The following is a 142,372-nucleotide window of genomic DNA, read 5'->3' as shown; positions in this document are numbered from 1 at the left end:
GTTCACAGAAGTCTTTCTTGCGTCGGGGCCCTTGTCGTCTTCTGATCACCAGCCGGTCCCGTCTGGTCGAAGGTTCCACCTAAACCTCACACTTAAGCAACTCAAAGTGGGCAAAACCCTGTCTTTCCTACTTTCTGGAACATCCTTTTCTCCGAGGACAAGCAGGCTGCTTGTTCTCACTGATGGGTGACGTCCACGGCAGCCCCTCCAATCGGAAACTTCACTAGCAAAGGCCTTTGCTAGTCCTCGCGCGCCCATGCGCACGGCACATGCGCGGCCGTCTTCCCGCCCGAACCGGCTTGTGTTCGTCAGTCTTCTTTTGTCCGCGCTCGGTACGGTCATGTTTTCGCCGTGTCGTGCCCCGCAAAGTCGACCTCGCGCGTTTTGCTTGGTGTTGAAAAAAAAAATCTCTGTGTGTGGGAAGGGACTCGTCGGTCTCTTTTCCCCCCGATATTTCCAGCTTTTTCGCCCCGGTAAGTTTTCTTTCGTCGTCGGGGTAGGCCGCTTTTAGGCCTTGGGTCGAAGTTTCTTCCCCTTGTTTTTTCTGGTGCCTTTTCCGCCATTTCGACTTTTGATCTCGCCGGCGTGATTTTTCCGCCCATGACATCGAAGTCTCCAAGCGGCTTCAAGAAGTGCACCCAGTGCGCCCGGGTCATCTCGCTCACTGATAGGCACGCGTCGTGTCTTCAGTGCTTGGGGGCTGGGCACCGCCCGCAGGCCTGTAGTCTGTGTTCCCTTTTGCAAAAGCGGACTCAGGTAGCGAGATTGGCCCAGTGGAACGTTTTGTTCTCGGGCGGTTCGTCGGCATCGGCACCGGGGGTATCGAGTGCATCGACGTCTTCAGCATCCGGACCTTCAACCTCGGCCGCCAGTGCATCGAGTGCATCGAGGCATCGACCCTCTGCATCGGCGCTGAGACATCGGACAGCTGCGTCAACGTCGGTGGTACCGGGACCTCGTCTGCTGATGTCGTCGGACGGTGGTGCTTCGTCTGGAGTGCAGGTGAGGGCTGTCCATTCCCCTGCTGGTGGCGGTGAGCCTTCGGGTGGGTCTCCCCCTAACCTGAGGGCTCCTGTGGTACAGCCCCCCCGAGACTGACCTCCTTCGGCTTCGGCCCCGAGGAAGCGACAGCTGGATTCTACGTCCTCCTCGTCGGTGCCGGGAAGCTCCGGTGACATGCTTCGTTCCAAGAAGTCGAAGAAGCATCGTCATCGGTCTCCTTCCCGTGTCGGCACCGAGAGCTCTGGGTCGCCGAGGGAGTCGGCACCCAGTAGGCATCGGCACCGAGAGGACCGCTCACCCTCTGTTCAGGAGGTGTCGATGCGCTCCACTCTGGACAGCCCGGAACAGCCTCCACGCCCGGAACAGGTTCTGACGTCGACGCCTGCATTGACCTCCATGCCTTTTTCTGCAGCCGCTCTGAACGAGAGCCTCCGGGCCGTTCTCCCAGAGATTCTGGGAGAGCTGTTGCGCCCTACCCCTCCGGTACTGGCGGTGCTTGCGCCACCGGTACCGTCGAGTGTGGCGCCGGCTGGTCCATCGCCCGGGGTGAGGTCTCCGGCGTCGGTGCCGCGTGCGGTACCGGCTGCTGTCGCCTCCCAGGAAGGCTCCCCGACTACGTCGGCGGAGGGAGCTTCGCCGATGCGGGCGAGGGAGTCTACCTCTCGACGCCCCCATCGTGGACGTGGCTCCACAGAGTCGAGTCGGGCACGGTTGCAGACTCAGGTCCGTGAACTTGTGTCTGACACCGAGGGTGAGGCCTCGTGGGAAGAGGAAGAAGACATCAGATATTTCTCTGATGAGGAGTCTGAGGGTCTTCCTTCCGATCCCTCTCCCGAGAGACAGCTTTCTCCCCCCGAGAGTCTGTCTTTCGCTTCCTTTGTCCGGGAGATGTCTACGGCCATCCCCTTCCCGGTGGTTGTGGAGGACGAGCCCAGGGCTGAAATGTTTGAGTTCCTGGACTATCCTTCTCCACCTAAGGAAGCGTCCACTGTACCCATGCACCATGTCCTAAAAAAGACATTGCTGGCGAACTGGACCAAGCCTCTAACTAATCCCCACATACCCAAGAAGATCGAGTCCCAGTACCGGATCCATGGGGACCCAGAGCTGATGCGCACCCAGTTGCCTCATGACTGGAGTTGTGGATTTGGCCCTAAAGAAGGCTAAGAGTTCTAGAGAGTATGCTTCGGCGCCCCCGGGCAAGGACTCTAGGACCTTAGACTCCTTTGGGAGGAAGGCCTACCATTCTTCTATGCTCGTGGCCAAAATTCAGTCCTACCAGCTCTACACGAGCATACACATGCGGAACAATGTGCGGCAGTTGGCGGGCTTGGTGGATGCGCTCCCCCCTGAGCAAGCCAAGCCTTTTCAGGAGGTGGTCAGGCAGCTGAAGGCGTGCAGAAAATTCCTGGCCAGAGGGGTGTATGACACCTTTGATGTTGCATCCAGGGCCGCTGCTCAAGGTGTGGTGATGCGCAGACTCTCATGGCTGCGTGCCTCCGACCTGGAGAATAGACTCCAGCAGCGGATTGCGGACTCGCCTTGCCGTGCGGATAACATTTTTGGGGAAAAGGTCGAACAGGTGGTAGAGCAGCTCCACCAGCGGGATACCGCATTCGACAAGTTCTCCCGCCGGCAGCCTTCAGCATCTACCTCTACAGGTAGAAGATTTTTCGGGGGAAGGAAGACTGTTCCCTACTCTTCTGGCAAGCGTAGGTACAATCCTCCTTCTCGACAGCCTGTGGCTCAGGCTAAGCCCCAGCGCGCTCGCTCTCGTCAGCAGCGTGCGCCTCAGCAAGGCCCCTCGGCTCCCCAGCAAAAGCAAGGGGCGAGCTTTTGACTGGCTCCAGCAGAGCATAGCCGACATCAACGTGTCAGTGCCGGGCGACCTGCCAGTAGGAGGGAGGTTGAAAGCTTTTCACCAAAGGTGGCCTCTTATAACCTCCGACCAGTGGGTTCTCCAAATAGTCCGGCAAGGATACACCCTCAATTTGGCCTCAAAACCTCCAAATTGTCCACCAGGAGCTCAGTCCTACAGCTTCCAGCACAAGCAGGTACTTGCAGAGGAACTCTCTGCCCTTCTCAGCGCCAATGCGGTCGAGCCCGTGCCATCGCTATGTGGATAATGATGAAGAAAAAGCAAATTTGCTAAATAGATACTTCTGTTCTGTTTTCACAGAAGAAAATCCTGGAGAAGGACCGCGATGGACTGCAAAAAGTACAAATGAGATTGAAGTGGATAGAGCACCGTTCACGGAAGAGAGTGTGTATGAACAACTTGAAAAGCTAAAGGTGGACAAAGCCATGGGGCCGGATGGGATCCACCCTAGGATATTGAGGGAGCTCAGAGAGGTTCTGGCGGGTCCTCTTAAAGATTTGTTTAATAAATCCTTGGAGACGGGAGAGGTTCCGAGGGATTGGAGATCGGCGGATGTGGTCCCACTTCACAAAAGTGGTGATAGGGAAGAAGCTGCAAACTACAGGCCGGTAAGCCTCACTTCAGTTATTGGAAAAGTAATGGAAGCGATGCTGAAGGAAAGGATAGTGAATTTCCTGGAAGCCAATAAGTTGCAAGATCCAAGACAGCATGGATTTACCAAAGGGAAATCGTGCCAAACGAACCTCATTGAGTTCTTTGATTGGGTGACAGGAGAACTGAATCAGGGACGAGCTATGGACGTAATCTACTTAGATTTCAGCAAAGCTTTTGACACGGTTCCCCACAGGAGGCTCTTAAATAAACTGGAGGGGCTGAAGATAGGACCCGAAGTGGTGAACTGGATTAGGAACTGGTTGACGGACAGACGCCAGAGGGTGGTGGTGAATGGAATTCGCTCGGAGGAGCGAAAGGTAAGTAGTGGAGTGCCTCAAGGATCGGTGCTGGGGCCGATTCTGTTCAATATATTTGTGAGTGACATTGCCGAAGGGTTAGAAGGTAAAGTTTGCCTATTTGCGGATGATACTAAGATCTGTAACAGAGTGGACACCCCGGAGGGAGTGGAAAACATGAAAAAGGACATACGGAAGCTAGAAGAATGGTCTAAGGTTTGGCAATTAAACTTCAATGCGAAGAAATGCAAAGTGATGCACTTAGGAAGTAGAAATCCACGGGAGACGTATGTGTTAGGTGGGGAGAGTCTGATAGGTACGGGCGGAGAGAGGGATCTTGGGGTGATAGTATCTGAGGATTTGAAGGTGACGAAACAGTGTGACAAGGCGGTGGCAGTAGCTAGAAGGTTGTTAGGCTGTATAAAGAGAGGTGTGACCAGCAGAAAAAAGGGGGTGTTGATGCCCCTGTATAAGTCGTTGGTGAGACCCCATCTGGAGTATTGTGTTCAGTTTTGGAGGCCGTATCTTGTTAAGGATGTAAAAAGAATTGAAGTGGTGCAAAGAAAAGCTACGAGAATGGTATGGGATTTGCGTTACAAGACGTATGAGGAGAGACTTGCTGAACTAAACATGTATACTCTGGAGGAAAGGAGAAACAGGGGTGATATGATACAGACATTCAAATATTTGAAAGGTATTAATCCGCAAACAAATCTTTTCCGGAGATGGGAAGGTGGTAGAACGAGAGGACATGAAATGAGATTGAAGGGGGGCAGACTCAAGAAAAATGTCAGGAAGTATTTTTTCACGGAGAGAGTAGTGGATGCTTGGAATGCCCTCCCGCGGGAGGTGGTGGAAATGAAAACGGTAACGGAATTCAAACATGCGTGGGATAAGCATAAAGGAATCCTGTGCCGAAGGAATGGATCCTCAGGAGCTTAGTCAAGATCGGGAGGCGGGGCTGGAGGTTGGGAGGCGGGGATAGGGCTGGGCAGACTTATACGGTCTGTGCCAGAGCCGGTGGTGGGAAGCGGGACTGGTGGTTGGGAGGTGGGGATAGTGCTGGACAGACTTGTACGGTCTGTGCCAGAGCCGGGGTTGGGAGGCAGGACAGACTTGTACGGTCTGTGCCAGAGCCGGGGTTGGGAGGCAGGGCTGGGGAGGTGAGGATAGTGCTGGGCAGACTTTTACGGTCTGTGCCTGTGCCAGAGCCGGTGGGTGGGAGGTGGGGCTGGTGGTTGGGAGGCGGGGATAGTGCGGGGCAGACTTATACGGTCTGTGCCCTGAAGAGCATAGGTACAAATCAAAGTAGGGTATACACAAAAAGCAGCAAATATGAGTTATCTTGTTGGGCAGACTGGATGGACCGTGCAGGTCTTTTTCTGCCGTCATCTACTATGTTACTATGTTACTATATCCGGGCAAGAAGGGCTGGGATTCTATTCCAGATACTTTCTTGTGGAAAAGAAAACAGGGGGGATGCATCCCATCCTAGACCTAAGGGCCCTGAACAAATATCTGGTCAAAGAAAAGTTCAGGATGCTTTCCCTGGGCACCCTTCTCCCCATGATTCAGGAAAACGATTGGCTATGCTCTCTGGACTTGAAGGACACCTACACCCACGTCCCGATACTGCCAGCTCACAGACAGTATCTGCGATTTCAACTGGGCACACGTCACTTCCAGTACTGTGTGCTACCCTTTGGGCTCGCCTCTGCGCCCCGAGTGTTCACGAAGTGCTTGGCTGTAGTAGCAGCGGCACTTCGCAGACTGGGGGTACACGTGTTCCCATATCTCGACGATTGGCTGGTGAAGAACACATCCGAGGCAGGAGCCCTGCAGTCCATGCAGATGACTATTCGCCTCCTGGAGCTACTGGGGTTTGTGATAAATTATCCAAAGTCCCATCTTCTCCCAGTGCAGAAACTCGAATTCATAGGAGCTCTGCTGGATTCTCGGACGGCTCGCGCCTATCTTCCAGAGACGAGAGCCAACAACTTGTTGTCCCTCGTCTCGCGGGTACGAGCGTCCCAGCAGATCACAGCTCGGCAGATGTTGAGATTGCTGGGCCACATGGCCTCCACAGTTCATGTGACTCCCATGGCCCGCCTTCACATGAGATCTGCTCAATGGACCCTAGCTTCCCAGTGGTTTCAGGCTGCTGGGGATCTAGAAGACGTGATCCACCTGTCCACGAGTTTTCTCAAATCCCTGTATTGGTGGACGATTTGGTCCAATTTGACTCTGGGACGTCCTTTCCAAATTCCTCAGCCACAAAAAGTGCTGACCACGGATGCGTCTCTCCTGGGGTGGGGAGCTCATGTCGATGGGCTTCACACCCAAGGCAGCTGGTCCCTCCAGGAACGCGATCTGCAGATCAATCTTCTGGAGTTACAAGCGATCTGGAACGCTCTGAAGGCTTTCAGAGATCGGCTGTCCCACCAAACTATCCAAATTCAGACAGACAACCAGGTTGCCATGTATTACGTCAACAAGCAGGGGGGCACCGGATCTCGCCCCCTGTGTCAGGAAGCCGTCAGCATGTGGCTCTGGGCTCGCTGTCACGGCATGGTGCTCCAGGCCACATATCTGGCAGGCGTAAACAACAGTCTGGCCGACAGGTTGAGCAGGATTATGCAACCTCACGAGTGGTCGCTCAATTCCCGAGTGGTGCGCCAGATCTTCCAAGCGTGGGGCACCCCCTTGGTAGATCTCTTCGCATCTCGAGCCAACCACAAAGTCCCTCAGTTCTGTTCCAGGCTTCAGGCCCACGGCAGACTGGCATCGGATGCCTTCCTCCTGGACTGGGGGGAGGGTCTGCTGTATGCTTATCCTCCCATACCTCTGGTGGGGAAGACTTTGTTGAAACTCAAGCAAGACCGAGGCACCATGATTCTGATTGCTCCTTTTTGGCCGCATCAGATCTGGTTCCCTCTTCTTCTGGAGTTGTCCTCCAAAGAACCGTGGAGATTGGAGTGTTTTCCGACCCTCATCACACAGGACGAAGGGGCGCTTCTGCATCCCAACCTCCGGTCCCTGGCTCTCACGGCCTGGATGTTGAGAGCGTAGACTTTGCCTCTTTGGGTCTGTCAGAGGGTGTCTCCCGCATCTTGCTTGCTTCCAGGAAAGATTCCACTAAGAGGAGCTACTTCTTTCTATGGAGGAGGTTTGCCGTCTGGTGTGACAGCAAGGCCCTAGATCCTCGCTCTTGTCCTACACAGACCCTGCTTGAATACCTTCTGCACTTGTCTGAGTCTGGTCTCAAGACCAACTCTGTAAGGGTTCACCTTAGTGCAATCAGTGCATACCATTACCATGTGGAAGGTAAGCCGATCTCAGGACAGCCTTTAGTTGTTCGCTTCATGAGAGGTTTGCTTTTGTCAAAGCCCCCTGTCAAGCCTCCTACAGTGTCATGGGATCTCAATGTCGTTCTCACCCAGCTGATGAAACCTCCTTTTGAGCCACTGAATTCCTGCCATCTGAAGTACTTGACCTGGAAGGTCATTTTCTTGGTGGCAGTTACTTCAGCTCGTAGAGTCAGTGAGCTTCAGGCCCTGGTAGCCCAGGCCCCTTACACCAAATTTCATCATAACAGAGTAGTCCTCCGCACTCACCCTAAGTTCTTGCCAAAGGTTGTGTCGGAGTTCCATCTGAACCAGTCAATTGTCTTGCCAACATTCTTTCCCCGTCCTCATTCCTGCCCTGCTGAACGTCAGCTGCACACATTGGACTGCAAGAGAGCATTGGCCTTCTATCTGGAGCGGACACAGCCCAACAGACTGTTTCTTTTGATCCCAATAGGAGGGGAGTGGCTGTGGGGAAACGCACCATTTCCAATTGGCTAGCAGATTGCATTTCCTTCACTTACGCCCAGGCTGGGCTGGCTCTTGAGGGTCATGTCACGGCTCATAATGTTAGAGCCATGGCAGCGTCGGTAGCCCACTTGAAGTCAGCCACTATTGAAGAAATTTGCAAAGCTGCGACGTGGTCATCTGTCCACACATTCACATCTCATTACTGCCTGCAGCAGGATACCCGACGCGACAGTCGGTTCGGGCAGTCAGTGCTTCAGAACCTGTTCGGGCTTTAGGATCCAACTCCACCCCCCGAGGGCCCTGTTTGTTCTGTTCCAGGCTGCACTCTCAGTTAGTTGGTAAATTTTTTTAGGTCAATCTCAGTTATGTCCTCGCCGTTGCGAGGCCCAATTGACCATGGTTGTTGTTTTGAGTGAGCCTGGGGGCTAGGGATACCCCATCAGTGAGAACAAGCAGCCTGCTTGTCCTCGGAGAAAGCGAATGCTACATACCTGTAGAAGGTATTCTCCGAGGACAGCAGGCTGATTGTTCTCACAAACCCGCCCGCCTCCCCTTTGGAGTTGTGTCTTCCCTTGCTTTGTTTGCTATATATGGGACTGACGAACACGAGCCGGTTCGGGCGGGAAGACGGCCGCGCATGCGCGGTGCGCATGGGCGCGCGAGGACTAGCAAAGGCCTTTGCTAGTGAAGTTTCCGATTGGAGGGGCTGCCGTGGACGTCACCTATCAGTGAGAACAATCAGCCTGCTGTCCTCGGAGAATACCTTCTACAGGTATGTAGCATTCGCTTTCACTGGTGGGGCATATTAACAAATACTGTGGCCAGTTACAATCTAACAAAATAAAATTAACTATAACAATCCCTAACACTTCCAAGCCTAGCTAATTTGTTTTTTTTATTTCCCTATACTGTGCAAGAGTGACTGACAGCCACTATGTATCACACTCAACATTCCATGCATATCCCCTTTACATCTCAAACAGATACCTAAATCATCCAAACCCTTCCTATTTTTCTTCCTTGTTTCCACCTATCTCATTCACCCTGCTATCAATTAGCTTTCATTCAATCACTACAGCTCTTGTCTCATTGCAATTCATCCAAAAATTTCTCAAAATTCTTCAATTAAGAGAGAATTAATTTCAAACTCTACCCCAATCACACCTTCACTCCCACTTTCACCACAACACTATTATTACCACCCAAACTCTCTCCAACACTTTTCTTTTCCACAAATTTCCCCTCTGACTTTCCCACTCACAGCAGCACCGCCTCATGCTTTCACTGTCAGACGCTCTCCTCTACAAACAAACTCCCTTGTCTTACAGCTGCTTTAGTACCTTCAATCACCAAAATTCCTTTAAAATCTTTCTTTCCCCTCTCTTTCATCAAAATCACCCTTTACCTGCTCACACACAGCACAGCAGCTACTCTCACCTTGGCAATCAAAAACACTCTGCCACATCCCAGCACTTCCTCTCTCTCTGGCTGTCCAACTCACTCCCTTCAGCATTCACTCCACATTTACACAAAATTCCCAAATCTCACTTTCTCAATCTCACTTTTACTATCACTCTCACCTCAATACTTTCACTGCCAGCCAAACTCACTTCCTAAAACTTTTAATTTCCTTCAATTCCACACTGCCTGTCCCACATCAAACAGCACATCCACTCTCTTCAGTTGCCAGAACCTCTCTGCAACTGCCAGCCAGCCCCGTCTCCCAGGTAACCCCTCCTTAGCTTCCCATTCCAAAACCCTTCTCAAAATTCTAGCTACATTGCTGACTGGCGGAATGTTTACTAGCACAAGTAAATCCCCATTTTACCACTTTGTTTTTTTCTTCTTTCCCAAACCCCATGTTACATTCACCCATGCTGAAAACAAATATTGTCCCCAATATTTCATCACACTAACTCATCCTTGCATCACCTCTACCCAAACCCCCAGATCCCCCTTTTCTAAATTTTTCTCCCAACCAAAATAATACATCCTTACTCCCATTCTTTCCCATTCCCTACCAACCAATCAAACAAAAATTTCCCTCCAACCCTCAATCATCCCTCCAACCATCCACTCAAATATGGAGAATGCACTGCCTTAGCGCTCCTACTAGAGCTTCTTTCACTATCAGTGTTCTCATAATCTGGCTCAGCAGGTATAATAGTTATATCAGTACATATAATGTACCACCCATATTTTTTTAGACACCCAGTCAGGATGTACACAAGACATTCTCCAGCTTTTCATTCCTTATTCTTAAAACATTGTCATTACTTCCCAAAATTTCTATCAGCTTATCCAGTTGAGCCTCCCAGAGGTCCTGAATTTTATGTCGCCCCGAGAACCTCTGTCACCACAACAAAACCCAATCTCTCTTTCTCTGCAACAACCTGTTGTACTCTTGCAGTAACTGACGTAGAGGCTTGGGCTGCCACCTGTGTGGGACAATTTCGTTTCTGAACTTTCATTAGCTCCTTCTGCTCCACCCGTTCCTGCATCTGTATTCTGCGTGAATCTTCTTCCACCCTTGCTTGTTGTTCTTCAATTAATTGTATTACTTCCAGGTGCTGGGACTACTGAACCAAGCTCCTGCAAAAAGGACAGGTTTATTCTGACCCCTAAAATCCCTTACTTCTCAAATTGACTGGCTTAGGTGAGAAACTACCTGATATTTTGTCCTAACTTTTTAAGGCTTGTTGCTTAATCAATTTAATTAGCACTGGGAAACCTCTCTTTCTGTCTTTCTTGCTTTCTTTCTGTTCCTGCCAAGCTCTGATAAAGGGGAGAGGCATTTTTACATAGCTGAAACTGCTAGAAATATTGGCAATATCTAGATTTATTCAAAAGGAAAGTTATTAATATCTAGGGTAGTTTTAAAAAGTTTAATAAACTGTAAGGTCCTGTCTTTCTTGCTTTCTTTCTGTTCCTGCCAAGCTCTGATAAAGGGGAGGGGCATTTTTTACATAGCTGAAACTGCTAGAATTATTGGCAATATCTAGATTTATTCAAAAGGAAAGTTATTAATATCTAGGGTAGTTTTAAAAAGTTTAATAAACTGTAAGGTCCTTGATCAGACACTACCATTTGGGTCCATTAAGCTGGAGAATTCCCTTGATAGCAGCACTTAACTGACACTTAGGGACTTAAGCACCCCCACAGCTGGGGGCAAGCAGGGTTGGCCTCAAACTAAAGGACATACTACTTTTAATTCTAACTTCCAGGTGCTGGGACTACTGAACCAAGCTCCTGCAAAAAGGACAGGTTTATTCTGACCCCTAAAATCCCTTACTTCTCAAATTGACTGGCTTAGGTGAGAAACTACCTGATATTTTGTCCTAACTTTTTTTTTTATTTTATTTTATAGAAGTCTTTATTGGATATTGTTAACACATAATAAAGCATATGCAGTTCCATACAGTACTATTTTGTACAAAGCATGGCGTATCTAACAGGAACTTATAAACAAACAGGTCAACATGAACATTATTTGTGTCCGCTCTAGGTCTACTATCATTTTGACTCCAAATATTTTTTTATTTTTACAGATTAGTTCCTACCCTCTCCAACCCGACCCCCCCCTACTTTGTCTTGTCCCCCCCCATGTGTACCCCCCTAGCCCCCCCCCCCCCCCGTCAGTTCCCTCTATCCCTCATCCACCCCTCCGTCAACCAGAACGTGCATTCAAAAAGGGGGTCCATATCTTTTCCCATTTCGGCAACATTCTGTTTTTAACAGCCATCAGTCTCTCCATCTCACAGATATAGCGTACTTTGGTGATCCACTTTACCAGAGAGGGAACCCCTGGAGATTTCCAATGTTGAGCTAAATTAAGTCGAGCTGCATGCAAGGCCCCCCTCGCTAGCAACCATTGGTGAGTTATCAACCCCTCGGGCCTCTGCCCCAGTATAAAGACCAGCGGATGCCAATGCACAGATTTTCCCACCCACCTCTGAAGACGTGACTGCACGCCCTTCCAATAGGCCTTTGCCTTAGTGCAAGTCCACCAAATGTGTCCCATAGTCCCCACTTCACCGCATTGTCTCCAACATGTTTTTGGCATTGCAGGAAACATATGGCTCAGGCGAGCCGGAGTAAGATACCATCTGTAAAACACTTTAATGGCATTTTCTTTCATATACACAGCAGAGGCTGATCGCAATATCCCCCTCTCTATTTTCAACCACTCCCCGTCCGAAAGGACGAACTGCAATTCCTGCTCCCACTTCCTCCTATGTACCAAGGATGGAATTTGTCGCGACGCCAGCACTCGATACAGGTAAGTAATCATCCCACGTGTACTCCTAGGGGTTACACAGATCTCCTCCATCGGGTGCACCTCCCTCCCTAAGCACTTACCGTATATAGCCCCCTTCAGGAAGTGTTGCAACTGCAAGTAGCCGTATTGGTCATTAGGGTTAAGTTTATAATCTTCCTGTAATGTCGCGAAAGGGATCAAATTCTCTCCAATATGGAGCTGCCCTAGCATATCAAGACCTACTTTCACCCATTTGCTAAACGGTGTGCTCCCCACTCCCGGCTCGAATAGAGGATTGTCCACTATTGGCGCCAGTCCCGAGACAGGAGGACATCTCTCCGGAAACATAAGATCCCAGTAGTAAAAAGTGGCCTGCACCGGCGGAGGAAATCTAGCAACCTGTCCTCGATATTTATCCGCGAGCCACATTAAATGCCCCAACTTACGGGACCCTATCAAAGACTGCTCTATGTGTACCCACAGCTTGTGGTCCTCACACCTGAACCATTCAACAGCTGACCTGGCCTGTGCAGCTCCGTAGTACCAATATAGGTTAGGCACCCCCAGCCCTCCAACCTGTGTACTCTTGTATAGTAGGGCCCTTGGTAACCTCGGCTTCTTCCGGTTCCACGTAAATCTAATCAACATATCCTGTAAGCTAGACAAAAAGGACCGAGAAACCCGCAATGGTAAAACCTGAAATAAGTACAAGAGGCGCGGCAGAATATTCATTTTAATTGCCGCAATTCGGCCCAACCAAGACAAGCCTATGTTAGCCCACCTATCCAAATCTGTACGTAGAGCCCTCTGAAGGTCCAGGTAATTGAGTGCAAATAATTCCGAGAGATCTCTAGGGATCCTAACCCCCAGATAGCGTATGTCTCTGTCTGACCATTTAAATGCAAATGAGGTTTTCAACACTGCTTTCATCTGTGGCGGTATCCCCACCTCTAATCCCATGGACTTAGAAGCATTCAATTTATAACCAGATATCTGAGAATATCGCTCTATTTCTTTAATCAAATTGGGTAAGGAGATCAGTGGTTTGGTCAAAGACATGAGCACGTCATCAGCAAATAATGCGATTTTATACTCATGAGCTCCCACGGGTATACCACTAATGTCCACATTTTCTCTTATAGCCGCCGCTAACGGCTCCATGGCCAGAGCGAAGAGCAGTGGGGAAAGCGGACAACCCTGTCTAGTTCCTCTCCCCAGGGTAAACGCACCAGAAAGCCCCCCATTAATTTTTACACAAGCCTGCGGCGAAGTGTATAAAGCCTGAATCCAGGCCCGGTAGAAGGGACCTATCCCAAATCTATTCAGGACAGAGTCTAAGTACCCCCAATGAACCCGATCGAAGGCCTTTTCAGCATCCAGGCCTAGCAACACCATCGGACAAGCCTTCCTCTGAGCCGCATAGAGCAGATCTATAGTTCTGCGTATATTATCCATTGCCTGTCTCTGCGGAACAAAGCCCACCTGATCCGGGTGGATTAACTCAGGAAGAATCCTCCCCAGACGATTGGCGAGTACCTTAGCTAAAATTTTTATGTCTGTATTCAATATAGAAATAGGACGATAAGAAGCACAGTCAGTTTTGTCCTTATCAGGTTTCGGAATAACCGCCACCCAAGCTTCCATCATCGTCCTTGGAAAGGAAACTCCCTCCCTAACCGAATTAAGTATCAACACCAAGTAGGGTACCAACACCTCAGCAAAGGTCTTAAAGAACTCATTCGTGAAGCCATCTAGGCCCGGCACCTTCCCCGTCGGTAATGCTTTAATTACCTGCAACACCTCGTCCGTCGTCACAGGGGCATCCAGCTCTAACTGCTGTTTTGCCGACAAAACTGGTAATTTCCTATCCTTCAAATATCCATCAATTTCCCCCGTCTGTACATCAGCATCCTTCTCATAAAGAGTCTCATAAAATTTGGCAAAGCGATCCCTAATCTGGGCAGAGCTATGCAACATGGCGCCCCTATCGTCCTTCACTCGCAGAATTTGTCTATCTACTCTCAACTTTCTAAGTTTTGCCGCAAGCACTCTCCCCGGCTTGTTAGAACATTCATACTGTACTTGCCTCAAACGCGCATTCACAAATTTCAAACTGTCTTCATGTAACGCATTCAACTCCAAGCGTCCCGTTTGCAGCTTTCGATAGGCAGACACTGAGCCAGAAGCCCTGTAGGCCTGCTCCAAGACAGTTACTCTCTCCATACACTGTTTCAAACTTTCTTTATGCACTCTGGATTTCTGACTAGCACACTTAATAAAATATCCTCTCGAAACTGCTTTAAAGGCATCCCAGACAATGCCCAGAGACGGTCCAGAGTCCAAGTTATTATCAAAGTACTCCTTCAAGACTGGTTTAAAATTGGCTACAATGTCTGGGTCCTGCAACAGACAGTTGTTAAATGTCCATCTGCAGTCCCTGTGCTCCTCCCTCAATGAAGGAAGAACTGCCCAGGCCGGTGCATGGTCAGATATTGTGATAGAGCCTATGTTAGTATCACCTCCCCCATCTGTCAAAGTTTTATCCAAAAAGACATAGTCAAGTCTAGAATAGGAGAGATGAACATGTGAATAGAAAGTGTAATCTCTTCCTCTGGGGTGCCCCAGCCTCCAACCATCGTACAATCCCATAACATCCACAAAGTTCCTTAAGGCCTGGGCAATTTTATAGTCAAGAGGGGTCGGAGAGGCAGATTTATCTATCCCAGGCTGCATGGTGGCATTGAAATCCCCTGCCACCAGCAATTTGCCTCGAGCAAAAATCTGTAACTCCTTTTGAAGATGAACAAAGAATTTTTCCTGCCTCTCATTTGGGGCGTAAACACATGCTAGGGTATATTCTTCTTGTTCCAGCATGACATGCAAGAAGAGAAATCGGCCCTCAGAATCCCTCTTTTGGTGCAATATTTGCACCTGTACATTCTTATGAAACATAATGGCCACCCCTCTTTTCTTGGCCTCCTTTACATCAGAAGCAAAATACATTTTCGGGTATTGTCTAGAGGATACAACCCCCTCATGTCTTTTTAACAGATGAGTCTCCTGCACAAAGACCACTTGCGGATGCAACAAACTGAGTTCACGCCACAGAGCATGTCTTTTATGTGGAGAATTCAGCCCTTTAACATTGTATGTAAGAATCTTAAAGTTTGTCATTTGGTTTTTCCCGGTAAGCAAACATGAATAACAGAAGGAACTGACTCTCAACCAAATCCCCCCTCCCCCCCCCTCCTCCCTCGGAAAACTCTCTCCCCTACTGACGGTCTTTTCGCCATCTTAATCCCCATCCCCCCCTGACTCCCACCACTAGCCCAGGACATCCCTCCTAAGCTAGGAGAAAAGAGAGAAAGAACACACTCCCCAAAGACTACCCCCGGTTCCCCCCGTCTACAACTCCCACCCCCAACACTTCGTTTTCAAACAAATCTATTTTGATCTCTCATCCCCCTGTTCTCCTCTTACATATTCACCCTTCTACGCCTTCACTAAACACGTCTCCCATGCATGCATGTAAAACATTCCTTGCAGAGAAAAAAAAATAATGCTGTAAACAGAAACATATAACAGCGTTGAGGCACTCCCTTAGGTACCAAAACAGCTTTGTTAACTGCGGTGCAAGGTCCCAGAAGTTTATAATCCGTTCAAGAAAGAGCTCTGGTGCTCTTAGATTTGTTTGGCACTCTCTTCCATTGCTGCAATTTGGTGCGCGTTGAGTCAGCCAACTCCGCTACAGGAGCTTCTGTTGTCACCAATCCCTCATTTTTCAGAATCTGCCAGGTCTCCGCCATAGTACGAGCTCGATGCATTTTCCCTCCCGCCAGAAAGCAAAGGGCAAAGGGAAATGCCCAACGATAAGGGATCTTGTGCTTAATTAGTATCTCCAGGGCTGGCTTCATTTCTCGCCTCAAAAACAGAGTATGAGCAGACAGGTCCTGGAAGACTTTCACCTGTGCTTCATTAAAGTCTATATGCTGGGTCTGTCTTGCTTGCTGCAACACCTGCTCTTTTACAATGAAGGAGGCAAAACAGACGACAATGTCTCTGGGTCTATTTTCTAGTTTTTTCCCCAGTGCTCTATGAGCTCTCTCAATAGCAATCTCCTCCGTTCCCAACAGCTTACTGCACAGGGTTTTCGCAATCGCAACGGCATCTTCTTTGTCCCCTACCTCTGGGACCCCCCGAAATCTCAAGTTGTTCCTTCGCCCACGATTCTCCAGATCGTCTATTTTGTACTGCATGTCAGTGTATAGTTCAAATAGTTTCGTGCTGCGCGCCTCTGCTTCGCCAAACTTTGCCTCATGCTCATCCGTTCGGGCCTCGAGCTCTTCTACCCTGCCTCCCAACTCTCGGAGGTCCACTCTCAGGGCGTCCATTTTCTCCAGGATCTCGTCTTTTGAGCTTTTAATTTCCTCCCGAATTTCCTTCAGACACTTTATCAAGTCCTTAGCAAGCCCACGCTTCGCCGAAACTGCACCAGCCTCAGACAGCGACGGGGCCGAATCGGAGTCGGAATGCGAAGCGAGATCAGACGCGAGCACATGGCGGCGCAAATTTTTGGCGGTTTGCCGACTGGAAAGCCTTTCACTCTCCTTCCTCGAAGCCGCCATCGCCGTTGCAAAGAATGGGCTCGTCTGCTTCAGCACTGTAAGTGTTGTTCAATGCGATCAATTGTTTCCCGATAGAGGATCAAAATAACGCTTATTTTAGCTACGAAAGGAGTGGGGTGCAGTGGAGCAACGAACCTAGGCAGCCATTCAGGTCCGCGACGTCACTTCCTCCTTGTCCTAACTTTTTAAGGCTTGTTGCTTAATCAATTTAATTAGCACTGGGAAACCTCTCTTTCTGTCTTTCTTGCTTTCTTTCTGTTCCTGCCAAGCTCTGATAAAGGGGAGAGGCATTTTTACATAGCTGAAACTGCTAGAAATATTGGCAATATCTAGATTTATTCAAAAGGAAAGTTATTAATATCTAGGGTAGTTTTAAAAAGTTTAATAAACTGTAAGGTCCTGTCTTTCTTGCTTTCTTTCTGTTCCTGCCAAGCTCTGATAAAGGGGAGGGGCATTTTTTACATAGCTGAAACTGCTAGAATTATTGGCAATATCTAGATTTATTCAAAAGGAAAGTTATTAATATCTAGGGTAGTTTTAAAAAGTTTAATAAACTGTAAGGTCCTTGATCAGACACTACCATTTGGGTCCATTAAGCTGGAGAATTCCCTTGATAGCAGCACTTAACTGACACTTAGGGACTTAAGCACCCCCACAGCTGGGGGCAAGCAGGGTTGGCCTCAAACTAAAGGACATACTACTTTTAATTCTAACTTCCAGGTGCTGGGACTACTGAACCAAGCTCCTGCAAAAAGGACAGGTTTATTCTGACCCCTAAAATCCCTTACTTCTCAAATTGACTGGCTTAGGTGAGAAACTACCTGATATTTTGTCCTAACTTTTTAAGGCTTGTTGCTTAATCAATTTAATTAGCACTGGGAAACCTCTCTTTCTGTCTTTCTTGCTTTCTTTCTGTTCCTGCCAAGCTCTGATAAAGGGGAGAGGCATTTTTACATAGCTGAAACTGCTAGAAATATTGGCAATATCTAGATTTATTCAAAAGGAAAGTTATTAATATCTAGGGTAGTTTTAAAAAGTTTAATAAACTGTAAGGTCCTGTCTTTCTTGCTTTCTTTCTGTTCCTGCCAAGCTCTGATAAAGGGGAGGGGCATTTTTTACATAGCTGAAACTGCTAGAATTATTGGCAATATCTAGATTTATTCAAAAGGAAAGTTATTAATATCTAGGGTAGTTTTAAAAAGTTTAATAAACTGTAAGGTCCTTGATCAGACACTACCATTTGGGTCCATTAAGCTGGAGAATTCCCTTGATAGCAGCACTTAACTGACACTTAGGGACTTAAGCACCCCCACAGCTGGGGGCAAGCAGGGTTGGCCTCAAACTAAAGGACATACTACTTTTAATTCTAACTTCCAGGTGCTGGGACTACTGAACCAAGCTCCTGCAAAAAGGACAGGTTTATTCTGACCCCTAAAATCCCTTACTTCTCAAATTGACTGGCTTAGGTGAGAAACTACCTGATATTTTGTCCTAACTTTTTAAGGCTTGTTGCTTAATCAATTTAATTAGCACTGGGAAACCTCTCTTTCTGTCTTTCTTGCTTTCTTTCTGTTCCTGCCAAGCTCTGATAAAGGGGAGAGGCATTTTTACATAGCTGAAACTGCTAGAAATATTGGCAATATCTAGATTTATTCAAAAGGAAAGTTATTAATATCTAGGGTAGTTTTAAAAAGTTTAATAAACTGTAAGGTCCTGTCTTTCTTGCTTTCTTTCTGTTCCTGCCAAGCTCTGATAAAGGGGAGGGGCATTTTTTACATAGCTGAAACAGCTAGAATTATTGGCAATATCTAGATTTCTTCAAAAGGAAAGTTATTAATATCTGGGGTAGTTTTAAAAAGTTTAATAAACTGTAAGGTCCTTGATCAGACACTACCATTTGGGTCCATTAAGCTGGAGAATTCCCTTGATAGCAGCACTTAACTGACACTTAGGGACTTAAGCACCCCCACAGCTGGGGGCAAGCAGGGTTGGCCTCAAACTAAAGGACATACTACTTTTAATTCTAACTTCCAGGTGCTGGGACTACTGAACCAAGCTCCTGCAAAAAGGACAGGTTTATTCTGACCCCTAAAATCCCTTACTTCTCAAATTGACTGGCTTAGGTGAGAAACTACCTGCTATTTTGTCCTAACTTTTTAAGGCTTGTTGCTTAATCAATTTAATTAGCACTGGGAAACCTCTCTTTCTGTCTTTCTTGCTTTCTTTCTGTTCCTGCCAAGCTCTGATAAAGGGGAGAGGCATTTTTACATAGCTGAAACTGCTAGAAATATTGGCAATATCTAGATTTATTCAAAAGGAAAGTTATTAATATCTAGGGTAGTTTTAAAAAGTTTAATAAACTGTAAGGTCCTGTCTTTCTTGCTTTCTTTCTGTTCCTGCCAAGCTCTGATAAAGGGGAGGGGCATTTTTTACATAGCTGAAACTGCTAGAATTATTGGCAATATCTAGATTTATTCAAAAGGAAAGTTATTAATATCTGGGGTAGTTTTAAAAAGTTTAATAAACTGTAAGGTCCTTGATCAGACACTACCATTTGGGTCCATTAAGCTGGAGAATTCCCTTGATAGCAGCACTTAACTGACACTTAGGGACTTAAGCACCCCCACAGCTGGGGGCAAGCAGGGTTGGCCTCAAACTGAAACAGGCTAGTAAATCAGAAGACAAAAGGCCAAATTTGGTTCCAAACAAGGCAACTTTATTGCTAGCAAGTGAACAGCACCGAGTAATCTCAGGACACTGTGTGTCACAAATCATCTGACACTTACATTTATACTTCCCTACTGGGCCTGCGCATTAGACCCCTTACACGTCATAGCTGACATGCGCAGTAAACAATTGTAGTTCTTACAGTGCATAATTGTAGTTCCCAGTACGTACACACGTCATAACACTGAAATGATACTGGCAAGAGAAACGAAACTTAGCAGCTTATTCTTCACACACACAATGCTCCTTTCTAGCACAGGAGATAAGGTTCGTTCGGCTCAGGAATGCAGGGCGGGGTATCAGCACCCTCCAAGGCCATCTATTCATATGGCATCTACGTGCAAGCTGAGTTTGTGCAGGCCTTGCTACTACAGTTACAAGCTATATGTCTAATAGCCCTACATTCTGTCTTTCATTAGTAAACAGCAAAACTGGATAAGGCACAAATGTCCAGTGCATTAATAAGGTGTGGCTAAAAAGCCAAAAGCAGAGGTAGAACGCATAAGTATAAGTCCATCAGTAGGCACAAAACATGAGGTTGTCCTGTTGCTCAGTAGTATTCGGATAGTATTCGGCGTTCCACTCCCACAAAACTAAAGGACATACTACTTTTAATTCTAACTTCCAGGTGCTGGGACTACTGAACCAAGCTCCTGCAAAAAGGACAGGTTTATTCTGACCCCTAAAATCCCTTACTTCTCAAATTGACTTGCTTAGGTGAGAAACTACCTGATATTTTGTCCTAACTTTTTAAGGCTTGTTGCTTAATCAATTTAATTAGCACTGGGAAACCTCTCTTTCTGTCTTTCTTGCTTTCTTTCTGTTCCTGCCAAGCTCTGATAAAGGGGAGAGGCATTTTTACATAGCTGAAACTGCTAGAAATATTGGCAATATCTAGATTTATTCAAAAGGAAAGTTATTAATATCTAGGGTAGTTTTAAAAAGTTTAATAAACTGTAAGGTCCTGTCTTTCTTGCTTTCTTTCTGTTCCTGCCAAGCTCTGATAAAGGGGAGGGGCATTTTTTACATAGCTGAAACTGCTAGAATTATTGGCAATATCTAGATTTATTCAAAAGGAAAGTTATTAATATCTAGGGTAGTTTTAAAAAGTTTAATAAACTGTAAGGTCCTTGATCAGACACTACCATTTGGGTCCATTAAGCTGGAGAATTCCCTTGATAGCAGCACTTAACTGACACTTAGGGACTTAAGCACCCTCACAGCTGGGGGCAAGCAGGGTTGGCCTCAAACTGAAACAGGCTAGTAAATCAGAAGACAAAAGGCCAAATTTGGTTCCAAACAAGGCAACTTTATTGCTAGCAAGTGAACAGCACCGAGTAATCTCAGGACACTGTGTGTCACAAATCATCTGACACTTACATTTATACTTCCCTACTGGGCCTGCGCATTAGACCCCTTACACGTCATAGCTGACATGCGCAGTAAACAATTGTAGTTCTTACAGTGCATAATTGTAGTTCCCAGTACGTACACACGTCATAACACTGAAATGATACTGGCAAGAGAAACGAAACTTAGCAGCTTATTCTTCACACACACAATGCTCCTTTCTAGCACAGGAGATAAGGTTCGTTCGGCTCAGGAATGCAGGGCGGGGTATCAGCACCCTCCAAGGCCATCTATTCATATGGCATCTACGTGCAAGCTGAGTTTGTGCAGGCCTTGCTACTACAGTTACAAGCTATATGTCTAATAGCCCTACATTCTGTCTTTCATTAGTAAACAGCAAAACTGGATAAGGCACAAATGTCCAGTGCATTAATAAGGTGTGGCTAAAAAGCCAAAAGCAGAGGTAGAACGCATAAGTATAAGTCCATCAGTAGGCACAAAACATGAGGTTGTCCTGTTGCTCAGTAGTATTCGGATAGTATTCGGCGTTCCACTCCCACAATTCCCCCCTTTTGATACTTGAACATCCATTCTGGTGGAGAGTATCATTCCCAGAACCCTGAAAGGGAAAGGAAAAACAAGAAGCATTAGTAGGAAGGCAATAAGGAGCCCTAAGCCCTTGTACCGCCGCTGGTTACTTCGCCGGGGTTGAGACGGAGGGCCCCTAGTGGAATCCCCCCCCCTTTGTAGCCGGTCTTATGCTGGCACAAGGGTATTGGCTCATAAATTGATTCGGGAGGACAGAAGTCCGCGTCAGCCACAAGGTTCTGCTTCGTCAAACTGGGGAATGGGGGAGTACATCTGGAGAGCCATAAGTTGGGCGGCAGCTCGGCGGTCAGCAATACTTTCCATGGTGGAGCGGAGACAACTGAAAACCAAGGGAAGAGACAAAGGAATTAATAGACAGGACAGCAAAAACAGGCCACCCATGACGAGGAGGCCCTGTAGGCTCCCTGAGGTCGGCAACCAGCTGGTTAGGGAGGAAGTCCAATCCCAAGCGCTGTTCCAGGTTTGGACGGGGATGTGGGCTAATTTGACCATGCGGTCAGTTATCTCTCTGATGACATGGCTCTGGTCATCAATCTGTAAGCAGCAATTACTGAGGTTAAACTTGCCGCACACCCCGCCTTCCTGGGCCAAGAGGTAATCAAGAGCCAAGCGATTTTGGTAAACTGCGGTAATGAGCTTAGTGTTCTGTCGGGCTAGGATATTGAGGGCAAAGGCCGAATCATTGGTAAGGATCTCGAGCACTGCCTGCAAGCGGATAATGCGATTCAGCATGTAGATAGGAGTACGGTACCCGTATGTACCATCTTCAGCCCATGTGGCCGGTCCATAGTAGTGAATGATACGTTCTGGCGGCCACTCGTTGTCTTTCCAGTCTCCTATTTGGACTTTGGGTTTGGTGTCGAAAGGGGACCGTTTACATTTGCCAATGTTACCAGGCCCCTTTTCCATGTAGAGGGGAATGCCCAACGTTTCGCCGACTCGCAGGGGCAGAAGAAAGAAACTAGGTCGAACAGTGCCCAGGAGACAGGTTCCGTACCAGCGGACCGGGAGCTGTTCATAGGCCCTGCGACCGCAAATATAGTAGTAGCCCTCCGGGGCTACCCATTTGAGGGAGGCATTCCCTCCGTGTGTCCATGTTGCGTTCAAGGTAGGTTCAGTCCAAATAGGCTCCGGGGCGGGCAGGTTATCCGTCTGCCACCAGGTTTTCCGGCTTCCATTAAACTGAAGGACCCCCGTGCAAGCGGAATCTCCCACGGGTACAGAATAACGCTTTGATGGCACTCGACTAGCGCAGAGGGTACCTATGATATTAGTTCTCAGGGCCCATTCGTAAGGCCTCGGACGCTGGGGGAAGGTGATATTAGTGGTATTCAGCGCGTCCCACATCTGCTGGCGGATCTCTTTCGCTTCCCAGGGCCATTGTTCACCCATATCGGTGCCTCCACAGACGAAACAGTTGGTAAGTCCCAGGGAGAAGGCGATGTTTTCGGCTAGGTTGAGGAACATGTTCCGGGCTTCGGGGGAGATGGGGAACTTAGTCTCTGTCTGTTCGGCGCGTGCAATTTCATCGAATACGTCCTGGTAGCCCACGACCGTGGTCTGGTAGTGCGTGGGAGGCTTTGTTTCAAGGCTCTGATATATGGTGATGTACGTCAGCGGATCCATTCCTCCGCCGTCAATGCCAAGGCCCCACGTTCCTCTCCATGGCATGTCGTGTCCTCGAATGGGCCAGTCTAGGGACACATAGTTACCAGACCCTCGACGAAATTCGCCCAGGCCGGGGCATCCGGTATATCCTCCTCCCGTATAAGCGCATACTCGTTCCCAGCCGGAGGCTCGAGTGTCGCCGGTGCATGGGAGCCAAACCCAAGGGGAGCAGCATCTCATGTCTGGACTGAAGGGGCAGACATACTTGTGGTCGTTCACATATGCCTCACGCCAACTTTGGCTCCCACATTTACGGGACCAAGGATGTTTGTCCATGGCGGCACATACGTCGAAAGTGAGTGTAGCCACAGTTTGGATTCCGCCGACAAGGATGCGAGTGGAATTTACGTAATACAGAATGCCATCTCCCTCGACTCCCGGGGGCCCGGCCACATACGCAGGGAGTCCTACACTGAGGGTGACATTGTAGTATCTTGGCTTGGTGGGGCTATGGCAGATAGTGAGGTTACCTTGGAGGCATCTGTGGAACTGTTGGAGGCCATCCGGGGTAATGATGGCACAAGCCTGAAGGAGCCTGCAATCGCCTTCCGGGGGCTGCGTCTGGTGGATGAGGGTGGTAACCAGGTGATATCCTCCCTCTATACGATGGCGCACCAGGCGCAAACATTCAGTGCAATTCTGGCTCAGGGTGGACGGATGGCTCGGGACTGAGCAGAGGAGGAGGAGTAGGCTCAGCATTATATATATGGTGGGAGGTATCCGAGCCTTTGCAGCAAAAAGATAATAAGGCCCACGATAAAGGCTGCGATAAACACAGAGCCAAAAACGCAGTGGGTCCAAAAGCTGAGTTCCTGTTGCTGGGCAGGCATGAATCTGTTGGTTCACGTCTTTCTTAGGGTCAGCCGTAGTGGAGCGTCTGGATGTTGATGAGCAGTCCAAAGCTTCGAGGCACCACTAGTAGGAGCAGCAGGCTTCAGTCGAGTCCAATGTATCCACACTGGGCTTCCTGCAATTTTAACAGCGGTTGGGGTCGTTAGGAGAACAAGGGAGGGTCCCTTCCATTTGGGCTTCAGACAGTCAGATTCATCCCACTCTTTTACCCATACCTCGTCTCCTACCCTGAACCGGTGCGTAGGACTGGTGAGAACCAAGGGAGCTACTCTTTCAGTGTACTGCTGAATGTCTTGCACTACCTCGTGTAAGGCCTTCATCTGTCTTACTAAGGAGCTCTCACCCTGTATCTGCAAGGAGTCGGGAAAAGAGGGTAGTGGTGGTGGCCTAGCATACATCATCTCGTAAGGGGTAAGGCCGGTAGCCTTGGGGGTACACCTAAGATGTAGCAAGGCCAGTGGAAGCAGGTCGGGCCATTTGGCTTTGGCTTCTTGGCAGAGCTTGGCTAGCTGGTTCTTTAGGGATCGGTTAGCTCTCTCCACTACTCCACTGCTTTGGGGTCTCCAGGCACAATGTAACTTCCAATCGAGGCCCAGTCTCGTACTGAGCTGTTGAGTTACTTCACTGGCAAAGGTGGGCCCGTTGTCGGAGTTTATCTGCTTGGGGAGACCATATCTGGGTAAGATATGATGAATCAGTAGAGATGTGACTTCTTTAGCCATTTCCGTTCTGGTGGGCTGGGCTTCAATCCATCCGGTGTAGGTACATACGGCGACGAGGATTGCTTTGTAGCCCCGGGCTGGGGGCATATGTGTGAAGTCAATTTGGCAGACGTGGAAGGGGCTAGTGCCTCGGAGAACATGTCCTGGCATAGGACCGGGCCCCGTTCGTGGGTTGTTCCGGGCACAAGTTACGCATTGGCTGGAAGCATTCTTGGTCCACAGGGACAGCTTGTTGATGTAGTAGGTCTTCTCGAGTAGGCGCCTCAGAGCATCCCTGCCCAGGTGGGTGCGGTCATGAGCCTCCTTGGCCACCGTCCAGGCCAAGGCTTTGGGTATCCAGATGCGCCCATCCTGTAGTATCCACCAGCCATTGCGTGACTCCAGGCCCTCTTGTCGGGCCCATTCCGTTTCTTGGGGGGTGTAGATAGGGATCTCTGTGGGGAGGTGAACGACAAGTACAGGGTCAGAAGAATGAGAGGAGTAAGAGAGTTGACTTGCTCTTTTTGCAGCATCATCCGCACGTTGGTTGCCCCGGGCAATAGGGTCTGTCCGGCCGGTGTGGGCCCGACAATGCATCACAGCTACTTTCTTTGGCTTCCACACCGACTCGAGTAGTTGGCAAATCTCAGGGGCGTTTGCGAGTCCCTTCCCTTCAGCGGTTAGATATCCTCTCTCTTTGTACAGGGCCCCGTGCACCTGGAGGGTGAGGAAGGCGTATTTGGAGTCAGTGTAAATGTTAACAACTTTTCCTTCAGCCCACAGGAGGGCTTTGGTGAGGGCGATCAGCTCCGCTTTCTGGGCTGACGTTCCGGGCGGCAGAGCCATAGCCTCGATCACATGGTCCTCAGACACGACAGCATAGCCAGCTCTTCGAATTCCCTCTACCACCTGGCTGCTTCCATCGGTGAAAAGGGTGATGCCCCCTTGCCAGGGTTGGTCCTTGAGGTCAGGTCTGCTAGAATGCACAGTGGCCATTACCTCCTCACAGTCGTGGAGTGGTGGTTCAGGGGCCGGAAGGAGGGTGGCGGGATTAAGGTTGGTTGTGTCCAGGATCCGCACCTCCGGATTTTCGCACAGGAGGGCTTGGTATTTAACCAATCGGGAGTTGGTCATCCATCTGGGTCCGTGGCTCTCGAGTAGGCCGCGGATGGTGTGGGGTGTAGTCACAAAAAGTGTTTGGCCAAACGTGAGTTTATTGGCCTCGTGTATCAGCAGACAGGCCGCTGCAATGCTTCGGAGACAGCCCGGCCATCCTCATGCCACGTTGTCCATGCCCTTGGAGAGGTATGCTACCGGGCGTTGCCAGGTGCCGACCAGTTGAGTGAGGACTCCAAGTGCCAATCCCTTCTTTTCGTCGATGAACAAGTGGAACGGCTTAGTCACGTCTGGCAGTCCGAGCGCTGGTGGGGCCACAAGGGCCTCCTTGAGGTCCTGAAGGGCTTTCAGTTCGTGTTTCTCCCATTGGAGGTTTTGGCCCTCGAGTTCAGGTCCTTTTAACTTGGCGTACAGGTCATGGGTCAGAACAGCGAAGTTGATGATCCAGATCCGGCAGTATCCAGCGGCTCCGAGGAGTGCTCGCAATTCCTTCTTATTTGCAGGGGTAGGTTGGTTGCGGATGGCTTGGGTTCGAGGGATACCGAGCCTTCGGGTTCCTTCTCGGAGGCGAAACCCCAGGTACTCGACTTCGATCTCGCATATCTGGGCCTTTTTCCGGCTGGCTCGGTACCCCTGGGCTTCCAGGGTTTTCAAGAGGTATAGGGTAGCTTCTGCACAGTCCGTGTACGTTCCCCGGGCCACCAACAAGTCATCCACATATTGGACGACCGGCCCGTACTCGTCTTGGTACGTTTTCAGGTCCTGGGCAAGCTGGTCACCAAAGAGGGTAGGCGAGTTCTTGAACCCCTGGGGAAGCCGGGTCCATGTATATTGCTGCTTGGTTCCCATCTGTAAGTCTTCCCACGTGAAGGCGAACAACTTTTGGCTGTCGGCAGCAAGAGGGATGGAGAAGAAGGCATCCTTCAGATCAATGACACTATACCACTTGGTCTGGGCTGGCACTTGGGCAAGGATGGAGTAGGGGTTTGGTACGAGGGCAACTATGTCGGCTACCTGGTTGTTGACCTTCCTCAGGTCCTGGACGGGTCTGTATTCGGAGGTTCCTGGCTTCTTAACGGGCAGCAATGGGGTATTCCACGCGGATCTGATCGGTTTAAGGACCCCTTGTTGAAGGAGTTTCTGTAGATGTATTTGCATACTATGCCGGGCCGCATAGGGGATGTGGTATTGTCCTTGGTTGACAACTTGAGCATTTGGTTTGAGTTCAATCCAGATGGGGATAGCATTAACGGCCAGTCCTCCGGGGTTCACTTCTGCCCATACGTTAGGCACTTCATCCATTAGGGTTCGTCTCTGCTGGGCAAAAGGGGTGTTCTGGTCGTAACGGCAGTCGCCAGGCCCTACAGTTGGGGGAACGTGTAGTCTCCATTCTTCTCTCACTGGGCAGACAAGTGTTACTGGCCGATCTTCAAAGCGAGCTTCCACTTCACCTGTGGTCTTGAACTTCAAGGTGGCCTGGAGCTTACTGAGTAGGTCTCGACCAATCAAGGGGACTGGGCATCCGGGGATGTATATGAACTGATGAGACACCATCGTCCCTCCGATCTGGACTTGGCGTTCCTTGAGGAGGGGTGCTGCAAGTGATTTCCCGGAGGCCCCCACAATTGGTATGGTTTCTTTTGTGGCCGGGGCTATGGCAGTGGTGATAACAGATCGCTGGGCCCCCGTGTCTAGTAAGGCTTTAATTAACTGCGTCCCCACTCGAATTTCCACCAGAGGGTCAGTGGGGACGCTGCCCTCCCGGTCTCTTCATGCGGTACTGTCCCGGGTAGCGTCCACAGCCATCTGCCATTCCCTCCGGTCATCTCGTCCTCTATCTCCTCGGCCTCGGCTCCGGCCTCGTCTGGGGGCCCCTGTGCGGTCGTTAACCTCCTCCTCTCTCTGGCGGTCCCATGGTTCCTCTTCTCTCGGGCGGTCCCGTATCTCCTCTGGGCAGTCAGCCCACCAGTGCCCTTCTTGTCGACAATTTGCACACTGGTTACGTCCTATAGGGGACCGTGTTCCTCTTGTCCTTCTGCCCCTCCCCCTTGGTCTAGACCTCAAGCGTTCTTCCAGTACCGTGGCCAACACATCTGCCTTCTCCCGCATCCGTCTGGTCGATTCCTTCCGGGCCTCTGTCTTTTCTTCTTGGTCGCGATACCCGAACACGCGATCAGCTATAGCTTTCAGTTGGCTGATACTCATCCCTTCAAACCCTTCCGTTCTCTGCAGCTTTCTTCGTATATCCGGTGCTGACTGGCTAACGAAACTCATAACCACGGTCGGGAGGTTCTTGGGATCTTCAGGGTTTATTGGACTATGCCTCCTGAATGACTCCATAAGTCGTTCAAGGAAGTCCCCCAGGCTCTCGTCCTTCAGTTGGACTACACTGTGGATTTTCCCCATATTTGTGACCTTCTGCTTCCCCTTCTTCAAGGCTGCCAGGTATGCCTGCTGATACCGGCGGATAAGGGTCTGACCTTCAGCGGTTCGGTAATCCCACGCAGGGGCAGCGAGGGGCGCCTCCGCTTCTATTAGGTTCTGTAAGTTTGCATGGGTTGGGTTCGCATCCCGGACAGCTTGCTCCATATTCTGTTGTAAGAGACGGCGTTCTTCAGTGGTCAGAATATGGGCGCTCAATTGCCTAAGGTCTCCCCAAGTCGGGTTATAACTGTATATAATGCCTTCCACCAGTTCTACCAACTGCTCGGGTTTCTGGTCGTAGGACGGCCCATGCAATTTCCAGTTATACAAGTCGGCACTTGAGAAGGGAACGTGGCTATAAACTGTCGATTCAATGGGCTGGCCCCCCTCTTGTGCCGGGTTAGGGGTAAAGGTGGTAGATTGTCGAACTGGGAATAAGTTGGTGGCTTCCCCTTTTCTGCTAGAAGGGAGGGCCTTGTGCGGACTCGATTGGGGGAACCGGGTAATGTTCTTCACAACCCGTTTACTCTTCCGGGTAGTCGCGTGGCCCGTTGGTTCAGGTGAGGCCAGTAGGGAAGTCTCTTCGGCCTCCGACTCTGACCCGGAGGCCTCGGCGCTATCCGGGCCCTCTTGTAGGCCCGCGAAGTCGGGGTATATAGGGGCATATGGCGGTGGCGCAACATCGTCTTCGTATGCTTCCGCCGTAGCAAGTATCGGGGCCTTTGGAGGCTTCTTTTCGGGCAAGCCCTGAACTTTCCCTCTGGTTTCCTTCGGGGGTTTCATTCTAGAAAGTGTGTTGGTAGTACTGGGCGTAGTTCTTGCCTTAGCAATGGTAGCAGGGGGCGTGGTCTCAGTGGCTTCTACGCTAGGGGCGGTCGGCCGTATGGGGGCGGTCCCTGCGGCCTTCGGAACGGCAGCGGTTGCCGAACTTTGGAGAGCGAAGGCATGGGTCGGCAGGGCTTTAAGTTTAGTTTTCCGGCCTTTCCTCAGTTTTACCACCATGAGGGCGGCCTTTTCTACCTTCCGTTGGGCCCAAGCCGGCGGATCCCGGACTACATCCAGCCACGCTTCTATGTATGGAATGTCCTCGGGACAGCCTGGGTTCCCCTCAATTATAACGATATTCATGACCGCCGCCACTTTCTCATACTCTAATGACCCTCCCGGGGGCCATTCAGCAATTCCTAGCCCTGGCCACATAAATTGACATCTCTGTATCATCCCGGCCCTGCTACACTTATCTTGATCGAACACTTCGCTAAAGTGTTTCGTCATTAAATCTAACGGTGTAGACCCACCCCCGCCCATCCTAACCTGAGTGCCAAAGGACAGGTGACGGACAAAGGGGGAAAGGGGCGGTGGAGGAGTAAGGGGTCTCGTTCCACCAGACACAAAAGGGTCAACACTCGGCCTGACCAGGACGCGGTCGCCCGGCCTGGAACTGCAAGCCCACTCACACACTTTCATACGCCACAAGAAACCCTCCCGTTCGCCGCTCGGTTTCGTCGTCGGAGCCTAGTGAGTTTCGGGACCTAGTCTTATACCAATAGTCCGTATTAGTCACTGGCTAAAAGAGGGTGATCACGCCTCTTCTTCGGTCCTTACTGGGCCGGTCACTACGTAGAGTATACTCGCCTGTCCGCCGGGGTCGCAGGCCGCGCCGTCGTACGCTTCTCTCTGAAATAGAAAAAGGTGCTTTGTCGGAACCACACAGCCCCCTCTACAGTCAGGCGGAGTTGATCGGCCCTCCTCCGGGAGATGGACGCTGAAATCAGCGGTGGCCACTCACCACCTTCTCGGGAGGGGATCGATGACCCGACCCGACCGCAATGGGGGAGGGGAATAATATAATCCGATTTCCCTTTTGTAAAGTACTCCTGGCTGGCTCGCCAATGAAACAGGCTAGTAAATCAGAAGACAAAAGGCCAAATTTGGTTCCAAACAAGGCAACTTTATTGCTAGCAAGTGAACAGCACCGAGTAATCTCAGGACACTGTGTGTCACAAATCATCTGACACTTACATTTATACTTCCCTACTGGGCCTGCGCATTAGACCCCTTACACGTCATAGCTGACATGCGCAGTAAACAATTGTAGTTCTTACAGTGCATAATTGTAGTTCCCAGTACGTACACACGTCATAACACTGAAATGATACTGGCAAGAGAAACGAAACTTAGCAGCTTATTCTTCACACACACAATGCTCCTTTCTAGCACAGGAGATAAGGTTCGTTCGGCTCAGGAATGCAGGGCGGGGTATCAGCACCCTCCAAGGCCATCTATTCATATGGCATCTACGTGCAAGCTGAGTTTGTGCAGGCCTTGCTACTACAGTTACAAGCTATATGTCTAATAGCCCTACATTCTGTCTTTCATTAGTAAACAGCAAAACTGGATAAGGCACAAATGTCCAGTGCATTAATAAGGTGTGGCTAAAAAGCCAAAAGCAGAGGTAGAACGCATAAGTATAAGTCCATCAGTAGGCACAAAACATGAGGTTGTCCTGTTGCTCAGTAGTATTCGGATAGTATTCGGCGTTCCACTCCCACAAAACTAAAGGACATACTACTTTTAATTCTAACTTCCAGGTGCTGGGACTACTGAACCAAGCTCCTGCAAAAAGGACAGGTTTATTCTGACCCCTAAAATCCCTTACTTCTCAAATTGACTTGCTTAGGTGAGAAACTACCTGATATTTTGTCCTAACTTTTTAAGGCTTGTTGCTTAATCAATTTAATTAGCACTGGGAAACCTCTCTTTCTGTCTTTCTTGCTTTCTTTCTGTTCCTGCCAAGCTCTGATAAAGGGGAGAGGCATTTTTACATAGCTGAAACTGCTAGAAATATTGGCAATATCTAGATTTATTCAAAAGGAAAGTTATTAATATCTAGGGTAGTTTTAAAAAGTTTAATAAACTGTAAGGTCCTGTCTTTCTTGCTTTCTTTCTGTTCCTGCCAAGCTCTGATAAAGGGGAGGGGCATTTTTTACATAGCTGAAACTGCTAGAATTATTGGCAATATCTAGATTTATTCAAAAGGAAAGTTATTAATATCTAGGGTAGTTTTAAAAAGTTTAATAAACTGTAAGGTCCTTGATCAGACACTACCATTTGGGTCCATTAAGCTGGAGAATTCCCTTGATAGCAGCACTTAACTGACACTTAGGGACTTAAGCACCCCCACAGCTGGGGGCAAGCAGGGTTGGCCTCAAACTAAAGGACATACTACTTTTAATTCTAACTTCCAGGTGCTGGGACTACTGAACCAAGCTCCTGCAAAAAGGACAGGTTTATTCTGACCCCTAAAATCCCTTACTTCTCAAATTGACTGGCTTAGGTGAGAAACTACCTGATATTTTGTCCTAACTTTTTAAGGCTTGTTGCTTAATCAATTTAATTAGCACTGGGAAACCTCTCTTTCTGTCTTTCTTGCTTTCTTTCTGTTCCTGCCAAGCTCTGATAAAGGGGAGAGGCATTTTTACATAGCTGAAACTGCTAGAAATATTGGCAATATCTAGATTTATTCAAAAGGAAAGTTATTAATATCTAGGGTAGTTTTAAAAAGTTTAATAAACTGTAAGGTCCTGTCTTTCTTGCTTTCTTTCTGTTCCTGCCAAGCTCTGATAAAGGGGAGGGGCATTTTTTACATAGCTGAAACAGCTAGAATTATTGGCAATATCTAGATTTCTTCAAAAGGAAAGTTATTAATATCTGGGGTAGTTTTAAAAAGTTTAATAAACTGTAAGGTCCTTGATCAGACACTACCATTTGGGTCCATTAAGCTGGAGAATTCCCTTGATAGCAGCACTTAACTGACACTTAGGGACTTAAGCACCCCCACAGCTGGGGGCAAGCAGGGTTGGCCTCAAACTAAAGGACATACTACTTTTAATTCTAACTTCCAGGTGCTGGGACTACTGAACCAAGCTCCTGCAAAAAGGACAGGTTTATTCTGACCCCTAAAATCCCTTACTTCTCAAATTGACTGGCTTAGGTGAGAAACTACCTGATATTTTGTCCTAACTTTTTAAGGCTTGTTGCTTAATCAATTTAATTAGCACTGGGAAACCTCTCTTTCTGTCTTTCTTGCTTTCTTTCTGTTCCTGCCAAGCTCTGATAAAGGGGAGAGACATTTTTACATAGCTGAAACTGCTAGAAATATTGGCAATATCTAGATTTATTCAAAAGGAAAGTTATTAATATCTAGGGTAGTTTTAAAAAGTTTAATAAACTGTAAGGTCCTGTCTTTCTTGCTTTCTTTCTGTTCCTGCCAAGCTCTGATAAAGGGGAGGGGCATTTTTTACATAGCTGAAACTGCTAGAATTATTGGCAATATCTAGATTTATTCAAAAGGAAAGTTATTAATATCTAGGGTAGTTTTAAAAAGTTTAATAAACTGTAAGGTCCTTGATCAGACACTACCATTTGGGTCCATTAAGCTGGAGAATTCCCTTGATAGCAGCACTTAACTGACACTTAGGGACTTAAGCACCCCCACAGCTGGGGGCAAGCAGGGTTGGCCTCAAACTAAAGGACATACTACTTTTAATTCTAACTTCCAGGTGCTGGGACTACTGAACCAAGCTCCTGCAAAAAGGACAGGTTTATTCTGACCCCTAAAATCCCTTACTTCTCAAATTGACTGGCTTAGGTGAGAAACTACCTGATATTTTGTCCTAACTTTTTAAGGCTTGTTGCTTAATCAATTTAATTAGCACTGGGAAACCTCTCTTTCTGTCTTTCTTGCTTTCTTTCTGTTCCTGCCAAGCTCTGATAAAGGGGAGAGGCATTTTTACATAGCTGAAACTGCTAGAAATATTGGCAATATCTAGATTTATTCAAAAGGAAAGTTATTAATATCTAGGGTAGTTTTAAAAAGTTTAATAAACTGTAAGGTCCTGTCTTTCTTGCTTTCTTTCTGTTCTGCCAAGCTCTGATAAAGGGGAGGGGCATTTTTTACATAGCTGAAACTGCTAGAATTATTGGCAATATCTAGATTTATTCAAAAGGAAAGTTATTAATATCTAGGGTAGTTTTAAAAAGTTTAATAAACTGTAAGGTCCTTGATCAGACACTACCATTTGGGTCCATTAAGCTGGAGAATTCCCTTGATAGCAGCACTTAACTGACACTTAGGGACTTAAGCACCCCCACAGCTGGGGGCAAGCAGGGTTGGCCTCAAACTAAAGGACATACTACTTTTAATTCTAACTTCCAGGTGCTGGGACTACTGAACCAAGCTCCTGCAAAAAGGACAGGTTTATTCTGACCCCTAAAATCCCTTACTTCTCAAATTGACTGGCTTAGGTGAGAAACTACCTGATATTTTGTCCTAACTTTTTAAGGCTTGTTGCTTAATCAATTTAATTAGCACTGGGAAACCTCTCTTTCTGTCTTTCTTGCTTTCTTTCTGTTCCTGCCAAGCTCTGATAAAGGGGAGAGGCATTTTTACATAGCTGAAACTGCTAGAAATATTGGCAATATCTAGATTTATTCAAAAGGAAAGTTATTAATATCTAGGGTAGTTTTAAAAAGTTTAATAAACTGTAAGGTCCTGTCTTTCTTGCTTTCTTTCTGTTCCTGCCAAGCTCTGATAAAGGGGAGGGGCATTTTTTACATAGCTGAAACTGCTAGAATTATTGGCAATATCTAGATTTATTCAAAAGGAAAGTTATTAATATCTAGGGTAGTTTTAAAAAGTTTAATAAACTGTAAGGTCCTTGATCAGACACTACCATTTGGGTCCATTAAGCTGGAGAATTCCCTTGATAGCAGCACTTAACTGACACTTAGGGACTTAAGCACCCCCACAGCTGGGGGCAAGCAGGGTTGGCCTCAAACTAAAGGACATACTACTTTTAATTCTAACTTCCAGGTGCTGGGACTACTGAACCAAGCTCCTGCAAAAAGGACAGGTTTATTCTGACCCCTAAAATCCCTTACTTCTCAAATTGACTGGCTTAGGTGAGAAACTACCTGATATTTTGTCCTAACTTTTTAAGGCTTGTTGCTTAATCAATTTAATTAGCACTGGGAAACCTCTCTTTCTGTCTTTCTTGCTTTCTTTCTGTTCCTGCCAAGCTCTGATAAAGGGGAGAGGCATTTTTACATAGCTGAAACTGCTAGAAATATTGGCAATATCTAGATTTATTCAAAAGGAAAGTTATTAATATCTAGGGTAGTTTTAAAAAGTTTAATAAACTGTAAGGTCCTGTCTTTCTTGCTTTCTTTCTGTTCTGCCAAGCTCTGATAAAGGGGAGGGGCATTTTTTACATAGCTGAAACTGCTAGAATTATTGGCAATATCTAGATTTATTCAAAAGGAAAGTTATTAATATCTAGGGTAGTTTTAAAAAGTTTAATAAACTGTAAGGTCCTTGATCAGACACTACCATTTGGGTCCATTAAGCTGGAGAATTCCCTTGATAGCAGCACTTAACTGACACTTAGGGACTTAAGCACCCCCACAGCTGGGGGCAAGCAGGGTTGGCCTCAAACTAAAGGACATACTACTTTTAATTCTAACTTCCAGGTGCTGGGACTACTGAACCAAGCTCCTGCAAAAAGGACAGGTTTATTCTGACCCCTAAAATCCCTTACTTCTCAAATTGACTGGCTTAGGTGAGAAACTACCTGATATTTTGTCCTAACTTTTTAAGGCTTGTTGCTTAATCAATTTAATTAGCACTGGGAAACCTCTCTTTCTGTCTTTCTTGCTTTCTTTCTGTTCCTGCCAAGCTCTGATAAAGGGGAGAGGCATTTTTACATAGCTGAAACTGCTAGAAATATTGGCAATATCTAGATTTATTCAAAAGGAAAGTTATTAATATCTAGGGTAGTTTTAAAAAGTTTAATAAACTGTAAGGTCCTGTCTTTCTTGCTTTCTTTCTGTTCCTGCCAAGCTCTGATAAAGGGGAGGGGCATTTTTTACATAGCTGAAACTGCTAGAATTATTGGCAATATCTAGATTTATTCAAAAGGAAAGTTATTAATATCTAGGGTAGTTTTAAAAAGTTTAATAAACTGTAAGGTCCTTGATCAGACACTACCATTTGGGTCCATTAAGCTGGAGAATTCCCTTGATAGCAGCACTTAACTGACACTTAGGGACTTAAGCACCCCCACAGCTGGGGGCAAGCAGGGTTGGCCTCAAACTAAAGGACATACTACTTTTAATTCTAACTTCCAGGAGCTGGGACTACTGAACCAAGCTCCTGCAAAAAGGACAGGTTTATTCTGACCCCTAAAATCCCTTACTTCTCAAATTGACTGGCTTAGGTGAGAAACTACCTGATATTTTGTCCTAACTTTTTAAGGCTTGTTGCTTAATCAATTTAATTAGCACTGGGAAACCTCTCTTTCTGTCTTTCTTGCTTTCTTTCTGTTCCTGCCAAGCTCTGATAAAGGGGAGAGGCATTTTTACATAGCTGAAACTGCTAGAAATATTGGCAATATCTAGATTTATTCAAAAGGAAAGTTATTAATATCTAGGGTAGTTTTAAAAAGTTTAATAAACTGTAAGGTCCTGTCTTTCTTGCTTTCTTTCTGTTCCTGCCAAGCTCTGATAAAGGGGAGGGGCATTTTTTACATAGCTGAAACTGCTAGAATTATTGGCAATATCTAGATTTCTTCAAAAGGAAAGTTATTAATATCTGGGGTAGTTTTAAAAAGTTTAATAAACTGTAAGGTCCTTGATCAGACACTACCATTTGGGTCCATTAAGCTGGAGAATTCCCTTGATAGCAGCACTTAACTGACACTTAGGGACTTAAGCACCCCCACAGCTGGGGGCAAGCAGGGTTGGCCTCAGACTAAAGGACATACTTCTTTTAATTCTAACTTCCAGGTGCTGGGACTACTGAACCAAGCTCCTGCAAAAAGGACAGGTTTATTCTGACCCCTAAAATCCCTTACTTCTCAAATTGACTGGCTTAGGTGAGAAACTACCTGATATTTTGTCCTAACTTTTTAAGGCTTGTTGCTTAATCAATTTAATTAGCACTGGGAAACCTCTCTTTCTGTCTTTCTTGCTTTCTTTCTGTTCCTGCCAAGCTCTGATAAAGGGGAGAGGCATTTTTACATAGCTGAAACTGCTAGAAATATTGGCAATATCTAGATTTATTCAAAAGGAAAGTTATTAATATCTAGGGTAGTTTTAAAAAGTTTAATAAACTGTAAGGTCCTGTCTTTCTTGCTTTCTTTCTGTTCCTGCCAAGCTCTGATAAAGGGGAGGGGCATTTTTTACATAGCTGAAACTGCTAGAATTATTGGCAATATCTAGATTTCTTCAAAAGGAAAGTTATTAATATCTGGGGTAGTGTCGCGCCTCTCGCGCTCGACGCGCTCTCGAGGACCTTGGCATACCTTCAGGCTTCTTCCCCGGGAGCGCGGGGTTTGTGAGTCCTTTAGGCAAAATCACCTTCCAGGTAGAGAGGAGATAAGACTGGACCGGAACTCCGGACGGGAGTACTACACCGGAACACTCGGAACTGGAATGCACCGGACGGGTGCGCACTGGAGTGGGGCCCGCTGGCCCGGACACACTGGAGTGGCCCCACAGGACTGGAACATACAGGAGTGAAACCCGCTGGACTGGAACCCACTGGACCTAGGCTTCACCTACACTTGACTGCCTTCTCCCTCGGGTTGAGCCCTCAGGTTCTGGCAGCCGGTAGGACTTACAGGAACCGCAGGAATGAAGGTCCAGGAGTGCCCCCTGGCCCCTAGGCGATGGCAAGGCAGACCGGCAGGGAATGTCCGGGTTCTGGCAGTAGGCAGGTTCAAAGCAATGGTCACAGAAGGGCTGGAAACCCACAGAGCAAATAAACACAGAAGGGCTGGAAACCCACAAGCGATAAACACAGAAGGGCAGAAAACCCATAGAGCAAATAACACAGAAGGGTAGGAAGCCCACAGAACAATAAACACAGAAGGGCTGGAAACCCACAAAGCAAATAAACACAGAAGGGCTGGAAACCCACAAGCGATAAACACAGAAGGGCAGAAAACCCACAGAGCAAATAACACAGAAGGGTAGGAAGCCCACAGAACAATAAACACAGAAGGGCTGGAAACCCACAAAGCAATAGACAAGGAAAGCAAACGGTGCTAACAGCACACTAACCTCGGGACCTAAGGCACTGCAGAGGAAATGGCAATGCAAAGGCCAGGACTGTAGTCTTCAGGTGACTAATAAAGCCCATCAAGACCAGAGCCACAGCTGCAGCAATCACCTTGCAACCAAACAGAGGCTTGACACACAAAGCAGTCATTCCATAGGAAGGAACAGCGGGAGCCATCTTGGATACTGGCAAGTAGGAGGAAGCGGCAGCCATCTTGGAAGAGGCAAAGCCCACACAGGTGAGATTCAGTAGGGCAATCAGCACACAGAGCCAGAGAGAAACTAAGACAGAGACAGACACAGAGACAAGCAGAAGCCAGCACAGCCACTGACTCCCAGAAACAGGGTAAGTATGAGGGTGGTCACGGCCACAGACGTGACAGTACCCCCTCCTCAAGACCCCCCTCTCGGTCTCCCTGAGGAGGTCAGGTGTCCAGGGGTAACTGTGGTGAAACCTTCTGATCGGTTTCAACCCCCAGACATGGATCACTGGACTGGAAGTCACAAAGAAGTTCAAAACTGGCAGACAGGAGCGGAACTTGTCAACAGGAGGCTCCTTCCAATCACCGCTGGGCCAACTCAGGAACTTGGATGCATCAAGAGGAATCATGTTCAAAAGGAACCCTTCTCTGAGGGAACCCAGACTGAACTCAGGAAGCAAACCGGGACTGGGACCCGGACTAGAGTCAAGAAGCAAACCGGGACTGGAACCCAGGCGTGCGTCAGGAACTTGACTGGAACTGGAACTCAGAGCAGGCTCAGCATCTTGGCTGGAAGTGGAACTAGGAACGGACTCAGTATCTTGGCTGGAACTGGAGCTCGGAGCAGGGTCAGCATCTTGGCTGGAAGTGGAACTTGGAACGGACTCAGCATCTTGGCTGGAACTGGAGCTCGGAGCAGGGTCAGCATCTTGGCTGGAACTGGAACTTGGAACTGGCTCAGCATCTTGGCTGGAACTGGAGCTCGGAGCAGGGTCAGCATCTTGGCTGGAAGTGGAACTTGGAACGGACTCAGCATCTTGGCTGGAACTGGAGCTCGGAGCAGGGTCAGCATCTTGGCTGGAACTGGAACTTGGAACAGACTCCGTATCTTGGCTGGAACTGGAGCTAGGAGCAGGGTCAGCATCTTGGCTGGAACTGGAACTTGGAACTGGCTCAGCATCTTGGCTGGAACTGGAGCTCGGAGCAGGGTCAGCATCTTGACTGGAACTGGAACTTTGAACAGGAGTTGAACCGGGACTTGGACCCGGACTGGAATCAGAGTCTTGACTGGCAGGGCCCCTCAAACTGGACTCAGGAGCTTGGCTGGGAGCACCCCGCGAACTGGACTTTAACTGAGGCTTGGCAGAACACACCCTTTGGACAGGGATCGGAGGCTCGAGCAGAAGCGCCACTCGAACTGGCCTTCGGAGCTTGATTGGAGGTACCCTCCAGACTGGAAGCGGAGGTGCCACCTGAACCACCCTGTGGACCGGCACCGGAGGCTTGGTTAGAAGCCCCCCTCGAACTGGACTCAGTGGCTTGACTGGACGGGTCACTTGAACAAGAACCGGAGACTTGACCCGAAGCGCCACTTGCACAGGAATCTGAGGCTCCCTCGAAGGCTTCCCTCGGACTGGACTCGGAGACTTCAAAGGGCATGCCACTTGAACGAGGACTGGAGGCTCGACCTGGAGCGCCACTTGCATAGGAATCTGAGGCTCCGTCAGAAGCGCCCCACGGACAGGACTCAGAGGTTTCAGAGGGCATGCCAGTTGAACGAGGACTGGAGGCTCGACCTGGAGCACCACTCGAACAGGAATCCGAGGCTCCATCGAAAGCCTCCCTCGGACTAGACTCGGAGCCTTAAGTGGCATCGTTACTTGGACTTGAATTGGAGGTTCAATATGAAGCATCCCCTGGACTGGACTCAGGCTCTTAAGCGGCCGCGCTACTTGAACTGGGGTCAGGGGCTTGGTCCGACGCCTCACTCGGCCTGACCTCAGAGACCTGGTCAGGACCGTCCCTCGGAACGAACTCAGAGGCTTAACTGGCGGCTTCACTTGAAACTCTCCTTGGACTGGACTCAGCGCCGGTGGACTGGAATCCCGAATAGGAACTAACCCGCTATGGTACCGCAGGCTGCTCTGCTGAGGAGACCAGAGCGGAGGAATTCCCCGGCGTCTTCTTTCGGCCTCAGCTTCAGGAGTATCCCGCAGAGCTGGCTCCTCCAGAAGTCTGAGGCGGTACTCACAGAGCGAGATAGCAGGATTCATGTCAGAAACTGGGCTATGGCGGACCAGACGCCACCAGAGATGCTTTCTTTCAGCTGCTGCTTCAGGAGTAGCCTTCAGGGCTGGATCAGACAAAAGTTTATCTCGGTACTCCCGAAGCGTCATAAAAGGACCCAAAAAAGAAACTGGGCTGACATAAGGATCAGAGTCAAAATCAGAAACTGCACCCGGATTGTCCACAGGGAACGAACTCATGGGCAGGCAGCCCACTGGGAGTGATGATCTTGCTGGACTCATGGCCTTTGCATTCTGTCGCGCCTCTCGCGCTCGACGCGCTCTCGAGGACCTTGGCATACCTTCAGGCTTCTTCCCCGGGAGCGCGGGGTTTGTGAGTCCTTTAGGCAAAATCACCTTCCAGGTAGAGAGGAGATAAGACTGGACCGGAACTCCGGACGGGAGTACTACACCGGAACACTCGGAACTGGAATGCACCGGACGGGTGCGCACTGGAGTGGGGCCCGCTGGCCCGGACACACTGGAGTGGCCCCACAGGACTGGAACATACAGGAGTGAAACCCGCTGGACTGGAACCCACTGGACCTAGGCTTCACCTACACTTGACTGCCTTCTCCCTCGGGTTGAGCCCTCAGGTTCTGGCAGCCGGTAGGACTTACAGGAACCGCAGGAATGAAGGTCCAGGAGTGCCCCCTGGCCCCTAGGCGATGGCAAGGCAGACCGGCAGGGAATGTCCGGGTTCTGGCAGTAGGCAGGTTCAAAGCAATGGTCACAGAAGGGCTGGAAACCCACAGAGCAAATAAACACAGAAGGGCTGGAAACCCACAAGCGATAAACACAGAAGGGCAGAAAACCCACAGAGCAAATAACACAGAAGGGTAGGAAGCCCACAGAACAATAAACACAGAAGGGCTGGAAACCCACAAAGCAAATAAACACAGAAGGGCTGGAAACCCACAAGCGATAAACACAGAAGGGCAGAAAACCCACAGAGCAAATAACACAGAAGGGTAGGAAGCCCACAGAACAATAAACACAGAAGGGCTGGAAACCCACAAAGCAATAGACAAGGAAAGCAAACGGTGCTAACAGCACACTAACCTCGGGACCTAAGGCACTGCAGAGGAAATGGCAATGCAAAGGCCAGGACTGTAGTCTTCAGGTGACTAATAAAGCCCATCAAGACCAGAGCCACAGCTGCAGCAATCACCTTGCAACCAAACAGAGGCTTGACACACAAAGCAGTCATTCCATAGGAAGGAACAGCGGGAGCCATCTTGGATACTGGCAAGTAGGAGGAAGCGGCAGCCATCTTGGAAGAGGCAAAGCCCACACAGGTGAGATTCAGTAGGGCAATCAGCACACAGAGCCAGAGAGAAACTAAGACAGAGACAGACACAGAGACAAGCAGAAGCCAGCACAGCCACTGACTCCCAGAAACAGGGTAAGTATGAGGGTGGTCACGGCCACAGACGTGACAGGTAGTTTTAAAAAGTTTAATAAACTGTAAGGTCCTTGATCAGACACTACCATTTGGGTCCATTAAGCTGGAGAATTCCCTTGATAGCAGCACTTAACTGACACTTAGGGACTTAAGCACCCCCACAGCTGGGGGCAAGCAGGGTTGGCCTCAGACTAAAGGACATACTTCTTTTAATTCTAACTTCCAGGTGCTGGGACTACTGAACCAAGCTCCTGCAAAAAGGACAGGTTTATTCTGACCCCTAAAATCCCTTACTTCTCAAATTGACTGGCTTAGGTGAGAAACTACCTGATATTTTGTCCTAACTTTTTAAGGCTTGTTGCTTAATCAATTTAATTAGCACTGGGAAACCTCTCTTTCTGTCTTTCTTGCTTTCTTTCTGTTCCTGCCAAGCTCTGATAAAGGGGAGAGGCATTTTTACATAGCTGAAACTGCTAGAAATATTGGCAATATCTAGATTTATTCAAAAGGAAAGTTATTAATATCTAGGGTAGTTTTAAAAAGTTTAATAAACTGTAAGGTCCTGTCTTTCTTGCTTTCTTTCTGTTCCTGCCAAGCTCTGATAAAGGGGAGGGGCATTTTTTACATAGCTGAAACTGCTAGAATTATTGGCAATATCTAGATTTCTTCAAAAGGAAAGTTATTAATATCTGGGGTAGTGTCGCGCCTCTCGCGCTCGACGCGCTCTCGAGGACCTTGGCATACCTTCAGGCTTCTTCCCCGGGAGCGCGGGGTTTGTGAGTCCTTTAGGCAAAATCACCTTCCAGGTAGAGAGGAGATAAGACTGGACCGGAACTCCGGACGGGAGTACTACACCGGAACACTCGGAACTGGAATGCACCGGACGGGTGCGCACTGGAGTGGGGCCCGCTGGCCCGGACACACTGGAGTGGCCCCACAGGACTGGAACATACAGGAGTGAAACCCGCTGGACTGGAACCCACTGGACCTAGGCTTCACCTACACTTGACTGCCTTCTCCCTCGGGTTGAGCCCTCAGGTTCTGGCAGCCGGTAGGACTTACAGGAACCGCAGGAATGAAGGTCCAGGAGTGCCCCCTGGCCCCTAGGCGATGGCAAGGCAGACCGGCAGGGAATGTCCGGGTTCTGGCAGTAGGCAGGTTCAAAGCAATGGTCACAGAAGGGCTGGAAACCCACAGAGCAAATAAACACAGAAGGGCTGGAAACCCACAAGCGATAAACACAGAAGGGCAGAAAACCCATAGAGCAAATAACACAGAAGGGTAGGAAGCCCACAGAACAATAAACACAGAAGGGCTGGAAACCCACAAAGCAAATAAACACAGAAGGGCTGGAAACCCACAAGCGATAAACACAGAAGGGCAGAAAACCCACAGAGCAAATAACACAGAAGGGTAGGAAGCCCACAGAACAATAAACACAGAAGGGCTGGAAACCCACAAAGCAATAGACAAGGAAAGCAAACGGTGCTAACAGCACACTAACCTCGGGACCTAAGGCACTGCAGAGGAAATGGCAATGCAAAGGCCAGGACTGTAGTCTTCAGGTGACTAATAAAGCCCATCAAGACCAGAGCCACAGCTGCAGCAATCACCTTGCAACCAAACAGAGGCTTGACACACAAAGCAGTCATTCCATAGGAAGGAACAGCGGGAGCCATCTTGGATACTGGCAAGTAGGAGGAAGCGGCAGCCATCTTGGAAGAGGCAAAGCCCACACAGGTGAGATTCAGTAGGGCAATCAGCACACAGAGCCAGAGAGAAACTAAGACAGAGACAGACACAGAGACAAGCAGAAGCCAGCACAGCCACTGACTCCCAGAAACAGGGTAAGTATGAGGGTGGTCACGGCCACAGACGTGACAGGTAGTTTTAAAAAGTTTAATAAACTGTAAGGTCCTTGATCAGACACTACCATTTGGGTCCATTAAGCTGGAGAATTCCCTTGATAGCAGCACTTAACTGACACTTAGGGACTTATAATCCCACCCACCCCAGGGTTTTCCACACATTTATAGACAAACCAAACCTCATTAACTTTACCCCTCAGTCATACACAGGCAGTCTTGCAGGCTGATACTCCAACATAGTACACCTGTTCATACCCATTCCAACCAATCAGGATGACTTTTATTCTCTGCAATAATTGTGCTGCTTTAGTTTCAAGGCAAATCATCTGGAAACTTAAAGCTTGTCCTATCTGTCTTCAGCTATCTACTTTAAAACAAGAGCTCTATAAAGTAATGCAAGAATTAGGTACAATTAAACCAACTTATAGGACTGTGCAGAATCATAACTTCTCACCACTGCCTCAGAAAATAAAACCACAAAGGAACAGATGGCTCACAGTAGGCTCAGGCAGAATTCGTCATGTGACACAGAAGCATCCACCCGCACAAGTGTTGCCACTACAAAATTCTTTTGCTCCACTACAGCACTGTGATGTTCCTGAAACTAAAATTGAAGCAGAAAAAAAAGAAAAAACAAGGAAGAGGGAACAAAAGGAGAAGGTACCCAAAGACAAAAGACACTCACAAATCACTAAACCCAAAACACATACTAGGAAATGTAGTTGGAAAGCAATGACCACAAATGCTCACAGTCTAAGCAATAAAATTCATGACCTTCAAGCCCTGATGTTGGAGACTGACTTGGACATACTTGCAGTCACAGAGACATGGCTCCATGGTTCCCATGAATGGGATGTAAACATACCAGGCTATAATCTTTTTAGGAAGGATAGAGAGGGACGTAAAGGTGGAGGAGTAGCTCTGTATGTGAGAGATGATATCGCAGCAACTGAAATGACAGGGAAGTGGGGAAAGGAAGAAGCAATATGGATCACCTTAAAAAGAGAGGATAGAACCTTGGTCCACGTGGGTGTTGTCTATAGACCCCCGACACAATTGGAAGAACTAGATAAAGATCTGATCGCTGATATTCAAAAGTTGGGGAAGAAAAGAGAGGTGCTGCTGTTGGGAGATTTTAATCTGCCGGATGTAGATTGGAAGGTTCCGTCTGCAAAATCGGAAAGAAGTAGAGAGATTGTGGATGCTTTCCAAAGTGCTCTGCTCAGACAAATGGTGAACGAACCCACGAGGGAGGGAGCCACGTTGGATCTGGTGCTCACGAATGGGGATAGTGTGTCAAATGTCAGAGTGGCTGCACACCTGGGAAACAGTGACCATCAAACGGTTTGTTTTGATGTAACGGCTCATGTGGATGGCGGCCACTCTAAACTCAAAGTCCTGGATTTCAAGCGAGCTGACTTTAACAAAATGGAAGAATACCTGAGGAAGGAGCTGATGGGCTGGGAGGACATACGAAAAGTGGAAGGACAGTGGTCCAGGCTAAAAGATGTAATAAAGAGGGCCACAGACCTTTATGTAAGGAGGGTAAATAAAAGCAAGAGAAAAAGGAAACCAATATGGTTTTCAAAGCATGTGGCTGAGAAAATAAAGGCTAAAGAGTTAGCGTTCCAGAAATACAAAAAATCTCAAGTAGAGGAACACGGGGAGGAATACCGGATGAAACTGAAAGAAGCCAAGAGAGAGGTACGTCTGGCGAAGGCGCAAGCGGAAGAACAAATGGCTAGAAATGTACGGAGGGGAGATAAAAACTTCTTCAGGTATATTAGTGAAAGGAGAAAGACTAAAAAGGGGATTGTGAGACTAAAAGATACAGCAAAACGCTATGTAGAAAATGATGAAGAAAAAGCCAATTTGCTTAATAGATACTTTTGTTCTGTTTTTACTGAAGAAAATCCTGGGGAAGGACCGAGAGGGACTGGCAAAAGTACACCTGAAAACGAAGTGGATAGAGCACCGTTCACGGAAGAGTGTGTATATGAACAACTTGGAAAGCTAAAGGTGGACAAAGCCATGGGGCCGGACGGGATCCACCCCAGAATACTGAGGGAACTCAGAGAGGTTCTGGCGAGTCCTCTTAAAGATTTGTTTAATAAATCCTTGGAGACGGGAGAGGTTCTGAGGGATTGGAGAATGGCGGAGGTGGTCCCTCTTCACAAAAGTGGGGATAGGGAAGAAGCTGGAAACTACAGGCCGGTAAGCCTCACTTTGGTTATTGGAAAAGTAATGGAAGCCATGCTGAAGGAAAGGATAGTGAATTTCCTGGAAGCCAATAAGTTGCAAGATCCCAGACAACATGGTTTCACCAAAGGGAAGTCGTGCCAAACGAATCTCATTGAATTCTTTGACTGGGTGACGGGAGAATTAAATCAAGGATGTGCTATGGACGTCATCTACTTAGATTTCAGCAAGGCTTTTGACACGGTTCCCCACAGGAGGCTCTTGAATAAACTAGAAGGGCTGAAGATAGGACCCGAAGTGGTGAACTGGATTAGGAACTGGTTGACGGGCAGACGCCAGAGGGTGGTGGTGAATGGAGTTCGCTCGGAGGAGGGAAAGGTGAGTAGTGGAGTGCCTCAGGGATCGGTGCTGGGGCCCATTCTGTTCAATATATTTGTGAGTGACATTGCCGAAGGGTTACAAGGTAAAGTTTGCCTTTTTGCGGATGATACCAAGATTTGCAACAGAGTGGACACCCCGGAGGGAGTGGAAAACATGAAAAAAGATCTGAAGAAGCTGGAAAAATGGTCTAACGTTTGGCAATTAAAATTCAATGCGAAGAAATGCAAAGTGATGCACTTAGGGAGTAGAAATCCAAGGGAGGCGTATGTGTTAGGTGGGGAGAGCCTGGTAGACACGGATGGGGAGAGGGATCTTGGGGTGATAGTATCTGAGGACCTGAAGGCAATGAAACAGTGCGACAAGGCGGTGGCCGTAGCGAGAAGGTTGCTAGGCTGTATAGAGAGAGGTGTGACCAGCAGAAAAAAGGAGGTTTTAATGCCCCTGTATAAGACGTTGGTGAGGCCCCACCTGGAGTATTGTGTTCAGTTTTGGAGGCCATACCTTGCGAAGGATGTTAAAAAAATGGAAGCGGTACAAAGAAAAGCTACGAGAATGGTATGGGAGTTGCGTTCCAAGACGTATGAAGAGAGACTTGCTGACCTGAACATGTATACTCTGGAGGAAAGGAGGAACAGGGGTGATATGATACAGACGTTCAAATATTTGAAAGGTATTAATCCGCAAACGAATCTTTTCCAGAGATGGGAAGGCGGTAGAACGAGAGGACATGAAATGAGATTGAAGGGGGGCAGACTCAGGAAAGATGTCAGGAAGTATTTCTTCACGGAGAGGGTGGTGAACGCTTGGAATGCCCTCCCGCGGGAGGTGGTGGAGATGAAAACGGTAACAGAATTCAAGCATGCGTGGGACAGGCATAAAGGAATCCTGTGCAGAAGGAATGGATCCACAGAAGCTTAGCTGAAATTGGGTGGCGGGGGGAAGAGGGGTTGGTGGTTGAGAGGCTAGGATGGGGGAGGGCGGACTTATACGGGGTCTGTGCCGGAGCCGGTGATGGGAGGCGGGACTGGTGGTTGGGAGGCGGGAAATACTGCTGCACAGACTTATACGGTCTGTGCCCTGAAAAAGACAGGTACAAATCAAGGTAAGGTATACACATATGAGTTTATCGTGGGCAGACTAGATGGACCGTGCAGGTCTTTTTCTGCCGTCATCTACTATGTTACTATGTTACTATGTTTGTTCCAGCTGTTGTTTGGATACAACTGTATCCGTCATTTTACTGTGTAGACTCTTGATTTCATTCTCTTTGGCCAACAACTTAGCCCGTATGTCTTCATATTGTACTGTCATTTTCCTTAAATAGATCTCAATTTCCTCCCTTCTTCTCTCAGCTTCTTGCTGTTGAGCCGTTAACTGTGCCACTGCTTGTTCTGCCCTCTTCTTTTGCAGTTCCTCCTGAGCTGCTTTACTATTCTTTTCAGCCAACTCATTCATAAGCCGTGCACAATCCTGGTGCAATTTATTAAGTTCAGAAGTCTGCTTGCTTTCCATTTGGTTGATAGCAGAGCTAACTGCGTCTCGAAGGATACCATTTTCCTGTTCCAGATGGGTGATTCAATTCTCCATCTGCGCACTAACTTGTTTGAATGTCAGCTGCATTTGTTGGGTGTCCTGATATCTGGTATGCATTTTGTTCTGTAAAGCTGCATGTTCTTCCTCTAGTGTACTGATCCGTTCTCTCATCTTAGCCTCAAACAAACTGCTTTTCTGCTTCTCTGTTAAGAGTGCCTGGGTTAACTGTTTACATTGCTCCTTTGTCAGATCAGCCTTCTCCTTTACTGCCAGAAGCAACTTATCTTGTTCTTGAAGCAGACTCGGAACTATCATTGAATCTCCCTTATTAACCTTTTTACTGACCTCCGGTTCAGCATTAGATTTCTCCCTTAGCGGCTCATCTGCGAACTGTGTCCTTTCCGGGATTATGACATCTCGTACTTCTCTATTTTTCATTTTTCCCAGAAAATTCTCTCGATTTGATTTGACCATCGTATTTGCTATCATAATCTTATTCGGAAAGGTAATCTTTCTGGAGACAGACATTGATAAAACTCCGGAAGTTTTTCTGGCAGCTTTCTCAGACATAACTGGAATAATTTGCTTCAGGGTCTCTTGCACTTTTACCCCTCCATCATTTTCTCTGGAGTTGGAATGTTTCTGTGTGATTTTGGACAGGATTCCCGCTATCTTTATTGGTTCCAGGATAAAACAGGATAGGTCCTTAAATAACCCTTCCAGATGTCGAAGGACGTTCATGCCCACCATGCCTTGTGAGGAATTAGTGTCCACTTGCCCATCCTGGAAATTATCCTTCACGATAAAAATGCACCTTTCTGGCACCCGCTGTCCTAAACATTGAACGTCGGCGTCAATGTAGCCTAGTACTGGTAGATCAGTCCCATTAACTGCTACCAGTGTCAGCTGACTAGCATCTTTCAGGCAATCAGTGTTTTTGAAGTTTTTGTAGAAAAAACTGGCCATGATAGTGGAGACGCTAGATCCTGTGTCCACTGTGCACACCATCTCCACACCATCAATCTTCACTTTAAGCTTTGGACTGGCTCCAACGGCTTTTTCTCCAAAAAGCTTTTCTTCCTTTGGCTCCGCACTATTCAAGTTCCTTTGCATTCTGACAACTGCATGAGGATCACTTCCCTTTGATGTTTCTACCGGATCACCACGTACACTGCTATTCCTTGGGAAATTCCCACTTGTACTTGGTACAGCTGGTTCTTCCCTTTTTGGTCTGGCATAAGGTCTACTGATGCTCTCACTTTGGCAATCTCTTGCGAAATGCCCTGGTTCCCGGCACCGAAAGCAGATGATTTCCCCCGACTGTGTTCTTGTCGGTCCCCAGCTCTGGCTAGGTCCTGCACGTTCTCTTGGGGGATTCGCATACCTCCAGTCATTTCTTTCTCTCCACTGCCTGTCCCATTCCGCCTGCTGACGCTCGCACATCCGGGCTAACATGTTGGTCATTTGTTGCATCATAGCAACCGTAGCTGACTCCCCAGAATGGCTGTAATCGCCAGCTGCCTCCCGGTTCCTTTGAAGAATCCTCTTTGGCGGTTGTTCTCTTTCCTCTCCTGCCCACCGAATGGCAGCTTGCATCAGGTCTGAGAACGGCATGGCTGGATTGTCCTCGCTCCGTTTTGAAATTTCTCTCCTCAAGGCTTCGTCTCTCAGCCCAATTAAGAATTGCTCTTTTAACGATTCTTCGGCATTCCCCATCCTCCTTCTGTCTCGCTTCATGATAATCTCCATCTTCTCTTGTAGCTTGTAGGCGAACACTCGGATGGATTCACGTTCTCCCTGCCGGTAATTATAAAACTCCTGGATCCGAAGACCCAGAGCCACCTTGTCTCCATAGACCTGGCGGAGCACATCATAAATGGCCTCCACAGAACAATCTCTCGGTAAGGAGTACTTGATTGTGTCCAGCGCTATTCCCCTCAGGTGATCACGAATGACCTCAACCTGGTCTTCTACAGGAACCCTTAAAATTCTCAATCTCGATTTCATCTTCTCAATCCATTCTTCTACATTAAGGTCATCGGGACCTCTCGGGAACCCGTGAAAATCCGGCATGGTTCTATCCTGCGGGATTACCACCGTGTGGGTCACAATTTGTGGCAGGGTACGGCTTCCCCTTCCATCTTCTCTTCCTTCTCTCCGGAGACTGGGTTTGTTGCAGAAACAGAGGTCCCGGGAGACAAAAACTCAGACCCTTTTTTTTCCAAATAACTTTATTAAATCAGCTATACCGTCCCACTGGAAGCTCTAAAATGGAAAATTAGTCAATTCCCTTTTTCCCAAATTCCCACAACACAATACACACTTCTGTATTTGCAGATTACCCCACTGGTTACCACCAAAACAGGAAAAATCCTGCCAACTACGCCAAAACTGTAATGGCTCCCTGAAATTCAGCGAAGATGGGTGTGCTCAGAATATCTGTTGTTAGTAGTCATGACCGACATCTAAACTCACCCCGCTGAAACTTGAGGGACTTACAGGTCACTAACCTCGCCTTTCACTCCCGTGAAATGAAAGGGGGAAAAAACTAAAATTGGATTTATCCTGGTTAGGGAAATAACCAAACTTACTGATGAAATTAATAAAGTTTGAATTTATTTGTCTATAAGAATATATATTAAAAAAAAGGTTATCAAATAACATTGACAATTAAACTTTCGTCCTTTGGAATAATTCCCTTCACTTTTTAAACGTTTCCACAAATAAATATCATTTTAACATTTTGTCATTCTTTCTGTTTTAGAACTCTCTTCCAATATCAACACAATGAAAGAAATTCAGATAAGTACATATGTTCAATTATCCCTTACTTTTTAAAATAACCCTTTAAATAACCACAGGAGTCCAAATGCTTAATGTTTTTCACTCAATGACTTCAAAATAACCAGTTTTTTCCCCCTCTATTCTCTTTCTCTCATTTCTATGTGTGTGTGGCTATTATTATAAAGAATTTGATTCTTTGTGTTTTTCTCTTACAGGTTCGTCTAGAGTTATAACTCCCGGGAGACTTTTCAGGAAGTTTGTATTTTTTTTTTCTTGCACTATTTAACCCAGTTCACTTAGCTGTCAGGTATTGCCGCAGTTCACAGAAGTCTTTCTTGCGTCGGGGCCCTTGTCGTCTGATGATCACCAGATGGTCCCGTCTGGTCGAAGGTTCCACCTAAACCTCACACTTAAGCAACTCAAAGTGGGCAAAACCCTGTCTTTCCTACTTTCTGGAACATCCTTTTCACTGGTGGGGCATATTAACAAATATTGTGGCCAGTTACAATCTAACAAAATAAAATTAACTATAACAATCCCTAACACTTCCAAGCCTAGCTAATTTGTTTTTTTTATTTCCCTATACTGTGCAAGAGTGACTGACAGCCACTATGTATCACACTCAACATTCCATGCATATCCCCTTTACATCTCAAACAGATACCTAAATCATCCAAACCCTTCCTATTTTTCTTCCTTGTTTCCACCTATCTCATTCACCCTGCTATCAATTAGCTTTCATTCAATCACTACAGCTCTTGTCTCATTGCAATTCATCCAAACATTTCTCAAAATTCTTCAAATAAGAGAAAATTAATTTCAAACTCTACCCCAATCACACCTTCACTCCCACTTTCACCACAACACTATTATTACCACCCAAACTCTCTGAAACACTTTTCTTTTCCACAAATTTCCCCTCTGACTTTCCCACTCACAGCAGCACCGCCTCACGCTTTCACTGTCAGACGCTCTCCTCTACAAACAAACACCCTTGTCTTACAGCTGCTTTAGTACCATCAATCACCAAAATTCCTTTAAAATCTTTCTTTCCCCTCTCTTTCATCAAAATCACCCTTTACCTGCTCACACACAGCACAGCAGCTACTCTCACCTTGGCAATCAAAAACACTGCCACATCCCAGCACTTCCTCTCTCACTGGCTGTCCAACTCACTCCCTTCACCATTCACTCCACATTTACACAAAATTCCCAAATCTCACTTTCTCAATTTCACTTTTACTATCACTCTCACCTCAATACTTTCACTGCCAGCCAAACTCACTTCCTAAAACTTTTAATTTCCTTCAATTCCACACTGCCTGTCCCACATCAAACAGCACATCCACTCTCTTCAGTTGCCAGAACCTCTCTGCAACTGCCAGCCAGCCCCGTCTCCCAGGTAACCCCTCCTTAGCTTCCCATTCCAAAACCCTTCTCAAAATTCTAAGCTACATTGCTGACTGGCGGAATGTTTACCAGCACAAGTAAATCCCCATTTTACCACTTTGTTTTTTTCTTCTTTCCCTAACCCCATGTTACACTACTGCCACCAGTAGCTCAAGGTGAGTTACATTTGGGTACACTACTACTACTTGAACATGACTGGGTATTTTGCTGTCCTTGGATGGCTCCCAATCTAATTTTGTACCTGAGGTAATGGAGGGTGAAGTGACTTACCCAAGATTACAAGGAGAAACAGTGGGATTTGAACTGGGCACCTTCGGATGTCATATAAGAACATAAGAGTAGCCATACTGGGTCAGACCAATGGTCCATCTAGCCCAGTATCCTGTTTTCCAAAGTGGCCAAGCCAGGTCACAAGTACCTGGCAGAAACCAAAATTGTGGCAACATTCCATGTAGAACCCCAAAGAATAGCAAGATTGTGGAATCCTAAAGAGTGACAAGATTCCATTCAGAATCTCAAAGAGTAGCAACATTCCATGCTACAAATCCCAGTGCAAGCAGTTGCTTCCCATATCTGTCTCAATAGCAGACTATGAACTTTTCCTACTGGAATTTGTCCAAAACTTTTTAAAACCCCGATACGCTAACTGCTGTTACCACATCCTCTGTCAAAGAGTTCCAGAGCTAAACTATTCGTTGAGTGAAATAATATTTCCTCCTTTTTGTTTTAAAAGTATTTCCATGTAACTTCCTCGAGCGTCCCCTAGTCTTTGTACTTTTGGAACGAGTGAAAAATCGATTTACTTCTACTCGTTCTAGACCACTCAGTATTTTGTAGACCTCAATCATATCTCCCCTCATCCATCTCTTTTCCAAGTTGAAGCGCCCTTAACCTCTTTAGCCACTCTTCCACGCTACTTACTTTTCTTTCTGCTCTTCAATAAGTTCATTGGCATTGCAAGCGATGTCTCTATATAGCAGTCAAGCTTATTTATGGAGACAGCAAGTTTAATCACTCTGCTTCTTTGCTATTTAACCTACACTGGTTGCCGATTATCTGCCAATTCTTTTGCACAATCAGGCTGGATATTCTATAAATGGCAATAAAAAATGAGCTCCTGAAAAGATTGACACTAAGGGGTGAATTCTATATTTGACGCTGAAAAATCAGCACTGAAAAAAGCGCTATTCTATAAGCTGCGCTTAAAATTAGGCGCGGTTTATAGAATAGCGCTTATGCCTGGGAATAGCGCCTAACTTTAGGTGCAGCCATTTGCACCAACTGAAACATGATGCAAATGTACACTCCTACCTTAGGCACAATTCCCCATTATTCTATATCACCGTGCATTACTTTTAGGAACGCCCCCATTCCGCCCATGACCCTCCCATGTCCGCATCCCTTTTTTCAAGTCACACATAAAATTTAGGCACGGATTCCACACCTAAATTTATGTGCATAAATTCCAGCTAAATCTAATTTGTGCCAATAATTGCTTGCTAAAAAGCCAATTATTTATGCTAATTAGCTTGTTATTCAATTAAATCGCATGAACGAATTTGGTGTGTGCCCAAATTTACGCACACAATTTTTGGCAACTTTTATAGAATTAGAGGGTAAGAGCTATTCTGTTAAGGGCATGTGCCCTTAATAGAAAAGCACTTAGTGCTGATTCCCGCACCCAACCCTGGGTGCCAGCCTTACACCTGCTCAAACTTGGTGAAAATACTGGGCCCAAGTTGGGTGTGGAGGCCCATTATTCTACAAGACTACGTGCAACTTTTTAGAATTTCCCTAATCAGCTCGTGCCCCTCCCATGGCCACACCCCCTTTTGGGTTGTGCGCTATGGGATTTAGCCACCCACCCTGGAGTGAATGGTCATGCCTAAATTTAGTGAGACAATGTGGGTTTATGCTGTTCAAATCCCACTACTGCTCCTTGTGATCTTGGGCAAGTCACTTAACCCTCCAAGCTTAGTGAGCCCTCCTGGGACAGAGAACTATCCAGAGTACCTGAATGTAACTCACCTTGAGCTACTACTGAAAAAGGTGTGAGCAAAATCTAAATAAATAAATAAAGAGGAAGATGCTAAATAAGATAGGGGAAGTGAGAAACCCCACAAATTCCCTCAAGAACTGAGGAAGTCATGTCTCTTGAACAACTCTCCACCTTTGTCTGGCGAGAAATGAACTAATTCACTGTAAAATCTCCCCCCCCACACACACCTTCCCCCATTGTTCAACTTGAACAGTGAATGATAAACAAAATCGATGGCACCAGAAAAATCAAGCACAATCACACAATGTGTTCTCTATGTCTACAGTGGGGGACATTCTGAAATCCCTACTCTTGATCTGTCTTTTTTGCAAAGTCACGGAGGATGGACCAGCCTGCCAGTGATTGTGTAAGGTTGTCTCCTTTGATTTTGAAGGGAAGAATAAATAACTAGGAGCTCCAGTAGGTGTCTTCTTGTGCCCTCCACATGAGTCTGGAGAGCGGGAGAGGCTAGCCCAGAGGGCAACAGACACAATCTGGGCACTGATTCCTTGATAGCCAGGTAGGTCACCAGTCTGGAAGTGCTGCTATCCTATAAGCAGGCTAGGGTTAACCCAAAGCTACAAGCTTAACTAAAGGAGGAAGTGGTTGCTAAGGTCCAAGAGGATCATGGCTGGAGATATCAACGTGAACAATCCAAACCCAGACAGGGCCAACTCTGCCACAATGTAAACTAGGTTTCTGCCTGGGATGGCAGTTATCAGCAACCCTAAAGCAAAGTGTTGCGAGGTTCCGCCACCAGCCTGCAGGGGGTTTAGCTCTTGGGGGGTGTTTTGCTGGGATGAACGTCTGACTTCACTGGTCCATGCCATGATGACATCAGAACTAGACTAGTGTAGTGCCCTGTACACTAGTCAAACCAAAAAGAGCTTGCAACAGCTCCAACTAATTCATAATGCTGGAACAGGACTGATAGGACTGATTGAAGGCTGCAAACGGTGTGACCGCAACACACCCTTTCTGCAAAAGTTACACTGGCTACCAGTACCTTACAGGGCTAAATTTAAAACTCTGTGTTTGATTTTCAAGGATCTCAGACAAAAGGGGCCAGAGTACTTCAAGAATAAGTTAGTCCTGTACACACCTTTCAGACCTCTGAAGAATCATCGCCATCTGTCCTCTCACCAAAGGAAATTGTACAATGTGATACCCACCTGCGAGCCTTCTCAGGAGTAGCCCCCTCGCTCTGGAATTTACTCCCAGAGGGGCTGCATATAACTCGAGACTACCTCTACTTCAGGAAGCAGGTGAAAGCCTGGCTCTTCTCCCAAGCCTTTAATACGTAGAGTGACTGACTACTCACTCATTCTGCACCTGGACTAGCTTTATTTATTTATTTATTGCATTTGTATCCCACATTATCCCACCTTTTTGCAAGCTCAATGTGGCTTACAGAGTGTTATTATGATGCAGTCATTACATGATCTTAGATACAGTCGATAATAAGCAAAGGTAGGTCATTTAGATGTAGGTGCTAGGTAGGTGTTGTAAGTGTTGGATTATTTGTAGTAAATAATTAGCAGATTTTAGTACACACAGCTTCAGCTTTAGAAATGTTAATTTCTTTCTTCATCTCTCTCTCATTCACCCCAGAATAATTCACTGCTGAGTCACTTTAAAGTTGAAGTAACAAAACATCTGTTTACTCACAGTTTGTAGTTAGATTATAATCAGACAGGCTTATATATACATATTACTATACATTTGTATTATCAGCTCCTTCCATGTGCTTAGATGGTAATGGATGCTCACACCACCATAGATCCTCTCAGGTTAGGAGAGATCATGAGCTCCATGTGCTCCATGTGCTGCATCTGCTGCATCTAACCCCCACAGGAAGTTGCATAGCTTTGTGACCTCTCTAAGTAATTCACATCAGAGGTCACAGAGTAATCACAGAGAAATAATAGGTGACAGGCAATGCATGTAAAAATACAATACATTCCAACAAACCCCTTCTCATGCATAACTGTCATGCAATTATTTATTCATACAAAGTCCAAGCTTTATACGCAGATTCACAAAATGTTCTCTGGGTAACGGTTTGGTCATGATGTCAGCTGTCATCTCACTGGTGTGACAATAGTGTAGACTGATGACCCCTTCTTTCGCCAACTCTCGCACGTTGTGGTATTTCGTTGCGATGTGCTTGGTGCGTGACTGAACCTTGTCATTCTGTGACAGTCGGATGCAGCTCTGATTATCTTCCATTATCTGGATTGGTCTCTTTTCAGCTATTCCAAAATCCAGCATAAGTTTTTCAATCCACATCAGTTCTCTGCACGCTTCCGATACGGCCACGTATTCAGCTTCTGTAGAAGACAGACTCACAATACTTTGTTTATGACTGGCCCATGAAATTTGTACATTTCCATACATAAACACATATCCACTTGTGGATTTATAATCAGAATGATCCCCTGCCCAATCTGAATCACAGTAACATATTAGTTTTGGATTACTATTGGCTGAAATCTTTAATTTACAATCAATGGTACCCTTTAAATACCTTACCATCCTTTTAACTGCAGTCCAATCTGATTTGGTAGGTGAGCTGACCCTTCTGCTCAAAATTCCTACTGCATTTGCTATATCAGCCCTGTATGTGGTAGCTAGATATAAAAGCTTACCTATGGCTGATCTATATTGGATGTTATCTGGTAAAGGTTCTCTTACTGTTTCATCCTTCAGAAAATCAGTGATCATGGGAGTGCTTACAACTTGGGCATCTTGCATACCTAAACTTTCAATAAGCTCATTTATTTTCTGCTTCTGGCTTAGAAGATAAGAACCATCATTTTGTTTCTCAATTTCTATACCAAGATAGTATGACACATTACCCAGTTCTTTTATCTCAACATTGAGGTTTAAACACTTTACAATGTCCTTGTACTCTTGCTCACTTTTGCTTGCAATGAGCAGATCATCAACAAAAGCTAAAATGTATGCATATTGTCCATTTGTGCACCTAGTGTACAAGCATTTATCTGCTTCACCTTGCTTAAATCCCAAATTTATTATTTTTATCCAATGCATCTATTTCTTCTTGTGCAGCTTTATGCCATTCAGCAGCTTCTTCTGCTGGCATTTTCTCAATCTCATCCCATGTTAAGGGCTCTTGAGCTTCTGCTGACTTTGTTAGGTAAGACAGTCTTGGGGGTGGAACACCTTTGTTTTCCCTGGATGAGCGTCTGACAACAGGTTGGTCTGACCTTTCCGCATCCTCTAAATCTGAGAGTTCTTCTCCAATTGATTCCCCTTCTCCAACTGTACTGTCTTCTTCAATGATCCTTTCTGTGTCTGCTTCCTCTGCCTGTTCCTCGTTAGATACAGGTGAGTTGCTTTCAGACATCTGCCTTGGTATGGCATTTATATACACTGGCATGTCTATTATGGTTCTAGTTTCATATTCTGGATGATAAGGCTCATCTGGGATAATCCAGCCTTTATCAACCCTTTTGTTTTCATCAAAATATGTAACATGTCTTATGCCAACAATGCCAGTTTTCAGATTCAAAATTCTATATCCTTTGTGTCCTGGAGCATAGCCAACTAAAATGCCCCTTTCTGTTGTGGAATCCAGCTTATGCCTTCTTTGCTTTGGTACATGAGCATATGCTGTACTTCCAAATGTTCTTATGTGTGACAGGTTTGGCTTCCTACCATGCCATGTCTCATGTGGTGTGCGCTCAGCGCCTTTAGTTGGCATTCTGTTTTGTAGGTACACTGCTGTGAGAATGGCTTCCCCCCATAGTCTTTTAGGGAGATTGCTATCTGACAGCATACATCTGGTCATTTCCACAAGTGACCTAAATTTTCTCTCTGCAACAGAATTTTGCTCTGGTGTATAAGCTACTGTTGTGATATGCTGAATGCCTTCTTGTTCTAGAAATGTGCGCATGCTTTGTGAAGTGAACTCACCACCATTGTCGGTCTGAAGAACCTTTGGTTTTCTTTCAAATTTATTGCTCACCATGGCTACGTATTTCTTCAGCATGTCTGTGACTTGACTTTTCTCTTTCAGCAAATAGGCCACACAATATCTAGAGAAATCATCCAAGAATATTAGCACAAATCTGTTATTTCCCAATGATGGGATATTAAACGGTCCACATAAGTCACTGTGTATTAAGTCCAGCACTTTATTACTCCTATTTCCTGTGTATGCAGGAAATGAGGGTCTCACACCTTTTTGAGTAACACAGTCTATGCATTTCTCCATTTTACCAGCATCTGCACTTATCTGAATGCCAGTGGCCAGTTGCTTACTGTGAAGATCCTGGATCACCTTAAAATCACGATGTCCCAGGCGGCGGTGCCAGATTTCCAGACTACATTTACCATCATTCTTCCTTACTTGCGCCATATGTGAGGCTTCACCTGAAATGTTCAGCTTATAAACATCATTATGCATAAAAGCTTCAGCATACACTTCATCATTTTTAGAGATTGTGCACTTACTGTTTTCAAAATGAATCACAAATCCCTTCTTATCTAATGTAGATACACTAAGCATATTACAAACTGCTTGGGGAATATACAAGACATCACTTACAGGAATTTCTTTAACTTCATTAGACACTTTGCATTTTAAGAATCCAATACCTTTTGCTTGGATCTTAGCAGTCCCTGCGTTTGCAGTTTTAAGAATACCTTCCTCTGGACACATTTCCTGAAAGAAATCTTTACAATTGGTTAAATGGCATGTGCTCCCCGAATCCAAAATCCAAGTACTTTCATTTGAATTATTATTTACCATAGTCAAAGATTTTTCTGCCATTAGAAAGCCCTTGTGTTTATCTTTGTCCTTCATACATTTCCTGGTTTGAAAATTCTTTAGTTCCATTGGCTTAGGTGAGCTAGAGGGAGTGTTTTGTGTTTCCTTACACCATTTAGATACATGTCCCTCCTTTCCACATGAGTAGCAAATCAGCTTGCCCTTGGGTGGAGTTTTCCCATAGCTCCGCCTTCCTCTGTTCTTTGCCAAGAAATTTGTTTCATTTCTCTCTGACTTGCTTTGAGAACACATCTCCTCAGAATCATTTATTATGCATTCCTGCCTTAGTTTTGATGTTGCCTGTTCAAAAGATTGCCCTTCAATGGCCTCATTTACAGACCTAAAAACATCAAACTTCTTTGATAGTGAGGTAAAAAGAAATGCTCTTTTCAATGCATCACACATGGGAATTCCAGAAAGTTCTAGCTTTTGAAATGAAGACATAAGATGCATAATGTGATCATTACATTTACTTTTATCCCTTAATTTGGTTTCATTCAACTCTGCCAGCCAAATTGGTTGCTGCTTTGCATATGTAGTTGCATACATAGTTCTCAGTTTATATAAAATGTCCTTTGGTGTATCTTTTCCCTCCACTAATATGGCTTGTTTCTCTGAGAGAGCTTCCAAAAGCATGCACTTCACATAATAGTTTGCACTGTCCCATTCAGCCATATTTTCAGCTGTTCTGTCTTGGTCTAAGCATATATTTAATCTTTTTGCTCGAAGGAGACATATGAATCTTAGTTCCCACTGCCGATAATTAAACTCAGTTAATTTAGGCACCTTGAGAGAATAGAAAAATGGTGAATTTCTTCCCTCAGCCATTTTCTTAGCCTTCTGTCTGGTGTGGGGGGGGAGAGAGAGACAGACTGAATCTTTCCTTTAAAACTTAAGAGAAAAATGTGGCCTTTTTTTCTGCCTGGTAATATTTCTCTTCTTTTTCAATTCCTGAGCCCTGGGCCCGTAACCCTTTTGTTGGATTATTTGTAGTAAATAATTAGCAGATTTTAGTACACACAGCTTCAGCTTTAGAAATGTTAATTTCTTTCTTCATCTCTCTCTCATTCACCCCAGAATAATTCACTGCTGAGTCACTTTAAAGTTGAAGTAACAAAACATCTGTTTACTCACAGTTTGTAGTTAGATTATAATCAGACAGGCTTATATATACATATTACTATACATTTGTATTATCAGCTCCTTCCATGTGCTTAGATGGTAATGGATGCTCACACCACCATAGATCCTCTCAGGTTAGGAGAGATCATGAGCTCCATGTGCTCCATGTGCTGCATCTGCTGCATCTAACCCCCACAGGAAGTTGCATAGCTTTGTGACCTCTCTAAGTAATTCACATCAGAGGTCACAGAGTAATCACAGAGAAATAATAGGTGACAGGCAATGCATGTAAAAATACAATACATTCCAACAGTAAGAGGTGTTTTAGATGCATCTGAGTAATTTGGGGAATAGTTAGTGAGGATGTCCTTAGTAGGCTTTTTTGAAGAGATGTGTCTTCAAAGATTTGCGAAAGCTGGTTAGGTTGTCCATTTTTTTCAGGGCCATGGGTAGTGCGTTCCAGATTTGTGTGCTTTTGTACTCAAAAGTAGTAGCGTATGACTGTTTGTATTTAATTCCTTTGCAGCAGGGGAAGTTCAAATTGAGGAATTTGCGGGCCGATCTTTTGGCGTTTCTAGGTGGTAGGTCCACTAGGTTTAACATATAGAGAGGGGCGTCTGCGTAGATGATTTTATAGACGGTTGTGCAGATCTTGAACTCGATTCGTTCCTTGAGTGGTAGCCAGTGTAGTTTCTCTCTTAGCAGTTTTGCTCTTTCGAATTTAGTTTTGCCAAAGATGAGTCTGGCTGCGGTGTTTTGGGCTGTTTGGAGTTTTTTAATGGTCTGTTCTTTACAGCCTGCATACAAAGTGTTACAGTAGTCCAGGTGACTTATTACTAATGATTGTACTAGGGTGTGGAAGATGTTTCTTGGGAAAAAAGGTTTTATTCTCTTGAGTTTCCACATCGCGTAGAACATTTTTTTCGTTGTATTCTTCGCGTGGGTATCGAGTGTGAGGTATCGATCAATGGTGACTCCAAGAATTTTCAGATTCTCTGAGATAGGGAGCGTGCAGTATGGTGTGGTTATAGTAGGGTAGTTGTTTGCATTGTATTGGGAGGTGAGAACTAGACATTGAGTTTTTTCTGCGTTCAATTTTAACTGGAATGAGTCCGCCCAGGAGTGCATGATTTGGAGGCTCTGGTTGTTCTCGTTGGTTATTTCGTTTAGGTTACTTTTGAACGGGATGTGGATTGTGACATCGTCCGCGTATATGTAGGGGTTAAGGTTCTGATTGGCTAGAAGTTTGGCTAGTGGTGTCATCATAAGGTTGAAGATAGCTTGCTACACACACTTAGATCAGTTCCTTATCTCTTGCTTAACTATACAAAGAAGTTATCTTTAGTTTAGCCACCCATCTTTTTATCCTAACTGACTCTGTACCACCCATCTTGTCCCCGTCTATATATCTGCACTTGGCCCCTCAACCTGAAAACACATCTTTTCAAGAAGTCTTTCCCCCCTGGATCTGCCTAATCCCACAACACCATACATCACGAAAAGTTCAGAAATGGAAAACAATAATATTAACCTCTCTCGCAATATGCTAATTTATCAACCCAAGCATTTATTGTACTTCTGTATAATGTACTAGACTTCTACAAATCCAAATTTTTGTAACCACCTTTTTAGCAATATGTAAGCCACATTGAACCTGCCATATGGTGGGAAAATGTGGGATACAAATGCAATAAATAAATAAATAAATATATGGTAACCTATACTGTAGGCAATAGCAATGTGATATGAATGTTCTAATTGTGTGCTTATTAAATATTCCTTCACTATTATGCTTACATCATAGAAACATAGAAACATGACGGCAGATAAAGGCCATATGATCCATCCAGTCTGTCTATCCTCTGTAACCCCTAATTCTTCCTGTTCCTAAGCGATCCCACATGCTTATCCCATGCCTTTTTAAATTCTGGAACAATCCTCGATTCCACCACTTCCACCGGGAGGCCATTCTATGCCTCCACCACCCTTTCTGTGAAATAATACTTCCTTAGTTACTCCTAAGCCTATTCCCTCTTATCTTTGTCATATGCCCCCTCATTCCAGAGCTCTCCTTCATTTGAAAAAGGCTCTCTTCCTGTACATAAATGCCCTTGAGATAGTTAAACGTTTCTATCATGTCTCCTCTCTTCCTCCTCTCTTCCAGTGTATACATGTTGAGGTTCATAAGCCTGTCCCTATAATTTTTGCATTCAAGACTGCTTACTAATTTCGTAGCCGCCCTCTGGACCGACTCCATCCTGTTTATATCTTTCCATAGGTGCAGTCTACAGAGCTGCATGCAGTACTCCAAATGAGGCCTCACCAGAGACTTATACACTATCACCTCCTTTTTTCTGCTGGTCATGCCTCTCTTTATGCACCCAAGCATCCTTCTGGCTTTGGCCGTCGCTTTTTCTACTTGTTTGAAAGCTTTAAGGTCATCAGACACAATCACCCCCAAGTCCCGCTCTTCCTTCGCACACTGAAGCACTTCACCCCCTATACTGTACCGTTCCCTTGGATTTTTGCGACCCAAGTGCATGACCCTGCATTTTTGGGGATTAAACCTTAGTTGCCAAATATCGGTCCATTCCTCTAGCTTCGCTAGGTCCTTCCTCATGTCTTCATAAAGGCAGTTAAGAAATCCCAATAAATAAATATTAGGTGGCAAATTGTATCTTATTATATCTCTGTTTTTTGAATTTTAGTGCTGTTAAATGTGTATATTTCTGATCCTGTTTCATGGTAGTCCTTTTATTATAATAGGACTACCATGAAACAGGATCATACTTTCAAGTATTCCTCTTTCATTCTGTCTTTACTTGTTCCTTTTACTATTGTTATTATTATTATTTATTGCATTTGTACCCCACATTATCCCACCTTTTTGCAGGCTCAATGTGGCTTACAGAGTGTTATGATGTATTCATTACATGGTCTTAGATACTTAAGCTGAAAGTAAATGAATAAGATGCAAGGTCATTACTTGATTTTAAATACATAAGCTGAAATTAGATGAATTAGATGCAAGGTGCTAGAAAGGTGTTGTGAGAATTTAAGGAATGGTTTATTAAGGAAGTCTTTCGTAGGCTTTGTTATGCTGTTAACAAAATTATAAGTTTGATGTTAAACTGTACCTGCTGTACACCACCTTGGGTGAATCTCTTCATAAAGGCGGTTAAGAAATCCCAATATATAAATATTAGGTGGCAAGTTGCTGCCAAAGTGCTGCTCAACATCTGCTTTGAGGCCGACTAGCAGGGATTTAACAAGGTAGGGAGCTGATTCTACCTCACTGTGGGCTCCTTTTACTAAGCGGCAGTAAGCCCAACTTGGGCTTACCACTCGCTATTTAGGAAGTACCACTGGGCTAGCGCAGCAGCCCGGCGGTACTTCCCACCCCTACCACGACGTAATATCTGGCGTTACATAAATTTGTAGCGACGGATACTACCTGGCGGTAGTGTCATGTGCTGCCACCCTTACCATCACCTCAATGGGTGGCAGTAAGGGCTCCCCTCCCCCCCGAAATTGCCGCGCGGCAAGTGCTTTACTTGCCACCAGGCCTTTTCCTGAAGGAAAGCGAGACCGGCCCTTTTAACAGCTGTGGTAAAAGGAGGCCTTGGCGCGCGTGTAAAACACATGCCAACGCCAACACAGGCCCCCTTTTGTCGCAACTTGGTAAAAAGGGGGCATGTGATTGTTTGTTTCCGTTTTGAAGTTCTTCATTCCAGTGTGCCAGCACCAGGGAAGATCCTAACCAGCCATGACGTGCTGAGAACTTGCTTGATGGAGAAATGTGAAATCCGTAAATCCCAGTGATATAAAACATGACCAGAAATGCAAGAACTTCAGAGGAACAGGCAGTGAACCCTAAATAAGAGATTCAACCACAAGACAGGTTACTTTGGAATTTGACATGCAAACGCTTTATTGTCTCTGGAACACTGAGATTATTATAAGGAATTCCAGGATGTCGGATGATGCTTTGCTGGGTGGAAATTTCAACTGTTCTTGTGATCTGAAAAAAAAAAATATGAACAGTGTGCTGTGACAGCCTTACAGAGATCAGGTAGGGGAAGGCTGACTGTAAAGTAGAGAGTTTCTGTTACAACACACACTGTGCACTTTGAGAGCACTAAAGAGTGCAAGAAGCCTGTGTACATTTACTGAATTGTCCTCACCGGTGGGCTGATCTGCTGGAATCCCATAGATGTGTGGAAAATTCTTGCAAAGAGCCCTGGTTTTGAACATCTCCTTCTCAGTGTCCTGAACTGTCCCAGACCTGGCTGAATTTAAAAGTGAGAACATCTTTATCATCCGAGAAGATGCCATTGCTGTGACAGGAGAAATCCCAGGCACAGTAATGGAGGGTATTTCCCCAGTTTGCTTTTCCCTCAAGGATCCCCTCCACCCCCAAGTCTGTCCCGAATACTTACTGAGCAGGAAAAGATTATCATCAAATATTTCCTCTCCGTATTTGAATGTGTACAAGAGTAACTGGTCAGGAGGAGTCTGGTAGACAACGATTGAGCTGAATATCTCCTTAACTGTGAAAGGGCAAAGGAGACACAATGTCAGAAAGGCAAAGAATTTTGCAACAGAGGCGTCAAGAAGAAATGGGGCATGACAATGGTTCAGAGCTGGCCCAGAAAAACCTTTAGCTGTGTGCTCCCCCTCTGAGCCAGCTCAAAGTGCTCTTCCCCTTCAAGGTGTTCAGCATTTCCGATTCTCTACTCTTCTACAGTCTAGCATCACCCCTTTCTTTTCCTACTTCTAATCATTTCTATTGTGCTACTGTATGCAGGTACTTTCTGTGTTCCTAGTGGACTCACAATCTAAGTCTTGTACCTGGGGCAATGGAAGATTAAGTGACTTACCCAAGGTCACAAGGAGCTGCACTGGGAACTGAACTCAGTTGGTCAGGATCTCAACCCACTGTACTAACCATTAGGCTACTCTTCCACTCCCTCTTTCTCAGGTGTACACCATCACCCCTTTGCTTTCCTAGCTGTTCCCTCCATAGTCCAGCATCTCTCATTCCCTACCTGCTCCCTTCAGAATCCAGCATCTCACCTTCCCTTCTTTATTACTCCCTCCACCCCAAGTGTCCAGCATTGCCTCTTCCCTTCCCTGCTGCTCCAGGTATCCAGCATCTCCCTCTTCCATTCTTACCCAGGCCTATTCAGAGTGAGTGGGATGCTGATGCTGGTGCTACCCCCAGATTTGTTCTGCCCTAGGCCGTTGCCTAGTCCACCCCATAATAGGGCCAGCCCTAAGATATGAATTCAACTTTGGAATGCCATGTAAATATTGAAAGGAAATTGCTTTAAAGAGGCTATTATACCAGCTATCTGAATTGCTGTCTAAAAGGAAGTTGGTTTTATGAATATTTCTACACTTATCTGCTAGTATGTTCAAATATTGAATGGAAGCCCTTGAAGAATCCCATTTTTGGGGTGAAACGGGTCCCATTGGGATTATGTACCAGATAAGTGAATTCTTTCCTTTTGGAGTGTTAGAATTCTGGTGAAGAACAGCAAATGTGATGTGATGAAATCTAATAAGAACATTTTTTAAAGAAAATGCTAATTGAGTTTTTGGAGAAAAAAGAGATTATCATTGAAGTTTTTTATGACTGAGAAAGAACCATTGGAATTCGTTGCCAGAGAATGTGGTAAAGGCAGTTAGCTTAGCAGAGTTTAAAAAAGGTTTGGACGGCTTCCTAAAGGAAAAGTCCATAGACCGTTATTGAATGGACTTGGGGAAAATCCACTATTTCTTGGATAAGCAGTATAAAATGTTTTGTACATTTTTGGGATCTTGCCGGGTATTTGTGACCTGGATTGGCCACTGTTGGAAACAGGATGCTGGGCTCGATGGACCTTTGGTCTTTCCCAGTATGGCAATACTTATGTACTTATGTACAGTATAAAATATCGCTGCTGTGAGGAGTCACGTGATGCAGTAGAGGGAGCAAGACGTGTCTGCTCTGCTGTCTGAGCCCCCGAGGCCCTCCGCAGCTGAAACCCTGCAGGAACCGGCTCTGGCCCCCACAGATGTTCCGGGACGCTGATGGATAAATATAATTCGACCCCAGCAAAAAAAAAATGCCAGCAAAAGGAGCGTAACAGGAAAAAGAACAGAGCAAAGAATGGGAAAATGACGCGGAACAACATCCGGCCTCGGCGGACCAAAAATTCTCACCTGCGCAACTGGAGCAAATTACCTCAGCTGTTGCAAGAGCCATGGAGGAAAAGCTGGATCGGCTATCCGCTCAATTTACCAGCGTTGAGACTTTGCTGACGGAAACCACACAGCGCACGGGAGAGCTCGAACGCAGGATCTCGGACCTAGAAGATGCGGCGACTTCCATACCGACGCAAGTAACGCAACTCACCTCTCAAATAGAGAAGCTCACAGAGAAACTAGACGACCTAGAAAACAGATCATGGAGAGCGAATCTGAGGTGGTGGGCATCCCAGAAACCGTGAACGACATGGTCTTGGGCACGGTAGTGGAGAGGTGGCTTAAAACGGAGTTTGCAACTTCAGACCACGCGGGGCCTCTTTGCCTCAAGAGAGTGTACCGTGTGGGAAGACGACAGGAAGGCCGCACAACACCACGAGTGGTAATGCTAAAGATCCACAATTACATACACAAGATGGAAATTTTGAGAGGCTATAGACTACACAAAAATGAAACAAAATTTGAAGGCCACACTGTACGAATATTTCAGGACTATTCCGTTCAGGTGCAAGAATGTAGGAAGCAGTTCACTCCACTCTGCAAACGCCTTTATGTTGATCTACCCAGAGATTTTGAGAATCAGACATGAGGGACGCTGGAAAGCCTTTGATAAGGCAGAGGCAGCACTGGACTTTATTAAGAAACTGGAGCAGGCAACAGAGTGGAATGCAGCAGGCCCCATAGATAATGGAGAGTTATTTTGCCATGGACATGTGTTGGTGAGATTTCCTATAAGCTGTAGAGAGGATAGGGCATTAGGTAAAAGATAGCGGGGTGCCACCAAAAGATATCTGCAGGGGGGCAGAGGGGGTTCAAGCATTAGTAGTGACAATCCACAAAATGGGGTGCGAATGCGGGGTGTATGGGGAATGGGGCAGTTTGGGAGCAGGTGGAATGGAGGGGGAGGGAATGGGGGGGGGATAGTAGGGACAAGAATGGGAAAAGGGAGAAGTGGGGGGAAGAGATCATTTAGAAAGTGGGGGGTTGGGCAGGGTTATAGGTTCACAGAGGCCAGGAGGAGTGTATTATCCAAGTTGCACGGAAGGGTGGGAGGGCTTCCCAGGGAGGGGCTGGGCTCTGGGAAGTCGCAAAATCATAGAGCGGAAGTATGTCTGGTGAGATTGTGTGATGAGTAGGGCTCTATACTGCATAGTGTCGTGGAATGTATCAGGGATCTCCTCGCCCATGAAAAGAACAAACTTTTTAACACAATTAAAGCGACAGAGGGTAGACATAGAGGCTTATTTTCAAAGCACTTAGCCTCCCAAAGTTCCATAGAAACCTATGGAACTTAGCCTCCCAAAGTGCTTTGAAAATATGCCTCATAGTGTGTCTCCAAGAAACGAAATTATCTGACGAAGAACACAAAAAACTTTGTAGACAATGGGTAGGAGAGTGTTAGCTCCTTGTGACTCTGGGCAAGTCACTTAACCCTCCATTGCTCCAGGTACAAATAAGTACCTGTATATAATATGTAAGCCGCATTGAGCCTGCTATGAGTGGGAAAGCGCGGGGTATAAATGTAAATAAAATAAAAATAAAATAAATAAAATAAAATAGTATTCATCAGCGGGGTGTGGCCGCAGAGGAGTAGCAATTCTAATTAGAAAGGGCCTCCCCTGCCAATCAAAGTTAGTCTATAAGGATAAAGAGGGTAGGATAGTGGTGATATTGGTTACCCTCCGGGGTCACTCCTTTTATCTAGGCTCAGTATATGGGCCCAATGAAGCATCCCCACGTTTTTTCCTGGAACTAACAGCCCTGGGATATAAATACACGGATGCCCCCTGGGTGTGGGGGGGGGGGGGGGGGGGGGGAGATTTCAATCAGGTCATGGCCCCAGAAATGGATGTCTGGCTATAGGTCTGGTGAGAGGGCGGGCGAACAGCGAGGTCTCATACACATGAGCAGGGCACTGAAATTACTGGATGTGTGGCGGATCCTCAATCCCAATACCCGCGATTACACACATCTTTCAAAGGCACACAAGACTTGGTCTAGGATTGATTATATATTAGTGTCCCAGCCCTGGTTCTTTAAAATTCAACAAGCAGAAATAGGTCCTCTGGAGATAACAGATCATTCAATGGTATGGATAGACATGGAGTTTGTAGTACCAGGGGGCCGAGGGAGGGTATGGCGATTCCCGGGGCACCTATATAACGATAGAACATTTAAAGAGCATCTGGCCATGTTGTGGGACCAATATATAGCAGACAATGAGGGGTCCTGTGACTCCCCCATGATACTTTGGGAGGCCTCGAAGGTGGTGCTTCGGGGGGGGGGGGGGGGGATCATAGCATACACTTGCGCACTGAGAAAGAAACAAGTGGCGGGCATCCTAAGATTAGAGAGGGAATATAAGCAGTTAAAACACATTAGCATCTCGCGGCCATCCCAGCAAAATCAGGAGAATTTGTCGGCCGCATTGGCGGCACTGAACACCCTAATCCATGAACAGACAAAGCAGCAGTTAATGTTTCAAAAATTAAATTTCCAGTGGTTCGGGAATAAACCAGGCAAATTATTAGCCAACATTGCTAGACATAGAGCGGCCAGGCCAATTATTACTGAAATAGTAAACAATCAGGGTACAAAGAGTACCTCACCAGAGGGGATTCTAGCTGCCTTTCGGGACTACTTTGCGGAAGCTTTTGCTAAGCAGGAGAAAGGAGAGTCTCCTTCCTTAATAGACTACCTAGAGGACGTGGGTCTCCCTAAACTGCCCCCTGTAGCTCAGGAATGTCTTTCACGGCCGCTAACAGCTCTGGAACTGCAAAAAACGATAAAAGCCCTTCCTTTGGGATCAGTACCGGTGTCACGTCTGTGGTCGTGACCATCCTCAGACTTACCCTATTTCTGGGAATCAGTGTCTGTGCTGGTTTCTGTCTACTTCTGAGTTGGCTCTGTTTCTGTCTCTGGGTGCTGGCCACTTCCAGCATGGCGCTGATTGCCTCAGTATACTGCACCTGTGTGGGTTTAACCTCTCTGTGCTTCAGTATACTGTTCCTGAGTTAGCTCTATCTCTGTCTCTGTGGGCTGGCTGCTCTAATGGCTTCACTACTCTACACTTGTGTGTATTGGGCCTCTCTGTACTTCAGTGGGCTGTTCCTGAGGTAGCTCTGTCTCAGGCTGGGTGTGCTGGCTGCTTCTAGCCTGACACTAATTACCTCAATAGACTACACCTGTGTGGGTTAGGTCTCTGGGCTTCTGTAAGCTCCTTGCCTGTGGCCTGAAGGGGTGACCTCATCTGTCAGGGCCTTCTTAAGAAACTGGTGTTCTGGTCTTCAGTGCCTTTGCATTGCCAATGCCTACGCAGTGCCTTAGGTCCTGAGGTTAGTGTGCTGTTTGCACAGTTAGCTTTCCTTGTCTTTTCTTGTGGGCTTCCAGCTCTTCTGCTTTGCTAGTTACTATCACCTGTGGGCCTTGCCTTCTGGCTCAGGGTATTATTGCTCGTAGGCTTTCTGCCTAGTCTATTACTTACCTGTGGGCTTCTTGCTTTCCTGCTCTGGGTATTATTGTTCTGTGGGCTTCCAGCTCTTCTGTGCCCATTGCTCTGAGGGCTTTCAGCCTTTCTGTGTATATTATTCTCTGTGGGCTTCTAGCCTTTCTGTTATCCCTGTGCAGTGGCTCTGCTCCCTGTCTGAGGTTGGTTAGCGGCTGATGCTGCAGCCATTTCTCTCCTTTCTATCTGTTAGCTACTGTAGCTCCAGTCTAACCCTTCCTCTGGCAAGCGTATCTGTCATTCCCATTCCCTTGAGCTTAGCTTGTATGTAGCTCCTGTATCCTGTTCCTCAAGCCTGAACCCTGCTGTAGGACGTTGTTCCTGGATTCCTTGTTGCTTGCCTCTTCAGCTCCAGCCCAGCCCAGCCACTCCAGTCCTGTCTACTTCAGCCCGTCTTAGGGTTGCCTGTCTCCTGTTGGGTGGTTTTGCCTGCTGCTACCACCTCCGTGACAGCGGCCCAAGGGCTCACATTTCCCCGAGAGACCTGACAACCGGGACCAGACGGACTCCCCAGTGAATATTATAAACTATTACCACCACAATTTTCGGCTGTTTACTTGAATCGTATGAGGAGGCGATACAGCAAGACCACTTTGCAGAGGGGGTAAATACAGCACTCATAACACTTATTCCCAAACCAGGGAAACCTAAAGACCAGGTGACATCGTACAGGCCCATTTCCCTGTTGAATGTGGATCTTAAGATCCTGGCCGGGGCTATGGCGGCGAGACTGGCGCCATATCTGTCTGACATAGTAGACACCTCTCAGGTAGGTTTCTTGAAGGGTAGGCACTCCACTTTGAATGTGCACCAGTTACTCCTATCTATAGCACATTGTCAAGTGACCAAAACACCTATGCTCATGGTCAGCTTAGACACGGAAAAAGCGTTCGATAGGGTAGACTGGGAGTATTTATTTAAAGTACTGGAATATTTGGGCATGGGAGGGTGGTTCTATCAAGCAATAAAGGCACTATATACGGGTCCCTCGGCGTGCGTGGTAGTTAACTCGTTGGTCTCATCATCTTTTACAGTACAGGTGGGAACCAGACAGGGATGCCCACTTTCCCCATCTTTATTTTTATTATATTTAGAGCCACTGTTACGTAACATTATGATGGACACAGATATAGGGGGGTGGAGATGCCTTCTCAGTATGTAAAAGTCTTAGTCTATGTGGATGATCTCTTGCTGACACTTACCTATCCCCAGACCTCATTGCGAGGCTATTGTCAGTGGTGGATGAATTTGGGTTTTACTCGGGTTTTAAGCTCAACTTGCAAAAATCAGTTGCCCTACCTATTCAACCTGAGGTGTGGGGATGCTGGGAAGGGAGCTTCCCTATCAAGTGGGCCACAGATCATATTACTTAGGAGTAAAGATACCGGTGGATTTGGCCAATTTATACCAGTTAAATATAGAACCACTTAAACAGAAGGTGGCGGAGATTTTGCGGGGATGGCAAGCTTTGCCGCTTTCCCTATTGGGGAGGGTGGCCCTGTATAATATGTCCCTCTTCCCAATGTGGATATATGTATTCCAGATGCTACCGGTGTTTCTGCTGCTTAGAGACCAGAAGTGGCTAAACAAAAGGGTAAATAAATACCTTTGGCAGGGTAAAAGAGGCCATATGAGTGTGCAGAGAGCGCAGCTTCCCAAGACAAAGGGAGGGCTGGGATTGTTGAGTCTGCATCTCCAGTGGGTTAAGACATGTGTCAGACTGGTTTAGATCTACATCTTTTTTTTCTTGCACAGCACGGGAGACGAGAATGTTTGGGAGAATGCATTTTAGTAGCTGGTTACGGGGGGGGGGGGGGGGGGGGGGGGGGGCACAGATGCAAGCTTAGGACCCAAGAAATATATTGTAGGACCATTGCGGCAGACCTGGCAATAGTAACATAGTAACATAGTAGATGACGGCAGAAAAAGACCTGCATGGTCCATCCAGTCTGCCCAACAAGATAAACTCATATGTGCTACTTTTTGTGTATACCTTACCTTGATTTGTACCTGTCCTTTTCAGGGCACAGACCGTGTAAGTCTGCCCAGCACTATCCCCGCCACCGGCTGTGCCACCCAATCTCGGCTAAGCTCCTTAGGATCTATTCCTTCTGAACAGGATTCCTTTATGTTTATCCCACGCGTGCTTGAATTCTGTTACCGTTTTCATTTCCACCACCTCCCGCGGGAGGGCATTCCAAGCATCCACTACTCTCTCCGTGAAAAAATACTTCCTGACATTTTTCTTGAGTCTGCCCCCCTTCAATCTCATTTCATGTCCTCTCGTTCTACCTCCTTCGCATCTCCGGAAAAGGTTCGTTTGCGGATTAATACTTTTCAAATATTTGAACGTCTGTATCATATCACCCCTGTTTCTCCTTTCTTCCAGAGTATACATGTTCAGGTCATCAAGTCTCTCCTCATACGTCTTGTAACGCAAATCCCTTACCATTCTCGTAGCTTTTCTTTGCACCGCTTCAATTCTTTTTACATCCTTCGCAAGGTACGGCCTCCAAAACTGAACACAATACTCCAGGTGGGGCCTCACCAACGACTTATACAGGGGCATCAATACCCCCTTTCTTCTGCTTGTCACACCTCTCTCTATACAGCCTAACAACCTTCTGGCTACGGCCACCGCCTTGTCACATTGTTTCATCGCCTTCAAATCCTCAGATACTATCACTCCAAGATCCCTCTCCCCGTCCGTTCCTATCAGACTCTCCCTGCCTAACACATACGTCTCCTGAGGATTTCTATTCCCTAAGTGCATCACTTTGCATTTCTTCGCGTTGAATTTTAATTGCCAAACCTTAGACCATTTTTCTAGCTTCCTCAGATCCTTTTTCATGTTTTCCACTCCCTCCCGGGTGTCCACTCTATTACAGATCTTAGTATCATCCGCAAATAGGCAAACTTTACCTTCTAACCCTTCGGCAATGTCAACACCACTACTCACCTACATAGTAAATGGAATAGAGGAGTGGCCTAGTGGTTAGGGTGGTGGACTCTGCTCCTGGGGAACTGGGGAACTGAGTTCGATTCCCACTTCAGGCACAGGCAGCTCCTTGTGACTCTGGGCAAGTCACTTAACACTCCATTGCCCCAGGTACAAATAAGTACCTGTATATGTAAGCCGCATTGAGCCTGCCATGAGTGGGAAAGTGCGGGGTACAAATATAACAAAAAAATGCTCGCCATTGCTGCCAATCAGAGGCAACTCGGATTTCCCGGGGATGGGACGACTTCCCTATGAAGAAAGACTAAGGAGGCTAGGGCTTTTCAGCTTGGAAAAGAGATGGCTGAGGGGAGACATGATAGAGGTATATAAAATAATGAGTGGAGTGGAACATGTGGATGTGAAGCGTCTGTTCACGCTTTCCAAAAATATTAGGGGGCATGCGATGAAACTACAGTGTAGTAAATTTAAAACAAATCGGAGAAAAGTTTTCTTCACCCAACGCGTAATTAAACTCTGGAATTCGTTGCCGGAGAACGTGGGGAAGGCGGTTAACTTGGCAGAGTTTTAAAAGGGGTTAGACGGTTTCCTAAAGGACAAGTCCATAAACCGCTACTAAATGGACTTGGGAAAAATCCACAATTCCAGGAATAACATGTATAGAATGTTTGTACGTTTGGGAAACTTGCCAGGTGCCCTTGGCCTGGATTGGCCGCTGTCGTGGACAGGATGCTGGGCACGATGAACCCTTGGTCTTTTCCCAGTGTGGCATTACTTATGTACTTATGAGATACATTAGCCACCTTTCGGATGTGGGAGGAGAGGGGCATCCATTATCTCTATCATGTATTGTGGCAGACCAAGGCGAAGTAAAATCTTTGGCAGACTTGTGTACAGAATTCCATATAGTACGACCAGATGTGTTTGCTTATCATCAACTGAAACACTATGTCCATTCACTGCTGAGACATGCATTGACGGCGGCTACCTGGGAGAAATTTAATGATCTGTTGGGGCTAGAGGCCCAACATCAGGTACCGCTGAAGTATTTCCATGCACACCCCAGGGACTCTACCAAAGAATTTGACTTTTCGGTGGTAGCAATGAAATGGAATACAGAGCTGGGCCTCACCCTCAATAAAGAGCAGCTGAAAGAACAATTTTTACTATCATTTACAATCACGGAGCAGGTGACCTGGCAGGAAATACAGCTGAAATTTATTTTAAGACTTCATATCTCTCCACGAAGAGCCTGGAGGGCAACTTTGAAAGAGGATGACACCTGCCCAAAGTGTGGAGCCCCAGGGGCAACCTTGGGCCATATGTTTTGGTCATGCTCAAAAATTCATAGATTCTGGAAGGAGGTGGCAGCCCAGGTCTCGGCTATGTGGCAAGTTTGTTGGAGACCTACGCCTAAACATCTTTTCGACCAATTTGTGAGCAAGGAGTGTAAACCTTTGAAAATGAAGGCATTTCTACAGCGTGCGGTATTGATGGGAAAGAGGTCGATCCTGTTGCAATGGAAGGACAAAGATCCACCCACGGTGGGACAATGGAGATCAGCTATGATACAGATGTGCTCCCTGGAAAGAAAGAAGGGTGAAAGATATGGCCACTAAACAAGGAGACGCTTTTTGCACAATGTGGGCACCCTTTTGGGATACACTTACACCCACTGCCAGAAGTAGAATCTTGAACTTATAAGGGAAGGGCGGGTAGGAAGGGGAGAGGGGGGGAAATGGGGGGAGGGACTAAGAGGGGGGAAAAAGGGTATTGTTAAATTCAAAACGTGTTTTGTTTCACTGTTAAAGCTGTATATATCAATATGTTAAGATTTTAATTGAACGTACAAAATTTTGATTTTTTTGAATCGTTGGGAAGTTAACCAAGGAGGACTTACACAGAAGCCATCACCATAATAACATGGACCCAAAAGATACGAATGGGGTTCTTTTTGAGCTGACTAGGGGTGGGAGATGGGGTGTGGGGAGAAAATGAGAAATTGTATGGTGACTTGCAGGCACATGATGACTTTTCTTTTTCTTTTTTTTGAATTGGTATCTCTCCATGAGAACTGTAAATGTTAAACCATGTTACTGTCAATAAAAATGATTCAAACAAAAAATATCGCTGTCTAGTAATTGTGGCTGCTTTTCCGTATGTTGATGTTTAATAAAATACATATATAAAGTCATTGTGACTTGCTTTGCACGATTTTTTATCCTTATGGCGATTGAACCCTGAGGTCTTTTTTGTATTGAATTTTTTTGGGTTCATACATTTTTTTCTCCAATTTGCATCTGGTGCTGTAACCAATTATTGAGGTCAATTAGCACTCATTAAAATTTGCACCCCTATCTGGCTGCGGTCTATTCAATAAGGCAGGAGGCCCACCCATACTGCATCTTTCAAAGTGGGTGTGGCCAGGGGAGGGGCATGAGCCTGTCATGGGCATTTCAAAAAGTTATGTGCATACTTCTAGCATACTGGGTCAGCTTATCCAACTTGGGTGTCAGCATTTCCACCAGGTTTGGGTGCAGTAATGAGCACTAAGTGTGATTCTATATACTTTTTCAGGGCCGGTCTTAGCAAGTGCGGGGCCCTGTGCAGACCAATTTGGTGGGGCCCCATCCTAGCCCTGCCCCAGCCCTGTCCCCACCCCAGCTCCACCCCATTGATAAGATTATTCAATGTTTAGAAAAATTTTTATTTATGAAATTTCAAATAAAGACAAGTGAAGCTAAAGTTGTACAGAAAAACTGATTGAAATAATAAGCACAATGCTATCATGAAACCCCCCTCCCCAGAAATTATTCAGTTCAAGTCCACTACAATTAGTAGTTCCAATTCTCATAACCCCGGGGGGGTCAGAGGTGCGGACACACAATCTCTCCACTGCAAAACACTATACACAAACTTGTGCAAAAACACACTCATAACCTTAACAAACCATAATAGCACTAATTCCAAGGACAGGACAAGCTATAACCTTATGCGTGGAAAGGCAGAACTGTAATTACACCAGGCTCTAAAACACCAATACACTACCTCGTGAAAAAAAAAACAAAACAAAAAGGGCTGCAAATACTACACGCTAGCAGGATAGTGTACCTTGATCACACATGAAAAACACATGACACAACAGATATGAAGGCAAAATACTGAACTGGAAAGTTACCTCAAGAAGTCACACTCAGCATGCAGCAATACTAGAAAAATTGAAACTTACATGCAAAATATCACAGATGCACATTTCCAAAAGCTGACATATTCCAATTAATAAATTCTGAATAAAATACTTTTTTCTACCTTTGTTGTCTGATCATTTAGTTTTTCTATTCGCTTTGGTCCCAGTGTCTTCTGTTTTATGCAGTGTCTTCTTTCCATTTGATATTTTTTCTCTCACCATGTCCACCATCCTCCTGTGTCCTGTCTACCATCTGTAGCCCTGTCCCTATCCTTTCTCCAGTTTCAGCATCTGCCTTCAAAGTGTTCCGATCCAGCCCTTAAATTCAGCAATTTTCCCTCCATCCATATCCAGCATTTCTCCTCACTTCCCTCCATCCATGTGCATCTACTTTCCTCCCCTCCCCTACATCCATGTCCAGCATTTCTCCTCTCTCCCTTCCCCTCCATCCATGTGCATCTCCTTCCTTTGTCTTTCCTTCCCTCCATTCCTGCCCTCCCCTCCATGTCCAGCAATTTCTCCTCTCTCCCTGGGCCCTGCGCTCCCATCCATGTCCATCCTTGTCCATTGATGCTCCTCTCTCCCCTTCCCTTCTCCATCTATCCATATCCAGCAATTTTCCTCCCTCCCCTCCATGTCCAGCAATTAATCCTCTCTCCCTGGGCCCTGTCCTCCCATCCATGTCTATCCTTCTCAATGCTCCTCTCTCCCCATCCCTCCCACTCCCATGTCCACCTGCCTGCCCTCTTCTCGCTTGTTGTTCAACTGTTTAAATTTACCTCGCTCTGCCTCCGATGTCTGCACAGCGTCAGTGAAAGCGCTGCCTGTCTGACATCTCTACACCAGCCTTCCCTTCACTCGTTCGTTCCCTCAGTGCCCCGCCTTCTTCTGACATCATTTCCTTGAGGGCGGGACACAGAGGGAACGAACGAGCGAAGGGAAGGCTGGTGGAGAGATGTTAGACAGGCAGCGATTTCACTGACGCTGCGCAGATGTCGGAGGCGAAGCGAGGTAAATTTAAAGCGCTGGGGAATCGGGGATGAAGCAAAGGACTGAAGGCTCAGGCTGACTGAGGCGTGCCGCGCGGGGCCCCCTTAAGCGCGAGGCCCTATGCGGACGCCTCGTCCTAAGACCGGTCCTGTACTTTTTATTTATTTGTTATATTTGAATCCCACATTTTCCCACCTATTTGTAGGCTTAATGTGGCTTACATAGTACCGGAGAGGCGTTTGCAGACTCCAGTGTAAAGAAATAACAAAGTGATGTTGTGGTAAGATAAAGCTCATGTGGCACAGCCACATTAGGGAATCGTACAACGGAAGAGTTGTGTTATGTCCATTACGTTCTTTAGTTTTGTTGTGTTGCAAAGATCAGGCATTTATGTTGGATCGGTAGGGTATGCCTTTTTAAACAGGTTAGTTTTTAGTGTTTTCCGGTGAGGCAGTGGACAAAAGAAATGATATTAAAGCTTGGTGTTTAAATTCTATTTCAACTTTTTAGTCCTGTAAAGTGAAGGAATGTCATCTGGTTTAGATTCTCAAATGTCTAACTTTTGCTGGGCTGAAAGGTTAGAAAGGTCAGTGAGAAATGAAACTCTTAGTTCCTCTTTGAGTTAAATGTTAGGTCATAGGTATTAGTTTACCACATATGGATGCCATTATGAACAAGGCATGTTGCAGACATACTGTAGTTTTAAAAGGATTAGTTTTAAAATGCTTAGAAGGAGATAGTGTAAGTGTAGATATTCCTGATGTTTAGATTTGTTTTATAGGGAATTTTGATTTCTGCTTATTTGATTTCTGCTTATTTTAGAATATGTTTTATTCTGTGTAATTAATATGTAGAATATCCTTTCAATCCAGTGTTACATATTTGCCTGACTTTTCAAGTGAGCAGTTTAAAGAGGTCAGCATCTGGTTTGAATTATCTACAGTCCTAGCGAGTTCTATGAAGGAAGCTAATAGGTGAAAGAGGTCAGGACTAGTCAACTCTCTTCTCCTTGATTGATTAGCTAAATGTAGGACTGGGTTTTTGAAAGAAATAACAAATCATATATGTATGTTATTAAGTAAGACTGACCCTTGACCCCTAAATGAATGCCAGAGTTCAGTTAGCAGTTAGTATGAAGTTGACTAGGAATAGGAGAATTTAATCATAATAAAATGACAAGAGATGGGAGCTACAATGTCTAGTGTGAGAGGCCCCAGGTCATAGGTCAGTTTAGGACATGTCTGGAACCTATGTAACTGATATTTTGAACATATGTATAGAGATGATTGGTTCAGACAGGGTAATTAATCTATTCTTTACCATCTGGAAAGTAAGGGGGGCTAGGGGGTTTAAAAACTGTATATAACTGGGAGCAGAAGCAGCTTACGTTAGAACAGACAGAGAAGAAGGAGCTGAGAAGAAGGAGCTGAGAAGAAGGAGAGAAGAGAGCTGAAGAGGACAGACAGAAGCCACAAGATCCAGAGAGCTGAGAAAGAGAAGAAGAGACTTAGTGCTGATGTTCTACTTTGTTTGCTGGCAAATAAAGAAGATTTTTCCCTCATTCTGGTGTGTGCTGTTTGACTCCTGAAGTACCACAGATTCTGCTAACAATAGGGGTAATTCCTGCAACAATTCTTGGTGGTAGCGGTGGGATCCCGGACCCTGCATCAATTTCTGGCACCCAACTGACTGAGGAACATTAGCCGGGTATGTATTTTGTATTCTGTATCCTGTATTCTGTATTGTAATCCTAGCTAGGAAACTGTAAACCAGCCCCTCAAAAATTGAGGGAAGGGGAGTCTGATCAACTCTCAGCGAAGGCCTTAGTACCTCTAGTCTAGTGGAGATTAGTAGGGAAACCGCTAGAGCTTATCTGTATCTGAGAAATCTGAAATTGTTGGGTGGGATTTTCTGTACTGAATGTGTGTGATGCATGAATGATTAAATGAGTGTGGACTTCTTATAGCTGCGTTTCCAGTTAACGCGAGTTCAATTGGCCAGCGACGGAAGGAAGCGATTGTTGCTTGTTTACCTTGTGTCTCGGATTTGTGGACCCCTTACCACAATTCCAAAAATTCCCTCCCTTTTTGTGTGTTGTAACTGTAAGCATTATGGGAGGGACATCATCTAGACAAATTACTACTCCCCTAGATTGTATGCTTAAGGATTTTTAATTAATGATTATGGACAGACTTTAAGCTTAAGTACTCTAAGAACCTTGTGTGAAGTTGAGTGGCCATCTATGGGAGTGGGGTGGCCCCCTAGTGGCAGCTTAGATATTGAAGTAATCCGGAAGGTCTACAGCATAATTGTAGGAGAACCAGAATATCTTGAACAACTCCCTTATATAGATTCCTGGGACAGCCTTGTGACTGACCCTCCCTCTTGGTTGAAAACTTATATGGGATCCCCAGTAAAGTTCATGTTGGGCCGCGTTCAAAGAAAGATTATTAGAAAATCTAAACTGGAAGAGGGAAAGAGCCCCAGGAAGCCTACCACCCAATCGGTGGCTTCCGCCCCTACCCTGTCCGAGAAACCCATACTCTCTGATGACCCCTCAGATCTTGAGCCACCACCTTATGGTCCATTGTTGGGGTTCCGTGCCACCCCTAGAGATCCACGGCGTCCAGCCCAAGCCTCTCCAGCACAGGCTTCTCCGGATAGTTCCTCCCCTTCTGTGCGAACTCCGCCACATCCTAGGTTGGACTTTTCATCCAGCCTCTACCCTCCTCTGCCACATCCTTCCCTGCTAACCTCCAAAGACCCGCTTTGGGCTCCACTCCCTGACTCCTCAACTCCCGACAGCCCAGCCTCTCCCTCTAGTACCCCTCCCCACTCATCAGGGGCCCGGCATCCCTTTCAATGGACTGAATCACCTGTGACCACCTCTCAGTCTATGAGTACCCCTCCCCATCCCTCAGGGGTTCAACACGCCTCCCCTGAATGGGTTAGACCCGCTGCAATCACTTTTGAGCATGATAGGGGAGTAGCTCCTAGCTCTACCTCAGGTTCCATTCCCACCTCCTCGAGAGTTCTGCCCCTGCGTCAGGTAACCACCACTCGACCGGATCCTAATAATGAGGGTCAGGTTATGCAGGCACAGGCCTACCAGTATGTACCCTTCACAACCACCGATCTCCTGAATTGGAAGACGCATTACCCCTCTTATACTGAAAAGCCTCAGGCAGTGGTGGACCTAGTGGCTAGCATTATGGCCACCCTAACCCAACCTGGACTGATTGTCAACAACTTCTCCTGACCCTCTTCACAACTGAGGAGAGGCGGAAGATTTTACAAAATGCTGAGGCCATCACGCGAGCGCGTGTTCCCGAGGGGATACAGGACCCAGAGGAATGGGTTAGAACTCGGTTCCCTCGCGCAGCTCCAGCTTGGGATCCAAATAATGGGCAGCACTATGACCTGTTGTCTGGCTATTGCCGGGACTTGCTGGAAGGTATGAGGAAAGGCATAAAGAGGCCCATTAATCTGGCAAAGGTCTCTGAAATTCTCCAAGGGGCAACTGAATCCCCTGGGGCCTTTTTAGAGCGACTAATTGAAGCCTACAGAACATACACCCCATTTGACCCTGAGGCACTAGAAAACCAGAGAATGGTGAATAGTGCATTGGTGGCCCAGAGTATGCCAGATATCCGGAAGAAGCTGCAGCGTCAGGAGGGATTCGCAGGGATGAATACCACCCAGCTAATTGAGATCGCAACAAAGGTTTTCGTTAATAGGGATCAGGAGATGCGCCGAGAGGCTGACCGGAAGATGCAGAAGAAGGCCGACCTTTTGGCGGCAGCCATTACTAACTCCACCCTTAACCGAGTTCGACCTCTAGCCAATGGGAAGCCAAAGTGGGACCCCGGACAGCCAGCTAGGCCCCAAGATTCCTTCAATCAATCCCAGCCATGAGGGGAGAATCCCAGACCACGATTGGAGAGGGATCAGTGCGCCTACTGCAAGGAAAGAGGGCACTGGAAAGATGAATGCCCCCAGAGGCGCCAAGGACTGAGAAGGGGACCAGGAGATCGAGGAAGCCGAGGCCGAGTTCGAGAGGGAAGGTATGAGCCTTCTGAATCTGACATCATTGGGATAGCCGAGATGGCAGAATGGGATGAATAGGACAGACCGGGTTCCTACAAACTGGGCTCCCAGGAACCCATGGTCAAGCTAACCATAGGGAGCCGCTCAATTCCATTCATGATTGATACAGGAGCTGAACATTCTGTTGTGACGGAGCGATTAGCGCCTGTGTCTGGAAAAACTGTCCGAGTGGTGGGAGCCACGGGGGTGCAGAACCGGAGGCCCTTCCTGACGACCCGTAGATGCCAATTAGGTTCACACACAGTTACTCATGAATTCCTGTATATGCCAGACTGTCCAATCCCTTTGTTAGGCCGGGCCCTGCTGTCCAAGCTTAGGGCCCAAATTTCCTTTGACTCTAATGGCCAGACTTCAGTCTCCTTTCGGCCTCCGACATCCAGCCCTAAGGGCATACTGAGTTTCTGCTGCCCCCTTGAAGAAGAATGGTGGCTGCATCAGTCGCATGGTCAAGTTGACCTACCCCTGGCTGACAGCTTCCAGGTCAGTGGGGTATGGGCAGAAGATAATCCCCCAGGGTTGGCCCGAAATATTCCTCCTGTTCATGTAGACTTACTTCCAAGTGCCCGGCCAATCCATCTTCGTCAATACCCAATTCCCCGAAAGGCTCTGGAAGGGATTCAAGCACATCTGAATCGTCTGTTATCCCATGGAATTATTCGACCTTGCCAGTCTCCATGGAATACGCCACTATTGCCAGTTCAGAAGCCAGGGACTGAGGACTACCGGCCAGTCCAAGACTTACGAGTGGTCAACAAATCCACTATTTCATTACACCCTGTAGTGCCTAATCCATATGTCCTGCTGGGATTGATACCTTCTGGAGCTACCCATTTCACAACACTGGACCTAAAAGATGCCTTCTTTTGTATTCGGGTGGCCCCCGCCAGTCAACTGCTTTTCGCCTTTCAATGGGAAAACCCAGTAACAGGATGGAAGCTTCAGTATACATGGACCCGCCTGCCACAGGGGTTCAAGAACTCCCCCACTATTTTTGGGACTGCCCTAGGACAAGACCTTAAGACTTTTAAATCCGAGCCTTCCAGGCGAGTTTTACTCCAGTATGTAGATGACCTCCTGATTGCAGCAGTGACCCAGGAAGAGTGTTTTGAGGCTACCAGAGAATTGCTGGAGTTACTCTTGGATGCAGGTTATAAGGTCTCACGCTCAAAGGCCCAACTCTGTCAGTCAGAAGTGAAGTATCTGGGCTTCTGCATTTCCCAGGGAAGTCGGAGACTGGATGTCAGTAGGAAGCAAGCGGTTGCTGCAATTCCCCAACCCAAGTCCAGAAGGGAAGTTAGGGAATTTCTGGGAGCAGCCGGATTCTGCAGAATTTGGATTCCGAATTTTGCACTGATGGCGAAACCCCTTTACCAGGCCACAAAGGGGGGTGAAAAGGAACCATTTGAATGGGGACCTATTGCTCAACAATCCTTCATCGCCATAAAGAAAGCCCTACTCCAAGCCCCTGCGTTAGGCCTTCCTGATGTGGAGAAACCTTTCTCACTGTATGTCCACGAGCGACAGGGGGTTGCTCTGGGTGTGCTGACCCAGATGATGGGATCCTGGCAGAGGCCTGTTGCATACCTGTCTAAACAGCTGGATGGAGTGGCTAAAGGATGGCCAGCCTGCATGAGGGCTATTGCAGCGACAGCCTTACTGGTTCAGGAAGCTGATAAGTTGACCTTGGGGCAAGAACTGGTTGTTAAAGTACCCCCACGCAGTTCTCACCCTCATGGAGTACAAGGGCAACCACTGGTTTACAAATAGCCGCATGGTTAAGTACCAAGCCAGTTTATGTGAGAATCCACGGATACACCTTGAAACAGTGGCTACATTCAATCCCGCCACTCTTTTGCCAGCATCTGAGGGACCACCGGATCATGACTGTATCCAAACCATGGATGAAGTGTACTCCAGTCGACCAGATCTTAAAGATGTTCCTTGGAGGGACCCAGATGTAATCTATTTCACAGATGGAAGCAGTTACGTGGAGAACTCCAAGCGATTGGCAGGCTATGCTGTGGTGACAGAGGACAAGGTGATAGAAGCAAGGGCCCTGCCCCAAGGAACTTCAGCCCAGAAAGCAGAACTTGTGGCCCTCATACGAGCTCTGGAGCTAGCAGCAGGACTGGTGACCAACATTTATACTGATTCCAAGTATGCTTTCACAACTCTACACGCTCATGGAGCTTTGTATAAGGAAAAGGGACTCATAAATGCTGCAGGCCAACCTGTTAAGTATGGACCTGAAATACTGCAGTTGCTAGAGGCTGTTTGGGCCCCTAAGAAGGTAGCTGTCATTCACTGCAGGGGACACCAAAGGATAGATACTCCAGTGGCCCGAGGGAATCGCCATGCTGATCGGGTGGCCAAGGAAGCTGCTCGAGGACCCCCAGCAAGTACTGTGACCCCCCTGTTCCAAATTCGATTGCAAGAATGGACGCCTATGTACACCCAAACGGAAGAGAAATGGGCTCAAGAGGAAGGTGCAGTAAGGAGACCTGATGGCTGGTTACATCTCCCTGATACCAGAGTTCTGGTGCCATGCAACCTAGCTTGGCCTGTAGTGTCTCAAGCTCATGACCTGTCACACTTAGGGAAAACAGCACTAGCCCGCCTACTCAGTCGAGTAGTGGTCTTGGAAGGATTGGATAGTCTGGTTGCCACTGCCTCTGCCCGATGTACTCTCTGTGCCCAGAATAATGCTCGTCAGGGACCCCGTATTCCACCAGGAGTCCAGTCCAGAGGACTAACACCCTTTGAGTCCCTAGTCATAGACTTCACAGAAATGCCCAGGAGCGGTAGGCTCCGATACCTCTTGGTCATGGTCTGTACTTTTTCTGGGTGGGTGGAAGCATATCCTACAGTCACTGAGAAAGCCACAGAAGTAGCTTGAGCCCTCCTTAGGGATGTCATCCCCAGGTATGGACTGCCCCTCGCCATAGGTTCAGATAATGGTCCCGCTTTTGTTGAAGCTACACTTCAGGCCCTGTCCCGCGCATTGCGCATTACCTGGAAATTGCATTGTGCTTACCGTCCCCAGAATTCAGGGCAGGTTGAGCGAGCGAATAGAACCTTGAAAAATAGCCTAGCAAAGATTTGTCAGGAAACCCAACTGAAATGGCCACAGGCACTGCCACTAGCCCTCTTCCGCATCCGATGCACCCCAACTAAAGGAACAGCCCTCTCTCCCTTTGAAATTGTGTATGGGAAGCCCCCAGCCATTTTACAGGGAATTAAGGGAGACATAGGGACTTTAGGGTCTGCCCAGGTGCAGGAGCAGGTAGCCCTCTTGGGCCGGATAATTTCTGAGCTTCAGTCTTATGTGAGAGAAATAAACCCTGTCCCCTTCCAGGCTCAGGTACATTCCTTCCTGCCAGGGGATAGAGTTTGGGTGAAAGACTGGAGGCTCCAGCCTTTGGGGCCCCGGTGGAAAGGACCTTTTACTGTTTTGCTTTCTACCCCTACAGCTGTGAAGGTCGCAGGGATAACTCCATGGGTCCATTGGTCTCGAATCAAGTCTGCTGACCAGACTGAGCCCAGTACGGATCAGACGGAGCCTAAACAGTGGAGAGCAGAAAGTGATCCAGCGGAGCCATTGAAGTTGCGCTTGACCCGAACCAGAGAATCTACTAGCTGAAAAGAAGGGTCAACTGCATATCGCAGGAGTTGCTGAACTTCGGCTTCACACTGAGACTCTTTCTTGCCTGATTCTGGCTTTCCTGGAATTTGAGAGCTTGATCCTTGTCAGTTGAGGTTCTATCCCAACTGGTATAAGAACTCAAAGACTGAGAACATTATATTAGAGTAATCTGTGACTAGCACAGACTGTTGGAATATTATTGCTTAATTAGTTTGCTGTATTTGTTTTAGATTAGGAAGAAAGAAAATGTTAGTAATTTGGGTGCTTTTGTTGTTTTCTATTCCTTGCCTCCTTTTTCCTAATACCCCAACTCGCTCCAACCTTTGGCTACACTCTGTCCAGGAACTAATTAGCCAGACAAAGATTACTTCCCCTTGTATTGTGTGTTCCCGATTTTCTCCTTATACCACAGATGTCCCAGCTGTTCCTGTCCCTGTGCCGCTTACAGCTCTTATACCTCCCTACTTTTCGAGTTCAGGCCCTTGGAGCCAGGATTATACTTGGTGGTCCTTTTATAATGCTACTTCCCCCTCTGAATCTTCTCTAAGGCCAGTCTTTACGTCTCCCTATCCAGCTTCTGGAGTGTTTTGTTTAACAAGAAACATCTCAACTGTTCTTCCCATTTCCTGTAACTATACCAATGTTCTCCCAGAGAAGGGGGAATCTGTGTGGGTAGTCTCTCCAGGTACTCCTATGTGCCCTACTACCGTACCTGCAGATTATGACCCAGGTGATTATCTGGCTCCTAACCGTACTACTGAGAAGACTATAGTGTCCCGGCTTATTTTCTACTTTCATAAGTCCCCGGGGTATGAAAGGTTTATAACAATTGAGCAGCCTGTCACAATTGGGGATTGGCACCTATGGTGTGCAAAGTCTCCGTTTCATCTTCGTTCCCCCTGGGATAGGGGCTCACATTATGGGCATCCTGAGCACCTTGTCCATCCTGTGCCAACATTTATTGGGAACTTTCCTCACCCTCTCCTTGGTCATTACTGGCTCTGTGATAATGTCCTCCACATGATTCTTCCCCCCACATATGATTTTTGTGTATTGGTAACCTTGAATTATTTTCCTAAAGTTATTCCTCTCATCAAGCCACCATCCCCGCACCGCTCTAAGCGAGAGGCCTTGTCCTTACCTTCCTCCGTTGCCACAGAGGATGAGGCGATTGAACTAGCCCTCCAGTACATCAACTCTACTTATCCTCTGACTACTCCATGTTTTAGTTCATGAGCTGAACGTGGTAGTCAATGCATTGCAGGATCAAATTAATGAATTAAGTGTAGTTTCTCGGTATAACCGTATGGGCCTTGACTACCTCTTTGCAGCCCAGGGTGGCCTCTGCACAGTGCTTAATTCTTCAGAGTGCTGTACTATTGTCATAAATAGGACGCATGTAGTTAGGCATGCCATGGATAAAGTCCTACAGTTGGCTAGCCTTAATGTGGAGGATTACCGAGGAGGATTAGACCTTACCTCCTGGTGGTGGTCATTGACCTCCTGGATACGTCCCTTGTTCATTTCCCTAATAGTCTTAGTTTTAGCAGGATTGTTGTTTTGTATCCTGGCCTCATGTGCTTCGGCAGTATGCCGTCGGACCTTAACGAGTAGGGTAATGGTGATTCACAAGCCTATTCCTAGACGTTATGCCCCAGGAGGAGGTATGGAGTTGGGATCACTATAATCTCCAGAGTTTGAGTTGTGAGACTTATCTCTGCGTAAGCTGATTTTAGTCTCAAAGGGGGGAATGAGGCAGTGGACAAAAGAAATGATATTAAAGCTTGGTGTTTAAATTCTATTTCAACTTTTTAGTCCTGTAAAGTGAAGGAATGTCATCTGGTTTAGATTCTCAAATGTCTAACTTTTGCTGGGCTGAAAGGTTAGAAAGGTCAGTGAGAAATGAAACTCTTAGTCCCTCTTTGAGTTAAATGTTAGGTCATAGGTATTAGTTTACCACATATGGATGCCATTATGAACAAGGCATGTTGCAGACATACTGTAGTTTTAAAAGGATTAGTTTTAAAATGCTTAGAAGGAGATAGTGTAAGTGTAGATATTCCTGATGTTTAGATTTGTTTTATAGGGAATTTTGATTTCTGCTTATTTGATTTCTGCTTATTTTAGAATATGTTTTATTCTGTGTAATTAATATGTAGAATATCCTTTCAATCCAGTGTTACATATTTGCCTGACTTTTCAAGTGAGCAGTTTAAAGAGGTCAGCATCTGGTTTGAATTATCTACAGTCCTAGCGAGTTCTATGAAGGAAGCTAATAGGTGAAAGAGGTCAGGACTAGTCAACTCTCTTCTCCTTGATTGATTAGCTAAATGTAGGACTGGGTTTTTGAAAGAAATAACAAATCATATATGTATGCTATTAAGTAAGACTGGCCCTTGACCCCTAAATGAATGCCAGAGTTCAGTTAGCAGTTAGTATGAAGTTGACTAGGAATATGAGAATTTAATCATAATAAAATGACAAGAGATGGGAGCTACAATGTCTAGTGTGAGAAGCCCCAGGTCATAGGTCAGTTTAGGACATGTCTGGAACCTATGTAACTGATATTTTGAACATATGTATAGAGATGATTGGTTCAGACAGGGTAATTAATCTATTCTTTACCATCTGGAAAGTAAGGGGGGCTAGGGGGTTTAAAAACTGTATATAACTGGGAGCAGAAGCAGCTTACGTTAGAACAGACAGAGAAGAAGGAGCTGAGAAGAAGGAGCTGAGAAGAAGGAGAGAAGAGAGCTGAAGAGGACAGACAGAAGCCACAAGATCCAGAGAGCTGAGAAAGAGAAGAAGAGACTTAGTGCTGATGTTCTACTTTGTTTGCTGGCAAATAAAGAAGATTTTTCCCTCATTCTGGTGTGTGCTGTTTGACTCCTGAAGTACCACAGATTCTGCTAACAATAGGGGTAATTCCTGCAACACCGGAAGTTTAGGTGGTCATTCATAGTTTTCAAGGCTTTTGGTAGTGCGTTCCACAGTTGTGGGCTTATGTAGGAGAGACTGGATGCGTAAGTTGATTTGTATTTGAGTCGGCTTAACTGGTTAAGTTCTTCAGGCCAAAAATAAAACCAGATATTCAATGCTGGCCACCGGAAACGGCCTGTCACTGGATATCTGGGGTGAACGCCAACTGTGGTACTTATGCGGGCTGCCTCCTGTTGGCTGAATATCAGGCCTATAGTCAGTGGCGTACTGAGGGTGGGGCGGTGGGGGCGGTCCTCCCCGGGTGCACACAGCAAGGGGGTGCAGGGAGCAGCCACGCAGCTGTGGCTCTGCCGGGTCCCTGCTCCCTCTGATGTTACTTTTTGTTCCAGGGCAGGGAAGAGGCGGAGCTGACAGCAGGGCGGCTGCTCCTAGCAGCCCCAGGAGGTAACAGCAATGCACCTGGTGTGTGTGTGTGTGCTGCACCGGGGGGGGGGGGGGGGGGTGCACAGCGATCCACCCCAGGTGCCGGCCAACCAAGGAACACCACTGCCCATGGTGAAATACTGCAGGATCATTGTGGTGCTGCCTGCCTCAACTTGACTGCTGAGGTGAGCCCGAGTCTCACTCCCATGGTGCAACTCAGCCAAAATATGGAACCACCAGTGGTTCAACCCCAGCCCAGAGGCCTGGCCCAGTGTAGCCCCATTATACCGCTGTCTGTCTGTTAGAAGTTCCTGAAGTCAACGGGGAGTGTTTATTCAGCCCATAAAATAAAAATTCTAAAAAAGGGGTCAAGCTGTGTGATAAACTAGGAGTGGGGGGGGGGGGTGTGTGTGCTAGAGCAAGATGGTCATGACAAATGATGGTCACTCCACCTCCCATGAGGGAAGAAGTGTGTGTATATGCTGTATCAGGGGGCTGAGATGGTGGATGAGGGAAGGAGTGTGTCTCTGTGTGGGATCATCTTGCAAACAGAGGTAAAATGACTGATTTTGAACTTCAGCTATTGTTGGGCCTTAACTCAGCATTTTATTTATTTATTGCATTTGTATCCCACATTTTCCCACCTTTTTGCGGGTTCAGTGTGGCTTACAATATATTATGAATGATGGAAATACAATTTGTTACAAATCAGGTTATGGATTACATTGTGAAAAGTTAAACGAGACACAATCAAAGTATCGTTAAGGAATATATCAATGGAAAAGAACATTGAAACATTGGAAGGAAACAACGGGAAGTTAAAGGGCACTTTCCATATCATCATGCTGATCAATCCATAGACTGGTGGGTTGTGTCCATCTACCAGCAGGTGGAGATAGAGAGCAAACTTTTGCCTCCCTATATGTGGTCATGTGCTGCCGGAAACTCCTCAGTATGTTCTCTATCTCAGCAGGTGGTGGTCACACACAGCAGCAGCTCTGGCTAGGCCTCCAAGCCTAATTTTTAGGTTTTGTTGAGTGCCTGGGGTTGAGGGCTCTTCTTGAGCAAGTGCAAACCTGGTGGCGCCAGGTCCCTCCTTTCCTCCCCCCTCCCGCTGGCTCCGTTAAAAAAAAAAAAAAAAATTTTTGAACGTCCTTAAAGGCGTTTATTTCGACGTTTATTTAAACGTTTATTGCAGCTACTCACTGGGACACCAGGTCGTTACAGCTCGGAGCGGAAAGCAGGTAATTTTTACCTTTTTATAGCGGGCAGGGGGTTCCCCGATTGATCTCCACGTGGCATATGGCGTCGGAGGGCGAGGGCGCAAAGAGTCGCTCCCCGGATCGCTTGGGCGCTTCTAGAGGGGATGCGGGGGTCTTAAAGTCTGATTCGCCCTTGTTGGGTGACAGTTTCGTGACCGATGAGTGTCCCGGTCCTTCCTCCGGCGTGGCGGTTTTTCCCGCCATAAACGCCCATCCCCCGCTGCTCGCCTCCGCCATCTTGGCTGGCCACGCGGCTCGGACGGCTTCTTCTTGGGCCGTTCTTGAGGTAGGAGATATTAATGCCATGAACGCCCTTAATTTGGGCGACGGCACAAAAGCGGCTAAAGTTAAGCGCCGTTCTTCCTGCGCGGCTCCTTCGCGGAGTGTTGCGCCGGACGCCATCTTGGATGCGCAGCATGTCTCTCCCCCGCTATTGCGAGCGCCGGTTGAGGGTGCGTCTAGGGCTGTAGCCCAGGCTGCGGAAGTGCACAGTCTGGGGGGTTTCTCCCCCGAGTTTGTTTTGCTGCTGCATCAGGCCTTCCTTATGCAAAACGCTGCCCCTGCTCCCTCGTCTGGTAAAGAGGTTGAGGTCCCCGGAGGTAAACGCCCTCGGGTTGATTCCCAGGCCTTGGAGGACTTTGTCTCCTCCGATGTAGATGAGGGCAGCGTATCTGAGTTCTCCCAACGGTCCTTTGCGGATTCCTTGGAGGAGACGGATCCCCGCTCGGTTGGAGCGGATGACCCCTCTGCAGCGCGGCTTTTTAGCTCAGAGGATTTGCCCAACCTGTTAGTGTAGGCCATGGGCATTTTGAAGATTTCCTCTCCGGAGGACGTCTCTCCCTCAGCCCCTATTGGCTCTGCCATTATGCTGGGGACGAAGCGCCCGCCTAGAACCTTCCACGAGCATGATGCCATGCACACCTTAATTTCGGCTCAATGGGATGTCCCAGAAGCGAGCCTTAAAGTGGCTAGGGCTATGTCCTGCCTCTATCCTTTGCCTGAAAGTGAACGTGAGGCCTATCTGTGGCCTACCGTGGATTCTTTAATCACTGCGGTGACTAAGAAAACGGCGTTGCCGGTGGAAGGTGGCACGGCCCTAAAGGACGCCCAAGACAGAAGATTGGAGGCGGCTTTAAGGTCGTCCTTTGAGGCGGCTGCTTTAAGTTTGCAGGCCTCAGTTTGCGGCTCCTATGTGGCCAGGGCGTGCCTGACTATGGTGCAGCGGGCTTCCCCCTCGGATCATTCCTTGAGGGCTGATTGGCCGGCCCTGGAATCGGGCTTAGCCTATTTGGCAGACTTGCTGTATGATGTCTTGAGGGCCTCAGCTAAAGGCATGGCTCAGACAATCTCTGCGCGGCGGTGGCTTTGGCTGAAGCATTGGTCTGCTGACCACACCTCTAAATCCCGCCTGGCTAGATTGCCATTTAAAGGCAAGCTGCTCTTTGGGGTCGAGCTGGACAAAATCGTGACCGATCTCGGCACGTCTAAGGGCAAGAAGTTACCAGAGGTCAGGGCTCGGGCTAGTACTCGCCCCGGTACCTCCAGAGGACGGTTTCAGGAAGCCCGTCGGTATCGCCCGGGCAGGTCGGGCTCCTCTGCCCCCTCTTCCTTCAAGAGGAATTTCTCCCCCAAGCAGCATTCCTTTCGCAGAGACCGCCGTCCCGGAGGTGCTCCCTCCGGTCCTCCCCCAGGGTCTCGTACCCAATGACGGGGCCTTGGTCCACGCCCCAGTGCAGATTGGAGGATGGCTGTCCTCGTTTCTGGGCGAGTGGACCACAATAACTTCAGACACTTGGGTGCTGGAAGTCATCAGAGACGGCTACAAGCTAGAGTTCTGCCGACCCTTAAGAGACGGGTTTGTACTCTCTCCCTGCAAGTCTCCGGTCAAAGCTGTGGCAGTGCAGCAGACCTTGGACAACCTGATCCGCCTGGGTGCGGTCGTTCCGGTACCAGAAAATCAGATTGGCAAGGGACGTTACTCCATTTACTTTGTGGTACCAAAGAAAGGAGGTTCTGTCTGGCCTATCCTCGACCTCAAAGGGGTCAATCGGGCCTTGAAAGTGCGGCACTTTCGCATGGAGACTCTCCGCTCTGTTATAGCGGCAGTGAAGGCAGGAGAGTTCTTGGCTTCCTTGGACATCAAGGAAGCGTACCTGCATATTCCCATCTGGCCTCCTCATCAACGCTTTCTGCGTTTTGCAGTCCTGGGACGACACTTCCAGTTCAGAGCCCTCCCTTTCGGGTTGGCTACTGCTCCGCGGACCTTTTCCAAAGTAATGGTGGTCATAGCGGCCTTCCTGCGAAAGGAAGGAGTACAAGTCCATCCTTATCTGGACGACTGGTTGATCCGAGCCCCCTCTTATGCAGAGTGCGGCAAAGCTGTGGACCGGGTAGTTGCTCTTTTGAGCTCCCTGGGATGGATCATCAACTGGGAGAAGAGCCAGCTGCGCCCGACTCAGTCCCTGGAGTATCTGGGAGTTCGATTCGACACCCAAGTGGGCAGAGTGTTCCTGCCAGACAATCGGATTGTCAAACTTCAGGCTCAGGTGGACCAGTTCCTAGTAGCCTCTCCTCTTCGGGCTTGGGACTATGTGCAGCTGTTGGGCTCTATGTCGGCCACGATGGAAGTAGTGCCCTGGGCCAGGGCTCATATGAGACCACTACAACACTCTCTGCTGCAGCGCTGGACTCCGATGTCGGAGGATTATGCTGTGCGCCTTCCCTTGGACCCAGCAGTGCGCAAGGCGCTGAGCTGGTGGATGCAGACAGACAAGTTGTCTGCGGGAATGCCTCTGGTGACCCCGGAGTGGATTGTCGTCACGACGGACGCCTCTTTGTCGGGCTGGGGAGCCCACTGCTTGGGAAGGACAGCGCAGGGGCTCTGGTCTCCTGCAGAGGCAAAGTGGTCTATCAACCTCCTGGAACTCAGAGCCATTCGGTTGGCGCTTTTGGAGTTCATCCCGGTACTGGCGTTGAAGCCAGTACGGGTCCTGTCGGACAATGCCACGGCTGTGGCCTATGTCAACCGCCAGGGAGGTACCAAGAGCGCCCCTCTAGCCAAGGAGGCCATGAATCTATGCCAGTGGGCGGAAGCGAACCTGGAACAGCTGTCAGCGGCCCGCATTGCCGGAGTCATGAATGTCAAGGCGGACTTTCTCAGTCGCCATACCTTGGAGCCCGGAGAGTGGCAGCTATCTGCTCAGGCGTTCTTGGACATCACGAAGCGCTGGGGCCATCCGAGCCTAGATCTGATGGCGTCATCGGCCAATTGCCAAGTGCCGCGCTTTTTCAGCAGAGGACGGGACCCTCGATCCCTGGGAGTAGATGCTCTTCTCCAACAGTGGCCGACACAAGAGCTTCTCTATGTGTTCCCGCCCTGGCCCATGCTGGGCAGGGTGCTAGACCGGGTGGCAAAGCATCCGGGCCGGATAATCCTGGTGGGTCCGGATTGGCCCAGACGTCCCTGGTATGCGGACTTGATCAGGCTCTCAGTCGACGATCCTCTGCGGCTGCCAGTGGAGCAGGGCCTGTTACATCAGGGTCCCGTGGTGATGGAGGATCCCTCCCCCTTTGGTCTTACGGCCTGGCTATTGAGCGGCAGCGTCTGAGAAAGAAGGGCTTCTCAGACAAGGTCATCGCCACTATGCTGAGAGCGAGGAAGCGCTCTACTTCTACTGCTTACGCCAGGGTTTGGCGTATCTTTGCAGCGTGGTGTGAAGCAGGCTCACTTTCTCCCTTCACTGCTCCAATTTCTTCAGTGTTGGCGTTCCTGCAAGAAGGTCTGGAGAAAGGCCTGTCGCTCAGTTCCCTTAAAGTCCAGGTAGCGGCTCTGACTTGCTTCAGGGGCCGCCTGAAGGGTGTTTCCCTGGCTTCACAGCCAGATGTGGTGCGCTTTCTCAAAGGAGTTAATCACCTGCGCCCTCCTCTGCACTCTGTGGTGCCTGCGTGGAATCTCAACCTGGTGCTAAGAGCATTGCAGAAGCCGCCTTTTGAACCCTTGTCGAGGACATCTCTGAAAGACCTGACGTTGAAAGCAGTCTTTTTGGTGGCTATCACTTCAGCCAGAAGAGTTTCCGAGCTCCAGGCACTCTCATGTCGAGAGCCTTTTCTGCAGTTCACTGAGGCAGGAGTGACTATTCGCACAGTGCCTTCCTTCCTGCCCAAGATTGTTTCTCGCTTCCATGTGAATCAGCAGCTCTGTCTCCCTTCCTTTCGTAGGGAGGACTACCCAGAGGAATACTCTGCTCTCAAATATCTGGATGTGAGACGTGTCATCATCAGATACTTGGAAGTGACCAATGATTTCCGGAAATCGGATCATCTGTTTGTCCTGTTTGCAGGTCCTCGTAAGGGTCTGCAGGCTGCTAAGCCTACAGTGGCAAGATGGGTCAAGGAAGCCATTGCAGCGGCTTATGTGGCCGCGGGGAAGGTGCCGCCTATCCAGCTGAAGGCTCACTCCACAAGAGCTCAGGCGGCCTCGATGGCAGAGGCCGGGTCTGTCTCCTTGGAAGAGATATGCAAGGCGGCAACTTGGGCATCGGCCCATACATTCTCCAAGCATTACCGCTTGACCTTGGCTGCTCGGGCGGAGGCCCGGTTTGGAGCTTCAGTGTTGCGGTCAGGGATTTCAATGTCCCGCCCTGGGTGAGTACTGCTTCGGTACATCCCACCAGTCTATGGATTGATCAGCATGATGATATGGAAGGTAAAATTATGTATCATACCTGATAATTTTCTTTCCATTAATCATAGCTGATCAATCCATAGCCCCTCCCAGATATCTGTACTGTTTATATTCTGGTTGAATTTTTAGGTTCAAGTTTAGTCTTCAGTTACTTCAGGAGGACTTCGTGTTCAAGTTTTTTCACTTGGATCCTTCAAGAGTTGAGACGAGTTTGTGTTACAGTGAGCTGCTGCATTCCTCTCCCCTCCGTTTTACGGGGCTGGATTGAGACTTAAATTCTGCCGGCACTCCCTCCCGCTTCGTGCGGCTGTAGGGCAGCTTTGTACCCCTCCCGCTTCGGCGGTGTTGGGGTCAGTCAGCTCCTCCCGCGGTTGCGGTTGCAGGATAAGCCAGATCCCCCCGCATCGGCGGGGTGGTGTCCCTCCCCCGCTCCGCGGGGATGAGCTGGACGGATTCCCCTCCCCCACTTGTGTGGGGATGAGCTGGGTTAATTCCCCTCCCCCGTTTCGGCGGTGGTGAGCTGGGCAGAGTGTCCCTTTGTGGGTGTAATTCTCTAAGTGCTGAGTCCTGCGGATGGAGCTTTGATATCGACATACTGAGGAGTTTCCGGCAGCACATGACCACATATAGGGAGGCAAAAGTTTGCTCTCTATCTCCACCTGCTGGTAGATGGACACAACCCACCAGTCTATGGATTGATCAGCTATGATTAATGGAAAGAAAATTATCAGGTATGATACATAATTTTACCATATGATAACAAAAAAGACATATGGTATACATTTTTCTGTGTGTAGAGGTATGAGTGTGGTGAGATTAGGGGGTTGAGAATTCATAAGTGGATGTATTGATGTATTACTGAACAGTGAGTGTGGACTTTATGTGTTTTGGTTCTTTCCGTAAATTTTATCAAAACGATGTGTCTTCAATAACTTACGGAAGTTGGTTTGTTTGTAGATCGTTTTCAGGTTCCGCGGCAGTGTGTTCCAGAACTGCGTGCTCATGTAAGAAAAGGTTGATGCATGCAGCGTCTTGTGTTTCAGGCCCTTGCAGTTAGGGAAGTGGAGGTAATGGAGGCATTTGATAAGAAATCTAATATGAAGAACTAAAATAATTAAATGTCCAACCTGTTAATAATACTTTATATTTTGTAATAAAAAAGTAGTTTTAAGAGGCTGCATTTTGTTACTTTTTGAGTATTTTAATATATTTTTAAAAAATTTACTTCACTACTTTTACTTTTTACTTACGTACTTTTAAAAAGTAATGACCCCATCCCTGATCATTAGAATTTCATATATGATGCTGCTGAATAAGTTATCCGCAAGAATGAAAGATGCTTATGCAATCAAGGAATTCTTCCTGCTCCAGACCAGTGGTGTACCAAGAGTGGGGTGGTGGGGGCAGCCAGCCCCTGGTGCAGGCACAAGGTGATGCGCTGAGCCGGTCCCCTGCCCCCTCTGATGTCAACTTCCCATTCCGGGGCAGGGGACCGGCAGAGCTGACAGCCGCATGACTGCTCAGTACACCCTCTTGCTCAGAGGAGGGGGGTAGGCCCTGGGTGGCAACCACATTCCAGACCCCTTTCCTTAGCATTTTGTCAGCAGACTAACCAGATACTCTTTATAATTCATTTGCAGACCTTGCCCTGCATGAACCATATTCACTTGTTCAGAACCCTTATTTTATCAACCTCACTTTAATGTTTCCTTATCTCTTATTTGTCCTGTTTGTCTGTTCCAATTAGATTGTAAGCTCTGTCGAGCAGGGTTTGTCTCTTCATGTTCAAGTGTACAGCACTGCGTACGTCTAGTAGCGCTATAGAAATGATAAGTAGTAGTAGTAGTAGTAACCTCATCCAGAGTGTTAATCAAGTTTTCTCCCAGTTTTGTCCCAGTGTGTGTATCCATACCTATCTTCAGGCTGAGTTCTTTGTTCTTAACAATGTATGTATCGTCTTCAATCTCTCCCAAATCAGTTCTACAAGAGAGCGGAGAAAAAAAGGCTAAAACAACAACAACAACAAAAAAACAGTTCAAGACACCATTGCTCATCATATTGTAATCTTGTGCACACAAACCTTATTCGGAGACAGGAAGGCGGCAGAACTGGAGGGCATGAATTGAGATTGAAGAGGGGTAGGGGTTGGGGGCAGACTCAGTGCTGGAGGTGGTGGAGATGAAAACGGTACTGGAATTAAAAATGCGTGGGATAAACACTAAGGAATCCTGCTCAGAAGGAATAAATCTTCAGAATCTTAGCGGAGATTGGGTGGCAACACTGGTAATTGGGAAGCAAAGTTAGTGCTGGGTAGAATTCTACGGTCTGTACCCTGATAATGGAAAGGACAAATCAAGGTCAGGTATCCATATAAAGTAGTTCATACAATGAGTTTATTTTGTTGGGCAGACTGGATGGACATTACAGGTCTTTATCTGCCATCATCTACTATGTTACTAAGTTACTTACCCCCGGATTCTATAAATGTCAGCCAAATTTGGGTGCAGATTCAAGATCCATTCACAAACTAATTAGTTAATGAGCTGTTAACAGTTATTGATGTTAATTGGAACTAATTAGAACTTGCAATTGGATCTGCCCAGGGCCGCCGAGAGGGGGAGCGGGGAAGTTCCCTGGGCCCAACCTCCAAGGAGGGGGGGGGGGCCCAGGCTCGGGCCTGGTGCCAGCAAGCTTCTTCCTGCCTGCTTCTGGGTCTGTCCTTTCCTTCTCCTGCGTGCCACCCAGGATCCAGACAGGAGCAGTGCAGGAGAGGAGAGAGCACGGGAGCAGACAGAAAGGTGTGGGGGTGGTGGCGCGGTGGCGGCCCAAGTGGGTGTGTGTGCACATGACGGTCCAATCCTGCCCCAGGCCCGGCTGTGTCTCTTGGTGGCCCTGGATCTGCCTATGAGTTACTCTATAATGCTACGCACTTAAATTGTCTCATGCGCGACTCAAAAGGGGGCGTGGCCATGAGACGGGCAAGAACATTCCAAAAAGCTTAACGTAGTGTTACAGAATAGGATCATTTACACACACAAATCCCACGAGTTGTGCAGCAGCATTTACACCAGGTTTCAGCAGGCATAAGTCCTGCTGCCCACCGTAGGGCGTGGAAATCTGCGCTACGCAATATTTTTTAAAGGACACTCAGCACTGGAGCACCTTTTCTAAAATACTGCATAGCCAAGATTCTTCCTGGTGCCTAACTTTGAGCACATTTATAGAATTCCCCCCTTAGGACTAGATTCAGTAAATTGCGCTGCAAATTCCACGCAGATAAAATTATGCATTTAATTGGTATTCTATAAAGGGCATCCACACTTGATAGAACAGCGCCTCACTTGAGACACCTGCATTTACGCCTGTTGAAAGCAGGTCCAAACACCGATGCCTAAATTAGGCATGGATCGGGCGTATTCTATAAGGATGCGTGTAATTCATAGGAACTTCCCAAAAACGCCTCTAATACACCCCCCCCCCCAAAATACGCATTCTAGGATTTACACGTGGATCGTTATGGGTTAGATTCCAGTGGGGACAGGTGGGGATTTATTTATTTCAACATTTATATTCTGCTCTATCTTGCTAATTCTAGGTGGAGTACGATATTCAGCAATTAACTGCCTAAGTGAAACCGGATAAAGATAAAAATGAGTCTCACACGGATCTAATTATCCAGTTAAATTAGGCAGTTAATTGCTGAATATTTTTCACTTAACCACATAAGTGCTGACTCCGCCCCCCCTGACTGCCCACAAAATCAACGGCTATGGCTTTAGCAGTTAGTGTCGATATTCAGTTGCTCTAACCAGTTAAGTTCCATACAAGCAACTTAACCGGGCAGGGAACCTCTCCTACCTGGTTAAATCGTTTTGAATATTGACCCCCAAAATAGCGCTTAAGTAGGTTCCTACTTGCCCTCTTAAACTAGGTGCTAACACATTCAACTACCCTCCATATGTGTAGAAAGCAACAACTATTACTGAAAAAGAACAGAGGTGGCTCTAGTGCCAAGAGAGCTCTGTTACCCCCCCCCCCCCCTCACACCCCAGTACCATGTAGCATCAAACACCTAGAACACCTCCAGTGCCTTCAGCATTAGAACCATTCTCAAGTCTCCCCTGTTACAGAAACCTTTACAGAGCTGGTAGAACCAGCCTGGGTGCTTTGCTGTGGAAATGAACATTCTAGAGATATTCCAGACATGTGGTCAGAGTCTCCTGAGATATAGTGCTCCACATTTATCTGGATCTAACTGGTTGCAAGAGTTATGGTCGTCTAAATCGTAGCCTGCTGCTGAGTGCCATACTGGGCCTATAGCCTCACCAGCAAGGCATTTCTGTGGGGGAAAATAGGGTCTTTGAGAATGACCCATCCTCATTGCACGGAGGTTTTCCCGTCAACAGCATAAAGTCAGGGAAGGCAACACAATGCTTGGTTTGGGATTTTCAAAGAAAAGTGACCAAAATGATTAAGGGTATGGAACTGCTTCCATATGAGTGAATCGATGTTTCAGTCTTACAAAAAAGTACAAAGGCCAGGAGACACTCAATGAAATTAAATACTTTTAAAATGAATAGGAGGAAATATTTTTTTCACTCAAAATTAGTTACGCTCTGGAACTCATTGCAGGAGGATGTGGTAACAGTGGTTAGCATATCTGGGCTTAAAAATGGGTTGGGCAAGTTCCTGGAGGAAATGTCCATAGTTTGCTATTGAGGTTGGCATAGGGGAGGCCACTGCTCTCCCCGGGATTGGTAGCATGGAGAGTTGCTACCAATTGGGTTTCTTCCAGGCTCTTGTGACCTGGATTGGTCACTGTTGGAAGCAAGATACTGGGCTAGATGGACCATTGGTCTCACTCAGTATGGTTGGAATAAAGACCTGCAAAGAAAGCAGGTACAAATCACAGTGTGCACTCATGTAGTTTTCCTTTGATTATTGAAGCAAATCCTGCAGGCTACGTGCCATAGGCTACATCAGTTGTCAGACTTGTGAGTTACTACTACTACTATTTAGCATTGCTATAGCACTACAAGGCGTATGCAGCGCTGCGCAAACATAGAAGAAAGACAGTCCCTGCTCAAAGAGCTTACAATCTAATAGGGCATGAGTTCTTGTACCAAGTAGAGCGCTGTGGAGTCCAGTACTCGGACCAGGTTCTGCTTGGTGGCTGGACAACCCTGGCTGGGTTTCACCTGCGCTGACTGCCGTTCCCCAGAGGTTGAGCCCCTAGGTATGGGCGGGCTGCAGGACTTACGAGACGGAGCAGAAAGCAGGGTGGTGAATGTAACGGCCAGTCAGGCAGCAGGCAAGAGAGTGATCCAGGTACAGGCAAAGTCAATAGGCAGGCAGCAGGCAAGGAAGTAATCCAGGAACAGGCAATGTTAACAGGCAGGTGGCAGGCAGGGGAGTAATCCAGGTATAGGTAGGGTTACCATATGTCCGGATTTACCCGGACATGTCCTCTTTTTGAGGACATGTCCGGGCAGCCAGGCGGGTTTTGCCAATCTGCCAATTTGTCTGGATTTCTGGACAAATGGGCAGATTGCTAGCCTCCCCTCCCCTTACTTACTACTGCCCTGGTGGTCTAGTGACCTCTTCCGCCTTCGGGGCAGGAAAGAGCCCCCTCTTTCCTGACCGGAGCTCTGCCCTACACGCATCCTTCCTGTTGCTGATCGCGGAGCTGATTCAAAATGGCCGCAGAGAGTTGAAGTGGTCTCTCGGCGGCCATTTTGAATTGGCTCCGCGATCAGCAACAGGAAGGATGCATGCAGGGCAGCGCTCTGGGCAGGAAAGAGGGGGCTCTTTCTTGCCCCGAAGAGGTCACTAGACCACCAGGGCAGTAGTAAGGTAAGGGGAGGGGGGTGATGGGGTATGTGACAGGGTGGAGGGGAAAATGAGACAGGGGGCAGGATGAGGGCATGACAGGGGCGGGGCAGGGGCAGGGTGGGCGTGACATGGGGCGGGGCATGTGTCCTCCTTTTTGGGGACAAAATATGGTAACCCTAGGAATAGGCAATGTCAATAGGCAAACAATAGCAAGAGAGTAATCCAGGCACAGGTAAAGTCAATAGGCAGGCAGCAGGCAAGACAGTAATCCAGGCACAGGCAAAGTTAGCAACGAGGGACATTGTAGAGAAGAAGCACACTACCGAGCAAGTAACACCTACCAAAGTAGAGGCCGAAGCATGGAGTCCAGGAAGAGCTCAGCTGATAAAGTGCTGGCATCTGACATCAGCAGGGACCAGCAGGGAGAAGGAGCACAGCCATAGGACAAGAGCAGGGGAAGGAGGAACCGGAAGACCAATAGGAGAAAAGCAAGGGAAGCCAGGCAGAGAGAGAGCAGACACAGGTGCGTGGAAGCCAAGCAATCAAGGAGCCTGGAAGCCAGGCAGAGAGAGAGAGAGCAGACCCAGGTGCATGGAAGCAAAGCAATCAAGGAGCCTGCAGCCAGAGAAGAACTACACACACATGGCTCAGGGCTGTGCCAGTCAAGTGTGCGTGTCGACGGGACCCCGCGCAGCCCGAAGACGCTACTTGCGTTGAGGTAGGGGACATGACATCAGCCTAGCCATAATTATTTTTTCAGCACTCCCTGATATTATCATGGTTTCAGTAGCCCTGCTACTAGGTGGTATCTGAATCCTCACAGATCAGGTATCTTCCTTCAGTTCCAGAGAACACCCATCTCCAGCCCACAGATTTGCCGAGCTGACTGGGAAGAAGCTGGAGATGATAGATAGGATGGGTCCTGTGTGACTGATGGCTTACGTGTTAAGGCTTGTCGTGACTGTCATATTCTCACCACCGTGCACAGTGAATTCTATCCAGCCATCCACATGATCCACTTTTGTGGCCTTGGATCTTGGCTCCTTGGACGCCCTGGCAATTGGTCTCCATCTGCCTGATATCTATGGAAATATAAGAAAACCATTCAGCTAACCAGCCATCCATGCGTCCACTTCTCCTTCCCTTCATACATCAGTCTTTCCACCATGCAATATATTCACTCTTCCAACTGAATATCTGTTTTTCCATTCATCATCCCTCCTTTTATCCATTTAATTGAATTGATTTGATTTCTTGGAACTTACTTAATCGTCTTTTGTTACAAAGATAACAAAGCAATGCACAAAACTATTAAAAACAATAATAAAAATAGAAAAGGGATGTCAATAATTATAAGAATAGAGGAAAGAAACAGAGTAAAGGGAACAGGAAGAAGGGGTCACAGCTGGAAGCTAGTGGATTCAGGGGGAGGGGGGCTTCTCTGGGCCAATATGGATAGAGAAGGCCTTTTCAAACAGAAAGGTCTTCAGGAGAGTCTGGAATTTGGTAGGAGCATTCTAACTGGATAGAAACAGGTAGGAAATTCCACAGGAGAATGGCTTGCCAGAAGAAAGCACAAGAGCATGTAGAGTCTAGATAGGCTTCTTTTAAAGAAGGGATTCTGAGATGAATGTTATGGAGGGCTCTGGGAGGGGTATATGAAGAGGAAAAGTAGCATGGACAACCTTATGAGCTAAGATTAACGGAGACAGGTGGCATTTTATATAACTAATTTATTGAGGCTGAGCTTTCAAGGACAAAAATCCATTTCATCAGACAGCATCTGACAAAGTAGATCCTATCTTTGAAAGCTCAAACCTCAATAAATTGGTTAGTCTATAAGATGCCACTCGTGTCTGTCAATTTTGTTACACTAGACCGACATGGTTACCCCTTTTAAAGTTTCTATGCACTTAACTATTCTTTTCACCTTCCATCCATCTGTCCATCAATCCTTCAACCCCTCATAGATCCTTCCTTCCACCAATCAATTTGTCCATTTCCCCCAACCTGTGTCCATCCCATCCATCCCTCCTTTCATCCACTTACCCATTCATTCTACCTTCCATCCATCTGCCCATCAGTCTGTCTATCCAGTTTATATCACTAACCTTACTGATGTCTTCCAGAGGATCTCTCTGAAATACGGTCCCACAATAGAATACTGAATTTACAAAAAAACAAAACAATTTGTGACAAGCCATGAAAAGTTAAGTCCCTCCTTTCTGGTCAATCCTGATGTTCATTCATTCACTCTATTTAGATTTGCTGGAATTTATATATCTCCTATTTTTAGTGGAACTCCAGGATCACCTTTCCCTGGAAGCAACCTCTTGTGGTCCCAAATGAGCATGTGCCTGCACATAGACACTTTTGACTGGCTTGGGCAGCGAATGGAAAGACATTTGTGACCAACCAGATCTGGTGAGTGTAAGGCCATTCAAAATGATCCTGCTAAAAGTGGCCTCCCACCACTGGTGCAAAGTGAGGGGCCCTTTTACTAAGCAGTGTAAGCGTCTACGCGTGCCCAGCGCGTGCCAAAATGGAGTTACCACCCGGCTACCGCTTGGAACTTGCAGTAATTGCATTTTTGGTGCGAGTCCGATACGCGCGTGCCAAGTGGCATTTGGCGCGTATAGGTCATTACCAACTGGATTCTTTACTGCTAGGTCAATGGATGCGCTAAAAAATTGAATCAGCCCATGCCCAAAGCTCATGCCTACACTACCGCAAGCCATTTTTCAGCGCACCTTAGTAAAAGGACCCCTGAAGTGGGATATTGGAAGGATGAGGTATTTCCCACTAGTTCACTAAGAAGGCGACATGAGACTACAAACAGTCAGCCTCCACCACGTACCTCAATAAGAGGGTTGAGTTAGAGCCAGCCAGCCATCAGAGGAGGATCTGGAGCAGAGTGCTTGGCCGTGTCCTAGTCCTGTCAGCCCTGCTGACCACAGGGTCTCAGAGTAGGGGCGTAGCTTCGTGGGGCCACGGGGGCCTGGCCCCCCAGATTTGGCTCTGGCCCCCGCCGACCCTTTCAACCTCTCCTTCCTGCCGCCGCTAACCCTCCCCTGCCACTGCCGCCATCGGGTACCTGTGCTGGGGGGGGGGGGGTCCCCAACCCCCGCCAGCCAAAATCCTCTTCAGCTGGTCTCCAGGCCGGCACATTGCTGCAGCTGATGTGGAAGCCTAGGATTCTGTTTTTTCTTTGTGAGTAGTACTGACTTCCTGACGTGCTGCACGTTCAACATGCAGGACGTCAGGACGACTCACACAGAAGAAACAGAATCCTAGGCTTCCACATCAGCTGCAGCAACGCGCCGGCCTGGAGACCGGCTGAGGAGGACCAGCTGGCGGGGGTTGGGGACCCCCGCCAGCACAGGTACCTGGCAGCGGTGGGGGACTCGGGGGAGGGTTGGCGGTGGCAGAAAGGGGGGGTCAAAAGGGGAAGGGCACCGGGGGGGGGCTAAAATGTGCCCCCTTACTTCAGTCTCTGGTCCCCCCCTCCCGCCAGGGTCTCTATCTCTCCTGCTTCTGACGGGATCTGGGTGATCACGTCCCGACAGGAGCAGGAGAGAGAAAACTCCAGCACCAGGCCCCCCCTTTCATTACCTGCCTAGCAACTGCTGGACCCTCAGGCCGCGCATGCTCAGTTTTGAGACCGAGCATGTGCGACCTGAGGAAAGCAGCTGCAGGGGTAGGCAATGCTGAGCAGAGGAAGGAGCCATGCTGCCTGCAGCTGGCAGGGTCAGCCAAGGTACTGTGGGTGGGCGGGCGGTGGAGGCAGCTATGACGATTCTGGGGAGGGGGGGGGGGGTGGCCCTGCCCCAGGCCTGGCTCACTCTCTCGGCGGCCTGCCTCTACCTCTACCAGTATCATGAAATGATGTTGGTGTAACAAAGACCTGATTGCCTGCAATTGCCTAAGTTAGAAGACATTTTTTTTCGCTGTTCCTCTCTCCTCTCTGACCACCCTATACAATCTTGCAGGTGCAGTTAATCCCCCTGCAGTACACGCTAGGCTAGAGACAACAGGGCATAGCACAGTTCTCTTTATGACACCTTCCATTTGAAATGCTTTGCCTCTTCTTTAAAAATGTCTAGGATGGAACAATTTTATTAACTGACCCGACAAGGGCCATGTTTCGACCAATTGTTCTCATCAGGGGTCAATAAACGTAGACATTCAAAGTGATCTAGCTAGATGCTGAATGGTTAAATCGCATGGTTGGGGCCTAATTTTTCGCAGCATTTAACTAAGTGATGTTCAAATTCGTGGTTAACCTCTAACTCAAAGCTGGCTACATTGGGGTATTCCAGGGGTGTTCCACTTGGCTGCTTAAGTGCTGATATTCAGCCCTTAAATGGTCAGGTTTACCACATCAATGGGACCCCATAAAAATCAATCCTATCTTTACACGTTAACCCATGCCCACTTAAGTGCTGAATATTGACTTAAGCCCGCTATGTGTTAGCCGGCTCAAAAATAACTGGATATTCAAAGCTGAAGCCTGGACAGGGCCCGGCTTTGAATATCCAGGAATACCTCCATCAACGGTGAGAAAAACTGTCACCGTTGCCGGCTGAATGTTGACCCCTGTGTTCCAGCCAAAAAAAGTTATATTGTTCAGTCAATCCAACAGGTGAAAAATCAGTATTGTGGGTTTCTTTCACTCATTCACAGTTCTCAATAAGCCTGGATTGACTGAACAATATTGCTAAAGGTATAACAGAGGAGTGAAGGAGAGAGAAAATAGGCATCTCTGGAGTTGCATTGTTTGAATTTCAAGACCGATAATTCCTCACCGTCGTCATCTCTTGGATTCACACTCGCATTCATAAAGGTGTCATTCTGGCAGGCAACAAAGAGAGCAAAGTCCTCGATTACTGATTTAGGAACTCTGTGAGACCTGCCTAAACAAGGTGAAAAATAAGACTATGTTTCTTAAACATTATTTTTACAGTTTTTATTTTGCGTGATCAGTATTCACAGTGATTTGACCAGTCAGAAATGGCTCTTGACCCGGCAAATCGCTTGCTTGGGGTTTACCGGTCATGTTCAGGTGGCATTTACCTGGTTAGTGCTGAAAATGGCCGGTTAGCGTCTGTCTCAAAACTGGATATTCTGGGTGGTGTTCCGGGGGGCAGAGTCAGCACTTGGCTTGGTCGATATTCAGCATTTAGGGGTCCTTTTACTAAGGCGCATAGGCACCTACATGCATCCAACACGCATCAATTTGGAACTACTGCATGCTCCAGGTGATAATTTCCATTTTTTTTTACGCGCGGAAGAAAATATTTTTTATTTTCTACCGTTTGGTGCTAACAGGATGGTAATTGGTAGTGTACACGCATTGACACTTACCGCCCGGTTAGTGCGTGAGACCTTACCGCCAGTCGATGGGTGGCGGTAAGGTCTCAGGCCAAAAATGGACGCGCATTGGTTTTAATTTTGTCTGCACGTCCATTTTCGGCCAGAAAAAAAAGGCCTTTTTTTTTTACAGGCGGGCTGAAAAATGGACCAGCGTTTTCAGTGCGCCTTAGTAAAAGGGCACCTTAACCGGCAAAGGTAACCCCATAAATAGGACCATGCAAAAGTCAGTCCTATGTTTATGAGGTTTGGTGCTGAATATTAGCAGCTCTGTAAACCTGGAAATTCAATGTTGGCATTGAATTTTGGGGTGTAATGCCGGCAGCGGTCAGCAAAACGCTGTGTATTGCCTGCTGAATATCGACCTTGTAGTAAAACCCAGTCTTTGGGGCACACCCAGCCAGTCAAGGTTTTTAGAATATCCCCATTGAATTCAAAGAGGATATTTTGAAAACCCTGACTGGATGGGTTTGCCCCAAGGACTGGGTTAAAAGCCTCTGGTTTAGAGTGTTATATAGAGAAAACTAGAACATAAGTATATAAACATTGCCATACTGGGACAGACCGAAGGTCCATCAAGCCCAACATCCTGTTTTCAACAGTGGCCAATCCAGGTTACAAGTACCTGGCAAGATCCCAAAACAGTACAATACATTTTATGCTGCTTATCCTAGAAATAAGCAGTAGATTTTTCCCAAGTCCATCTTAATAATGGCTTATGGACTTTCTTTTAGGAAGTTATCCAAACCTTTTTTTAAATTCCGTTAAACTAACTGCTTTCACCACATCATCTGCAATGAATTTGAGAGGTTAATTACATGTTGAGTGAAGAAATATTTTCTCCAATTCAATTTAAATTTACTACTTTCTAGCTTCATTGCATACCCCCTAGTCCTAGTATTTTTGGAAACAGTAAACAAGTGATTCATGTCTACCTGTTCTACTCCACTTATTTTATAGACCTCTGTCATATCTCCCCTCAGCTGTCTTTTCTCCAAGCTGAAGAGCCCTAGCTGCTTTTAAACTTCCCTTATAGGAAAGTCGTTCTATCCCGTTTATCATTTTCATCACCCTTCTCTGTACCTTTTCTAGTTCTACTATATCTTTTTTGAGATGCAGTAACCAGAATTGCACACAGTACTCAAGGTGTGGTCACACCATGGAGTAATAGAAAGGCTACAAAGGAGTGGAGGAGTGGCTTAGTGGTAAGGGTGGTGGACTTTGGTCCTGAAGAACTGAGTTCAATTCCCACTTCAGGCACAGGCAGCTCCTTGTGACTCTGGGCAAGTCACTTAACCCTCAATTTCCCCATGTAAGCCACCTTGAGCCTGCCATGAGTGGGAAAAGCACAGGATACAAATGTAATAAAAATTATAACATCCTAATTTTTGTTTTTCATTCCTTTCCTAATAATACCTAACATTCTATTTGCTTTCTTAGCCGCGTTGCACACTGAGCAGAAGGTTTCAACGTATCATCAATGACGACACCTAGATTCATTTCCTGGTCGGTGACTCCTAACGTGGAACCTTGCATTATGTAGCTATAGCTCAGGTTCCTCTTTCCCACATGCATCACTTTGCATTTGCTCACATTAAACGTCATCCACCATTAGGATGCCCAGTCTCGTAAGGTCCTCTTGTACATTTTCACAATCCCCTTGTAATTTAACAACTTTGAATAACTTTGTGTGGTCAGCAGATTTAATTACCTCACTAGTTACTCCCATCCCTAGGTCATTTATAACTAGCATAGACCATTCTAGGGCTCCACTTGACCTTAGCCAAAAGGTTGAGCAGGACCTGCATTTACACTTACATGCGAGAACCATCTCCCTGTCTCTAAGCATCGGAATGGTCATAGCAACACAGTCCTCAGAAATCTTTCTCCTCACAGAGAGCACATTATAACCGTGATCTGGAAAAGGAAAAAAAATTGCATTGAAATACACTAGAAAGAGGTCAATCAGATACTGTATCATCGGGAAGGTTCATCATGCCAAATGTATGCAAACAGCAAGAATGAATATTCATTTAGTGAAAACAAAAGTTGTTTGAACATTTGGGCAATACCTAAGTAATACTGTACATCACTTTGAGTGAGTTCCTTCAAAAAGGTGGTAAATCCTAATAAATTAATAAATAAAAATAAATAAATAAAATACACAGTACAATTTTAGAAAAGTTGTAGAAGTTGGCATATAGATATTTTAGGTTAAAAGAGTGTATCAGGCCTCAGGTGGAACAACCAGGTGGACTCAGAAGTCAAAGAAAGCTATGTTTTATTCTGAAACTCGACACGGCCCATGTTTCGGCTATCACCTGCATCAGGGATCAGTCAGAGGTAAAACATGAGAACATGAGTCTGGAGATTTCTTCTCAGGAACAACTATACAAGAGACCACACAAAAGATTAAAGTCTGACAAAGGTCTTTGTGAGCGATTTTGCGAAAGGGTTGTCGGGTAAGGTTGGTCTCTTTGCAGATGATACTAATCTCTGTAATAGAGTGGATACCCCTGAGGGTGCGGATGGCACGAGGAAGGATCTAGCGAAGCTTGAAGAATGGTCCAATAATTGGCAACTAAGATTTAATGCTAAGAAATGCAGGGTCATGCACATGGGTTACAAGAATCCAAGGGAATTGTACTACTACTACTACTACTATTTAGCATTTCTATAGCGCTACAAGGCATACGCAGCGCTGCACAAACATAGAAGAAAGACAGTCCCTGCTCAAAGAGCTTACAATCTAATAGACAAAAAATAAATAAAGTAAGTAAATCAAATCAATTAATGTGAACGGGAAGGAAGAGAGGAGGGTAGGTGGAGGCGAGTGGTTACAAGTGGTTACGAGTCAAAAGCAATGTTAAAGAGGTGGGCTTTCAGTCTAGATTTAAAGGTGGCCAAGGATGGGGCAAGACGTAGGGGCTCAGGAAGTTTGTTCCAGGCGTAGGGTGCAGCGAGAGAGAAGGCGCGAAGTCTGGAGTTGGCAGTAGTGGAGAAGGGAACAGATAAGAAGGATTTATCCATGGAGCGGAGTGCACGGGAAGGGGTGTAGGGAAGGACGAGTGTGGAGAGATACTGGGGAGCAGCAGAGTGAATACATTTATAGGTTAGTAGAAGAAGTTTGAACAGGATGCGAAAACGGATAGGGAGCCAGTGAAGGGTCTTGAGGAGAGGGGTAGTATGAGTAAAGCGACCCTGGCGGAAGATGTAGAATATAGGGGTGAAGTGCTTCTGTGTACGGAAGAAGAATGAGACTTCCACTCGGAGGAAAGGAAGGTGGGCAGTGGAATTCCTCAGGGGTCGGTGCTGGGGCCTATTCTGTTTAATATATCTGTGGGAGATATTGCTGAAGGGTTGGAAGGAAAGGTTTGCCTTTTTGCAGATGACATGACATGACATGAAAATAGCCAATAGAGTGGATACCCTAGAGGGAGTAGAAACGATGCACTTGTATCCCACATTTTCCCACCTATTTTCAGGCTCAATGTGGCTTACAAAATGTTATAACAACATGTACACATTATAGGATAAGAATTTCAGAATATAGATATAGATGGGTACATAGAATATCATAGCAATCATATTAACGGAATAATAATTTTACAATTGTTACAAATAAGAGTGCATAAGTAGATCATATTGGATTGGAAGTGGATAGTTGTGATTGGAATAATTAGGAAGTCAAATCGTTATGGGGAATCTTTATTGTACGCCTTTATGAATAAGTAGGTCTTTAATAATTTTCGGAAGGCTGTCAGGTTATGTGTTGTCTTTATGGCGATCGGTAATTCATTCCATAGTTGTGTGCAGGTGTATGAGAAACTGGATGTATGTACAGACTTGTATTTAAGTCCTCTGCAATAGGGATAATGAAGGTTTAAGCAGGTGCGTGATGAGCTTTTGTTGTTTCTCTCTGGTAAGTCAATTAGGTCTGACATGTATGATGGGGCATCTCCATAAATGATTTTATGGACCAAGGTACATATCTTGAATGCAATATGATCTTTCAGTGGGAGCCAATGCAGGCTTTCTCTAAGGGGTCTGGCACTTTCATATTTCGCCTTGCCGAATATCAATCTGGCTGCGGTGTTATGGGCTGTCTGGAGTTTCTTGATGGTTTGTGCCTTGCATCCCGGTATAAGGAATTACAGTAGTCCAAATGGCTCAGAACCAATGATTGCACCAATACGCGAAATGTCTCTCTTGGGAAGAAAGGTCTTGCTCTTCTGAGCCTCCACATTGCATAGAACATTCTCTTTATGACATTTTTTACATGGCAGTCTAGATTAAGATTGCGATCAATTGTTACGCCTAGGAGTTTCAGGGTGTCCGCAACAGGAAGAGTATGGCCGACTACTTCCGCGACAAGGTTCAGAAGATCAACCTCGAATTCACCACCAAACCTTCTCCTCCTCTTCATCCTATAACCCACTCTCTCAACCAACCAACCAACCAACCAACCCAGGCCTCCTTCTCCTCTTTTCCTGATATCACCGAAGAGGAAACTGCCCATCTCCTCTCCTCCTCGAAATCCACCACCTGTTCCTCAGACCCCATCCCCACCAACTTACTTAACACCATCTCTCCTACTATCACCCCCCATCTGTCATATCCTCAACCTCTCTCTCTCCACTGCAACTGTCCCGGACACCTTCAAGCATGCTGTAGTCACACCACTCCTCAAAAACCCTTCACTTGACCCTACCTGTCCCTCCAACTACCGCCCCATCTCCCTCCTACCCTTCCTCTCCAAGATACTTGAATGCGCCGTTCACAGCCGCTGCCTTGATTTTCTCTCCTCTCATGCCATCCTTGATCCACTTCAATCCGGCTTTTGCCCCCTACACTCGACAGAAACGGCACTATCTAAAGTCTGCAATGACCTGTTCCTCACCAAATCCAAAGGTCACTAATCCATCCTCATCCTCCTCAACCTATCCGCCGCTTTTGACACTGTCAATCACAACTTACTTCTTGACACACTGTCCTCTTTTGGGTTCCAGGACTCTGTCCTCTCCTGGTTCTCCTCTTATCTCTCCCATCGTACCTTCAGAGTACACTCTCATGGTTCATCCTCCACCCCTATCCTGCTCTCTGTTGGAGTTCCTCAGGGATCTGTCCTTGGACCCCTTCTTTTTTCAATCTACACCTCTTCCCTAGGCTCCCTGATCTCATCTCATGGTTTCCACTATGCTGACGACACCCAGCTTTATCTCTCCACACCAGACATCACTGCGGAAAGCCAGGCCAAAGTATCGTCCTGCTTATCCGACATTGCTGCCTGGATGTCCAACCGCCACCTGAAACTGAACATGTCCAAGACCTAACTTATTGTCTTCCCACCCAAGCCCACTTCTCCTCTCCCTTCACTCTCTCTCTCAGTTGATAACACCCTCATTGTCTCCGTCTCATCTGCCCGCAACCTTGGAGTCATCTTCGACTCTTCCCTCTCCTTCTCTGCGCATATCCAGCAGATAGCCAAGACCTGTCGATTCTTCCTCTATAACATTAGCAAAATTCGCCCCTTCCTCTCCGAGCACACCACCCGAACTCTCATCCACTCTCTCATTACCTCTCGCCTTGACTACTGCAACCTACTCCTCACTGGCCTCCCACTTAGCCATCTATCCCCCCTTCAGTCCGTTCAGAACTCTGCTGCATGTCTTATCTTCCGCCTTGACTGATATACTCATATCACCCCCTCCTCAAGTCACTTCACTGGCTTCCGATCAGATACCGCATACAGTTCAAGCTTCTCCTACTAACCTACAAATGCACTCAGTCTGCAGCCCCTCCTTACCTCTCTACCCTCATCTCCCCTTACGTTCCTACCTGTAACCTCCGCTCTCAAGACAAATCCCTCCTTTCAGTACCCTTCTCCACCACCGCCAACTCCAGGCTCCACCCTTTTTGCCTCGTCTCACCCCATGCTTGGAACAAACTCCCTGAGCCCATACGCCAGGCCCCCTCCCTGCCCATCTTCAAATCATTGCTCAAAGCCCACCTCTTCAATGTCGCCTTCGGCACCTAACCACTACACCTCTACTCAGGAAATTTAGACTACCCCAACTTGACATTTCGTCCTTTAGATTGTAAGCTCCTTTGAGCAGGGACCGTCCTTCTTTGTTAATTTGTACAGCGCTGCGTAACCCTAGTAGCACTCTAGAAATGTTAAGTAGTAGTAGTAATAGTGGTGTGTTTATGTTGGGATAGTTGATTTTATTATATTGCGATGATAATATTAGGCATTGTGTCTTTTCTGTATTCAGCTTTAGTTAGAAAGCGTCTGCCCAAGAGTTCATAATTTGGAAGCTGCAATTTATTTTGTCTGCAATTTCTGGTAAGTCCTTTTTGAATGGAATATATATCGTCACATCATCGGCATAAATATATGGATTTAGGTCTTGGTTAGACAGTGCTTTGGCCAAAGGTAACATCATTAGATTAAAGAGAATCGGTGAAAGCGGAGATTCCTGAGGCACACCACATTCCGGTCTCCATGGTGATGATATGATCAATTTAGATATTACCTGGCATGTTCTTGTTGTTAGAAAACTATGAAACCAATTCAATACATTTCTTCCTATTCCGAAATATTCTAGAATGTTTAATAGAATATCATGGTTGACCATGTCAAATGCACTGGACATGTTGAATTGTAACAGAAGGAGTGGAGGAGTAGCCTAGTGGTTAGTGCTTCAGGCTCTGGTCCTGGGGAACTGGGTTCAATTCCCACTGCAGCTCCTTGTGACTCTGGGCAAGTCACTTAACCCTCCATTGTCCCAGGTACAAATAAGTACCTGTGTGTAATGTAAACCACTTTGAATGTAGTTGGAAAAACCACAGAAAGGTGGTATATAAGTCCCATTCCCCCCTGTATTATTACCAGCTGCAATAATATGTTTGAATTTGGTCATGAGTGTTATTAGAATTGTTTCTGTGCTGTGATTAGCACAGAATCTAGATTGGGAAGAGTGTAGTACTGAGAAGTTGTTCAAGTAGCCTGTAAATTGTTTAGTTACCAGACGTTCCATTAACTTGACTACTAGAGGGATGGATGCCACTGGACGATAATTAGTTATATCTTTTAGCTTTTTCTTCTGGTCTTTGGGAATTGGTATCAGTAGGATATTGCCTACAAATGTCAAGGGTCTGGCAGTTAAAATGTTATGTTAACACTGATTTATTCTGGGGTAACTTGTCATTCCGGTTTCACAGTTACTTACGTATCAGTATCCTAATGAAACCTTATTTTTGTATTTTTTATTTGCTCTTATCATGAAATAAAACTGTGTCTGTAAATTTATTTTCTAAAAATGATCGTGCAGTGCTCAGTTTTCACCTATTACAGCGGAAATGGTTATTCTTAGTAATAGTGTGTACCAGACATCATAGAACTGCTGCCCTCCCTACCTCCATGCAATATCACTACATAGTTCAATGCTGTAGTATTATTTAGCAAAAAGAAAAACCACTTTTTTTGCTCTATTCACTTATCTTATGGCTGCAGTTTTGTTCCATACTGATGCTGGTTCACCATTACTTCTGGTGTAACAGCTGAATGTGTAGTGCTCGTGAAGTCCCGATTTTCTATATACTGTTCATTATTTTCAGTTGGTCACTTGGTCTTCGATTCTCAACTAGTTCTTTGGTTCTCAACACTAGCTGTGTTTCGCTGATGTCCTTGCGTCCTCAGGAGAACTTTAAACCTCTGCAAAAGATTCATATGTTATTCTACTCCTTTGTCCTTAAGTTTGCTGAGTTTGACCTTACATTTTTCAATCTCACCATTGTTACAGATGAAATGTAATCCTTATTTTTCTACTATTCATTCAACATATATTTTATAATTTGAGTTTTGGGCATACCTGGCTTGGAGCATCGACCCCCCCCCCCCAAGATCACCAATCCAAAAAACGCCAGCGCATGCGTTCTGACTTTATATACGTCAATGATGACGTAATACTCTTTAATTCAGTCATGTATCCACTCCATCACTGTATTCCAATAGAATATGAATTGTTGTTCCTTTTGCCTTAGTCTCCTAGTAATATCACCTCCATCTGGTAGATGGATCTGCACTAGTACTAAATATTTTAAATCCTGCAACTCATGATTCACCTCCATCCAGTGATCCACTAAGGAGGCTTCTTTATTTTTTATTCTTATGTTACTAATGTGCTCTGCTATCCTTTGTTTTATTTTTCTAGTTGTGTATCCTATATACCATTTCTTGCAGGGACAAATAATTCCGTATACTACTTGAGTTGACTCGCAGTTAGTCTCATCTTTGATCCAATAAGGTTTTCCCGTTACGGGATGTGTTACATAATTCGTTTGCCATATGAATTTACAATATACACATCTCTGGCAGGGTGTGTGTCCTCGTCCACCTATTGTCGTTGGATTATTTTGCTGCTATAACATTTCCCCCATATTTTTCGCTCATGTGTAGGTGAATCTAGGATGTTGTTCAAATTTAAGTAGAGATAATATTGGCCAATGTTTATTAATTATATTTTTTACTTGCCCTGTTCGAGTGGAATATGGCAATATGCATGTAAAGATATTTTGTTGATCCCTTGCTTTGGTTGTGGGGTGTAACAACCATTGCTGATGCGTACTTGATGTTCTTTTCTGGGGTTTATTAATAATCTTCCTGGAATATCCTCTGGTTCTAAACTGATCATACAATTCATTTGCATGTGCTTTAACCCTAGAACGCATGACGTTAAAAATATACATATTAACGTCATGGGGGCCTTTTAGGCCCCCATGCACATAATGTAGAAAAACACACTTAAATAACTTTCACAAGTTTATTTCAAAATTGCTCAATAAAATATGAATAGTGGACAACATTTTAATTATAATTTTTCACAGAAAACACCAAAAAATCTTTTTTTTCCCAAATTTCACGCAAAGACATGAAAACACACAAAAATGCATAGAAATCTATAGCAAATTAGCTGCAGCTACATTTTTATTCTAACTTTCTTTTCTATTATATTAGTCTTCCAAACAATTCTGACATGTTATTTTTTCAGAAGAGTGTTCTTTGCAAACAGTTTCCTTACAAGTGGAACAATATCGCTCAGTTTTCCTCTCTATGTTTCTTGGACACATGAAACAACGCTTTCGTTTTCTTTCTCCTGGCTCTGGAGTAATCTGAAACTGTACGCCACACCGTTTCATTGCTTCTTTAGTTTTCTTTGGCAAGCATTTCAAGTCGCTTCGCTCTATCATGTGAGGTATTACAAGTTCATGACAAAGGTCCTTCAAGAATAAGCGTCTCCTGTCCTTCCTCTGTGCATGAAATTCAGGATGAGTTTCTGTATAAATAATGAATGAATTTAGGGCTGCTACATCAAGCATATTTGAAAATAGTACTACAGGCCATCATTTTGTTTGCCTCTTACACGAATATTCTCCCACCATCTCATCCATTTTATCTACACCTCCTTTTGTTGCATTGTAATGCAGGATGATTTCTGGTTTCAATTTTTGGTTATTGCTGTCAACACTGCAATCGTGATGCATGGTACTGAGTAAAATTACAGATTTCTCCTTCTTTGCCTTGTAAGATACCAAAGTCGCTTTGTTATTGAATCCAAAGACACTCTCATAAAGTGCTCGCTGACGATTGTGTTTGAGTGCTGCTGGAATTTCTCGTCTGTTTTGCTTTATAGTACCAACAAGTGTAATAGTTTTTGCAAGCAGAAAATTGCCTAGTTCAACATTGGTGAAATAATTGTCCATGGTGATGTTTCTACCTGAATTGAATATTGGAACAGCAAGAGTTTTGACTATTTCAGACCCCAGATCCTTCTGTACTGGTGCACCAACCTCTTTGCCACAGTAGATTACGCCATTTATGCCATAATAATTTGCAGAATCACACATCCAGAAGATTTTTATACCGTACTTGGCTGGCTTGCTGGGCATGTATTGTATGAATTTGCAGCGTCCTCTGAACGGTACAAGTTGCTCATCTACAGTAACATTAGTACTAGGATTGTAAAGTTTTGTGCAATTTTTGATAAATATGTTCCAGATATAACTGATAGGGGCTAATTTGTCTGTTTCAAACCTCGCTGCACGAGTTCGCTTATCATCAAAGCGAATGATCCTTCTAATTTCCTCATATCTGCCCACTGACATTGTCGCCTTATAGTGTGGATCAGAAAGTGGGTCCAGAAATAATTCTCGTATTGGGACATCATACGATTTTTGACTCCCTGCCAGCAGGAAAAGTCCAATGTATGCATAAAGTTCCTCTTTTGAGATATTTTTCCAGGACTTATTTTTTGCTGAAGCGATACATCTTCCTTCTAGGTTTGAACATAATAGGACCTCTTCTGCAATATTGTCAGAAAAATAAGTACAGAATACATCTTTAGGGGTAAAGTAACTGGGACTTCCCACAGCTCCTTGAGCCTGTCTCACAATATTGTGTATTGGAGTACGTCCGACTAATGTAGGATTACTGTCCCAAAAAACATTCGTTTTGGATGTTCTACTTATCACTTCTTGAGGATCCACTAGATTCACTTCTTCATCATCAGAAGAATCACTGGATGAGGATGTTTGATTAGCTGGTGGCAGATATTCTTCATCAGACAAAGATAGTTCACTTTCATCATCGCTTTGAAACATAATCGCTTCAATCTCTTGGTCAGTCAGACACTTGGAGGAAGACTGTGCCATTGCTGACTAGATGTTAGAAAATGAAACAGATTTCCTCTCAACAGCTTATCTTATCACAGGTCCTTCAGCAATTAGCTCACAGTGTATACTGTCCTCAGTGTTCAGAGGACCTGAGGTGATGTCATGGCCTTATCACTCCCTCCAAAAATCACATGACATCCTCACATGTTATTATCCACACCCTGGCCCCTCCACCAGCATTACTGAGTACAAATAAAGTAACTTGAGACACAAACACTTCTGATAACATGATAAAAACAGCGGGGGCCTAAAAGGCCCCCAATTCGTACAGATGTAGTTTTCACCAAACAAGCATTGTTACACCATAATGCCTATGAAAAAAAATTATATGAACAACTGGATATTATCAACAATGACATACTTGAGGAATACCTTGAGTTTCAAAATTCTAACTAAAGTAATTTTGCAGATAATAGCAAAAATGTAAGCATGGGGGCCTAAAAGGCCCCCAATATGCGTTCTAGGGTTAAAGCTGTCATCTGTACCACATAATTATCTTGATCTAAGAAACTGTCCTGTTGGGATGCCAGCCTTCACTGCGCATGGATGATAACTTTTAAAATGCAACAGAGTGTTGGTATCTGTCTCCTTCCAAAATATTGTGGTGTCAAATCTATTGTGATGGTACATTATTTTTATATCCAGATAATTAATTGATGGTCTGCCCACTGTTGACTCAAATTTAATATGTTCATCGCAAGCATTTATATATTGGAAGAATTCCTGCAGGTGTTGCCTATCTCCTGTCCATGCCAGGAATATGTTGTCGATATACCTCGTCCAGATTTTTATTGTGAGGAAAAAATCTGGAATTATAAACATACTTCTGTTAGATAGAGTGGATACATGACTGAATTAAAAGGTATTACGTCATCATTGACGTATATAAGGTCAGAACGCATGCGCTGGCGTTTTTTTGGATTGGCGATCTTGGAGGGGCTGATGCTCCAAGCCAGGTATGCCCAAATCTCGAATTATAAAATATATGTTGAATGAATAGTAGAAAAATAAGGATTAAATTTAATCTGTAACAATGGTGAGATTGAAAAATGTAAGGTAAAACTCAGCAAACTTAAGTACAAAGGAGTAGAATAACATATGAATCTTTTGCAGAGGTTTAAAGTTCTCCTGAGGATGCAAGGACATCAGTGAAACACAGCTAGTGTTGAGAACCAAAGAACTAGTTGAGAATCGAAGACCAAGTGACCAACTGAAAATAATGAACAGTATATAGAAAATCGGGACTTCACGAGCACTACACATTCAGCTGTTACACAGGAAGTAATGGTGAACCAGCATCAGTATGGAACAAAACTGCAGCCATAAGATAAGTGAATAGAGCAAAAAAAGTGGTTTTTCTTTTTGCTAAATAATACTACAGCATTGAACTATGTAGTGATATTGCATGGAGGTAGGGAGGGCAGCAGTTCTATGATATCTGGTACACACTATTACTAAGAATAACCATTTCTGCTGTAATAGGTGAAAACTGAGCACTACACGATCATTTTTAGAAAATAAATTTACATAGACACAGTTTTGTTTATTTCACGATAAGAGCAAATAAAAAAATACAAAAATAAGGTTTCATTAGGATATGGATACATAGTTAAAATGTAATGCCAAGAAGTGTAGAGTGATGCACTTGGGGTGCAGAAACCCAAATGAGAGATACTGGATAGGAGGGGAGAGATTAGTAAGCTCGACTCAGGAGAGAGACCTTGGGGTACTGGTGTCTGAGTATCTAAAGGTTAAAAAACAATGCGACAAGGCGACAGCTGTGGCCAGACAGATGTTAGGCTGCATAGAGAGGGGCATAACCAGCAGAAGAAAGGAGGTGTTGATGCCCCTCTACAAGTCGTTGGTGAGGCCCCACTTGGAGTATTGTGTTCAGTTTTGGAGGCCATATCTTGCTAAAGATGTAAAAAGACTGGAAGCGGTGCAAAGAAAAGCTACAAAAATGGTATGGGATTTGCGTTGCAAACCATACGAGGAGAGACTTGCTGAACTGAACATGTATGCCTTAGAGGAAAGGAGAAACAGGGGTGACATGATACAGACGTTCAAATATTTGAAAGGTATTAATCCACAAACAAACCTTTTCTGGAGACAGGAAGGTGGTAGAACTAGAGGACATGAATTGAGGTTGCAGGGGAGCAGACTCAGGAGTAATGTCAGGAAGTATTTTTTTACAGAGAGGGTGGTGGATATGTGAAATGCCCTCCCACGAGAGGTGGTGGAGATGAAAACGGTAATGGAATTCAAACATGCGTGGGATAAACACAAAGGAATCCTGTTTAGAAGGATTGGATCCATGGAATCTTAGCAGAGATTAGGTGGTGACACCAGTAATTGGGAAGCAAAACCGGTGCTGGTCAGACTTGTACGGTCTGTGCCCTGATCATGACTGAATAGATATGGATGGGATGGAGTGTACATTTTAAGGAGTTTCGACGTTAACATCAGAACTTAGTACAGTGCTGGGCAGACTTCTACGGTCTGTGCCCTGAGAATGGCAAGGACAAATCAAACTCAAGTATACATATAAAGTATCACATACCATGTAAAATGAGTTTATATTGTTGAGCAGACTGGATGGACCGTACAGGTCTTTATCTGCCGTCATTTACTATGTTACGACATTACTTGGGGGTGTTTGTGTCTGATGCAGTGGCGTACCAGGGGGGGGGCGGTGGGGGCGGTCCGCCCCGGGTGCCAGTGGGTGGAGGGTGCTCCGCTCCCGCCGCCTCCCATGGCCGTTCCCGCGGCGCCGCACATTAAAAAAAAAACCGTCGAAGCAGCGTCGCAGGCAGCGCCTCGTGCCCTGCTTGTAAAAAATAAAATCAAATCTCCTCCTTCCTTCTCCTCCTCGTCTTGACGTCGACTCGGGCCTTCCAATCAATTTGATTGGAAGGCCTGAGTCGACGTCAAGACGAGGAGAAGGAAGGAGATTTGATTTTTTTTTTTACAAGCAGGGCACGAGGCGCTGCCTGCGACGCTGCTTAGCCGGTGGGGAAGGAGAGGGGCGAAAAGGACTCGGGTGGGAGTGTTCAGAGGGGAGAAGGGGACTGGGGTGGGGGTCTCAGACAGGGGAGGGGAGAAGGGGACTGGGGTGGGGGGTGTTCAGAGGGGAAAAGGGGAGGGGAGAAGGGGACTGGGGTGGGGATCTCAGACAGGGGAGGGGGAGAGGAGGGGACTGGGGTGGGGATCTCAGACAGGGGAGAAGGGGGGTGGGGGTGTTCAGAGGGGAAAAGGGGAGTGGAGAAGGGGACTGGGGTGGGGATCTCAGACAGGGGAGAAGGGGACTGGGGTGGGGTGTTCAGAGGGGAAAAGGGGAGGGGAGAAGGGTACTGGGGTGGGGATCTCAGACAGGGGAGGGGAGAAGGGGACTGGGGTGGGGATCTCAGACAGGGGAGAGGGAGAGGAGAAGGGGACTGGGGTGGGGATCTCAGACAGGGGAGAAGGGGACTGGGGTGGGGGTGTTCAGAGGAGAGAAGGGGACTGGGGTGGGGATCTCAGACAGGGGAGGGGGAGAGGAGAAGGGGACTGGGGTGGGGATCTCAGACAGGGGAGAAGGGGACTGGGGTGGGGGTGTTCAGAGGGGAAAAGGGGAGTGGAGAAGGGGACTAGGGTGGGGATCTCAGACAGGGGAGGGAGAAGGGGACTGGGGTGGGGATCTCAGACAGGGGAGGGGGAGAGGAGAAGGGGACTGGGGTGGGGATCTCAGACAGGGGAGAAGGGGACTGGGGTGGGGGTGTTCAGAGGGGAAAAGGGGAGGGGAGAAGGGGACTGGGGTGGGGATCTCAGACAGGGAGAAGGGGACTGGGGTGGGGGTGTTCAGAGGGGAAAAGGGGAGGGGAGAAGGGGACTGGGGTGGGGATCTCAGACAGGGGAGAAGGGGAGGGGAGAAGGGTACTGGGGTGGAAATCTCAGACAGGGGAGGGGAGAAGGGGACGGGTGGGGATCTCAGAGGGGAGAAGGGGACTGGGGTGGGGGTGTTCAGAGGGGAGAAGGGGGCTGGAACTGGGGGCTGAAAAAAGGGGCAGAGAGAGAGAGGGGACAGATCCTAGATGGAAGGGGGAGCGAGAGGGAGGGCAGTCCCTGGATGGATGGGAGAGGGAGGGCAAATGGTGGATTGAAGGGGCAGAGAGAAAGGGCAGGCAGTGGATGGAAGGGACGGCAGAGAGGGCTGACACTGGATGGCAGAGAGAGAGAGAGAGTGAAGACAGATGCTGGATGGAAGGAAGACGGTGAAAAGAAGATGAGGAAAGCAGAAACCAGAGACAACAAACTGTAAATAAAATATATATTTTTATTTTTTTTGCTTTAGGATAAAGTATTGTAGATATGTTAAATGTTTATAATAGAACATGTAAATAAGGTAATCTTTTTATTGGACTAATTTTAATACATTTTGACTAACTTTCGGAGAACAAAACCCCCTTCCTCAGGTCAGGATAGGATACTGTAACAGCACTATACTGTACTGACCCGAGGACGGAGGTTTTGGCCTCTGAAAGCTAAATGTATTAGTCCAATAAAATGGTATTATTTTACTTTCTATATTTGTTTTATTTCTATTTGTTAATTTGTAAAGTGGTGATTGGTACTTGTTAGTTTTTTTCAAATTTACATCTGCTGTCTTTATATTTTGCACAGTACTAGGGGACAGTTTCTGTTTCTGTGGTGTTGCATTGTATGCAGTCTGGCATTGGGGGTTCAGTTTAATTTTTGTCTAAATAGAAAGTTTATGATTACTTATTCTATAGTGGATTAGGGTGTATCTGTGTTTGTGAAAAAGACATGGCTTTCAGTTGGCATTGACTGTGCAGGATCTACGATCTGTACTATTCTGTCTGGTTTCATTTTACAATAGGTGAATTGATGTTCTAGTGCTCACTGTAGTGTTTAAGATGCTTTCCTTTTCCTTGTGTGACTCGTAGAAATGACTGCTTATGGTATGGTAGAATTGCTCTATAGGTCCTGAGTGTTTTGTATTCTCGGCATGCCTAGTACTGGATTTGGGGGGGGGGGGTGTTAAAAAATGACCGGCCCCGGGTGTCAACTACCCTAGGTACGCCACTGGTCTGATGACCTTAAAGTGGCTGAACAGGTAGAAAAGGTGATGGTCAAAGCCAGAAAGATGCTTGGGTGCATAAGGAAAGGGATGATAGTGCCCTTGTATAAGTCTCTGGTGAGGCCCCATTTAGAGAACTGACTGCAACTCTGGAGACTGCACCTACGGAAAGATATAACAGGATAAAGTTGGTCCAGAGGGCGGCTACAAAATTGGTCAATGGTCTCAGTCATAAAATATATAATGACAGGCTTATGAACCTCAACATGTATACGTATCGCGTGCACGAGGACCTTGGCACACTGTCAGGCTTCTTCCCCAGGAGCACTGGTTTCGTGAGTCCTTGGGCCACTACCGTGGAGCGGCAGTGGCAGGCAAGATCACCTACAAGGTAGAGATGAGACAAGACTGGACCGGAACTCCGGACTGGAGTTCTACACCGGAACACTCGGAACTGGAACTCACCGGACGGGTGCGCACTGGAGTGGGGCCCGCTGGACTGAACACACTGGAGTGGCCCCACTGGACTGGAACATACCGGAGTGAAACCCGCTGGACTGGAATACACTGGAACGGAACCCGCGGAACTGGAACACCCTGGACCTAGTCTTCACCTACACTTGGCTGTCTTCCCCCTCGGGTTGAGCCCTCAGGTTCTGACAGCCGGTAGGGCTTACAGGAACACCCGGAACTGGAGCTTGCAAGCAGGAACAGCAGGAATAAAGATCCAGGAGTGCCCCCTGGCACCTAGGCGAAGGCAAGGCAGACAAGCAGGAACTGTCCGGGTTCTGGCAGTCGGCAGGATTCAACACAATGACTAGTAGACTGTACCCAGGCTAATAGGAACGCTATACCCAGGCAACCCAGTCATACACAGGAACATACACAGAGCAAACTCAGAAGACTAGAAAAGCTATACACCAGCTAACAACAAAGCAGTGCCCAAGCTAACAAGTCAAACCCTAGGAACATACACAGAGCAAACTCAGGAGACTTAGTAAAGCTGTACACCAGCTAACAACAAAGCTGTGCCCAAGCTAACAAGTCAAACACTAGGAACATACACAGAGCAAACTCAGGAGACTTAGTAAAGCTGTACACCAGCTAACAACAAATCAGTGCCCAAGCTAACAAGTCAAACACTAGGAACATACACAGAGCAAACTCAGAAGACTTAGTAAAGCTGTACACCAGCTAACAACAAAGCTGTGCCCAAGCTAACAAGTCAAACACTAGGAACAAACACAGAGCAAACTCAGGAGAACTAGGAAAGCTGTACACAAGCTAACAAACAGACGGTGCCTAAGCTGGCTAGTCTAACACTAGGAACAAACACAGAGAACTAGCAGAGCTAAACACAGGCTACAAACCAGACGGTGCTAAGCTGGCTAATCTAACACTAGGAACAAACACAGAGAACTAGCAGAGCTAAGCACAGGCAACAAGCCAGACGGTGCCTAAGCTAGCTAGTCAAACAAAGAAACTCACACAGAGCAAACACTGAAACTGTGTACAGAGCACTCTATACACCAGGACCTTTAGATGAGATGCAAAAGGCCAGGAGTGTAGTCTTCAGATGACTAATAAAGCCCAACACCAGAGCCACAGGTGCAGCAATCACCTTGCAACCAAACAGAGGCTTGACACTCAGAGCAGGCATCCCATAGAAAGTGACAGCGGAAGCCATCTTGGATACTGGCAGAGACGAAGAGGCGGCAGCCATCTTGGAAGAGGCAAAGCCCACACAGGTGAGGTTCAGTAGTGCAATCAGCACACAGAGCCAGAGAGAAACTAAGACAGAGACAGACACAGAGACAAGCAGAAGCCAGCACAGACACTGACTCCCAGAAACAGGGTAAGTCTGAGGGTGGTCACGGCCACAGACGTGACAATACGCTGGAAGAGAGGCGGGAGAGAAGGGATATGATAGAGACATTTAAGTATCTCAGTGATGTTAATGTACAGGAGGTGAGCCTTTTTCAAATGAAGGAAAACTCTGGAATGAGAAGGTGTAGGATGAAGTTAAGAGGAAATGGGCTTAGGAGGAATCTAAGAAAATACTATTTCATGGAAAGGGTGGTGGAATGGCCTCCCGGTGGAGGTCGTGGAGACAATGTGATAGAATTTAAGGAAACGTGGGACAGGAACTTGGGATCCTTTAGGAAAAGGAGGCATTAGTGGTTACTGAGGAGAGGCAGACTGGATAGGCCATTTGGCCCTTATCTCCCGTTGGTGAGGCCCCACTTGGAGTATTGTGTTCAGTTTTGGAGGCCATATATTGCTAAGGATGTAAAAAGAATTGAGGCGGTGCAAAGAAAAGCTATAAAAGTGGTATGGGATTTGCGTTACAAGACATATAAGGAGAGACTTGCTGACCTGAACATGTATACCCTGGAAGAAACAGGGGTGATATGATACAGACGTTCAAATATTTGAAAGGTATTAATCAGCAAACAAATCTTTTCTGGAGATGGGAAGGCGGTAGAACTAGAGGACATGAAATGAGGTTGAAGGGGGGGCAGACTCAAGAAAAATGTTAGGAATTATTTTTTCACGGAGAGAGTGGTGGATACTTGGAATGCCCTCCCGCGGGAGGTGGTGGAGATGAAAATGGTAGCGGAATTAAAAAATGCGTGGGATAAACATAAAGGAATCCTGTTCAGAAGAAATGGATCCTCATAAGCTTTGCGGAGATTGGGTGGCGGGGTAAATACTGGGAAGACTTCCATGGTCTATGCCCCGAAAATGGCAAGGATAAATCAAGGTCAGGTATACATATAAAGTAGCACATATGAGTTTATCTTGTTGGGCAGACTGGATGGACCGTACAGGTCTTTATGTTCCGTCATCTACTATGTTACTATCAGGCTTATTTTCGAAAGAGAAGGGCGCCCATCTTTCAATACAAATCAGAAGATGGGCGTCCTTCTCACATGGTCGCACAATTCGGCATAATCGAAAGCCGATTTTGGGCGTCCTCAAATGCTTTCTGTCGCGGGGATGACCAAAGTTCACGGGGGGGGGGGGGGGGTGTCGGAAGCATAGCGAAGGCGGGACTGGGGCGTGCCTAATACATGGGAGTCTTTGACCAATAATGGAAAAAAGAAGGGCGTCCCTGACGAAACTTGGGCGACTTTACTTGGTCCATTTTTTCTTACGACCAAGCCTCAAAAAGGTGCCCGAACTGACCAGATGACCACCTGAGGGAATCGGGGATGACCTCCCCTTACTCCCCCAGTGGTCACTAACCCCCTTCCACCCTAAAAAAAACTTTAAAAATATTTTTTGCCAGCCTCAAATGTCATATCCAGCTCCCTGACAGCAGTTTGCAGGTCCCTGGAGTAGTTTTAGTGGGTGCAGTGCACTTCAGGCAGGAGGACCCAGGCCCATCCCCCCCTACCTGTTACACTTGTGGTGGTAAATGTGAGCAAAACCCACCAGAAACCCAGTGTACCCACATGTAGGTGCCCCCCTTCACCCCTTAGGGCTGTGGTAGTGGCATACAGTTGTGGGGAGTGGGTTTTGGGGGGAGTTTGGGGGGGCTCAGCACCCAAGGTAATGGAGCTATGCACCTGGGAGCAATTTCTGAAGTCCACTGCAGTGCCCCCTAGGGTGCCCGGTTGGTGTCCTGGCATGTGAGGGGGACCAGTGCACTACGAATGCTGGCTCCTCTCACGACTAAATGACTTGAATTTGGTTGTTTCTGAGATGGGCGTCCTCGGTTTCCATTATGACCGAAAACCGGGGACGACCATCTCTAAGGACGGCCATCTCTAAGTTGGACCTAAATGTTGAGATTTGGGCATCCCCGACCGTATTATCGAAACGAAAGATGGCTGCCCATCTTGTTTCGATAATATGGATTTCCCCGCCCCTTCGAGGGGACGCCCTGCGAGGACGTCCTCAGGAAAATTTGAGCGCCCAGTTCGATTATGCCCCTCCATGTCATGTTTCTATGTTTCTGGCAACTGCCATTGTCTTTTAACAAGCTGCACAGAATCTTAAGTGTGTTCTGTTGTATAGTTGTTGCTGAGAAGAACATTCCAGAGCCATGTTCTCATGTTTTAACTCTGATGCAGGCGACAGCCGAACACAGGTTGTGTCGGGTTTCAGAATAAGGAAGCAAAAAGAGAGGGTCCAAAAGTACAAACAAGGACAGCACAAAAGGGCCTCCAGAATAATTGAGAGTCCTTTAATCAATAGGCCCAACACAGGCTGTGTTTCGGCACACATGCTCCTGCATCAGGGGTCAAATTGGGGATAATCTTTCGCAAACAAAAATGTCTGTAATATCCAGACAAAAAACAAGCAAAGTTGTTCCCGCTGCCTTGCCCCGTTGTATAGACATTTTAGCCGAAACATCTAGAGCCTGTGACTTTTTTTTTTTTTTTTTTTTACAAATGCAGGACTTAACATTTAATCCTACAGCACATCAATGGCGAGGTCTTAAAATGTGTGAAAGTAAAATGCCCAAACAAGTGTACTGAAGGATGTCCAGGAAGCTGAAAGAGTTCCACAGGAGCCTACAGTAGCATGCCCTGCCTCCATAGGACAGGTACATTGCATCTACAAGGTCCCTGTTGCACCCCAGGTGTCCATTCAGTGCCTGTAGAGGAAAAGTACCTCAACCTGCCGAGAGAGGTTGTGGCAACCATTTGCAAGTGGGTTTCACTCCTGCCCCCCATTGCCCGACCACCAGGAATAAAGGTAGGTCCAGGGGGGGGCCTACCTACATCGTGAGGGGTTGGGGTGGGGTAATTCGAGGAGAGGGTTTACAGTCTCACAGGAGAAAGGGTAGGAAGGAGGGAATGTTTTTGCAGGTCAGGAGGGGGATTGGGGGTACTTTGAGCTGAAAACTTGTTATGTAGGTCCCGGTTGATATTCAGCTGAGATCTGCATAACTGTCTTATGCAGGCGCTGGGTGAATATTGGCCAGGACCTGCATAGGCTCTGGCAGCCATCCCCACCAAATTTAGCCCCTGATAATCAGTGCCGGTGCCTGGACATGGCCTGGCACTGAATATCCTGGGCTAATCTGACCAGCGACAATCAGCATTTAAAAAAACGCAGACCACTGCCGGCTAAATATTAGCCTGAGGGAATTTAAGTTGATAAATTGTGTCTGCAATTAAAATAAATAGGCAGCTGAGGGCTTAAAACTAGTCCTGTGGGGTGGAGTGGGGAAGGGGTTAGAAAAATACTAAAGAATTTAAATAAGTTAATTCTGTGGGAAGTTAAAATAAAATAGTTCTGCGTCAATGAGAGTGATTAAGTATTTGCTGGATGAAAAAAATGTTTGGCAAAAAAAAAGTTTGTACAAGGGTATTGTTTAGTTATGAGACATTATGAGAGCGTGTTTCCTTTTTAGGGTGATTAGCCGATTAAAGACACATCTCAGGTAGACATGAACGTGACCTTGTAGGGTGTATCATCAGTTATCCCAAACTGAAGCTGACCCCTTCATCACAGTTGGTATCTTCAACTGAACTTGAAGCTCACACGTTGCATATCAGGAACCTTGGAACGTGTACCTTTAAGGATAACTCCATCGGGTCCATCAAAGGCCTCAGAAGTGTCTGTTTTGTTCATTACGACTACATACCAAGGACTGCAAAAGAAGGAGAGAAAAATAACCAATAATGACTTTTACTTCCTAGTATCATCCATTTTCCTTTCCTTTAAAGTTTTTAGTCTCATGCATTACATCAATGGTCTCTATTATTTCCAATGGCATAGCTAGGTGGGGGCCACAGGGGCCTATGCCCCTTCAAAATTCCTCTGGGTCCCTGGTTGGCTAGCCCCACCAGCTGAAGCCTTGTCCAGTGCCAGTCTCTGGTGTCGCCACATTACCTGCCCTTATTCTCTCTTCCCCCTCACGTCCTGCGCACTCCTTTTAGTCATGCTCAGTTTCACTAAAAGGAGCATGCAAGGACGTGAGGAGGAAGAGAGAGCAGGGCAGGCAACATGGCGGTGCCGGAGACTGGCTCTGGAGAAAGCTTCAGCTGGCGGAAGTTGTGGACCCCCACCAGCCAAGGTATTTTGCTGTAGCAGTGGGTGGGGAGCGGCGAGGCGGTGGGGGGGGGGGGGGGAGTGGCGGGATGGCAGACTAAAATGTGCCCCCCACCTCGGGATCTGGCCCCTTCCACCATGAGGTCTGGCTACGCCCCTGATTCTTTCTCATACTTCACACTGACACTATCTGATTTTGTCTCACCTAGAATGTAAACCGCACCGAACCCTGGAAAGGGGATATTAGCGGTTTACAAGAATTGAATTGAAGAGCATATTTGATTTATATTTGCGGTTCTAGGTGACTCTAGGTAACCACCTTGTTCATGAATCACAGTTGTACAAGCTAATAGATCCTGAGTTTGGTAGAGGGTGGGGGTAGAGGGTATTTTTCTTGCTTGCGTTCTGGATGGCATCAGAAAAGAGGCTGTGAATGATGGCTCTCTGATGAGAGACAGGAAAGAAGTTCTGCACAAAGACTCTTTGACTGGAAATAGACTGGGGGAAGAGATATGCAGAGGCCGGAGTTAGGAGGCCGAGATGCTAACTGGGCTAGATTCAGTTTTGTTGAATTTTGGAGAATTGTGCATGCAGTGACTCGAGTTTATCATATTATTTTTCCTCCTGATGAAGCTTACAGCGAAACACAGATCTGAGTTGAGGAAATTTGTATTTTTGGATTTGATGACTATTCTACAGTGACATTATTATATATTTTATTCCAGTCCGGTGAACCTTGGACATTTTTTTACGCATCTGGAACCAGATAAGTGTATTACAGTCATTTTTTCCCTTGACTGCTTTCATATAAATATTTGAACTGTGCTCTAGATTGGAGACTCTAGAGTAGTGAACGAAATAGTAGGCGATAAGGGCTCAGTCTGCGAATGGCTGCACACAGAGTCCCGAACCTGGTCCTGGAGGCACCCCAGCCAGTCAGGTTTTCAGGATATCCACAATGAATATTCTTGAGAGCAGTGGCGTAGCTAGGTGGAGACCACAGGGTCCTGGGCCCCCTCAAATGTCCTCTGGGCCCCTGGTTTTGCTGGTGGGGTCCCCAGCCCCACCACCTGAAGCCTTGTCCAACGCCGGTCTCCAGTGCTGCCACGCTACCTGCCATGCTCTCTCTTCCCCATCACGTCCTGCGCAATTCTTTTATTCATGCTCAGTTTCACTTAAAGGAGCGTGCAGGACGTGAGGAAGAAGAGACAGCAGGGCAGGCAACATGGTGGCACCGGAGACCGGCGCTGGAGAAGGCTTCAGCTGGCGGGAGTTGGGGACCCCCACCAGCCAAAGTATTTTGCTGTAGCAGTGGATGGGGAGCAGCGAGGCGGCGGGGGGGGGGGGGGGGGGGAGTGGCAGGGTGGCAGACTAAAATGTGCTCCCTCACCTCAGGCTCTGGCCCCCTCCCACCACGAGGTCTGGCTACGCCCCTGCTTGAGAGAGATTTGCATGCACTGCCTCCACCGCATGCAAAAAAGCTTGTATCACTAATTGAAAGGTAAATGGCTTTTTATTACACTGAAGTTTTATTGATCTGAGATATTCACATTTCGCAAATAGTTATTTAAATAAAAAGAAAAAGGCAAAAAAAAAAAAAAAGATAAAAAGAAACTGTGGAAAATGGACCTGTGATTATACTGTCAACACCTCCTTGAAAATCAATATGGACGCCAATGCTTGTGTATGATGGTTCATATCTGAGTTTTAGAGGAAATATTTTGGGTTATTTGGGTGGATTTTGATTTTTCTATGTTGATTGCACCTAAATTGGTTAGTTTTCTATTGGTGATTCCTGATAGGAGTTGCATCTTCTGAACACTTACGATGAGATTGAATATGTAAAATAGATCGCATCATAGGTGTTGATTGAGATCCATTCCCATGTGGTTTCCAGGCTGTAGGCTAGGATTTTCTTGTTGCTATAAGCACCGGCCATTAGATTCCAACTCCCTCCTACCTGTGGTCAGAAGAACAGAACACATGGCTTGGCTTTGATTTCAGAGGTAGTCAGCAATGCTGGATAGGTTTCAGTCACCTCCTCGTCTCCTTCCACAAGCTCAGAATTATGATTAATGCAAAAATGGCAGCATTCATTATTGTCATCATTGTTTATATTAATCAAGTGTTGTAGGGCTGAGGGAGTAGTTAGAGGAGCAGAGGGGACCCAAGAAAGGGATGGATAGAAATCTTAGGACAGAAGGCAGAGGAAAGTAACCAGACCAGAAGGAACAGAAAGAATCTTGTGATCAGTGAGAAGACTAGAGGGACCTGGGAGGGGGTGGATAGAGGTCTTGGGAGGGAGAAGATGCACTGCCAAAACCCTCATTTGTTCTTTCCTGTTTCTCTTCACAGGGGCTTTTTTTGAGGGGGTACTTGGGGGTACTGAGTACCAGCACCTTTTCCATTGTCTGCTAAAATTGACCCATGGACCCCAAGTTTTAATGAAAGAGCTCAGGCTCTACACACTAATTCTGCCTTGTCATAGATTCTGTGAGTGGTCGCAGGGGGCCTGGCTATTGTGGGGTGGGTCCCTCAGTGATCACCCCACCCCTGAAGGGTGGCTTGGCATTTGAATACTGGCATCTTATTTGCTGGAAAAAACGAACTGCTCTTCACAAGTTTCCCAACTATGTTTCTCCAAAGCTCAGCTAAATGGCTTATCTTTCTCTGGTGCCGTTAAAACCCTGCAATATCTCTTTTCATGTCACTAAATTGGTTCCCAATCCACTTTTGTATACAGTTCAAGCTTCTCCTACTCACCTAGAGGTGCCTTCACTCTGCAGCTCCTCAGTACCTCTCCTGTCTTTTCCCACCTTTTACCCTTTCTCCCCTCTTGGTGATTTCTATTCATTGAGCAGGTTGCTGTTATCTGTACCCTTCATATTTGCCTCCTTGTTTGCCCTACATGTGGAACAGCCTTCCTGAAGTGGTCCCTCATACCCCCTCCTCCCGACTATATGTAAGTATCACCTAAAAAATCACCTTTCTCAGATAATTTATTAAAAAAATTAAACCTTGAACTTTCATGATCACAGCCTTCAATTTTCTGAAACCTTTAGTTGGTCTTGTCTCTGTGTTTTGTAAGCTCCCTGGGGCAGGGACTAGTTTTTATGCGTCTCTGTATATCACAGCGAAGGTAACTGAAAAAATACATGTAGCCACACGATGTAGAATATCAACTATTTATTAACATCCAAGACTCAACACGGGCCGTGTTTCGGTCAGATGTGCCTCCTTCAGGACTCTTCAAAGGATGTAATCTATAGGTTTTGTCTGGTATCAATCGCTTCATAAGTCGAAAACTGTATCAAGGTTTGAAAACACACTGCGTATGGGCTGAAACCGCGCCAGATGGCGGGTTTCCACAAAAAATTACAAGAGGTCCTTACGAGACTGGGAGACTGGGCATCTAAATGGCAGATGACGTTTAATGTGAGCAAGTGCAAAGTGATGCATGTGGGAAAGAGGAACCCGAATTATAGCTACGTCATGCAAGGTTCCACGTTAGGAGTCACAAACCAAGAAAGGGATCTAGGTGTCGTCGATGGTGATACGTTGAAAACTTCTGCTCAGTGTGCTTCTGCGGCTAAAAAAGCAAATAGAATGTTAGGTATTATTAGGAAAGGAATGGAAAACAAAAATGAGGATGTTATAATGCCTTTATATCGTTCCATGCTGTGACCCAGTGGCGTACCAAGGGGGGGGGGCGGTGGGGGCGGTCCGCCCCGGGTGCACGCCACTGGGGGGTGCTGCGGCGCGCACCTGTGGGCTCTGACTTCGCAAACTTCGCTCGTTCGCTGCAGCTCCCTCTGCTCTGGAACAGGTTACTTCCTGTTCCGGGGCAGTGGGAGCTGCAGCGAACGAGCGAAGTTCGCGAAATGGGAGCCCACAGGCGCGCGCCGCGGCACCCCCCCAGCGGCGTACACCCGGGGGGGTGTCATTTCGCCGGGGAGGGGGAAGGTGTCATTTTGCAGGCGGGGGGCGTGCTGCACCCGGGGGGGGGGGGCGTATCGGCGATCCGCCCGGGGTGCCATCCACGCTAGGAACGCCACTGCTGTGACCGCACCTCGAATATTGTGTTCAATTTTGGTCACCGCATCTCAAAAAAGAAATAGTGGAATTAGAAAGGTACAGAGAAGGGTGACGAAAATGATAAAGGGGATGGGACGACTTCCCTATGAGGAAAGGCTAAAATGGCTAGGGCTCTTCAGCTTGGAGAAAAGGCAGCTGAGAGGAGATATGATAGAGGTCTATAAAATAATGAGTGGAGTTGAACGGGTGGATGTGAAGCGTCTGTGTATGCTTTCCAAAAATAAGTACATAAGTAATGCCACACTGGGAAAAGACCAAGGGTCCATCGAGTCCAGCATCCTGTCCATGACAGCGGCCAATCCAGGCCAAGGGCACCTGGCAAGCTTCCCAAATGTACAAACATTCTATACATGTTATTCCTGGAATTGTGGATTTTCCCGAAGTCCATTTAGTAGTGGTTTATGGACTTGTCCTTTAGGAAACCGTCTAACCCCTTTTTAAACACTGTCAAGCTAACTGCCTTCACCACAGTCTCCAGCAACAAATTCCAGAGTTTAATTAGGCGTTGGGTGAAGAAATATTTTCTCTGATTTGTTTTAAATTTACTACACTGTAGTTTCATCGCATGCCCCCTAGTCCTAGTATTTTTGGAAAGCATGAACAGACGCTTCACATCCACCTGTTCCACTCCACTCATTATTTTATATAACTCTATCATGTCTCCCCTCAGCCGTCTCTTCTCCAAGCTGAAAAGCCCTAGCCTCCTTAGTCTTTGTTCATAGGGAAGTCATCCCATCCCCACTATCATTTTAGTCGCCCTTCGCTGCACCTTTTCCAATTCTACTATATCTTTCTTGAGATGCGGCGACCAGAATTGAACACAATACTCAAGGTGCAGTTGCACCATGGAGCGATACAACGGCATTATAGCATCCTCACACCTGTTTTCCATACCTTTCCTAATAATACCCAATATTCTATTCGCTTTCCTAGCCGCAGCAGCACACTGAGCAGAAGGTTTCAGTGTATTATTGACAACGACACCCAGATCCCTTTCTTGGTCCGTAACTCCTAACGTGGAACCTTGCATGATGTAGCTATAATTCGGGTTCTTTTTTCCCACGTGCATCACCTTGCACTTGTTCACATTAAACGTCATCTGCCATTTAGCCGCCCAATCTCCCAGTCCCGTAACGACCTTCTGTAATTTTTCACAATCCTGTCGCGAGTTAACGACTTTGAATAACTTTGGGTCATCAGCAAATTTAATTACCTCGCTAGTTACTCCCATCTCTAAATCATTTATAAATATATTAAAAAGCAGTGGTCCTAGCACAGACCCCTGAGGAACCCCACTAACAACCCTTCTCCATTGTGAATATTGCCCATTTAACTACACTCTCTGTTTCCTATCCTTCAACCAGTTTTAAATCCACAATAGGACATTTCCTCCTATCCCATGACCCTCCAATTTCCTCTGTAGCCTTTCATGAGGTACCTTGTCAAACACCTTTTGAAAATCCAGATACACAATATCAACCGGCTCCCCTTTGTCCACATGTTTGTTTACTCCTTCACAGAATTGAAGTAAATTGGTCAGGCAAGATTTCCCCACACAAAAGCCATGCTGACTTGGTCTCAGTAATACATGTCTACTACTTACTACTACTTAACATTTCTAAAGCGCTACTAGGGTTACGCAGCGCTGTACAATTTAACATAGAAGGACAGTCCCTGCTCAAAGAGCTTACAATCTAAAGGACAAGTGAACAGTCAGTTCGATAGGGGCAGTCAAATTGGGGCAGTCTAGATTTCCTGAAAGTTAAGAGTTAGGTGCCGAAAGCAGCATTGAAGAGGTGGGCTTTAAGCAAAGACTTGAAGATGGGCAGGGAGGGGGCTTGGCGTAAGGGCTCAGGAAGTTTGTTCCAAGCATAGGGTGAGGCGAGGCAGAATGAGCGGAGCCTGGAGTTGGCGGTGGTGGAGAAGGGTACTGAGAGGAGGGATTTGTCCTGTGAACGGAGGTTTCGGGCGGGAACATAAGGGGAGATGAGGGTAGAGAGGTAGTGAGGGGCAGCAGACTGAGTGCATTTGTAGGTAAGAAGGAGAAGCTTGAACTGAATGCGGTATCTGATCGGAAGCCAGTGAAGTGACCTGAGGAGAGGGGTGATATGAGTATATCGGTTCTGGCGGAATATAAGACGTGCAGCAGAGTTCTGAATGGATTGAAGGGGGGATAGATGGCTAAGTGGGAGGCCAGTGAGGAGTAAGTTGCAGTAGTCAAGGCGAGAGGTAATGAGAGCGTGGACGAGAGTTCGGGTGGTGTGCTCAGAGAGGAAAGGGCGAATTTTGCTGATGTTAAAGAGGAAGAAGCGACAGGTCTTGGCTATCTGCTGGATATGCGTAGAGAAGGAAAGGGAGGAGTCGAAGATGACTCAGAGGTTGCGGGCAGATGAGACGGGGAGGATGAGGGTGTTATCAACTGAGATAGAAAGTGGAGGAAGAGGAGAAGTGGGTTTTGGTGGAAAAACGATGAGCTCGGTCTTGGACATGTTCAGTTTCAGGTGGCGGTTGGACATCCAGGCAGCAATGTCGGATAAGCAGGCCGATACCTTTGCCTGGGTCTCCGCGGTGATGTCTGGTGTGGAGAGATATAGCTGGGTGTCATCAGCATAAAGATGATACTGGAAACCATGAGATGAGATCAGGGAGCCCAGGGAAGAGGTGTAGATTGAGAAGCGAAGGGGTCCAAGGACAGATCCCTGGGGAACACCAACAGATAGCGGGATGGGGGTGGAGGAAGATCCATGAGAGTGAACTCTGAAGGTGCGGTGGGAGAGATAGGAGGAGAACCAGGAGAGGACAGAGTCCTGGAACCCAAATGAGGACAGTGTGGCAAGAAGTAAATCATGATTGACAGTGTCAAAAGCGGCGGATAGATCGAGGAGGATGAGGATGGAGTAGTGGCCTCTGGATTTGGCAAGGAACAGGTCATTACAGACTTTAGAGAGTGCTGTTTCTGTCGAGTGTAGAGGGCGAAAACCGGATTGAAGTGGATCGAGGATGGCATGAGAGGAGAGAAAATCAAGGCAGCGGCTGTGAACGGCACGCTCAAGTATTTTGGATAGGAAGGGTAGGAGGGAGATGGGGCGGTAGTTGGAGGGACAGGTAGGGTCAAGTGATGATTTTTTTGAGGAGAGGTGTGACTACGGCGTGCTTGAAGGTGTCAGGGACAGTTGCAGTGGAGAGAGGTTGAGGATATGACAGATGGAGGGGGTGACAGTATGAGAGATGATGTTAAGTAAGTTGGTGGGGATGGGATCAGAGGAACAGGTGGTGCATTTTGAGGAGGAAAGAAGGCAAGCGGTTTCCTCCTCGGTGATGTCTGGAAAGGAGGAGAAAGAGGCCTGGGTTGGTTGGTCGAGGGAGAGGGTTGAAGGGTGAAGAGGAGGAGATGGCTTGGTAGTGAACTCAAGGTTGATCTTTTGCACCTTGTCGCGGACATAATCAGCCAGTGATTGAGGAGAGAGCGAGGGGGGGTGGGAGCGGAGGGCACTTTGAGGAGGGAGTTAAGGGTGGTGAAGAGACAATGGGGTTTGGAGCTGAGAGAATTGGTCAATTGGGTGTAATAGTCCTGTTTGGCAAGGAATAGGGAGGAGTGGAAGGAGGATAGCATGAATTTGTAGTGAAGGAAATCTGAATGGGTGCGAGATTTCCTCCAGAGGCGTTCAGCAGATCGGGCGCAGGAGCAAAGGTAACGGATGCAAGGGGTCAGCCAAGGCTGGGGATTAGTACGCTTTGTGGGATGAGAGGTGGATGGTGCGAGGGTGTCCAGAGCAGAGGAGAGAGTGGCATTGTAAACGGAGACAGCCTTGTCGACAGACCCGGAGGACATGATGGAGGGGAGGAGATTAGAAATACTAAAGGATAAGGTGGGAGGGTCAATAGCCTGGAGATTCCTGGAGGTAGTGGTTAAAGTTGGACGGGGCTGAGGGGGGGGGGGTGAAGAAGTGTGAAGGTGATCAGGTGATGATCGGAGAGAGGAAGAGCTGCAGCGTGGAAATTGGAGGGAGAGCCGGAAGAGGAGAGGACGAGGTCAAGACAATGGCCGGTGAGTAGGGGTGGTGGAGCATAGCTGGAGGTTGAAGGAGGATGTTAGAGTGAGGAACTGAGAAGCGTGAGGGTCGGATTGGTCATCAACGTGTATGTTAAAGTCTCCGAGAATGAGGGACGGAGATGAGGGTTCAAGAAAAATGGAAAGCCAAGCATCGAAGTCGGTGAGGAAGGAAGAAAGGGATGTGCTCTGTAATTTTGTTTTTAATAATAGCCTCTACCATTTTCCCCGGCACCAACGTCAGACTCACCAGTCTATAATTTCCCGGATCTCCCCTGGAACCTTTTAAAAAAATCGGCGTTACATTGGCCACCCTCCAATCTTCCGGTACCACGCTCGATTTTAAGGATAAATTGCATATCACTAGCAGTAGCTCCGCAAACTTATTTTTCAGTTCTGTCAGTACTCTAGGATGAATACCATCCGGTCCAGGAGATTTGCTACTCTTTAGTTTGCTGAACTGCGCCATTACGTCCTCCAGGTTTACTGTGAAGTCAGTAAGTTTTTCCGACTCGTCCGCTTGAAATACCATTTCCGACACCGGTATCCCACCCAAATTGTCCTCGGCAGAGATTGGGTGGCAACACCGGCAATTGGGAAGCAAAATCAGTGCTTCTACGGTCTACGCCCCGATCATGACTGAATAGATAGGGATAGGCTGGAGTGTAAATTTTAAGGAGCTTCGACGTTAGCTTCAGAACTTAGTACAAGAACAGTGCAGGGCAGACTTCTATGGTCTGTGCCCTGAGAAAGGCAAGGACAAATCAAACTCGGGTATACATATAAAGTATCACATACCATGTAAAATGAGTTTATCTTGTTGGGCAGACTGGATGGACTATACAGGTCTTTATCTGCCGTCATTTACTATGTTACTGTATATTAGCACTATAGAAATTTGTAAGCAAAGCTGCAGACAGGAGACAGGAGTTAGAAGAATGAGAAAAACAGGTAGGGAAATGGATAAAAGTCTTGGGACAAAGAGCAGTTAGAGGAGCATACTGGGAAGGGATGGATGAAGACTTGGAACACAGAGGAGACAAGGAGTGGAATGGATAAAACGCCCAGTAAAGCTTTTACCTTGTAAAAACGCTCATTACTCCACTGGTTATCCTTGCAGCTCCTTGGGACAGACTGTGCAGAGATGAGGAAGAGGAGGACAAGGCTGAAAAGATGAAGAAGAGACATTGGCATTGTCTGAGTAATGGCTGCGATGTTCCCAGATCTGATCTGTGCAACACGGTAAAACAGTAATGCCTGGCAGCTGAGAATGGTTGGAACTGTATTCTAGCCAAGAGTCCAGAGGTCAGAAAGTTTAGGTGCAAACAGAATTTTAAACAAAATTCCCTTTTCTGCTATTTAAGATGCAGAAAGATAAGGATTTTCAGGGGTAGTTCTCTACAGGGCAATAAGTTAGATGTGAAAATGGCAGAAAACAGTAGTTCAATGCCAAAATGGAGGTAAAACAGCAGATGCATGCACAAGTGGACTTAGGGGCTATTTTACAATTTGGCACTGAAATAATCTCACTTGTAACTGCAAAGGGGGCATTCCCATGGGAGGGGCACGGGGAGATCATGGGCATAAGAACATAAGAGTAGCCACACTGGGTCAGACCAATGGTCCATCCAGCCCAGTATCCTGTTTCCAACAGTAGCCAATCCAGATCACAAGTACCTGGTAGAAACCCAAATCGTGACAACATTCCATGTAGAACCCCAAAGAATAGCAAGATTCTGGAATTCTAAAGAGTAACAAGATTTCATGTAGAACCCCAAAGAGCAGCAAGGTTCCAGGCACAATTGCAAAGAGTATCAACATTCCATACTACAAATCCCAGGGCAAGCAGTTGCTTCCCCATGTCTGTCTCAATAGCAGACTATGGAATTCTCCTCCAGGAACTTGCCCAAACCTTTCTAAACCCAGATACGGAAACTATTGTTACCACATCCTCCGGCAAAGAGTTCCAGAGCTCAACTATTCATTGAGTGAAAAAAATGTTTCCTCCTATTTGTTTTAAAAGTATTTCCATGTAACTTCCTTGAGTGTTCTCTAGTCTCTGTACTTTTGGAATGAGTAAAAAATCAATTAACTTCTACTCGTTCTACACCACTCAGGATTTTGTAGACCTGAATCATATCTCCCCTCAGCCATCTCTTTTCCAAGCTGAAGAGGCCTAACCTCTTTAGCCTTTCCTCATACGAGAGGAGTTCCATCCCCTTTATCATTTTGGTCACTCTTCTTTGAATCTTTTCTAATTTTGATATATCTTTTTTTGAGATATGGTGACCAGAACTGAACGCAATACTCAAGGTGCAGTCTCACTATGGAGTGATACAGAGCCATTATAGTATTTTCGGTCTTATTCACCATCCCTTTCCTAACAATTCCTAGCATCCTGTTTGCTTTTTTGGCTGCTGCCACACACTGAGCAGAAGATTTCAACGTATTATCTACAATGACACCTAGATCTTTTTCTTGAGTGCTGATCCGCAAGGTGGACCCTAGCATCAAGTAACTATGATTTAGATTATTCTTTCCAATATGCATCACCTTGCATTTGTCCACATTAAATTTCATCTGCCATTTGAATGCCCAGCCTTCCAATTTCCTAAGGTCTTCCTGCAATATTTCACAGTCCACATGTGTTTTAACAACCTTGAATAGTTTTGCACCTCATTCGTCGTTGCAATTTCCATATCATTTATAAATATGTTAAATAGCACCGGTCCCAGTACTGATCCCTGTGGCACTCCACTGTTCACCCTCCTCGATTGAGAGAAATGACCATTTAACCCTACCCTCTGTTTTCTGTCCACACCAGAACATTGCCTCCTATCCCATGGCTCGTCTCTCATGAGGAACTTCATCAAAAGCTTTATGAAAATCTAGATACACTACATCAACTGGCTCACCTTTATCCACATGTTTATTCATGCCTTCAAAGAAATGAAGCAAATTGGTGAGGCAAGACTTCCCTTGGCTGAATCCATGTTGACTCTGTCCCATTAAACCATGTTTATCTATCATGCTTATTTTTGAAAGAGAAGGACGCCCATCTTTCGACACAAATCGGGAGATGGGCGTCCTTCTCGCAAGGGTGGCCAAATCGGCATAATTGAAAGCCGATTTTGGGCGTCCTCGACTGCTTTCCATTGCGGGGACGACCAAAGTTCATGGGGGCGTGTTGGCAGTGAAGGGAAGGCGGGACTGGGGCGTAGTTAGGAGATGGTCGTCCTCAGCCAATAATGGAAAAAAGAAGGGCATCCCTGACGAACACTTGGCCGACTTTACTTGGTCATTTATTTTTCACATGCAAGCCTCAAAAAGGTGTCCGAACTGACCAGATGAGAACCGGAGGGAATTGGGGATCACCTTCCCTTACTCCCCCAGTGGTCACCAACCCCCTCCCACCATAAAAAAACTTTTAAAATACTTTTTTGGCAGCCTCTATGCCAGCCTCAAATGCCATACTCAGGTCCATCTCAGCAGTATACAGGTCCCTGGAGCAGTTGTGGTGGGTGCAGTGTACTTCAAGCAGGCGGACCCAGGCCCATCCCCCCCTAACTGTTACACTTGTGGTGGTAAATGTGAGCCCACCAAACCCCCCCCACAAACCCACTGTACCCACATCTAGATGCCCCCCTTCATCCCTAAGGGCTATGGTAGTGGTGTACAGTTGTGGAGAGTGGGTTTTGGGGGGCTGAGCACCCAAGGTAAGGGAGCTATGCACCTGGGAGCAATTTTTGAATCCCACTGCAGTGCCCCCTAGGGTGCCCGGTTGGTGTCCTGGCATGTGAGGGGGGACAAGTGCACTACAACTGCTGGCTCCTCCCACGACCAAATGGCTTGGATTTGGTCGTTTTTGAGATGGCCATCCTCGGTTTCCATTATCGCTGAAAACCGGGGACGACCCTCTCTAAGGTTGCCCATCTCAACATTTATGTCGATCATCTCTAAGGTCGACCGAAATGTTGAGATTTGGGCATCCTCGACCATATTATCGAAACAAAAGATGGCCCCCCATCTTGTTTCGATAATATGGGTTGCCCCGCCCCTTTGCAGGGTCGTCCTTAGAGATGGGCACCCCCGTTCGATTATGCCCCTTTATGTGTTCTGCAATTTTATTCTTTATGATAGTTTCCACTATTTTGCCCGGCACTGATGTCAGGCTTACCGGTCTGTAATTTCCCGGATCACCCCTGGAACCTTTTTTAAAAATCAGCATCACATTGGCCACCCTCCAATCTTGAGGTACTATGGACAATTTTAACGACAGGTTACATATTACTAACAGCAGATCAGCAATTTCATGCTTGAGTTCTTTGAGTACCCTTGGATGTATGCCATCCAGTGCAGGTGATTTACTACTCTTTCATTTGTCAGTTTGGCTCAGTACATCTTCCAAGTTCACCGAGATTTCTTTCAATTCCTCTGCATCATCACCCTTGAAAACCATTTCCGGTACAGGCAGATCTCTTACGTCTTCTTCCGTAAAGACCGAAGCAAAGAATTCATTCAGATCCTCCCTGAGTACCTCTTTTGCTCCTTCATGATCTAATGGTCTCACAGATTCCCTCACAGGCTTTCTGCTTCTGATGTACCTGAAAAAGTTGTTACTGTGAGTTTTAGCTTCTGCGGCAAGTTTCTCTTCATATTCTCTTTTAGCCTTCTTTATTAGTGCTTTGCATCTGACTTGCAGGTGCTTATATTGCTTCTTATTTTCTTCATTTGGGTCCTTTTTCCATTCTTTGAAGGGCATTCTTTTTGCTATAATAGCCTGTTTTACTTTACCTTTTAACCATTGATACGTATATCTGGTAATCACATTTGTCATTGATGATGCTTCTTCTGAAAAGAGCATGAGCTTTAGAAAGACCGTTGGTAAAAGTAATAATCGTTAAGTAGCATGTGAAATGTTGATATGCTCTTTTCGCTGAAGCATCATCAATGACAAATGTGATTATCAGATATACGTATCAAGACTCCTGAGGCAGGCATGCATGTGCCACCGAAACATGGTTCCATGTCGAGTCAGCTTAAATAAACATCCGTAATTCCATTCCAGCGTCCTGAGCCAGATCCAGTTCCTTGTTGTTTGATTCCACGTACCCAAATCTGCACTTGCAGCTTTAGGCGCCATATATAAAATCCGGGCATAGGCACATGCACATGTCATTATAGAATTACTAAGTGCCCACATTGTAGGTTTTGTGGGAAATGTCCAAAGATCCAGTAGCAAACATCTAGTGGCAGCCTCATGGTACTGTCAAAAATCAGACCTTCATTACGATGCTCACCACAAGCTCTCATCTCTCTAATGTTTACAGAAGGTGATTTGGCATTTCAATCCCTTGGCACCTGGATCTGGCATTGTGTACCTATTCAGTAAGCAGAGGTCATTTGCCTGTTTTTCAATGTACAAAGTCTGTGTACACAGAAGCAGAGATGGTGAGGGGAGATAACACCTACATTAGGATGCTCACTACAAGCTCTCATCTCTCTAATGTTTACAGAAGGTGATTTGGCATTTCAATCCCTTGGCACCTGGATCTGGCATTGTGCACCTATTCAGTAAGCAAAGGTCATTTGCCTGTTTCTCAATGTACAAAGTCTGTGTACACAGAAGCAGAGATGGTGAGGGGAGATAACACCTACATTAGGATGCTCACTACAAGCTCTCATCTCTCTAATGTTTACAGAAGGTGATTTGGCATTTCAATCCCTTGGCACCTGGATCTGGCATTGTGCACCTATTCAGTAAGCAAAGGTCATTTGCCTGTTTCTCAATGTACAAAGTCTGTGTACACAGAAGCAGAGATGGTGAGGGGAGATAACACCTACATTACGATGCTCACTACAAGCTCTCATCTCTCTAATGTTTACAGAAAGTGATTTGGCATTTCAATCCCTTGGCAGCTGGATCTGGCATTGTGCACCTATTCAGTAAGCAAAGGTCATTTGCCTGTTTCTCAATGTACAAAGTCTGTGTACACAGAAGCAGAGATGGTGAGGGGAGATAACACCTACATTACGATGCTCACTACAAGCTCTCATCTCTCTAATGTTTACAGAAAGTGATTTGGCATTTCAATCCCTTGGCAGCTGGATCTGGCATTGTGCACCTATTCAGTAAGCAGAGATCATTTGCCTGTTTCTCAATGTACAAAGTCTGTGTACACAGAAGAAGAGATGATGAGGGGAGATAACACCTACACTTCAGAAAACACTAATAACTCACCTGTTTAATAAGGCATATCCTCCTGAGCCAACTTAAATGCCTGATCTACGCGACACAACACTAAAGTTCGTAATGTTCACTAAACAACGATACTGATACACGATTCCTTCATGTGGTCCTCCCACATGAACCTTTCTTATCACAATCATAACCTTGTATTTGTTTACTCCGGAGACCACATACACCTCTCTGGTACTATGTAAGCCACATTGAGCCTGCAAATAAGTGGGGTACAAATGTAACAAATAAATAAATAAATAAAATAAAGAACTCCAGGCCCACCCAGTTTTAGCTCCCTGTGGGCTATGGTATCTCAGACTCCACTGCATTTCAGCCTGTTTTAGCCTGTGAAATTCAGCCTAGTATGTGCCCTTCATAAAACAGGCTTCTAGGATAATTCCAAGCAGTGCACAAATGATTTGGAACAAATCTGAACCTGCTCCGAGACAGATGTGCATGTGTAAGCACCGTGTACAGGAATATCCTATATAATAAAACTCACCCTCAACGTTCTGAAGACACTGACATCAGTGAAGCCAAGCCACTGACGTCACTTCCTTCAAGACGGGTTTGACGGGTTCGTGGTGATGAAGCCACCGAAATCGCCACGTCTCGGGGCCCCGCCCTCGCGTGAAACGTGATGACGTTGAGGGCGGAGCAATGGCATACGGTGCGTTCAGGAGGTGCGGAGCAATGGCGTCAGAACGACGAAGGGGTCGGTAGGTAGGTAGGTAGGGAGGGAGAGAGAAGGGGAGGGGGGTGTTGGGGAGGAAAACGTTGCTAGCGCCCATTTCATTTGCTCCAGAAATGGGCCTCTTTTACTAGTCTATATTAATAATTCTCACCTCAAACATTCTGAAGCTCACTCTGTGGCAGGGAAACCCTGGAGCCCTGCACTTAGGCTGTCACCACTCACTGTCACTCATGCACCACTCTCACTGATAGACCCACCCACAGCCACGCCCCTTCCGCACATAATTGCCTCCCTCAACGTTCTAATGAAGCTGCAACTTCAGGTTTGTGAGGTGCCAGAGATCGGAATTTAGCCCCATTACTATTTGCCCTGCCCTCGCGTCAAACGTGATGACGTTGAGGGCGGAGCTATGACACTTGACCAATTGCATCGCTCCGCCCTCAACGTCATCATGTTTGACGCGAGGGCGGGGCACACATCGATCTACTACGCGACGACGATTGGAGGGAGTGAGCCAGGCAGGCTAGGCTGTAGGTCACAGGCAGCGAGGGAGCCAGCCAGCCACTCTCTACGTCACGGGGCGGGTCGCCGGCCGGGGCGGGGCGCCCACGACCACCCTGAAGCACGGAGGGTAAGTCTAAGTTCAGCATCAAGGGGAGGGGGATGGGAACGAAAGCGCCTTGCTAGCGCCCGTTTCATTGGCCTCAGAAACGGGCCTTTCTTACTAGTGTTATAATAAACTCTGTGCGTGCCTTGCAGCTCCGCCCAAAGTGCACCCTAGGGGGTGCTATTGCACAGATCATTTAGAAATAAATATTCTCCCTGTGTAAAACCTTCTTTACTCATGTATACCTCCTAATTCTGCAACCTTAGTTTCACCAAAATGTAAGCGCCGTTTTCGAAATAAGATTATACAATACTAGCATTTTCCTGCATAAATGCAACAGTCACAAGTGTATGTTAATGTATGGATGATAAGTGCCTCTCTGTGCAATACTCATACAGGGAATTCAATAAATGGCACAGAGACCAGACCTGCCAAGTCTCCCGCTTTCAGTGGGAGTCTCCCGCTTTTGCGGGTTATCTCCAGCCGAGAAACTGGGATCTCTCACTGTGTTGACTTCCCATCCAGCGGCAGCAGGAAGCGCATTCAAAAAGCGCCATCTCCTGCTGTCGCTGATCCCGAGCCCCATGGCAGGAAGAGAAGACAGCCACTGGACGGGGAGACCACTCCTGTTGCCACTGGCCATGAATCAGCTGTGCTGGGGTGGAGCAATGGATCGGGATGGGTGAGACCCACACGTATACATGTAACTTAGAATACTGTGACACCCTTAATTGCAACATTTGTACAACAACATTTACGCTTGCAATGGAACAGGCATAACTGCTCGCACCTAAATATTGGTGAGTGTGAGGCAGG

General features: G+C 46.7%; 1 protein-coding gene across 2 annotated transcripts; it reads right to left on the bottom strand.

Annotated features, from left to right (window-relative positions):
- Nucleotides 1-62,799: 62,799 nt before the first annotated feature.
- Nucleotides 62,800-135,266, bottom strand: LOC115466233. 2 transcript variants are annotated; one of them, XM_030197361.1, is made up of 11 exons: nt 135,095-135,266; nt 127,695-127,828; nt 125,391-125,467; nt 105,867-105,965; nt 103,484-103,591; nt 100,790-100,842; nt 99,621-99,760; nt 94,759-94,826; nt 63,337-63,447; nt 63,082-63,186; nt 62,800-62,918 (listed from the first exon to the last, which is right to left on the bottom strand). In XM_030197361.1, the coding sequence occupies exons 1-11, from the start codon at nt 135,206-135,208 to the stop codon at nt 62,902-62,904; spliced, it is 1,026 nt and encodes a 341-aa protein (XP_030053221.1). In that variant the 5' UTR covers nt 135,209-135,266; the 3' UTR covers nt 62,800-62,901. The 2 variants fall into 2 exon arrangements, with proteins under 2 accessions (XP_030053221.1, XP_030053222.1); XM_030197362.1 differs by lacking the exon at nt 127,695-127,828 and having other exon boundaries at nt 135,095-135,198.
- Between the last annotated feature and the right edge of the window lie 7,106 nt (nt 135,267-142,372).

This window comes from Microcaecilia unicolor, chromosome 3, assembly GCF_901765095.1.
Source record: "Microcaecilia unicolor chromosome 3, aMicUni1.1, whole genome shotgun sequence".
Lineage (NCBI taxonomy): Eukaryota > Metazoa > Chordata > Amphibia > Gymnophiona > Siphonopidae > Microcaecilia > Microcaecilia unicolor.
The sequence above is the reverse complement of the archived record's forward strand: the minus strand, read 5'-3'. Positions and strand labels throughout refer to the sequence as shown.

Coding starts and splice junctions, on each gene's coding strand:
- LOC115466233 (XM_030197361.1), bottom strand. CDS start 135,208: ATGCCAATGTCTCTTCTTCATCTTTTCAGCCTTGTCCTCCTCTTCCTC. Junction 127,829..135,094: donor GTAATGAGCGTTTTTACAAG/GTAAAAGCTTTA, acceptor TTCTGACCACAG/GTAGGAGGGAGTTGGAATCT. Junction 125,468..127,694: donor TTTACATATTCAATCTCATC/GTAAGTGTTCAG, acceptor CTTCTTTTGCAG/TCCTTGGTATGTAGTCGTAA.